This window comes from Polypterus senegalus, chromosome 10 (assembly GCF_016835505.1).
Source record: "Polypterus senegalus isolate Bchr_013 chromosome 10, ASM1683550v1, whole genome shotgun sequence".
NCBI classification, from domain to species: Eukaryota; Metazoa; Chordata; class Cladistia; order Polypteriformes; family Polypteridae; genus Polypterus; species Polypterus senegalus.
This window is the reverse complement of record NC_053163.1, coordinates 158,967,742-159,090,361: the sequence shown is the minus strand read 5'-3', so window position 1 is coordinate 159,090,361 and position 122,620 is coordinate 158,967,742. Positions and strand designations below refer to the sequence as shown.

Here is a 122,620-nt window from a genome sequence, read left to right as displayed (position 1 = left end):
TATTTTTGAATTCCCCTATGGGATTATTAACATTTCTATAACGATTCTAATCTAATAAAGTTGTACTGCTTCTTACTGCAGATAATAAAACAACAAATAATATGTTAATTTCCTTTTAAAGTAGACATTGTGAGTCTTCCTTTTAAGTGTCACTTTTAAAACACAAAGTTTGTAGCTTTTGAATTGTAGGACCCGTATAGCACCACGTCGTCTGGTTCTGAGCCGGGATAACGTCTGAGACTGCTGGAGAGTGGGAAGGGTCTACAAGCTGGTGGGCGGGGTCTAAAGGTGGCGGGCGTGGTCATATAATCTTATCTCGAAAGTCTCTAAAGTCTGTAAGAAAGGCGCTATATAGCGCCCGACCCGTCACAGACTATGCAGAGGCATGTGTACAATAACACAGGCTTTTATTTATCTTCAGCTGGAGGGCACGTCTTCCCCATAATCCCCCCAGCCACCACACAGTCCCAAAAGCCCTTAAACAGGTACACCAATACCACAATCCTTCCTCTGGCACCAACAATCCTCTCAGGCAACCTCGTCCTCTTCCTCCCGATTTTGGCTCCTCGAGTGGTGGTGGCTGGCCCTTTTTATAGCCCACCCAGAAGTGCTCCAGGTGCTTGATCACCTGTGCCTAATTGCACTTCCGGGCGGGGCTGTAGAGATGTCCATGTGGGCTCCAGGATCCATGCAGCACCCCCTGGCGGCCAACCCCGATTCCCACAGGGTTGGGGAGAACTCCAACTCCCATGAAACCCTGTGGGAAACTGAGGCACCATTGTCAGCCAGGGAGGCTGCCACCAAGCGTCCCAAGGGAGGTAGTGAGATGTCCATGGCTGCTCCCCCAGAACATGTGCAGAAAGGGCGGCCTAGCCGGGCATGGGATCCGGCCGCCTGCCACAAATCCTACTGTCTACCACACTACTTGGTACTAGTGTCTATCGATCTTTGTGTAAAGTAAAACTTCCTAATGTTTGTGTGAAATTTACCCTTCACAAGTTTCTAACTGTGTCCCCATGTTCTTGATGAACTCATCTTAAGTCGCCATCTCGATCCACTAGACTAATGCCCTTCATCATTTTGAACACTTCAGTCAGGTCTCCTCTTCATCTCCTGTAAAGGCTCAGCTCTTTTAATCTTCATAACTCATCCCCTGTAGCCCTGAATCAGCCTAGTCGCTCTTCTCTGGACCTTTTCTAGTGCTGCTGTGTCCTTTTTGTAGCCTGGAGACCAGAACTACTCACAGGACTCCAGATGAGGCCTCACCAGTGTGTTATAAAGGTTGAGCAGAACCTCCTGTGACTTGTACTCCACACATCAAGGCGCTATATAACCTGACATTCTGTGAGCCTTCTTAATGTCTGTCAGGAATTCGATAGCTTAGAGTCCACTGTGACTCCTAAATCCTTCTCATAAGGTGGACTCTCGTTTTTCAGACCACCCATTGTGTATTCAAACCTAACATTTTTACTTTCTATTGTAATTCTTTACATTCACTGACATTAAATTTCTTTCTCCACAAATCTGCCCAAGCCTGTCTGCTGTCCAAGTTATCTGCTAATCCACCTGTCTTGGTATCATCTGCAAACTTAACCAGCTTGTTACTTCTATTCCTATCTAAATCATTTATAGATGATTTATATATATTTATATATAGCATGGGAAAGGCGCTATATAAATAAAATGTATTATTATTATTATTATTATATTAAAATTAGCAGCGGCCCTAGCACTGCCCCCTGCTGGTCACCGTTTTTAACATCACCCAATTCTAATTGACTTCCTCACCCCATCACTTGCTTCCTGTGTCTGAGCCAATTCTGCACCCATCTAAAAACATCACCCTGAACTCCCACTTCTTTAAGTTTGATGCCCACCCTGTCATGTGGCATCTTATCAAATTCTTTCTGAAAGTTCAGATAAATAATCTCATCTGCTCCACTTTGGTCGTCTCCTTTTGTTTCCTCCTCATAGAATTCCAGCCTGTTAGTAAAACACGACCTCCCTCTTCTGACCCCACGCTGACTGTCCCTAATAACTCCTGTCCTTGCCATGTGTTGCTCAATCTTATCTTTAATAATTCCTTCCATTAATTTTCTTGTGATGCATGTTAAGCTTACTGGCCTCAGTGGCGTAGCGTAGTGGGGGTGGCGGGGGCAGCCCACCCCGGGCGGCACTTTTAGGGGGCGGCAAAATTTCACAGTAAGTAATAATAATATCTTGTAAAAATTTGAACATTTCATTTCAGATTTTTGTCACTCCTACGATTCGGACCGATTGAAATGAGCACGGAATTTTTCATTACTGATTCTGTGACGAAACTGGGGAATCCCCTTTCTTTAAATGAATGTATAATAATGACATCTTGCCCATTGTAGCGACTGGCAACACCGTCTGTACTCAGTACAGTAAAACATATATACATGACTTTTTTATTTGTAACCTGTACAATACACAATAATGATGATTGTTCTTGCCGAAAAATTGTTTAGAATTACTGTATATTTTAGTCTTTTAAATTGAAATACCTAAATAAGGAGGCGGCGAAATTTTCCTCCACCCCAGGCAGCTGACACCCACGCTACGCCACTGACTGGCCTACAGTTGCTTGGATCGGCCCGGTCTCCCTTTTTATATAATGGGATGATATTTGCCATTTTCCAGTCCTTCGAAATCTCTCCAGTGCGCAGTGACTTCCTAAAAATATGTATCAAGGGTTTCTATCTGCACTCGCCCACCTCCTTAAGAACTTGAAGGTAAATATGATCTGGTCCTGGTGATTTGTTTGATTTCAGCCTCTTTAATCTCAGCAGCTCTTCTCTCTCTACAATTTCCAAATCCCTCAGTCCCTCCTTAGTAGTCCCTGTCACTGCTGTAATGTTGTTATCCACTTCCTCAGTTGTGAAGACCTCAGAAAAATACGAGTTTAGAAAATCCGCTATTTCACTGTTTGTATTTTTTAATTCCCCTTCACTATTCCTGATGCACTTCACCTCCTCCTTGACTTTTCTTTTACTACTAAAATACTGACTTAGGGAATAACAGAAGTAAGAAGAAGACACATTTTATTAAAGTGAGTGACCATTATGGATGTGATGAATGTGACACTGAGATGGCAAATTGTGCAATGTAGTGCATAGGTCTCAGCTTCACGCCATTTGATAGTGTTAATGTTTGTGATACGCCATCTGTTGGAATGACAGACACATACTGTAGCAACAGGACGGGCACACAGACACTTTTCCTTTTGTTAAGGTGGATGCTTGTGATGCAGCATCTGCTAGAAAATTGAATGGAATGCATTTTAGTGCTGCAAATATTTGTGATGCACCATCTGTTGGAACGACAGAGACATAGCAACCCAATACACACAAAGATACAGAGACACAGAGAGAGTTATGCTTTTATTAAGGTGGATAAGTGCTGGTGAAGCAAAAACTGTGGCTAGCGGCAACTTCCACAACTTTATCAGGATTTGTGCCTTTCTTAGAGAAAACTGAATATCCAAACTGATTTGAGAACAAATCGCAGAAGCTGATTACATGATAAGAACCTGCAACCTGCTGGGCATGCGCTGAAAAATTGGTGATGAGGCGTAATACCAAAGTCCCGACTCTCTTTGGGCGTCCTTCATAAAGAGTAAGAGTCCATCACGGCCTGATCATTCTGGCCCCCTAATCATCTCCTGTCTCTGATTGGCTAACTGTCTCTCACCCCTTCATTACCAAACAGCTAACATGGGATGAGTGTACTGGTGCTAAAAACGTCTGGTGGGCGCTGCGTACTGTATGCTTGGAGTGGCTCCCCACTCTCTATGTAAAGTTCTTTGAGTAGCCCTATATACATGTAACAGATTATTTTTATTATTATTATAGGGGCTACATCCTTGATCTTATGAGGACCAGGGGGTCCACCAGGTCTATTTTATCGTATGGGCACTGGCCAGGGGCCCCAGGAGCTTATGTTTCTGATGCTTATGTATGTTTCTGTTTTGCTATCAAAACAGGGCTCCCAGTGCAATATGGGGGGCCTGTGATGCTAGTAAGAAGTCCCTGGGGGTCCGCATGATTTTTACTTATGTTTGGATAACATTCATTTTTCACCAAAATAATTTCACACGTGGAGAACCACAACTGTCTGAGTATCTCTCAGCGTTTCACGTCCCACCACTGAAATGGAAATGGTGACATTCGATTGCAACACAATATTTTCTTTTTTTTTTTCTGTGAGTTTTGCTCAATGACAAAATGCTTTTCACAAGTGTATTAAATGAACAGCCTGATTTTACATCGACGTTTGAGACAAATGTCCCATAATAATAATTCTTTCTATTTATATATTAATGTCACCGTGGCAGACTGTGTATGCTGATTATCAGGGACGTGCAGTCGGGTGAGGCTCTCTGTCATCATCCATTATCCAACCCCCTATATCCTAACTACAGAGTCATAGGGGTCTGGTGGAGCCAATCCCAGCCAACACAGGGCGTGCAAGCACACACACACACACGCCAAGAACACACTAGCGACAATGTAGAGTCGCCAATACACCTTACCTGCATGTCTTTGGACTGTGGTAGGAAGCCCACACAGACATGGGGAGAACATTCAAACTCCACGCACGGAGGACCCGGGAAGCAAACCCAGGTCACCTAACTGTGAGGCTACCCACTGCGCCACCGTGCCGCCCCCTCTGTCATCATGAAAAGTAAAAAAACTAATAACGATAAAATAAATGTGCCCCGGCGGCTTCCCAGGTCCTCCCTGCGTGGAGTTTGCATGACCTCCCAGTGTTTGCGTGGGTTTCCTCCCAGAGACATGCAGGTTAGGTGGACTGGCGAGTCTAAATTGTCCTTGGTGTGTGTGTGCCCTACGGTGGGCTGGCACCCTGCCCTGCCTTGCGCCCTGTGTTGGGTGGGATTGGCTCCAGCAGACCCCGTGACCCTGTAGTTAGGATATAGCGGGCTGGATGATGGATGGATAAATGTGTCCACTGGTCTGTGCTATAAATTTGTTTCCTGTATGATTCCAATGATCATTTTTATAGTTAAAATCGCTGAATTGGCGCATTTCCTGTTCAAATACAGCAGAGAAACGCGAGGTGCGCACCAGTGACGAGCCTCGCCTCCCCTCGGACTGCGCGCTCTAGCACACTGACGGGGTTTATGCGCATGCCTGTCGCTGCCTCTCTGTGTGTTGCCAATATAAGGTGTGTAGACACGTTTATTATACACCCTGACTTTCCACAGTCTGACTAATATCTTTAATAAATGTGTGTGACATATTTAGTGTTGCTGATCGGATACAAAACCTCAGTGAAAAGGCTCAAGGTGGAGCAGACAGTACCATGCCGGCCTGAAGGGGGCGCATGTGAGCTCATCAGATACTCGTTGCCGCTGTTCGTCTACGCAGAGGCGCCGAAAAGTTAGCGACATCAGAAAGTCAAGTGCACTGCAGCGGGCCGTTTGTTTTTATTTTTTGTTCCATTTGAGTGTCAAAATGGAAGATTAAAGACTTTTAAAACTAAAGGAAAACAAAGAGGACTTTTACAAGAAAGGGAGGGAGATTTTCGTGGAGAAGGAAAGGCGCATGGACTGCATTTACAAATAAAGGATAAGACCATAAACGGTTTTCAATTTTATAAAAAATGGGATCAGACTAAGAAAAGAAACAATCCAATAGATAAAAACTAATATTTGACTTTAAATAAAGTATTCTTTTGTTGTTCTTGTTATCCTTTTGTTGAGCAGTCTGTATTAAAATTGATTAAGGCATCAGAATTAAAAGCTGTTAAAAACAACTAAATATTTCTATTAAAGTCAAAATTGCAATCCGTTCTTTTTTTGTACACCACTCCGTGTTAATTTGTATTGAATGAGTCTGAATTGTGGAATTGCAACGGCAGATTTAGAACACATGGAGGGTGAGGAGTAAATGCGCTCTGCCCGCTATAAATGTAACGTTCTTTATCAGCCAAATATGCGCCTTACCTGTGTGTGTGTAAAGAATGAGATATGAAACATAACCAGTAGTCCATGTGCATGCTGGCTGCCCACTGAATAGTGAAAAAGCGACTCTTTGGGGTACCCAGATTTGAAAATTTCACTCTGAAGGAGTCACCAGCCATGAACCTCACCGCACGTCACTGTTGACTATTCTGCGTATTTTACCTGTGGACGTATTGCGGCACTCGGATATGGAGGAATATTTCGGACAAAATGAAATAAATAAATAAATGCGTAAATAAATAAAAGTACTGTGAAATGTGAGCATAAATAAATAAATGTGCCATGAAATGACAGCCTTAATAAATAAATATGGCTGTATTAGTTTAGGTACTTTGACATGGAATGCCCAAAGCAGCTCCACCTAATATTTTGAACTGAACAACTTTACCACTGATCAGAGCTGTACAGTTGTTTGAAAAAGTAGCTGCGAATATGCAACTGACTTTCTACTCGTAAAACAAGGGTCAAATACTCAGTTCTAAAAGGGCCGCCAACATTGTAATTTCTTCCGATAAATCTTCAATTCTCTCTCTGAAATACGTAATATCTTCGGCAGAATCCATTTCATCGGCAGTAGTAAGCATTTTTCTAATTAATTCTTGTGCTATCGATTCACCAATCAGTAACTAGAGGGCGTGTTAGAGCCCACCCTCTCAACTTTGACGAGTGAAAGTGACAGTTTTATTTCAAGCCGTATTTCATGACGGTTTGCAGGAATATTACGGACAAAATGAAATAAATAAATAAGCAACGAAAAACATATTTCGTGACACATTTATTTATTTATGCTCTCATTTCATGACATATTTATTTATTAAGGCTGTCATTTCATGGCACATTTATTTATTTATGCTCACATTTCACAGTACTTTTATTTATTTACGCATTTATTTATTTATTTCATTTTGTCCGAAATATTCCTCCATACTCGGAGGCTCACGAGCGCAATATAAAAATTATAATTTTTTTTTGTATAATTTTTTCAATTATTGCTTTTCATGAAATCAGTCACGGATGTCCCATGATACTTTTGTTTCCCTTATTTAGTTTCATTTTCCCTTCATCGTTATTAGCACCAAATGCATTACCCGCCATAAACCTGCCGGATTTATTTGATTGGCTGATTCATTTCAAGTCATCCCCCAAGTAGCCTGACCTCTCTGTTCTGACGTCCTGTTTCATTCTGAAATGTGACATGTGACCCAGCAGTCCTCCTCATAATGTTTGTACACAATGAAGAAGCTGCCTCTTCTTCCCCAACATCACTTTATTACTAAGTATGTAATTATAGAGATGCCTCTGTCCTCCTTCTGCCATGATGGCACAGCTGGCACTCCTCAGGGTGCAAAATATAAACATACTTGGCAGAGAGGTCGGCACAGCCATTGCCATATCTTCAAACTGTTTCAGGCTGTGAAGATGAGCGTGAGGCCCTCCATAGTTTCAGTCCCATGGACAGGTCCACTGTGCCCCCCACATTTCCTCTGACTTGACTTCCTCTCTAAGGTTGCTGCTTCTTAGACTGGGATGGTGGCGTCTCCCGGCTCTTCCTGGGGTTCACCGTCTTTGTCGAGCTGGTCTTCAACCTGACTGTTGGTTTAGAGGGGCCCTTGGTGGTGCTGGTGGTGGTGTTGCTGCCAGTCTGGCCTGATTTGCCCCCACCCTTTGAAGAGCTTGTGGTGGTCAGACCAGAGGAAGCGCTGGCCACTGGTTTGACCAGGTGGCTACTGGAATGAGGTTCGCCTGCCTCACTGGTATTTCCGTTTGGACGCCCAGCTTCACACTCAGGCTGGCGGCTGTTTCGGGATCCCTCGTGGTCTCTGTGGTTGCCAATGCGACTGGTGGCCACCACGGCCTTCACAGCTGCCTGTGGAGACAGTGAGATACAAGGCCGGGTTGAGTTCTCGGGGGCACATTTGAATGGCACTCTTGCCAACTCACCTTTAGCTTGCGGCGAGCATTGAACTCCTGGAGCTTCTTCTGTGTGGTGTCCATGTGGGAGAAATGGGCGGCTTTACCCGACACCCAGGGGTGCTGCAGAGCCTGCTGGACATTTAAGCGATTCAGGGGGTCCAACACAATGAGCTTTGACACCTGGAAGAAAGAAGGAGAGATTAAAAGAGCCGAGCGGAGGGTCTCAGAAATGAACACTGGGACACCCTGCACTGTCCTTCATTGATGTGGTGCCCAGAAAACACCTTAACATTTTATTATACAGTCATGTGAAAAATTAAGTGCACCCCATGGAAATTGTTGACTTTTTCCATATACATGCAAGTCCATAACTGTTTGGGCAGCGACACTGTAAGAGCCAATCCTGGAGAGTTGAGGTTAATGTTAAATTTACTTAAGTGTGGCTTCTTAATTTCAACAGAACATCAGTTTCTCATAATTACTTAGAAATGGTGTAGTCCTTTACCCCATGTACAGTAAGTTATCATGAAAGAGAACTATACACTCACCTAAAGGATTATTAGGACCACCATACTAATCCGGTGTTTGACCCCCTTTCGCCTTCAGAACTGCCTTAATTCGACGTTGCATTGATTCAACAAGGTGCTGAAAGCATTCTTTAGAAATGTTGGCCCATATTGATAGGATAGCATCTTGCAGTTGATGGAGATTTGTGGGATGCACATCCAGGGCACGAAGCTCCCGTTCCACCACATCCCAAAGATGCTCTACTGGGTTGAGATCTGGTGACTGTGGGGGCCATTTTAGTACCGTGAACTCATTGTCATGTTCAAGAAACCAATTTGAAATGATTCGAGCTTTGTGACATGGTGCATTATCCTGCTGGAAGTAGCCATCAGAGGATGAGTACATGGTGGTCATGAAGGGATGGACATGGTCAAAAACAATGCTCAGGTAGGCCGTGGCATTTAAACGATGCCCAATTGGCACTAAGGGGCCTAAAGTGTGCCAAGAAAACATCCCCCACACCATTACACCACCACCACCAGCCTGCACAGTGGTAACAAGGCATGATGGATCCATGTTCTCATTCTGTTTATGCCAAATTCTGACTCTACCATTTGAATGCCTCAACAGAAATCGAGACTCATCAGACCAGGCAACATTTTTCCAGTCTTCAACTGTCCAATTTTGGTGAGCTCGTGCAAATTGTAGCCTCTTTTTCCTATTTGTAGTGGAGATGAGTGGTACCCGGTGGGGTCTTCTGCTGTTGTAGCCCATCCGCCTCAAGGTTGTGCGTGTTGTGGCTTCACAAATGCTTTGCTGCATACCTCGGTTGTAACGAGTGGTTATTTCAGTCAAAGATGCTCTTCTATCAGCTTGAATCAGACGGCCCTTTCTCCTCTGACCTCTGGCATCAACAAGGCATTTTCGCCCACAGGACTGCCGCATACTGGATGTTTTTCCCTTTTCACACCATTCTTTGTAAACCCTAGAAATGGTTGTGCGTGAAAATCCCAGTAACTGAGCAGATTGTGAAATACTCAGACCGGCCCGTCTGGCACCAACAACCATGCCACGCTCCAAATTGCTTAAATCACCTTTCTTTGCCATTCTGACATTCAGTTTGGAGTTCAGGAGATCGTCTTGACCAGGACCACACCCCTAAATGCATTGAAGCAACTGCCATGTGATTGGTTGATTAGATAATTGCATTAATGAGAAATTGAACAGGTGTTCCTAATAATCCTTTAGGTGAGTGTATATTGTGATGTAACCAAGGGTGTTAGCAAGCCCCAGATCCCCAGATGTGAACACACACAGAGTCCCGGGAGCAAATACAAGTGTGTTAATTACACCACACGCCTTTATAAGTTACAAAAAGCACAAAAACACTGTTTTTTCTCTCCTCACTATAGTTTTTCTCACCACCGCACTGCCCTCCTCCAGTTAAGTGTTGCCTTTCTACCTCCCAGCTCTGACTCTCCTGGATAAAGGAGTGCGGTCCCTTTTATTACAGACCCGGAAGTACTTCCGGTGCCAGGGCCACACGGGTCACACAGAAGTCCATTATAACAGGGAGCTTGTTTCCCTACAGCACCCTATTATGGTATGGTGACCCAGCAGGGCTGCTCTGCCAGACAACATCTCCCGGCATGCCCTGCTGGTTTCCCACTGGGGCTCGATATTCAGGGCTGCTGCCATCTAGCGTGCTGGGGGAGTAAAAACCCCCAGTGACATTTCTTTTAATCGGGCTGTCCGTCCATGCTTTTCCATGTTTCCTTCTGGGTCTGATCCCTTCTTCCTCCCCGGCTGGGATACCGGGATTACATAGATATTGTGGGGACTGATGGTTTCACCACACACACACGTTTATTTACGCTATTTACAACAGAGTGCACAAAACCCAGTGCCACAGCACCAGTCACCCCTCAAGTCCAGGCCTTCTCACAACACCTTCAGTTTTCTGGTCCGGCACCACTCCTCTCCTCCGAGCTCTGTCCTCTTCCAGCTGACTCCAGCCATCGAATGGAGGGAGGTGGCCCCTTTTATGCAAGCCTGGATGGGCTCCAGGTGCTTCCCGACACTCCTCCGCGGACACACTCCTGTGTGGCGGAAGTGCCGGCTGTGCACCTGGAAACACTCCGGGTGTCCCCCGTCTTCTAAATCCCAGCACTTCTAGTTGTGGCGGAAGTGCTGAGGTCCAGAGCTCTGAAGGCAGCGGGGCACCCCCTGGCAGCAACCACGGGCCCCTACAGGGTTGAGCTTCCAAGCTCCCTACCCATGGTCCCCAACGCAACTAGGGCGGTCGCCCCCACATGGTCTGGGGAAGGTGCAAGCCCTCCTCCGATCCTCCTGGGCGTGCCGAGTGGGTCGCCTCCCCAGCCTTCTCTGACAATATACATATATACACACATACATGTTGTCACACATGTGCGCATGGGAGGCAACTAAAGGGCTTGAATGAGGGTAATTCCATGCCAGACCAGGGGGTGGTGGTGGTGTGCATTAACCCTTTTTCCTCTGCAGACCAATTCCGGGAAATTCCGCCTGGCCCCGATGACGTCACCTCCAGTTCTGGGGCCAATGACGTCACTTCCGGTTTCAGGCCTGATGATGTAATTTCCAGTTCGAACCCCGGTGGCTTCAATTCCTCTGCCTGACCTTGAAACCACCATTTTGTATCCTGTAAATCAGTTCTGTCTTTTCTGAACCCAACTTACATTATATGGCACCTTTATATGGTGTTTTGTCCATTCTTTACACAGTATATATAGTAACAGGGTGTATGTTAAGCCAGTTAGGAATCCTTGTCATTGCTAACACACACTGTAAATAAGCTGGCAAACAGGAGATTGGCATACAGTTTTCTGACCGTTTCTAATATGAACGTTCTACATGTGGTCCATATGACCATAGACCAAACTTAGAGAGAAATGAAATAAGATAAAAAAGCCTTAAACAGAACTTTTCTTAATCAAGAACTTTTCTTTTCATCTAATAAATGTGGGTTAAGATTCCAGCTGTGAGTTGAGCATGTGCGGCATATTGATTTGAGCACCATGATCAGAGATAGCATTCTACTTGTAAGATTTGATCGTCGGCAGAAAATTGTTATCTATAAAGAACTAATCAGTTCTTGAGTAGCAGTGATGTACTGGTGAGAAGAAGGAGTATGCTCTTGAGTTTGGATTTAGAAATCTCCAGGTGTCTGATAAGTTGTGATCAACTACAAACTGTGTAATTGTTTTTGCAGTGTTAGATGTTATCGCCCTTGTGGCTGAAGACCTATCCAGTGTGATGGATGGCCGGGATGCAGGCTGCTAGATGTTGTCTTACCTGCAGCACAGAGGTGCCCTGGATTCCCGCAGGGCACCATGGGAGATGGAGTTTGGCTTCACAGCCCTGCTGGGTGCTGTGGGTGCCATCGTGGGATGCTGCAGAGGAGACTTGAGGATTTTTATTTTCTCTATGTAGAAAAATATAAGTCTTTATCTGACCCAGAAGTGCTATGGAATCACATGGACAGAAGGACAGGAGCACTTCCGAGTCAAGGACTATGTAAAGGACTATGGGAAACCCAGAAAGCTGAGCCGGTGTTGGGAGGTAGAGTGACAGAGCTGCTGGAAGGAGAGGAGGATTTATTGTATTATTATTATTGTTTATTGATTGGTTTATTGGTGGTGATTGCGGTGCACTGTGGCACCATTGAGAAAAGAAGAAATTAAAATTATTTCTAGTACTTTTACTTGGTGTCCTGGGGCCTCATGTATAAACGGTGTGTACGCACAGAAATGTTGCGTAAGAACTTTTCCACGTTCAAATCGTGATGTATAAAAGCTACACTTGGTGTAAAGCCACGCACTTTTCCACGGTACCTCATATCTTGTCGTACGCAAGTTCTCCGCTCGGTTTTGCAGACTGGCGGCACCCAGCGTCAAAGCAATGGTACTGTTCTTGTGTGATTACTCTTTATTTTCATGACGCGGCTTTATAAATACAGTACACTGAAACTACCGCATATTGTTTATTAGTGTAATGCATCTGATTGTAATGAACTCGTAACAATATAATGGTCCAGGGAACAGCCATAGTATTCCAAATACCATAACTGCTTTAGTGTTGTTACTCTCACTTCTCCTTCTTCTCCTTCTTCTTCTTCTTCTTTCAGCTCCTCCCGTTAGGAGTTGCCACAGCGGATCATCTTTTTCCATATTACTCTCACTGCACCACTCAGAGTATTTATATCACTGTATCTGAGTGTGAATCACAGCAGCAGCTGATCAGAAAGAGAATTATCGGTATACGGCATTAAGCACACGCTGTCTCAGCCACTGCAAAATGTTTTAAAGCCTTTCCTGTACGGACCTCGCGGTTCAGAAACAGTTTAATCCCAAGAACTTTAAATGCACTCAATCAATTGCACCTTGTAGAACTGTTAGGACTTATAAGTACAATCACCTCACTGTAAACTTGCACTACAGTTATAATATCTCACAACCTGAGCCACTTTATAAAGCGCGTATTTACATATGATGACGATATCATTTTTAAGATGAAATGCAGCAAAATATGTTTATTAAATTATACAGATAAAACTTGAACTTCATTTAAATAATCTATATTCTTCACTGGGACTGGCGTGAAGGATTGAATAATTAAACATGTACTACGAAGATATTTCAGTGTTCCTTAAACTTTTTAAAGAATCAGCGCTCTAAGTTTACAGATGGCTTAACATCTTTTACAGATGGCAATCGGTTACTTGGAGAAAGAAATGCAAGAGCTGCATGGGCGGCCACGCCAATATACATTGAATATAAAACAGAAAGAGAAAATAACGACAGCTAAAAACGCAGCGGCAAATTTCGACAAAAGTTAAATGCTTGTGTCATGAGCACGAGGCGGCTAGTGTCTGCAACGGACGTGGCCATCCACCGTGCATAAGATACCTCACTGACGGGCGGGCGAAGGAGCCCAGTGCCACCACAAGCCTAGAGCCGCCCCTGAGCACTGCTGCAATAAATAATTTCATCGATGGTCGTGCACAATCGCTGCCTTTTCATGGCGACTGATATCTGAGCTTTCAAGTTTCTCCAAAACGCTATGTCACTCGATCAACTTCCTTTTGTTGATTATACCACGGTTTAATTAAACAAATAGTATATTTTTCCATTGCCTCCACTTGGTATTCGCTGAAATTGTTATATTTTCCCCCGTGCTTTTCCCATTGTCTTTTCACAGAAGGCTGAACTTAAGGGCGATTTATATTGATTTGCATATTCAAAGAGGCGTAATTCGGGGAGGATTTGGGGCGTTACATAATGCGCGTGCACAAGCATTAGTTTTCATGCTGATCGGGATTTATGTAGCGGAAGAATGTGGAAGTTGGAGTACGCACAGATTCCTGCATCTGGATTTTTCTGTGCGTAAACACATTTCGGCTTTGGTGCTTACGCCATGTTATAGTGCGAGTTCTACGCACGGCGTTATACATGAGGCCCCTGGACGTTTGTCTGCAGGGTTTGAGGAGCGACAACGCCCTCTAGTGTCACACCAGGTCTAGGTTTAAAACACATCTAAAGTTTCTGGCCTTTATAATTTTATTAATGTTCGGATTAGGAATGGATACAAAAATGTTTTGGATGAAGTCTCTGTCATCCACATTGGGTGCTTAGATATTTATAAAAAACACTTTACAATTAAATAAATGACAATATTGTCCCATATTGCCCTTCTGAATCAGATAGTACATTTGATATTACAAATGAAATTGTTCTATGTATTAAGATTCCCACACCCCTAAGTGTTTTTTTTTTTTTTGTATAACTGCAGTGGAATATTTGGCCAGTCCAATCTCTTTGCAACAGAGACTGATCCTTGCTTAATATGTTGGTCTTCTGTGAAAATACTTTCTTGCCGTTTAGACCTGTTAAGTGAGAGAATCTTTTCTTTCACTTTAATTCATGATTAAGACCTTTGACATTCCAGCTCACAAAGTTCACTGTTTGGTCGTAGAGACATTGCTTCTGAATGTTTGTTGATATTTTGCAGTCTTAAATCAAGGTGGTAAATTATTACATAATATAGCTTTAACCTTAATTTCCAGTTTTGCCAGGAGTTATTGCTATGAAACCTATTTTTGTGTTGGCACACACTTACAATTGCAAGGGTTAAAATGATAGATTAGAAATAGCTTGCTCTCTATCTCTCAACCCCACGTGTGGCTAGACCACACTTCACAAAGTCCCAGTCCTCCGACATACTTAGAGACACAGCACATCCAAAACAAAACAAGCCCCCCAGCAGCGGTGTAGGAGGATGAAAGTAGAAATTTCTACAGTTCAAACACTATAAACCAAGAATATAACTGGTTTTCTTCAGTATGAATTTTCCTCTATTTTTGTATGAACTGGTTAGCTGTGAATGTACTAAAACTTTTAAATAAGATATTGGTCTGTGGAGATATTTGAGAACGTGTCATACTATTACCAGAACTGTTCTATGAAGCCAACAAAAAGCCACAGGACTTTGGTAATTTTGAACAAATTCAGCTACAGACGCAATTTTCATCATTTTGGTTCTGTACGCCACCACAATGGAAGTGAAGAAATAAATACAGTACATGACTGAAGTGTAGGCTTTCAGCTTTAATTCAAAGGGTTTAAAATATCATACGAGCTGTTTAGAAATGACAGCCATTTCTGGACATGGCCCCGCTATGTTCGGGCCCAAAAGTATTTGGACGTTTGACTGACAAGCTGCTCCATAGCCAGGTGTGAGCAGGTCCCTCATTATTTGATTAACTGTTAAGCAGGTAGAAGATAGTAAAATATTGGGAAAGTATTGAAATCATCCAAAAATTCAGTTTTGAGATTTTGATTAATCTCAACGTTTTAGACCCCCCTGTGTCTGATTTACTTTCTCGTAGGGAAAGTATTATAATCGTCCAAAAATTCAGTTTCAAGATTTTGATGAATCTCGATGTTTTAGGCCTCCCTGAGTCCGAAAATATCATTTTTGGAATTATGTCTTTGTCTTTGTATGTGTCTATGTGTATGTGAACATGATAACGTGAGTACACTTTCACTTAGGTAAACTAAATTTTGTATTAGGTACAAAACGTAGATTACTTATGGGTTATTTGCGTTAACTGGAAGTGATACTTTACCTTTTATTCATGCAGCTGCAGAGTCCGATTTTTTCAACTTTACTTTTATAATAATTGTTCAATATATTGCTAATTTAATTTGATTTGGGGCGGCACAGTGGCGTAGTGGGTAGTTCTGCTGCCTCGCAGTAAGGAGACCCGTCTGGGTTTGCTTCCCGGGTCCTCCCTGCGTGGAGTTTGCATGTTCTCCCCGTGTCTGCGTGGGTTTCCTCCAACAGTCCAAAGACATGCAGGTTAGGTGCATTGGCGATTCTAAATTGGTGTGGGTGTATGTGTGTGTTTGTGCCCTGCGGTGGGCTGGCACCCTGCTCGGGGTTTGTTTCTTGCCTCACACCCTGTGTTGGCTGGGATTGGCTCCAGCAGACCCCCATGACCCTGTAGTTAGGATATAGCGGGTTGGATAATGGATGGATGGATTTAATTTGTTGTTGATGGCTCTATAACGTACACACTATAAAAATATATTTATTGTCTTTCAGTTCACTCCTCAAATATCCATCCCCATATCTGAGTAAACGAGAAAGTGTAGGGGAGACCAGAGGCCACTCCTTTTATCTGGCACACCTGGCATGCAGGTCAGATTTTGTGCCAGTCTCTTCGTTTTTGTAGATGCAGGACCTTTGACACCAGTTTTATAAGAAATATCCCATCATGAAATTTTGGGGGGGCCTCCCAATCTGTGAGTCGGGCCTTGAAGACAACTAAGAAGGGAAGAATGAGCAGTGACGAAAAAAACACTTCAGACCATCAAAGTGCATAGAATGGATGAGCTTGTTGATATCATACAATAAACCACAAACTAATTCTACATCTGCTAAAACGGTTAACTATTGGAAAGAATGGAGAAAATATATGAGCCACATCCATAGGACAATGACAAAGTGTGTAGCATCATCACCCAGCCCCGACACACCTTCACATGTCCTTGTAGGCCATGACCATGGTGGCTGCTTACCAGATCTTTGGCATTGAGGGACACGTCATCCCACCAGGGCGACACAAACTCATAGTCACAGGTGAGGATGCGGCTGTACATGTACTGATCCCCTCGCAGGTCAAAAAATGGCTCAAACCCACACAGCCTGTGGAAACAAAAACAGGAGACAAACTTGACAAACAGCATCAGACAACTGTAAAGACATCTGGGGGTCTTTTGTGGCTTGTTAGTGATGATGATGGAAGGAGACCAGACTAGGCATGGATCCAGTTTTAGATATTTAGTTTTTATATTATGTAGAATACATGACAAAGCAGGGCAGAACCAGACTGTTAGGGCCTGCTGTGCTCCACATAGCTTGTAATCACAGGCTTTTCCTCAAAAAACAGGCTTACTGAGGCCTAGTTACGTTAAACAGCCTCACCCCTAAACTCAAGAAGCAGGCCCCACTCAGGCCTAGTTAAGTTAAACAGCCTCACTCCTAAACTCAAAAAGCAGGCTCCGTGGAGGCCTACTTACCTAAAACAGCCTCACTCATAAACTCAAGAAGCAGGGTCCACTGAGGCCTAGTTACCTAAAACAGCCCCACCAAATATTGGAGTTTCAACCAAATATTATATTTATAGTTATGTTAGTTTGTTGAAAAACTTCTAAGCCCCTGAAAATACGGGGTGGGGGTGAACCATGTATGAAAATGTCTGTCTTTTCCAAGAAGCTCCTACAATGTGTTTGTTAAAACCTTACATTAAAACTGAAAGTCTACACTTCAACCACATCTTGATTGCTTTGTTTCAAATCCACCGTGGTGGCACACAGAACGAAAATGATGAAAATTGTATCACTTTCTAAATACTTATGGACCTGACTGTATAAAGCTTGCGTACGCACAAAAAGGAGCTCAAAAAGCGCATATGTAGCTTTCCATGCAAAAGTTGGGATTTATAAAAGTAAACTTGACAGGAAAGCTTGCGTAGATGTATGGCAGATCTGACCCATGTTGTTCTGAGACCAATGTGAGAGACTCTCCACTTCACCCAGGTAAGCCCACTCATTGTTGTTAGAGATCAGGCCCACCTCAGCGATCTAATCAAGAAATTTGACAATCAGCCATAGAGGGAGTACAGGAGAGGACTCAGCACACAGCCCCGTGGAGCACCTGTGTTAAGAGTGAGGGATGATGAGGTGTGCTACCCATTTGAGCCACCTGGGGTCTGTCTGCCAGGATGTTAAAAATCCAGCTGCATGGTGAAATGTTCAGATGTGGATCCCTGAGCTTGGTGTTGAGCTTAGAGGGGTTTATTGTGTTAACTGCAGAATTACAGTCTGTAAATAGCATTCGCATGTAATCCCCTCTCTTGTTGCCCAGGTGGGCCACTACTGTATGAAGAATCAAGGTGATGGCCTGTAAATATATTGTGAAGAGTGCAAAACAACAGGAAGAGTCTTCAGAAAAAGTTTGTGGGACCAACCAGGCCTCCCTGTTTAATGTTAGGGTCCAGAAACGAGAACCACAAATAGTGCTCGTTGGCATGACAACAGGAAAGTGTACATCAGCTTTCCTAATAACTCTGCTCTGTTGAGCGCATCAGATTCGGGGATATCCAACATTCAGTGGCATTGCTCCTGCTCTAACACCAATATTTAGAGTGCTGGACCAGAAGGGGTGGGGCTTCTGGATGGGGTTTAGTTGCCATCGCTGAGTGAACAGAAGAAGAAAGAGATAATACAGTTAGTGTGGGCACCCTCCTCTTACCTGGGAGTGGTATTTCAAGCCTCAACAGGATCCGGTAGGCAGGTCTTTATGTGCAAAAGTGTGACAATATATAAACTGTGGACACCTGAGGGAGTTTCAGCTCCCCAAACACTCAACACAATCAGGCATAGACATAAGTTAAAAGGCACAAAAAGTCTTTTCTTGTGGGAAACTCTTTAAACCAAGCATTTCCCACTGCAGCCTCAAGTACAAATTTGCACAAGCACAATAGCACAACTCCTTCCTTCCTTCCTTCCTTCCTTCCTTCCTTCCTTCCTTCCTTCCTTCCTTCCTCCACTGGTCACTGGCTCCTCTGCTCCTCTTGCAAGCTTTGTCCTCTGTCCTCCTGACTCTGGCTCCCTGATTAGAACATTAGAACACTCGAGACGAGAACAGGCCATTCAGCCCAACAAAGCTTTCCAGTCCTGTCCACTTATTTCTTCCAAGAAAACATCAAGTCGAGTTTTGAAAGTCCCTAACGTCTTACTGTCCACCACACTACTTGGTCACTTATTCCAAGTCTCTATTGTTCTTTGTGTAAAGAAAAACTTCCTAATGTTTGTGCAAAATGTACCCTTCCCAAGTTTCCAACTGTGTCCCCGTGTTCTTGATGAACTCATTTTCTCGATCCACTGGACTAATTCCCTTCATAATTTTAAACACTTCAATCATGTCACCTCTTAATCTTCTTTTGCTTAAACTCTAAAGGCTCAGCTCTTTTAATTTTTCCTCATAACTCATCCCCTGTAGCCCTGAATCAGCCTAGTCGCTCTTCTCTGGACCTTTTCTTGTGCTGCTATGTCCTTTTTGTAGCCTGGAGACCCAAACTGCACCCAGGACTCTAGATGAGGCCTCACCAGTGTGTTATAAAGCTTGAGCAGAACCTCCTGTGACTTGTACTCCACACATCAAGGCGCTATATGATACTCTGTATGTTCCATTCATCGTAATAACTATTCATGGTGGCTCTAAAATCCGTACTGCCCCCTACTCTCTCTTCTGTTTCTTTTTCCGGTTTCTCTGTGGTGGTGGCCTGCACCACCACCACCTACTCAAAGTATCATGATGCTCCAACAATGATGGATGGATCAAAAGGCAGAAGTCTACGTGACCATCATCTTCAAGTCGTTCCGTGTGAACCCTAAATCCAAAGTGGACTGTTTCATTTATGTTAGATAGAATGCCCAGGGGGAACTGGGCAGTCTAATGGTCTGGAATCCCTACAGATTTTATTTTTTTCTCCAGTCATCTGGAGTTTTTTTTTGTTTTTTCTGTCCCCCTGGCCATTGGACCTTACTCTTATTCTATGTTAATTAATGTTGACTTATTTTATTTTCTTACTGTGTCTTTTATTTTTCTATTCTTCATTATGTAAAGCACTTTGAGATACTTTTTGTATGAAATTGTGCTATATAAATAAATGTTGTTGTTGTATATAACCTGACATTCTGTTAGCCTTCTTAATGGCTTCTGAACACTGTTGTGAAGTCGATAGCTTAGAGTCCACCGTGACTCCTAAATCCTTCTCATAAGGTGGACACTCGATTTTCCGACCGCCCATTGTGTATTCAAACCTCACATTTTTACTTCCTATGTGTAATTCTTTACATTTACTGACATTAAACTTCATGTTCCACAAATCTGCCCAAGCCTGTATTCTATCCAAGTCCTTCTGTGATGATATAATGGATTCCAAATTATCTGCTAATCCACCTATCTTGGTATCATCTGCAAACTTAACCAGCTTGTTCCTTATATTCCTATCTAAATCATTTATAAATATTAAAAGTAGCAGCGGCCCTAGCACTGACCCCTGCTGGTCACCACTCTTAACATCGGCCAGTTCTGATGAGGTTCCTCACACCATCACCCTCTGCTTCCTGTGTCTGAACCAATTCTGCACCCATCTACAAACATCACCCTGAACTGCCACTTCTTTTAGTTTGATACCCACCCACTCATGTGGCACCTTATCAAATGCTTTCTGAAAGTCCAGATAAATAATATCATAAGCTCCATTTTGCTCGTATCCTTTTGTTGCCTCCTCATAGAATTCCTGCATGTTAGTAAAACACGACCTCCCTCTTCTGAACCCACGCTGACTGTTCCTAACAGCTCCTGTCCTTGCCAGGTGTTGCTCAATCTTATCCTTAATAATTCCTCCCATTAATTTTCCTGTGATGCATGGTCTGGAAGTGGGGCGCCGCCTGGCGGTGGCCACAAGCCCCTACAGGGCTGGGCTTTCATGCCCCCTACCCGAGGCCACCAGCGTAACCAGGACGGATGCCCCCTCACGGTCTGGAGGAGCCTCCTCTGGTCCTCCTGCCACAGTACACACAAATAAACCCCCTATGTGGCCCCTGCTACATGTGACCCCCTGGTGACTCCATAACTCAGTGAACTTGCAGTAAATGGACACAGAGACAGACTCAAGGGGCTTGGAAGTGAAAGGACCAGTAGATTTGTGTGGTGCCCGCTCTGCTCACAAGCTGGCATGGCTTTGTGGGCACTTGATTATGAATTTTCACAATTTAGAGGAGATCATTCTCAGTGTGTGAAGCTCTTTTGGTACACAGGATGTCAAGATGAATATAGTCAAAATGGCAAAAATAATAATAATATACAGGTGTCAAAAACTCACAGAATGTAGGTGATGACTCCCACCGACCACATGTCCACTTCAGAACCATAGGGGGCACCTCTCAGGATTTCAGGAGCTGCAAGAAGATGTCAAGGGAAAAGTGTAGCTGAAGATCACACCATTCGATAATGTCTATCACTGATCACCCACCCCCCCATCTAAAGTACTCCCAACCAGTGTAAATTGGATATAGCGCCTCTCACGGAGAGCGCTGCCACAATACAAAAGCAGAAGTTAAAAGAGGAGCAAACGTTCGCCTATAAGCTCCATGCGGCACTTCAATTTCATAATTCCGTTCTTGTGGACCACTGGTTCACTCACCACAGTATCCTGGGGTCCCGCACACCGTTTTCATTATCATCTGTTGGTCCATAATCTTGGACAGGCCAAAGTCCGCTGCAGCAACACAATATTGAGAAATAATGAGATAAGCAAAGTTGGTGGGGGTTATCCATATAGTAGTTCCATCCATCCATTATCCAATCTGCTATATCCTAACTACAGAGTCACCGGGGTCTGCTAGAGCCAATCCCAGCCAACACAGGAAACAAACCCCAGGCAGGGCACCAGCCCACCCACCGCAGGGCACACACCCACACCCACAGGACAGTTTAGAATCACCAATGCACCTAACCTGCATGTCTTTGGACTGTGGGAGGAAACCGGGGAGAACATGCAAACTCCACACAGGGAGGACCCGGGAAGTGAACCCGGGTCTCCTAACTGCAAGGCAGCAGCGCTACCGCTACGCCACCATGCCACCCATATAGCAGTTCTGTGATTTCAAAACAAATTTTAAAAATAGATAATTGGATTGGCTTCGGATTATTCAAATGTTTTCCCAGCCTTCATCAGGTGCCTTTAATTACTTATATGGTGCCCAACCACCCTGATCCCACTTCTAAGTCCAGACCTGGCATAAACACCACCCATAGCTTCTTAAGTGGAAGACCACCACAAGGGAGTCCCCTCCACTCATCTCTCAGGGCAGGCACTGCTGCCCTCTGGTGGCACACCTACCAAACAACAGGCTGGGTAATAAAAGGAGTCCCAATGTGGCATGAAGGTTACAGTCTGCTGGGCCTTTAATATGATGGGGAGGGGGTTTGTCCCCAATTATGGCAGTTGAGTTACATGGTGAACTTCAATCATTACACTTGGCTTAAATCTGGGGGGTCTCATTTAATGCAATGTGTTACATCTTGGAATCCCAATGATGGCAGTTGGGTTGTATAAGGTGAGCCCTAATCATTGCAGTTAGGCTATTTTAGGGGTCCCATTTAAAGCTAGTGGGTTACCTCTAGGAACCACAATTAAGGCAATAGGATTACAGCAAGGGGGTCCCAATTATGACAATATTTCTTTTTTTTCTGGGAAACCCCAATTATGACGATTGGCTTATTTATATGTGTGGGTTCCAGTTATGGTTAACATGTAAGGGTCCCAATAATAACAACTGGGTAAAATATGATGGGTCTCAATCTTTGCAGTTGGCTTATGTATGGGGGTCTGAGTTAAGACAACTGGGTTACATCTGCTGGGCTCTGATTATTGAAAATGACTTAAATTAGGTTGGGTGCTCCAGTTCTGGTAGTTGGGTTACATAAGGTGGGCATCAATCATTGCACTTGGATTATATCTGGGGGTCACATTTAGAGTAATAAATTACACCTGGGGCACCACTTATGGCAATTATCTTTTGTGTGGGGGTACCTGTTAAGATTAACTTCCAGGTGTCCCAGAAATGGCACCTGGCTACATCTGGGGGTCCCAGTAATGTCAGCTGGGTTACATAATGTGGGTCTCAATAACTGCAGTTGGGTAGTATCTGGTGGTCCCATTTAAAGCAATTATTTTTCACCTGCAGTTATGCATAGCAGTTATGGTTGACATATAGGGGTCCCGATAATGGCAATTAGGTTATATATGGGGACACAGCAATGGCAGATGGGGTGCATATGGTGAATCTCAATAATTACACTTGGCTTATATCTGGGGGTCTCATTTAATGCAATGAGTTACATCTGAAGACCCCAATTATGACAATAGGGTTACGTCTAATAAATCCCATTTTGGGCAGTTGGCTTTTTTCAATGGTCATCAGTTATGGCAAACACAGTTAAGTGCAACATCTAGGGGTCTCAATGATGGGTTATATATGAGGGTCCCAGTCATATACAGTATATGGACGTTCCATTTTTGGCATTTGCGGTCTTTCTTTGGTTTAACTGTCTGCAGTAAAAAAAAATTCAAGGCCTTAGAATTGTGTTACGGCTTTTTGCAGATGACGTGGTCAGAATGCCCACCATGCACTGGGCTGGTTTACTACCGAGCATAAATGAGGAGGGTCATTTACATTTTTTATTTGGCCGCTGCCTTTATCCAAAGCGACTTACAACATTTGAGACACAATTGGTTACTTTTCTTTTCCCAATTGGGGCACAGGCAGGTGAAGTGACTCGCCCAGGGTCACATAATGGTGTCAGTAGTGGGATTTGAACACACAGCCTCAGGGTTATTAACCGCTGCGCCACACTACCTCAAGGATTGGCACCTCCAAATTGGAGGCCATGCTCCTCGGTAGGAAAAAAGGTGGACTGTCCCTTCTGAGTGGGAGGCGAGTTACAGCATCAGGGGGAGGAGTTTAAATACCTTGGGGTCTTCTTCATGAGTGAGGGGGAAGAGGGATGGTGAGATTGGCAGACTGATTGGATCAGGGGAGTGCAGTTATGGGGTCTCTATACCAACCTGCAGTAGTGGTGAAGGAGCCGAGTCAGAAGGCGAAGCTCTCGATTCACCAGTCGATCTTCATCCCTAATCTCATCTATGGTCATCAGCTTTGACCTTTAGGATGAGGTTGTGGGTACAAGCGGCCAAATGGGTTTTCTCCACAGGGTAAGGTGGGGCTCTACTTTAGAGAGGGGCTGGGAGGTGCAGACATCCGGTAGAGACTCTGAGTAGAGCCGGAGACCCTCTGCATCGAGAGGAGCCAATTGAGGTGCTTCAGGAATCTGATATGGACGCCTGCCTGTGGGGGGTTTTATGGGCTGGGAAGAGACCCTGGGAGCACCATGGGATCCAACAGTATGAGTTTTCAAGTGTGGCTGGAGAAAATGACGTTTGGGCCCCCCCAGCACCCAGCCTCAGATAAACGTTGGGTAATAAATGAATGAATGAATGTCCACAGTAGTTGGGGTCGTGCATCAGTAAAGAAGGGGTACCCCTCAAACCCCCCCAACTCTTCCAATACCATTAAACCTTTCAATAACAAACCTCCTCAATCTATCAGGTTGGGTGGTCTAGTGGCTGACACTGGACTTTAAACCACAAGCTTGCTGCCTCTGCTTCCCTCTGTGATAAAATATCTGCAGTTGTGGCCAAACATTTTGAGAATGACACAAATATTCATTTTCACAAAGTTGGCTGCCTCAGTTTTTAGGATGGCTACTCCAGAATGTTCTGACGAGTGATCAGGTAAACTGCTTTAAATTTCAAAGTCCTTCTCTGCCATGAAAATGAACTTCATCCCAAAGAAACCACTGCATGTCGGCCCTGCCACAAAAGGACCTGCTGACGTCATTTCAGTGATCCTCTCGTTTACACAGGTGACAGTGGTGACGAGGACAAGACTCTGTCAGGCTGATTGAGTTACAATAGAGAGGTGAAGAAGGTGTCAAGGCGCCCAAGAAAGTCCAGCAAGCGCAGAGGAGCGTCTCCTAAAGTGGATTCAGCTGCGGGCACCACCAGGGCAGAGCTTGCTTAGGAATGGCAGCAGGCATGTGGGAGGGAGGCGAAGACTTTTGGAGGATGACCTGGTGGGTGTCAAGAAGGGCAGCAAAGAAGCCACCAAGAAAAACATCAGGGACAGACATCATGATATTCTGGGATTGGACTGCTGAGGACTGCTGGGGTCAAGTCATTTTCTCAGATGAATCCCCTTTCTGATTGTTTGTGACATCCGGAAAAAAAGAAAAGGTGAGCGGCGCCACCATCAGGCCAACAGTAAAGCATTCTGAGACCATTCATGTCACGTGGGGTTGCTTCTCACTCACAATTTGGCCTAAGAACTCAGCCCTGAATAAAGAAATAGACCAAAACATCCTCTGAGAGCCACTTCTCCCAACCATCCAACAACAGTTTGGTGACCAACATGATGGAGCCAAAAGGTAAAAAAAAAAGTGGCTTGGGGAAGAAAACATCGAATGTTTGGGTGACCAGGAAACTCCCCAGATCTTTAATGCCATTGAGAACTTGTGGTCAAGAGGCAGCGGGTGGGCAAACAAAAACCCACCAATTCTGATTCCTCAAGAATGGATGGCGGCCATCAGTCAGGATTTGGCCCAGAAGTTGTTGGACAGACAGCCTGCCAGGGCGAACTGCAGAGGTCTCGAAAAAGAACGAAGGGCCAACACTGCAGATATTTACTCTGCGCATAAACTTGATGTCACTGTTAATCAAAACCTTAGAAACGTCTGAATTGCTTGTCATTCTACTTCAGGACACCAGAGAAACATCTGACACAAAGATCTAAAAACACTGAAGCAGCAGACTTTGTGAAAACCAACACTTGGGTCCTTCTCTAAACTTTTGGCTGCAGCTGTAAGTTAGGTAAAGATGTCTGCCAAATACACAATAATAAGACAATAGAAAGAAGAGCATGAAGAAGACAAAAGTGTCCAGTACCTATTTTTAGAGGGGCATCAGGTGAGCGGTCAGCGTACAGCAGATTCTCCGGCTTCAGGTCCCGATGGACAACTCCATTGTCGTGCAAATACTGAGAAAGAGTGCAGATGACAAGAAATTATGGGAGGACATCTGAAGTTTCGATTGAGAACAGCCACGGCCAGCAGAGTAACAATAAGGGAGGGGACCTTAAACCCCCTTGCTGCCACCACCTTAGACTGCCTGTGCCACCTCCTCGAAGGATGGTGACGAGGAGTGAACACACGTCACACGCCAGTGGCAGTCAGTCCTCGAGTGCGGACAGGTGAAGGACGAGCGGCGCCCAACCCTTCAGATGGCTCTGTGTTCCTGATGTCAGATTGCAGCTGGAAATGAGAAGTGACAAGGACTGAACTGCTCCATCTGCGATGGCTGCAGGCCTGGGGGTTTGAGGGGGAGTGGGGGCTTTGCGGTGGGCCATTAGCACTAATTGGGAAATTGGAACTGGAGAGATGGAGCAGCAGGAGATGGGATAAGTAAATTTGCTGCAAGGTGGCTGGAGCTGAATGATAGCAAACGGCAAGACAAATTGATAAAATGGGACAAGGAGTGACGCAGCCTGCTGTCAGATTGTCATCTGTGTGCGTTCTGCTCTGCTTGCATCTACAAAGAGGACAAAACCACAGAGAGCCCTGCAGCCTAAAGGGTCTGCACAACCCCACAGTGCCAGGTTTGAGGATACAGCAGCCTTTGTGGAGGACCACCGACACGAGTCTGTTAAGTGCTACCCCAAGGCCTGGCACTAAAACAATTGATGGCTTCATAAGTAGAAGTACACAAAACGGGGTCTTTCACCTCATAGGGCAGGTTGGAGGCCCAGCTATCAAAAAAAACATCGGCATTATGCCAAACGGATTATACTGGGGTTAGGGTTAGGGTCAGCCGGAAAAGGGTGGAGTGCCCTCTCAGGGTTGGGGGAGAGATCCTGCCCCAAGTGGAGGAGTTCAAGTATCTCGGGGTCTTGTTCACAAGTGAGGGAAGAATGGAGCGTGAGATCGACAGGCGGATCGGTGCGGCATCCTCAGTGATGCGGGCTCTGCATCGGTCTGTCGTGGTGAAAAAGGAGCTGAGCCGTAAGGCAAAGCTCTCAATTTACCAGTCGATCTACGCTCCTACCCTCACCTATGGTCATGAGCTATGGGTAGTGACCGAAAGAACGAGATCGCGAATACAAGCGGCTGAAATGAGTTTCCTCCGCAGGGTGTCTGGGCTTTCCCTTAAAGACAGGGTGAGAAGCTCAGTCATCCGGGAGGGGCTCAGAGTAGAGCCGCTGCTCCTCCGCATCGAGAGGAGTCAGATGAGGTGGCTCGGGCATCTGATCAGGATGCCTCCTGGACGCCTCCCTGGTGAGGTGTTCCGGGCACGTCCAACCGGGAGGAGGCCCCGGGGAAGACCCAGGACACGCTGGAGGGACTATGTCTCCCGGCTGGCCTGGGAACACCTTGGGATTCTCCTGGAAGAGCTGGAAGAAGTGGCCGGGGAGAGGGAAGTCTGGGCCTCTCTGCTTAAGCTGCTGCCCCCGCGACCAGACCTCGGATAAGCGGAAGAGGATGGATGGATGGATGGATTATACTGGGGATGCCAAGGAGGCAATAGGGCTCTAATTAGTGGAATCAATTTCACATGTCATGGACTTTAATCATTGCAGTTGGCTTATATTTATTGGCTACATTTGGGGACCCTAATTATCACAATTGACTTATACACTGATCAGCCACAACATTATATCCACCTCTCTATCATCTGGTAGGCCCCACTCATGCTGACCCGTCCAGGAATGGACTCCACCAAGACGTTAGCAGCAGATCCTTGAAGTCCTGTAAGTTGCGAGGTGGGGTCTTCATCAGCATATCCCACAGATGCTCGAACTGCATTGAGTTCTGAGTGATTTGAAGGCCACGTTCCCACCTTGAACTCTTTTGTCACGTTCCTCAAACCATTCCTCCAGAATTGTTGCAATGTGACAGGGCACATTATCCCGCTGAAAGAGGACACTGCCATCAGGGAATACCATTGACATGAAGGGGTCTACAACGGTCTTTAGGTAGGTGGTACTTGCAGGGCTGTCTTAACAGGATTATAGGCCCCCGGGCAAAGCATTGCACTGGCACCCCTAACTTACACAACCACCCAGCAAGTCACAACATACATATTGTCACACACGTGCGCATGGGAGGCAGCTAAAGGGCTTGAGTGAGGGCAGTTTCGAATCAGACCGGGATGTGGCAGAGTGCACTGACCCTTTTTCTCGCTCTCCTGCAGATCAATCACGAGAAGTTCCACCTGGCCCTGTTGACATCACTTCCGGGTCCGGACCTATAGAGGAAGGCCTTGCCGGCTCCAGCCCCCTTGATGTCACATCCGGGCTCGAGCCTATGGCTGAAGACCTTTCTGATCCCGGCCCCTTTGACGTCACTTCCTACCCTGACCTTTAAAAGCCTTCACCTTTTCCCTATTCCCTCAGTTCTGTTTTGGGCTCCATTTTGTGCACATCAGAGCTATCATTTATTTGAATATTTGCAGCCAGGAAACCAATTATACGGGTGGCTGCCCCAAACCTTCTTGATGAATTTGTGTTGTTTTTGTGACAATAGATTAGCATGGGGCCCTGGGCAACTGGCCAGCGTGCCCATGAGTTAAGATGGCCCTGGGTACTTGTCAAAGGAACATCCACATGAATGCCAATGACCTGAGGTTTCCCAGCAGGACATTGCCAGCGCATCACACAGCCACATTCGGCTTGTTTTCTTCCCATAGTGCATCTCTTCCCCCAAGACACACCTGGCCATCCATGTAATCCAAAAGAAAACATGATTCCTCAGACCAGGCCTCCTTCTTCCATTGCTCCAGGGTCCAGTTCTGATGGTCACATGCCGATTGGAGTAGTGGTTGTCAGTAGCTACACTGTGTCTCTCATGGTCAGCATGACATTTCTCAGCAGTGTGATCGGACCAGACGGACGAGCCTTCACTCTTCATGTGCATCAGTGAGCCTTTGGCACTGCATATATGGAATACCCCACAAGTTTTGGAGATGCTCAGACCCAGTCGGGCAGCTACGACAATCGTCAAAGTTGCTCAGATCAGGTTGTTTTTAGTATTGACACTGAATGTGTTTGGAGATCTGAACAGTGAAGTGCTATGAATCATCAATAACAGATAAAATCGGGTGGGGGCAAATACTTTTGCACAGCACTGCATATGTTTCTTTTATATTTTAGATATCCAAAAAAATTCAATCCAACTTTTGTTTTTTGTTCTAAGGTCGTTTTAAAGATTACTTTTGTGTCTTTTCCAACGCCATTTTGTTCTTTCCACAGATACTACCGTTTTCTGTTGTTAAACCAATAACTGGCAAAAAAAATTGCAACTGAGAAGTCAGAAAAGAATATCACTAAAATAGAAATGACAACCTAAACTAACAGTCCAAATGTCATTAACCAGGCACACTAACTCAAGAAATCTTGACTTTTTCTCCGTAAACTCCGATTGTGGTGGAAGTGCACGGCGTGATCTTTATACTGATAGGTCAGTGATATCATCTGCCACACACTTATGGGTCAAACACCCCTAAGCAACATGGTAGCGACCGCTCCAGAATATGGTGGCGCCCATGACAAACAAAATGGAGTCAGAAAAGTCACAACCGTAATTCAGCTGACTTAAACGTATCCCAAATAGGAAACATGCTTAACGGAATTAAGCCCTAATATGGATCTGAAATCACCCACTAAAGTTCCAACTTATAACACTCAGAGGTCCTGTGACTCAGTAGTGCAACAGTAGAAAGGTCGGCACATTGCAATTCCTATTCTTTACCCTTAAAGCCAAGGGTTTTTATGGTTTCCTCTCCCATTTTTCTATATCTGGGATACTTAGAAGTACAGTGGAACCGAAGTAATTTCCCCCATAGAATTGTATGTAAATACAATTAATCCATTCCAGACCGTATGAACTGTATGTAAATATATATTTTTTAAAGATTTTTAAGCACAAATATAGTTAATTAAACCATAGAATGCACAGCGTAACAGTAAACTAAATGTAAAAACATTGAATAACACTAAGAAAACCTTAACAAGAGAAAACTAACACTGTAAGAGTTTGTGCTATAGTGCTGCGAACCGCTCGCTAAAAACACTATTTTTTTAATGAGTTTTAAGCACAGGGAAAAAAATGAATATTTGAAAAATCCGTAATTTAATAAACCACCAAGAAAAGAAACATTGAAACAATGCACGCTACGAACTGATCGCCGTAAACAGAAGTGCATCTTTAACTGCCTCCTCTACCTTATGTGTCCTGCACAGTCTCTCTCTCGCGCGCCTGTGTGTGTGTCTCTCACTCTGTCTCGCTCGCTCGCGAACACGTGTGTGTGTGTGTGTGTCTCTCTCTCGCACGCCTGTGTGTGTGTGTGTGTGTGTCTCTCTCTCGCTCGCTCACTTGCACTCATGCGTGTGTCTCTCTTTCTCTCACTCGCCTGTGTGTGTGTGTGTCTCTCTCTCGCGCGCACCTGTGTGTGTGTGTCTCTCTCTCGCGCGCACGTGTGTCTCTCTCATGTGCCTGTGTGTGTGTCTCTCTGTTGTGCACCTGTGTGTGTCTCTCTCTCTCAAGCCTGTGTGTGTGTGCCTCTCTCTCTCTCACGCCCATGTGTGTGTGTGTGTGTCTGTCTCTCTCAAGCCTGTGTGTGTGTGTGTCTCTCTCTCTCTCGTGTGCCTGTGTGTGTGTGTGTATCTCTCTCTCACGAGCCTGTGTGTGTGTGTCTCTCTCTCCCGTAAGCGCGTGCCTGTGTATGTGTGTGTGTCTCTCTCTCTCTCGCGCCCTGTGTGTGTGTGTGTCTCTCTCTCGCGTGTGTGTGTGTGTGTGTCTCTCTCTCTCTCGCGCGCGTGTTTGTGTGTCTCTCTCTCTCTCTCTCACGTGCCTGTGTGTGTGTCTCTCTGTTGTGCACCTGTGTGTGTCTCTCTCTCTCGCAAGCCTGTGTGTGTGTGTGTGTGTCTCTCTCTCTCTGTCTCTCTCTCACGAGCCTGTGTATGTGTGTGTGTCTCTCTCTCTCTCTCTCTCTCTCTCACGTGCCTGTGTGTGTGTCTCTCTGTTGTGCACCTGTGTGTGTCTCTCTCTGTCACGAGCCTGTGTGTGTGTGTGTCTCTCTCTCTCGTGCCTGTGTGTGTGTCTCTCTCCCTTAGCGTGCCTGTGTGTGTGTGTGTGTCTCTCTCTCTCTCGCGCCTGTGTGTGTGTGTCTCTCTCTCCGTAAGCGCGTGCCTGTGTGTGTGTGTGTGTCTCTCTCTCTCTCGTGTGCCTGTGTGTGTGTGTGTGTGTGTGTGTGCGTCGCTCTCTCTCTCTTGCTCACGTGCCTGTGTGTGTGCGTGTCTCTCTCGCAAGCCTGTGTGTGTGTGTCTCTCTCGTGCGCCTGTGTGTGTGTCTCTCTCTCCCGTAAGCGCGTGCCTGTGTGTGTGTGTGTGTGCGTCGCCTCTCTCTCTCTCTCACGTGCCTGTGTGTGTGTGTGTGTTTCTCTCTCTGCGCTGTGTGTGTGTCTCTCTCTCTGTTGCGCGTCTGTGTGTGTGTCTCTCTCGTGCGCCTGTGTGTGTGTGTCTCTCTGTCGCGCGCCTGTGTGTGTGTGTGTCTCTCTCTCCCGTAAGCGTGTGCCTGTGTGTGTGTGTCTCTCTGTCGCGCGCCTGTGTGTGTGTGTGTCTCTCTCTCCCGTAAGCGTATGCCTGTGTGTGTGTGTGTGTGTGTGTGCGTCGCTCTCTCTCTTGCTCACGTGCCTGTGTGTGTGCGTGTGTCTCTCTCGCAAGCCTGTGTGTGTGTGTCTCTCTGTTGCGTGCCTGTGTGTGTGTGTGTGTGCGTCGCCCTCTCTCTCTCTCTCACGTGCCTGTGTGTGTGTGTGTGTCTCTCTCTCTCTCGTGCGCCTGTGTGTGTGTGTGTCTCTCTCCTCTCGTGCCTGTGTGTGTGTGTGTGTCTCTCTCGCAAGCCTGTGTGTGTGTGTGTCTCTGTCTGTCGTGCGCCTGTGTGTGTGTGTGTGTGTGTGTGTGTGTGTGCGTCGCACTCTCTCACTCTCTTGCTCTCGCTCGCTGCACAGGAAGAGACTGACCACATGCAGAAATAATTGGCGCACACAAACCAAAAGGGAAACTGGCCTGTTCGTATACCGAGTGTGTGGTTGTGAACCGAGTTGTACGTGTTCCGAGACGTTCGTGAACCGAGGTTCCACTGTATTTAGCTTGTGCCTTGGACCTGAGTAGGATTAGAAGCTTACTTGCAGAGTTTGGGTCAGGCCTGTCTGTAGGCACTGTCACACACGTGCACTTAGGGGTCAGCCGAGGGGTCCAATTCAGGCCAATCAGGGAGCAAGAAAAGGGCTAGGCTTAGGGTTATGGTTAGGGTTAATATTAAGAATATTAATACTTTTCTCTCTTTATCCTACACACCTACATTAGAATAACTTCTTCTCTCCAAACACTTCCGACCTGTCCCAGTGACCTCACTTCCTGATGACATCACCTCTGTCCTGTACTAATGACCTCACTTCCTACTTCCTGTCACCTTCCTATAAAGAACCATCAATTACCTAATTTTGATGTTTTTGTGTTTTGTACAGCAATTTAAAGACTGGTATCAGACTACTCCTGACTTTACAATATACGAGGAGTATCCCCAAAACTTTTTTTTTGTGTACGTTTTGCCTTATCACAGCACACTGGTAAAAGGTCCTTGCTTAGTGTTGCTCCTTTTTTGAAGCCTTCAGCCAATTTGCCATTTTGTGCTGCTGCATCACAACCAAAGGAGAATGGCGAGAAGCAAACGGACAGAGCACAAGTAGGCACCTCACGCCCAAATCATCTCAGAATGTCATCTCAGAGCCCCCCATTTATAGGACTTTGTATCGAATGGTTGCCAGCAGTCCACGTTGGTGTGGTGACTCAGGAGTCCCAAAAGCACTTTACAGAAGGTTGCCCTCTAGGTGGTGGGGAATACTGTCAAAATCCCACAAGCACAAAAAAAGGGAATAGCCTGAAGAGGCAAGGCATATCCGTGACAAACAAAGTCCAAAAACAGAATCCGAAGGCAAAGTTGAAAACAAAGCACAGGTTCAATAAAATCCAGGAATTCACAAGCACTAGCAAAGAAAAACAAAGGCCCAGTAAACCCAAGAAACTCTCAACTCCGCATTGTAGAATTCACAATCAACCGCTGGGAATCGTGGAAGGGCCTCCCATAAACAGGGTGGAAGGCAGTTCCTGACGGTGATTGACAGGTGGCCCCGCCCCTTGGGGGAACCAGCCACAAAATACATGGGAGATAAGCTAGGCCAGTTCCACTTACAAATAAATACAAAGAAAAATATCTCTATACAATAGACCCTCTGGTCACAAATGTTTCGGAGCACGTACAAATCGGGTTATGACCAAAAAAGTTTGCCAAAATATTGCATCTGTTCACGACCACACGCTTTGGTGGCGAACAAAAACATTGGGGGCCAGTTTCCCTACGCGCGTTCGTAAGCGCCAATGATTTCCCATTCTCCGTTTTCCATTTTCTTTTGCTGATGCTGCAAAAGGAGTTACAATGTTAACCAAGCAGAGGCCTCAAGTGCTGGAAGAGGTGGAAAAACTGTTGCTATTGTGGTTGAACGAGAAGCAGGGGATAGCGTAAGCAAGGCGATCATATGCGAGAAAGCCAGGAAGATTCATGGCCATTTACTGAAAAAAAATCCTTCTTCGAGTGTCAAAGGTAAGGCATTTAAAGCCAGTAGAGGACGTTTTGAAACGTTTCACAAGAGAAGCGGCATTTCATTTTTATTCCCTGTGCTTAAAACTCATAAAAAAAGTGTTTACAGCGAGCAGTTTGTAAGGGTCTAGCACAAACTCTTACAATGTTAGTTTTCTCTGTTGTTCAAGAGTTTTTTTAGTTTTATGCAATGTTTTTACATTTAGTTTACTACTAGCAAAATACCCGCGCTTCGCAGCGGTGAAGTACTGCCTTAAAATTTTTATTAAGAAGAAAATTAAACCTTTTTAAACTGAGGGAAAATATACCAATAATTATTTGCTAAGGATCTCTTTGTAGGAGCGAAATATTCACACGAATCCGAGACAGAGGCTGCAGGCCAAGGGAAGGGGGTGCGCGTGATTTCAGGAGTGGGGGTCCGGGCAGGGCCCTCCTCACTCACGTGCCAGCCTTCGTTCAAGTTGCTCTACCTCTGCGTTTTGGAGGGTACCTCGCCTCCGCTTAGCTAGCGATACCGGTTTGTTGATTGATTTTTAAAGTTTGTCCTTTTTCACTAGGGGAACGGCTAGTAGATAATAAACAAAAGAAACATTAAAACAAATAAATGATACAAATTTAGACAAAACACAGAACTTTGAATCCCAGCCAGCTGGCTGAAACATGACAGTTGGGTACCGAATTTGTCGGCTCAAAACAAGAAAGAGCATCCACAGTGGGCACAGAAGAATTAAACAGGACTGTTGAGGAACAGATTGTGGCTGTCAGACTTTTCTCTTGTCACCATTTCCGTTTGTGGTTTTTGTGCACAGAATGTCAAGGTGGGTGTCCAGTTGTGGAAGTTAGTGGTAACATCATTGCGTCATGCAGATGATGTTGTCCTTGTTGCATCATCTGACCGTGACCTTCAGCATGCATTCAAACGATTCGCTAACGAGTGTGAAGAGACTGGGATGAGGATCAGCACCTCCAAGTCGGAGGTCACGGTTCTCTTTTGGGCACCAGGTGAGGTGGGGGACAACCACCCTTAGTGGAGAAGATCTGGTTCAGGAGTGACGGAAGAAGGGAGCGTGAGATTGACAAGCAGACTGGAGTGGCGTCAGGTGTTCTATACCAGTCCATGGTGGTGAAGCAGGAGTTGAGTCTAAAGACAAAATCCCTCGGTTTCCAGCCCATCCCTGTCCTCACTCCATGAGCTATTTGGTAACGACTGAAAGAATGAGACCAGGAGGACAAGTGGCAGAAGTCAGGTTCTCAGGGTGGCTTGGCTGACACTCCATGATAAGGTGAGAAGCTCACAGAGGAGTTGCTGCTCCACCATATGGAGAAGAGCCAGTTGAGGTGGTATGGGCCTGTCATTGGGATGATCCCTCTAAAGCTGCTCTGGGAATACTCCACTAGGAGACATGTTGGACAGATTATATCTCTTAGCTGGGAATTCTTCAGAAAGAGCTTGAATTTGTAACTGGGGACAGGGAAGTCTGAGCTGACCTGCTTGCCCTGCTGCCCACTTTGACTCTCAATAAGAAAAGCAGTTGAGAAGATAAGATAAGATATTGAGGAATGGAAGAAATTAGTTGGACATATCCAAGTTGCTTTGGAATGATGCTGATGGAAGGATCAAAATTTGGAATAGGAACCCGAGCTGATGGAGCCATTGTGTTTGGTGAAAACAGTACAGACTGGTGGTGGCAGTGCGATGGTGTCGTACACACCCCAGCAGCCCCAGGGTCTGGGTCAAATTTTCCCATTTTCTTCCAGTGCTAGTGGCTGAAGTGAAGTAGGGTTTGCTCAACGCAGTCCCTTCCTCGTGGTCAAACATCTCACTGAAGCCATGGCCAGACAAATTCCAAGGCCAAAGGATGGACGTAAATATCCGCTCAGCGCTTATTTGCCTTCCTTTATCTTCTGATGTTCTAAGATTGCACGACCTAAATAAATAAACATGGAGGCTCTCAAATCAACCCTTGACCCAAATGACCAAGGGGTCAAGTCGGAGGAAGCTGTTGTGGTGTGTTCAATCTGTACATTTTGCTCTATATTTTCATTATGTTTTCCTCAAGACAAAACAACAGATTAACTTAAATACGGGATACTTGTATGGACGGATTAACATCAAAGGCAATCTGTTTTCCTGGATCACAGTACCATTTGTTTGATTTCAGCAGGTATTCAGGAGACGCCTCAAGCTGTATCGATGATTTTATGACCTGTGAAGGGAAAGTCACCAGGACTAAATACAGGAGATTGTTAAAACATCAAAGACTGTATAGCTTGGGAAAACGGACAAACTCAAATAGATTAAAGAGTTTGAGCAAATTCATTCATCATATTGACATCCAGCCAATCAGGTGCATGTAGCAATCACATCTTGTGGAACTCCTGTAGTATTTCAAAATAAATATGATGGATTAAACGACATGAATAGAGGGCGTCAGCAACATGCAGCCACTTCCGTCTGATCGTCAGCAAAGCATCTCATGAGCAGCTTTGAGTGCCAGATCAGTGCTGCCCTGGGACATTCAATCTTGACATCTTAACTTTTTCGTACACTTTTTCTAAAGACTATATATATCCAGACTTTACTATCAATTTTATTTTCTATTATTCTTTGTCCTATTTGGTATTATTATTCCTGTAATAAATACCACACTGCTTTTAACTTTCTATTCTTTGTCTTCATGTCTAGAGTGATTGAAATAATAAGTTAGATTTCTTTGAGCACCTGGTGCAGCTGGAGGGTTGCCATACTCTCTGTGCTGTGAGGTTTATTAAGGCTGAGGGTGTAAGCACCACCCAATAGTAGGGAACAGGACGTCAAGTAAGGCATTCTTGGTCGATAAATGGCCGATAGCCAAGGATGTTGAGCATTTGTATGTTTGAAAATATTCCAAGAGACTAAAGTAATGTTTACGTCCGAGATATATTTCAAACATTGTATGTTTCTTGTGCCGATAATAAGTAAGTCTCTTGAAGTGCTGAGAGGCACTTGTGTGGTTTAAGGTACTGGAGATTAACCAGCTGTGGTAGGTGTGTCATTCATGGAGCACTGTTGAGTTTCTGTGTGTCTGCATATATCTGTTTATGTGAGTGTGTTAATGTTAAGGTGTGACAGTAGACCAAATGGGTAACAAACCTGATGAGTGCACTTACCCTTAGGTGAGGGATAAGTAGAGGGAAATACCACAATAGCACAGAAGGAAAATGGGAAAAAAGCAGAAGCAGCATTTGTGTGAGTAGCCCCTCGCCCTGTAAACTGTCGCGTGTTCTACCCCACGTGCACTGCTGCCTACATAAGCTGTCATCCCACCCACCTTCCCATCCCAAGAGCTTACGGCTGAAGATTAATATAAAAATTAGAGGGAATGAGAGCGGATTCAACCTAATCCACACAGCCCAGATCTCCCCATACATCTCCAGCTCGCTGACTCTCATTCCAGATTAACCGAAGTGGGTAAGGGGTGAGGTTGAAATAACGAGAAGGTAGTGGGTTTAACCTGGCAGGGTGCCCACCCGTGAGGGGTTAGGACTAATGGTGTGAGTGACTTCATCTTGCCAGCACTGAGTGGATGTGAGCAGCCAGTCCAGACCAAAGGTAGCGTGAATCACAGGCAAGCCAATGGAAAAGTTCAAGCAGCACCTGTCTAGAAGAGACGTGTTAGTGAGCAGTCAACATGGGTTCAGACTCGCAACTCGCTGACATGCTGGAGATCCATCAGGAAGCAGCAAAAACAGACGGTCAGAGAGATGCAGGCGAGATTACTTCTCTGGATGGATTTTCAGAAGACTTTTGATAAGAGAGGCTGGTCGTCAAACTAAAAGAGGTTTGCAAGGCCTGATTAAGACCCCCACAGGCCCCTGAGTGACAATGCAGAGGGTGGACAGAGAGTCATCTAATGTTGCGTGGAATTTCACTCTGTGATTTCAGCACAACATTTGGTTGCTTCATTCTTCCTGGGGAAGGGGGGAAGGGGGGTTGGAATGGTGCGGGGGTGACCCCCTTGGGCAGTTTGATGAATCTCTGTCATTTCATTGGTGAAAAGGCCTCTTACTGTCACGGGACCCCAGTAGACCCTGATGGTAGATCTGTAGGCAGGTAGTAAATCGGCTCAAACACAGGAAGCAAAGGGTGATGGTGAGGGGAACTTTACCAGAATAAGGTGATGCTAACAGTAGTGTCCAGCAGGGGTCAGTAAGAGGCTCATATCTTAAATCATTCTTGAGGCAGATTGAAGACTTAAGTGCCAGCTTAAGTGAAAAAATTAAGGAAAACGTACTCGGTAATTGCAACACAAACACCGACTTAATCAGTTTTAATGTGAAAAGATGCCGATGAAAGAAGAGAAGAAGCGGGCCACTAGTGTGGAGATAAGAAGAGCTGCTCAGGAAGGAGCTGGCTGCTGCTGAGATTCTACAATAAAATATAATAAAAATAAAAAGAGGAATAACCTTGGAGGTCAATCTTCACCCCGAAAGTAGATAGTAGACGTCATGTAGTATATGTGTACCAAATTTCAGGTCAATCGGTCAAACGGTTTGCGAGCTACAGGTGATTTAAAATCCTGGACAGACAAACGGTGTATTATTTAAGAAGACCAGTTGTACCCCATGGCTGTGCCCACATAGTAATGAAAAATGGACAAACTTTAAAAATCAATAGACGCTGGCACTGTATCTGATTGTGTTCAGCTCTGATGGGAGAGCGTCCCCAGCGTTGGGTGAAGACCACATGGCCGTGATATTCTGCCAATCAGCAGCTACCCTCTAAAACACACGTAGCTCTGATCTGTCTCTCAAAAACATCAAACGTTACTCCTCAACAATCTGTAGATGATAACGTCTGTTAAACAAACAGGTATCGCTAGCTTAGTGGAGGCGAGGTGCACTCCAACATGTGGCGAGAGGTAGACCAACTCGAAAAGAGGCTGGCGAGTGATTGATTAAGGCCCGCCCCCTTCTCTCGGCCCACAGCCACTCTCTTGGATTTGCAGAAATACATCGGTACCGCAAGCGAACACTGGTACTTAGCACAATGATTGAAAACAACCCAATCTAAATCCGTTAAGTAGTTCTCTCGCGAAAAGCGGACAGACATACAGACAGACCACGAAATTTTTAAAACCGTTTCTTAGCGAGCATCTATGTGCCAAGGGTAACCTACATTCCAAATTTCAAGTCCCAAGTCCTCATGGTTCGGGAGATTTTGTGATGAATGAGTCACTGGGATTTGGCTTTTATAGCTACAGTGGAACCTCGGTTTGCGAGCATAATTCGTTCTGGAAACATACTCGCAGTCCAAAGCACTCGTATATCAAAGTGAATTTCCCCATAAGAAATAATGGAAACTCAGATGATTCGTTCCACAACCCAAAACTATTCATATAAAAATGATTAATACAAAATATAAAGTAAAAATACATAAAACAAATTAACCTGCACTTTACCTTTAAAAAGAATCATGGCTGGTGTGAGTGAGCTTCTAAACTCTTGTGGGATTCCACCCAACGGGACGACACGCAGAAGAGCGTCCCAAAGCAATCGCAGTCTCCCAGCGCTGTAGCAGTTCGGCGTATAAGCGAATCCAAAAAGATCGCGGACATGCTATAAGCGCCTGCCATCGATGGGTGATGCAAGGAACATTATAAAGATACCGCTACAATAAATAACCTCGCTGTTGCTGTTTCAAGCTGAATAAAGCTGTTGTTGTTAAAGTACTGAGACTCAGTTTCGTGTTTTGGGGCGCAAGACAGGGATTCGCACTTCACAGCACACACACACAGTCACAATGTTGTAGTAAACAGTATACGCTCGTACGGATGTTGACTATATGAGTGAGGCACGCAGACTCAGACAGAGAATAGGAGACGATTGCCCTCAAGAGAAGAGAGAGAGAGAGAGAGACACATGCGAGCGAGCAAGAGAGAGAGAGAGAGATAAGGAGAGAGAGAGAGATAAGGGGAGAGAGAGAGAGAGACGCGTGCGAGCGAGCAGAGAGAGAGAGAGAGAGAGAGAGATAAGGAGAGAGAGAGAGAGAGACGCGGCGAGCGAGCAAGAGAGAGAGAGAGAGAGAGAGAGACGCGTGCGAGCGAGCAAGAGAGAGAGAGAGAGAGAGATAAGGAGAAAGAGACGCGCGTGAGAGAGCGAAGAACCATCAGCTCAGTTGTGATCACATGACACTCAGCAGATAAAGTGTATCCATACTACTCGTATTGCAAGACATCGCTCGCTTATCAAGTGAAAATTTATTAAAAAGTTTAGCTCGTCTTGCAAAACACTCGTAAACCAAGTTACTCGCAAACCGAGGTTCCACTGTATATATACTAACCATCCTTGCGTATTAGTGAAATACGATAGTGAGGAGGGCCCGGCCCAGCACTCTACTCCTGATGTCACTCTGCCCCCTCACCTTGGCCCGCAGCCTCAGTCTCGGATTAGTGCTAATATATCTCTCCTGCAAGCAAACTCTGATTTTTAGTGCAATAAGAGAAATCGCAAAATCAACTGGAATATTCAAGCAAATTATAGAAAAAAAAAAAGATCTAAATCCGTTAAGTAGTTCTCTCGTTCGCTAACTAAGCAGACTTACGGTTGCACCCAGAGTCAGACGTGTGAATGAGGAGGGCCTCGCAGCCTGATGAGTCTATCTCAGATTTGTGCTAATAAATCTGTACCACAAGCGAACTCTAACACTTAGCACGATGAGAAAGTCACAAAATCAATGGAATGTTCAAGTAAATTATAAAAAAAAAACGATCTAAATCTGTTAAGTAAGTGGACAGACATACAAACGGGTCTAAAAACTATAAGAAATTTCACGCTTGGACCACAAAATTTTTAAAACCATTTCTTAGCGAGCACCTAAGAGCCAAAGGTAACCTACATTCCAAATTTCAAGTCTCAAGTCCGCACGGTTCGGGAGATTTTGTGATGAGTGAGTCAGTGGAATTTGGCTTATACAGTATATATAGAGATTGTCTCAGAGTATGTTGATCATGTACACTATTTGGCCAAATGTTTGTGGACACCTCTCCAAATGAGAGCATTCTGGTGTTTCACCGTTAAGAGGTGCATCAGACCAAGCTCATAGCCATGAATGTGTCCACTGGCGGTAGAAGGGGTCGTTGTGACTTTAAACATGGCACTGTCACAGTATGCCACCTTTGCTACAACGATATTTCTGCTCTGTGAGATCTTCCCCAGTCGTCTGTTAATGTGAAGTGGAAGCTTTGAGAAGCAACAGCAGCTCAGCCATGAAGTGGTAGAGCACACAAACTCGCAGAGCGGGGTTGCCGAGTGATGACTTCTGTTAAAATGGCCAATCCACCATGGCATCACCCACCAAAGACTTCCAAAATGTCTCTGGAGGCAACACCAACCCAAGATCTGTGCATCGGGAGCTTCATGAGATGGGTCTCCATATCTGAGCCTGAGAGTACGATATGCAATGCCAAGTGTCGTAAAGGCTGCCATTGGACTCTGAACCAGTGAAGATGGTATCTCTGGAGTGAGTGTGGATTGTTGCAGGTGTTTTATCTGGATTCCCAGGTTTATGGGCTTTGCTGTTTTTATTGGATTTTAATAATAATAATGATAATAATTCATTACAATTATATGCTGTTGTCTCTCACTACTCAAAGGGCTTTACGTAGTGAGTGTTAAGCAGCATCCACCTGGCAGCCATTTTTGTGTCAGTACGCTCACCACACGTTAGATGTTAGGTGGTGAAGGAGATCACCAATTAGAGACAGGGATGATTAGATGGACAGAATGACCAGACCATGGTGGGCAATTTAGCCAGAACATTGGGATACACCTTATTCTTTACGAAGGATGCCCAGGGTTCTTTTATGACCACAGAGAGTCAGGACTCTCAGTTTTACATCTCATCTGAAGGATGGCACCATCTTTACAGAACATTGTCCCCGTTTACTACTGGTGGCATTGGGATCCATGTTCAGACCACAGCACCCCCCTGTTGGCCTCACCAGTAGCAACCCCAGTTCTCCCAGATGGTCTCCCATCCAAGTAGTGGCCTGGCCTGAACGTGCGTAGCTTCAGGTGGGCGACCTCTTCTGAAGTGCAGGTCGTATGGCTGCTGGAATTTTGATACTGGATTGTGGACTACATTTTGTAATCTTTGTAGTTTACCTTTCTGGCAGCCATTTTTGACTTCTTTTCCTCTTATTTTTGGTTTTGGGATTCTATGAAATAAATCTCTGAATTACTAAACAAGAGCAGTGAGTGGTGGTCCACTTTTTATGGGTTTAAGGTGAATCTGGTGCCGAGACCCTCGTCAGTTCAGCAGAATCGTGGTGAGGACTTGCTCAATGTTGTTGTCTGAAGGACACGGGTGTGCCACTCCTATTTGTGCTTAACACTTGTCTGACCATTTTCATAAACACTCCACTGTGGTTAAAAACCATCTCCATATTGCGTAGAAAGCCATCCATGGATTTCAGACCCTGGTACACCTTCAGTCCATAAACAGCACATACTGGAATACAGAGTCGGGCACTCCATCAGGTGACATAGGTGGCCGTCACTTGAAGTGTGCCTTTTATGATAGTTAAGCCTCCCTCGCAATGAATGATGGACTCTGAGGGGCGCCATCTTGGTAACTCAAGGGGCACATGCTCCAGACACCAAGGGGTACCCCTCCCCTGGCCTTTGAAATCTAATTATACTGAATGTGCCATTTATGCTATTAAAGAGGTGGGCGTTCCGGACATTTAAGGCTCCCCATCTCCAGAGTGTGATATGGACAACAAGGGGCACCCTTTTGATAACTCAAGGGGCACATGGTCTAGACACCAAGCAGGACCCCCAATCCAGTCCTTGAAGTCTACTAAGGTTTACTGTGCACATGGAAACCTAGGGGTGCAATTAACGTTATTACAGAGGCATATGCTCTGGACCTATAAGGACAACGAGGGGTTCCATTTTGTTAACTTCAGGTATGCACTGACACTCGTCCTCATCCTCAAAGTCTAATAATACTGGGAGAGGTTTTTGGACCCTCAGGAGAATCGTTTATGAAACTCAAGGGGCGTACGCTCTGGACCTTTTAGTAACACTCAGCATGCCAGTGCTATGGACACTGAGGGGTGACGTTTTGGTAACTTCAGGGGCGTCATGTGAACTTCAACTGGCACTTCCAAAGATCTCAAAAAGACTTCAGTGCTCAGCCAACACTAACATGGACCACCTGATTATCTGGCTTATTTCACACACTGTGAAAGGTGCTATATAATACCTGATGACAAAACTATTCGCAACGAGAGGCACTACACAACACAGATACTTCCAGATTTAGACTTATTAAACCAAACGCCTTTTATTGCATCTAATATTATTGAAGGAGATGGGACACTTGGTGAAAGGCAATAAACACAGTAACGGATCGATGGTCACCTGCTACCAGTCTGCCCGCCGTTTAACTCCACCAGTCTGAGCTTTGGCAGAACAGAGGAATATTCAAGAACAAGAACAAGAACTTACTGCCACTGCCTCCAGGATCTGCTTGATGACATGCGCGGCGTCCCTCTCGCTGTAGTAGCCTCTCTCGACGATCCTAAAGAGGGACACACATTTATTTATTTAATTAATAATTTATAAAGCGCCCACCTCAGACAACAGTCATGGAGTGCCATACAAGTTACATAAAGACATAATTAAAAAAACCACCACCAAAACCAAACAACAAGCACCAAATAATAATTATAACAATAAATTTGAATTACATAGCGCCTTTCGCATGCTCAAGGTGCTTAACAGACATACGACTCCACTTGAATCACTCCACCAAATGAAAATACTTGGATGAGTAAATGTCCTACATCTCCCAGCAGCCCCTGCGTCACAATACTATTGAACAGCTTAGGAGGATGCAGGGGCTGGCTGGGGTAGAAGATTGAGCAGGTGGACCCTTTAAAAAGGAGCTTAAAAGTCGCCGAGGGGGATTGCGATCATTCATCGGTTTGTTAATATGTCTTATTATGCAACTGGATTACGACTTGACCACCTTGGATGACAGTTTCTGGCTGGACGTATTGTAAGTATAATGCACTGGTGAGGCCTCATCTTGAGTACTGTGTGCAGTTTTGGTCTCCAGGCTACAAAAAGGACATAGCAGCACTAGAAAAGGTCCAGAGAAGAGCGACTAGGCTGATTCCAGGTCTACATGGGTTGAATTATGAGGAAAGATTAAAAGAGCTGAGCCTTTACAGTTTAAGCAAAAGAAGATTAAGAGGTGACATGAAGGGAATTAGTACAGTGGATCGAGACTTGTATTTTAAAATGAGTTCATGAAGAACATGGGGACACAGTTGGAAACTTGTTAAGGGTAAATTTCGCACAAACATTAGGAAGTTTTTCTTTACACAAAGAACGATAGACACTTGGAATAAGCGACCAAGTAGTGTGGTAGACAGTAAGACGTTAGGGACTTTCAAAACTCGACTTGATGTTTTCTTGGAGGAAACGAGTGGATAGGACTGGCGAGCTCTGTTGGGCTGAATGGCCTGTTCTCGTCTAGATTGTTCTAATGTTCTAAAGTGCTGACCTGCCCGTGCTTTGTCCGTGGAGCTCTCCCCATTACCTTAGATCCTCAAACCTCATCAGGAACCTGGTAGAACAAAACTTTACATAGCTTTCAGAAGGCTGTTCATGGCATTTTTCATTCATACATCCATTATCACCTGCATCTGCTATACTGGGCTGTGTGGAGGCTGGCCCGGACACAGACAGGTGGACAACGATGGTTCAAACACCAACACACGTTTATTGTACATATTTACAAATTAAGTGACACACAACCCCAAGCTTCACCAAAGTCCAGGCCTCTACCAAAATGATGCCTGTTCAGGCCGCCTCCTTTCCTCTCCTCCCGAGCTCCGTCCTTCTCCGCTCCCGACTCAAGCCCACGAATGGAGGGAGGTAGCCCCTTTTATAATCACCCGGATGTGCTCCAGGTGCCTCCAGATTAACCTCCGCCGGCACTCCCCAGTGTGGTGGAAGTACTCCGGATGTCCCTGGTCATCTTCCCCCCAGCACTTCCGGGTATGGCTCTCCAGGGATCCGGGTGCACCCCCTGGCGGTGACCACGGGCCCCTATAGGGTTGAGCTTCCAAGTTCAGTTCCTGTGGTCCCCAAAGCCACGAGGGCAGTCGCCCCCTCGTGGTCTGGCATCGCCAGCCACTTGCCACAACCGTTTTAGACCTTGTTGTTAGTGTTTCTTGTTTGCCGATAGTGTCGCCGTCGGGGAGCTGGGGAGGGTCTCTGCATATGCGTTTTTGGTTATATTATGGGTTCTTTTTTTCATTATTATTTATCAGTGTGTGCATGCCGGGTCAAGGCTGGGTGTGTTCCTGTAGCCCTCACAATAAAATGAACAGAAGACCGTCTTTGGACGAGGTGAATCTTAGCGTCTCCTCTGTCACTACAGATTTTTGGACTACGATACATTTTAAATGCTCTCTCAGAAACCTCCGCACGCAAAGCAGGAGGAAGACTGACCCATAACCTCGACACAACCGACGGAAAAGTTTGATCACCGCGTGCCTTCAGTCTTGTATGTGGAACAACTAAAGGATCTCGGTAAGATAATGAACTTAGAGCTCGATAAGAAGAATGGCGATACACAAGATCAGCCATATACTGTGGGGCTCAAACTGCGCAGCGCTCTACAAGTGAACATCAGAATTTTAAAATGAATTTGCTAGTCCACTGGATGCCAGTGTAAAGATCTCAAAGTGGAGTAATAGGAGAGCATTTATTAGGCCACGTTAACAACCTGGCAGCAGCGTTTTGCGCTGTTTGCAAACAAGTCAGAGACGTTCCACTTAAACAAATAAGTAGAGAATTACAATAATCTAAACGTTTTGAGATAAACGCATGAATCCAGCATCTCCATTTCTGCACTGGACCTCAAATTAGAAAGGTTTGTTAATTGTAAAGTAAGAAATAGAACTGATGTTAGCATCCAAACCCAATTGCTGAGCAATGAAGACAAACCTGATGAAAAGCAGGAACGGCCATTAACTCGAGTCTAATCAGGTGGAGCGAAAAATCAAAGCCTTTGACTTCTCCGAGTTTAATTGTCGGCAGTTAGCAGCCAACCACATGGCTTTAGGACCATTAGGAGGCGTAGGTGACACACCCAAGGGGTGCCATTTACGAAAGATAAGCCACACCCACACAATGTTATGGACTCCAAGGAGCAACTGACTCCGTGTCTTCCGGTCCCTGGGCCATGAAGGCACGGCCATTGTCATCAGATGACGTCATCTCTTCTTGACCGAGCAGACGACAGGACGGAGCTCCATCAATGTTTGAGCAACTTAAATGCAAAGAGCCCAGAGGAGGCTGTGCTTTCTTTTTGTTTTTGTCATTTGTTCAATACCTGAAGTATTGGGGATGACCGGGTTGGCGCCTCAGCGTTTACCTCTTGTTTCATCCTGGCACCCCCTTGGTCCACCACACCTGTTTGATGATTTCACTTGTAAATGTTGCGCTTTTATGTGTCAACGTATGTTCTCCCGTGTCCCTAGTATTTTGTGGGTAGCACCTTAGAAGGCGGGGCCACCCTGACATCACCACCCCTCTGGATATTTAGGGCCGCGCTGAGAGAGCTCAAGTGTGGCACATTGGTGTTGTGAAGGAGTAAACGTGAGTATCGCGTTTCTTTACATTTATAAAGCTCTTTTCTTAGTGAGTGGGGAGCCACATCAGCCACCACCAATGTGCAGCACCTACCTGGATGATGTGATGGTAGCCATTTATGCGCCAGTACGCTCACCACACATGAGGTGTTAGGTGGTGAAGTGGCAAGGGAGATAGCCAATTAGAGACAAAGAATGATTAGGTGGCCAGAATGAATGACATTATGTTAGACAATTTAGTCAGGACATCAGGATACACCCTACTTTTACGAAGGATGGGAGTCGTCTTGGTGGAGGCGAGTCACTTTTTTTTGTGGGCCACCCTGTCATTGTTTACACATGTCTTAAACAACTATTATCATATTCTGATAATTTCTGTATAATCTATATCTATTTTCTGTTTATTATATTACATACAGTATCTTACAGACAGACCTCAGTATGTGCGTCGTGGGAACTGCAGGTCTGACATTGTGGTCAGCAGCACAGGAGCGCCGCAAGGGACTGTACTTTCTCCGGTCCTGCTCAGCCAACATACATCGGACTAGGGAATCCATTCCCAGATGGGTTTATCCATTCCCGGGAATTTGGGAATCCTGCATGTCATTCCCGGGAATCCCAGGCTCCCGGGGATGACACAGTGAATGGGCATCTCACATGTAAACGGTTTTAGAATGACCAACACTTATTTTTAATAAAACTACTGCAATATGTTGACACCAATTAAAGACTAACCTTATCTACAAGCAGTTCATGCTGTCATATAAGTACATGTATCTAGTTCAGGGGTGCCCACACATTTTTCGGCTTGCGAGCTACTTTTAAAATGACCAGTTTGAAATGATCAATCTACATTAAAAATGCTATATATATATATATATTCTTGATAAATTTCAGTCAGGTTTTAGAACAAATCACAGCACAGAAACTGCACTCGTTAAAGTAGTAAATGATCTGCGGGTGAATGCAGACAGAGGCCATTTATCTGTTCTCATCCTCTTAGATCTGAGTGCTGCATTTGACACCATTGATCATAATATTCTTAGAAATCGCCTTAGTCAATGGGTGGGCCTCTCTGGCAGGGTCTTAAATTGGTTTGAATCCTACCTGACAGGGAGAAAATATTTTGTTAGTTGTGGGAATTGCAACTCGAAGACACATGATATCCAATATGGTGTTCCACAAGGCTCTATCCTGGGTCCGCTGCTCTTCTCAATCTATATGCTTCCGTTAGGTCAGATTATCTCAGGGCACAACGTGAGCTACCACAGCTATGCTGATGACACACAGCTGTACTTATCAATAGCACCTGATGACCCCGATTCTATTGATTCACTAACACAATGTCTGACTTGTATCTCAGAATGGATGAATAGTAATTTTCTCAAGTTAAATAAAGAGAAAACTGAAATTTTAGTGATCAGCAATAATGGATACAATGAGGCTATTAGAAATAAACTGGATACACTAGGATTAAAAGTCAAGACGGAGGTAAAAAGCTTAGGGGTGATTGTTGACTGTAATCTGAATTTTAAATCACATATTAATCAGATCATTAGGACAGCATTTTTCACTTAAGAAACATAAGTAAAGTTAGACCTCTTATATCACTGAAAGATGCTGAGAAATTAGTTCACGCGTTTGTTTTCAGTCGACTAGATTACTGTAACGCACTCCTCTCAGGACTACCCAAAAAAGATATAAATCGTTTGCAACGAGTGCAGAATGCAGCTGCTAGAATCCTAACTAGGAAAAGAAAATCAGAACACATCACCCCAGTCTTAGAGTCACTACACTGGTCACCTGCGTCATTCAGGATTGACTTTAAAATTCTGCTTATGGTTTATAAAGCCTTAAATAATCTGCGCCATCTTATATATCGGAATGTCTGACACCTTATATTCCAAATCGTAACCTCAGATCTTCAAATGAGTGTCTACTTAGAATTCCAGGAACAAAACTTAAAAGAAGTGGTGAGGCAGGCGGCCTTCTGCTGCTATGCACCTAAAATCTGGAATAGCCTGCCAATAGGAATTCTCCAGGCTAATACAGTAGAGCAGTTTAAAACACTGCTGAAAACACATTACTTTAACATGGCCTTTTTATAACTTCATTTTAATCGTAATTTAACTTAATCCTGATACTCTGTATGTTCAATTCATCATAACAACTATTCATGGTGGCTCTAAAATCGGTACTGACCCCTACTTTCTTTTCTGTTTCTTTTCCGGTTTCTTTGTGGTGGTGGCCTGCGCCACCTCCACCTACTCAAAGCTTCATGATGCTCCAACAATGATGGACGGATTAAAAGGAAGAAGTCTACGTGACCATCATCATCATCAAGCCCTTCCGTGAGAACCCTAAATCCAAAGAGGACTGTTTCATTTATGTCAGGTAGAATGCCCAGAGGGGACTGGTCAGGGGGTCTCGTGGTCTGGAATCCCTACAGATTTTATTTTTTTCTCCAGCCGTCTGGAGTTTTTTGTTTTTTCTGTCCCCCCTGGCCATTGAACCTTACTCTTATTCGATGTTAATGTTGATTTATTTTTATAATTATGTCTTTCATTTTTCTATTCTTTAATATGTAAAGCACTTTGAGCTACTGTTTGTATGAAAATGTGCTATATAAATAAATGTTGTTGTTGTTGTTGTTTTATATATATATATATATATATATATATATATATATATATCGCTTAGTTTCACCGTCAAATAATGCAAAGTGCATGCGACACGTGTTTTGCCCTTTACATTGCGTCACAGCATGTGGTTCGTTTATTTGGCAACATGTAGATCGGGGTAATTACATTCATGGCATTCGTAGTCTGAATCACAATCTGATTGTATGGGTGCATGTGGGACGACCAGTGTGTTAGAAGGAAAGAGATCTCAGACTGGCCGCCCTGTATGTCAATCAAGTGGCAAATGCCATAGGGAGGATATATGATAGACTAATGTTACTGATACTGATGCATTTGTTCTAAACAACGTCCGCACTTGCCGTTGCTCTGAAACCCCGCCATTTCAGCTTTTACTGATGCATCCAGTTTCTTGTCATCATTCTGTGATGGCAAGTTTCTTGGCACAGATAATTCGCATGCAACAGACTGTCGAATTGCAATTTCAAGTTACAGTTCAAAGCTGTTGTCTGACAGACGTCAATGAAGTCTGCCCTGTCCCGGCATTAGTGAGCTGCTGAGTGCAGACTCCTCCCAGTCCACTATATTCAGTCTTAGTCGAAGCCGGGAGACTGACGACTGCTGCTGGTTGACTGAATCAATCTGCAAAACAGTACACCGTGGGCCAAAAAACCGTGCCACTTAATTGTTTTCAACTATAATTCTGTTATTTCTTGATCGATTTTTACACTTTTACACGCTATATATGCAAGCTTGGCCGTTCCTGGTTTCCCGGGAATTAGAGCAGTTTTATTCCCTGGGATTTCCTACATCGGACTTCCAATACAAGTCAGAGTCCTGCTAAGTGCAAAGGTTCGCTGACAACACTGCTATGGTGGGCTGCATCAGGAGTGGGTAGGAGGAGGAGTATAGGAACCTAATCAAGGACTTTGTTAAATGGTGTGACTCAAACCACCTACAACTGAACACCAGCAAAACCAAGGAACTGGTGATGGATTTTAGGAGGCCCAGGCCCCTTATGGACCCCGTGATCATCAGAGATAACTGTGCAGACCTATAAATACCTGGGAGTGCAGCTGGATGATAAACTGGACTGGACTCCCAATACTGATGGTCTGTACAAGAGAGGACAGAGCCGACTATACTTCATTAGAAGGCTGGCGTCTTTCAACATCTGCAATAAGATGCTGCAGATGTTCTATCAGACAGTTGTGGCGAGCGCCCTCTTCTACGCGGTGGTGTGCTGGGGAGGCAGCATAAAGAAGAGGGATAAACTGGTGAGGAAGGCAGGCTCTATTGTAGGCACGGAGCTGCACAGTTTGACATCTGTGGCAGAGCGACGGGCACTGAGCAGACTCCTGTCAATCATGGAGAGTCCACTAAATCCACTGAACAGGATCATCTCCAGACAGAGGAGCAGCTTCAGCGACAGAAAGACTGCTGTCACCATCCTGCTCCACTGACAGACTGAGGAGACCCCACACTATGCGACTCTTCAATTCCACCCGGGAGGGTAAACGTTAACATTATACAAAGTTATTGTCTGTTATACCTGCATTGTTATCACTCTTTAATTTAATATTGTTCTTTATTAGTATGCTGCTGCTGGAATATGGGAATTTCCCCTTGGGATTAATAAAGTATCTATCTATCTATCTATCTATCTATCTATCTATCTATCTATCTATCTATCTATCTATCTATCTATCTATCTATCTATCTATCTATCTATCTATCTATCTATCTATCTATCTAATCGACTATATTTATGTATCTAGATTGCAAATACCATACATTGCATCAATGTTCATATTGCTTACTACACGTCAATATTGCTGGTACTTCTTTGTCTTGTTTGTGTTTTAATTTTAAATTTAAATCTTAAATTTTAATTTTAATTTAATTCTAATTTTAATTTAATTTAAATGTTTTTATTTGCACTTCATGTTGTTACACTGTGGACCCTGAGCTTCGTAATTTCATCTATCTGTATGCTTGTATATGGTTGAGATGACAATAAAGTTCACTTTGACTTTGTACCAGGCATACAATGCACCAAGAGAATGTAGGGTCCCAATCCCTGGAACCTCCATCCCTCCTCCATCTCAAAGCCTCTTTTTCACTTTACCTGTCAAAAAGCTCTCCGCCTGTCACAAGCTCCAAGACCAGCGTGATCTCCAAAGGGGTCTCAAAGATTTCCTTCAGTTGAATCTGCAAAAGAAGGGAACGAGTCAGACCTCCGTTTACATTCTGTTTCACCTCCACCCTTCACAACTGCTCTGCTCTGTGTTTCCATTTTGGAATACCTACAGTATATAGCGCCTTTCGTCGTGAGCAGTATGTGGATGTTTTGAAATCGCGTTCTTGACTTTTTGTTTTAATTTTCCTTGTTAATATTACAGGAGTACTTCACCCAAAATGACCATTTCCTTTATCTGTTACTTACTCTCTGCTGTTGTGATGTCAGAAGACCATTTTTCATGTCATGCTACAGTCATATGCAAAAGTTTGTGAACCCCTCTCAGCCTGCATAATAATTGACTCTCCTTTCAAAAATAAAGATAACAGTGGTATGTCTGTCATTTCCTAGGACTACTGCGGTGTTTTCCGAACAAAGATTTTTAGTGACGCAGTATTTAGTTGCATGAAATTAAATCAAATGTGAAAAACTGGCTGTGCACAAATGTGGCTCCCCTTGTCATTGTGCTGATTTGAATGCCTGTCACTGCTCAATGCTGATTACTTGGTATGATGAGCTCATCAAGCCTTGAACTTCATAGACAGGAGTGTCCAGTCATGAGTGGTCAAAGGTATTTAAGGTGGTCAATTACAAGTTGTGATTCCTTCCCTTTGACTCTCCTCTGAAGAGTGACAGACAGCATGAGATCCTCAAAGCAACTCTCAGAAGATCTGAAAACAAAGATTGTTGAGTCTCCTGGTTTAGGGGAAGGCTACAAAAAGCCATCTCAGAGGTTTAAACTGTCAGTTTCAAGTGTAAGGAATGGAATCAGGAAATGGAAGGCCACAGGCACAGTTGCTGTTAAACCAACTCAGGTCTGACAGGCTAAGAAAAATACAGGAGTGACATATGAGCAGGATTGTGAGAATGGTGACAGACAACCACAGATCACCTCCAAAGACCTGCAAGAACATCTCACTGCCGATGGTGTATCTGTACATCGTTCTAAAATTCAGAACATCTGTATGGCAGGGTGATGAGAAAGAAGCCCTTTCTGCACTCACACCACAAACAGAGTCGCTTGTTGTATCAAATGCTCATTTAGACAAGTCAGAGTCATTTGGGAACAAAGTGCTTTGGACTGATGAGACAAACATTGAATTCTTTGGTCAGAGCAAAAAGCGCTTTGCATGGCGGAAGAAGAACACCGCATTCCAAGAAAAACACCTGCTACCTCCTGTCAAATTTGGTGGAGGTCCCATCATGCTGTGCGGCTGTGTGGCCAGTTCAGGGACTGGGGCCCTTGTTAAAGTCGAGGGTCGGATGAATTCAACCCAATACCAACAAATTCTTCAGGATAATGTTCAAGCATCAGTCACAAAGTTGAAGTTACTTAAGCAGGGGTTGGATATTCCAACAAGACAATGACCCAAAACACAGTTGGAAATCTACAAAGACATTAATGCGGAGGGAGAAGTCCAATGTTCTGGAATGGCCGTCACAGTCCCCGACTTGAATATCATCGACAATCTATGGGATGATTTGAAGCAGGCTGTCCATCAAATTGAACTGAACTGGAGAGATTTGGTATGAAGAATGGTCAGAAATACCTCCATCCAGAATCCAGACACTCATCCCAGGCTATAGGAGGACAGCGTCGAGAGGCTCAAAGGAGCAAAAGGAGGCCCAAATAAATATTGATGTCATATCTCTGTTGGGTTCCCACATTTATGCATCTGTCTAATTTTGTTATGATTCATGTTGCATATTTTCTGTTAATCCAATAAACTTAATGTCACTGCTGAAATCCTACTGTGTCCATAAGGCATGTCGTATATTAAAAGGAAGTTGCTACTTTGAAAGCTCAGCCATTGAGAAACAAAAATCCAAAGAATTAAGAGGGGTTCTCAAACTTTTTCATATGACTGTATTATGGAGAATGGAAACGAGAAACATGACAACAAAGTCATTATTGAGCTATGACTTTAGAACACTGGTTGGTTCTAGAATGTCTCGGTGGTCTTGAGATGTTATTGTTCCCTGCATATACTCTTAGCATCCCATGTTGGACAGAGCAAAGCAGCCCCAAAACGTCACCAGGCCTCCTCCATGTTTCACAGTAGGCCTGGTCTTCATTTCTTTGAAAGCTTCATTTATGCATCTATGGATAAAGAACTGAGGTGGCTTGTCAAAAAGCTCCAGTGTCGTCTCATATGTCCAAAGGCTATTCTCCCAGAAGCACTGGGGCTTCTTTAGCAAATTCCATTTCTTTCAATAGTGGAGTCCCTTCCTGGGTCTTCTTCCATTGAGTCCACTGTCACTCCAAAAGCGCCGGATGGTGCGATCAGACCTTGATGGACCTCGACCTTGGAGTTCAGCTTGGGGTCTCTTTGGCTTTTCAACAACAAGATTTATTTCCAAAGCACGTTTTCATACAAATGATGTAACTCTTGCAGGGCTTTACAAAATAAAGAAAGAAAAGTTTATAAAAAAAATAAAAATAAGATTCACCAATACTATGGTTACCAGATGTCCCTGATATACGGGACATGTCCCATATTTGATCATTTTGTCCCAGACGTCCCATATTTAGTTCATTTTCTAATTTCGTAATAAAAATATATTTTTACTACCTTCTTACGGTACTTAGAACATTAGAACACTCGAGACGAGAACAGGCCATTCAGCCCAACAAAGCTCGTCAGTCCTCTCCACTTATTTCTTCCAAAAAAACATCAAGTCAAGTTTTGAAAGTCCCTAAATTCTGACTGTCTACCTCCCTACTTGGTCATTTATTCCAAGTGTCTCTCGTTTTCATTGTGTAAAGAAACGCTTCCTAATGTTTGTGTGAAATTTACCCTTCACAAGTTTCCAACTGTGCCCCCGTGTTCTTGATGAACTCATTTTAAAGTCACCGTCTCGACACACTGGACTCATCCCCTTCATCATTTTAAACACTTCAGTCAGGTCTCCTCTTCATCTTCTGTAAAGGCTCAGCTCTTTTAATCTTTCCTCATAATTCATCCCCTGTAGCCCTGAATCAGCCTAGTCGCTCTTCTCTGGACCTTCTCTTGTGCTGCTATGTCCTTTTTGTAGCCTGGAGACCTAAACTGCACACAGGACTCCAGATGAGGCCTCACCAGTGTGTTATAAAGCCTGAGCAGAACCTCCTGTGACTTGTACTCCACACATCAAGGCGCTATATAACCTGACATTCTGTTAGCCTTCTTAATGGCTTCTCAACACTGTCGTGAAGTCAATAGCTTAGAGTCCTCTATGACTCCTAACTCCTTCTTATAAGGTGTACTCTTGATTTTTCGACAGCCAATTGTGTATTCAAACCTCACATTTTCACTTCCGATGTGTAATTCTTTACATTTCCTGACATTAAATTGCATCATCCAGAAATCTGCCCAAGCCTGTCTGCTGTCCAAGTCCTTCTGTGATGATATAACGAATTTCAAATTATCTGCTGATCCACCTGTCTTGGTATCATCTGCAAACTTAACCAGCTTGTTCCTTATATTCCTATCTAAATAATTTATAGATATTAAAAATAGCCGCGACCCTAGCACTGCCCCCTGCTGGTCAGCACTCTTCAAATCGGCCAATTCTGATGAGGTTCCTCACACCATGACCTTCTGCTTCCTGTGTCTGAGCCATTGTAACATTATAAGTAATTATACTTTCCTTTCTCAGGTTCTCTTGATGAGACGAGGAAACTCGTGTTTGCTGCCTGTTTGTAACTCGTTCAGTTGCTCTGGTTGGCTGAGGATGGCGACACTGTTACCATTTTGCTCTCCAGTTGCTCTGCTGTGCAGTTCTCTATCAGCATTGCAACATACAGTGACTGTCAGCAGGGGGTGTTGTTACTACTCACCACGGCCCACTTTTTTTCTAACTGCCTGTATTAAATAATAATATTTCTCTGTTGTCTGTATTAAATACATATTTTCAAATGATTTCACTTTTACAGATTTTTTTTAGCTTGTATTAAATATTTTTTAAATGATTTTACTTTTGTTTTCCTCATAACCCATTAAAATCCTTGCTTTACGTTTTTAACTTATGTCTCTACTTTTATATAATGTATTGGTGTAGGGGCATGTATAAATGTATATACAGTATATAGTAATATAGAGAGAGACTTTAAGAGTGTCCTGTATTTCTAATTTTCTAATCTGGCAACCCTAACCAATACAGTGGAACCTCGGTTCACGAATGTCTCTGAACACGTAAAAATCAGGTTACAACCAAAAAGTTCGCCAAACTTTTGCATCTTTTCACAACCACACACTCGGGTGACAAACAAGCCAGTTTCCTTTCCGGTTCGTACGCACCGATGATTTCCGCACGTGTTCAGTCTCTCCCTATACATTGTCTTGGTCAGACGTGCGTGCATGTAAGGTTAGTTTTCTTGATTGTTTATGGTTAGTTTTTGTATAAATTATGGATTTTTCAAATGTTAATTTTTTTCCCTGTGCTTAAAACCGTGTTTACAGTGAGCGGTTCATACGGCTGTAGCGTGAACTCCTTGCAATGTTAGTTTTCTCTGTTCAAGGTTTTCTCGGTGTTATTCAATGTTGTTACATTTAGTTTACTATTACGCTGTGCATTCTATGGTATTATTAACTATTTTTGTGCTTAAAAATCTTTAAAAAATATATATTTACATAGTTTGTACGGCCTATGAACGGATTAATTGTATTTACATACAACCCTATGCGGGAAATTAGTTCGGGTCACGACCAAATCGAGTTGCGACCAGAGTTTTGGAGTGAATTACGGTCAAGACCCGAGGTTCCACTGTACTAAATAACAAAGGATAAAGTTCAGTCCGATGGCTGGGAGGACAGAAAAAACAAACAAAAAAATCCAGACAGCTGGAAAAAAAACCAAAATCTGCAGGGGTTCCAAGGCCAAGAGAAACACTGGGCATTCTACCTAACGTCAATGAACTCAATCAGTCGTCATGGCCTTCAGGATTCACATGAAAGAATTAGATGATGATGGCGGTCATGTGGACCTCTGGGGTACTGGGGACTGCATGGTGCCCTGATCTGGTGGTGGTAGCACACAGAAAAACCAGAAAAGGAAGACTTGAGAATATTAGGGGTTAGTACAGAGTGCAGAGATATGATATAAATGATAGTTCAATGCACATATAGTTTGTCAAGGGTAAATTAAAATGAAGCTCTGAGAAAGCCATGTTAACATAGTGGGTTTTTAACAGTTTTTTAATGTGTTCCACCATATTATCCTGGTGAATCAGTCAACTCATTTTCCTGATTTGAGGTCCATAACAGCAGTCCTTGGTCTTTTTGCCACCCATTCTCAGTGTCCTTCTGCCCAATCTGGAGTCGGGTTCAGGGAGGTTGGCTAACAGGCCCATCGACCTGAAACTTCTTCCTAATATTTGCAGCTGTTGTCCCAGGACCATCAAACCGTTTGAAGGTGGTCTTCTACCTTTTTTCTGATCTCCTCACACAACTGTCTCCTTTGCTGTCTCTGGTCCATGTAAGGGACACACGATGACACCAAACAGCAAAGTGACGACTTGCCTCCATTTAAATGACTGAATGACTGACTGCACGATTGGAGACACGTGTGTGATACGAACTCAAGAAAACACCAAGTTTGAAAAAGCCCTCGAATCCAATGATTTATGACTTTCTCTAATTGTCGTAACAAATGTGTCCAGGCCATTTTAGAAGATCTTTGTAGAATAAGCAGCACTTGATCTCATGTCACACTTGCTTTGCTTTACTTGATGACATCTCAAAGGCATGCAGGGACACCGGGGACAATATATTTTTCATGTCATTACTTTTCAGGAGGCGTACAGAAAATGAGCTGTAAGGGGACCAACACAACTGTCCACGTCTGTGTGCTAAGATACTCCCAACTTCATGACAATGACAAGGAAACAAAAAGACAACAGAAATAATCAAAATAATTCAAATTGAAAAAAAGACAAAGAAAAGAAAATAAACATAAACCAGGGAAGGAACCCTGGCTAAAACACAATACAACACATGCATTTTAGTTACAATTTAATTAAACTAGAGGCTTCGCCCCCTGCTCGCTTCGATCGCCAACCCTCCTACCCAAACCCACCCCCTCAAGCTACGCTATGCACCAACCACTTCGTGTCTCTGACGCTCACGTTGTATCACCTCCTCTTAAATGGTGATACAATGGGAAACCTCCTCTTTGCTCGATCATCTGCTGGTGACAACGCAACATACAGTGGGATGTAAAAGTTTGGGCAACCTTGTTAATAGTCATTAGTTTCCTGTATAAATCGTTTGTTGTTACGATAAAAAATGTCAGTTAAATATATCATATAGGAGACACACACAGTGATATTTGAGAAGTGAAATGAAGTTTATTGGATTTACAGAAAGTGTGCAATAATTGTTCATACAAAATCAGGCAGGTGCATAAATTTGGGCACCACAAAAAAGAAATGAAATCAATATTTAGTAGATCCGCCTTTTGCAGAAATTCCAGCCTCTAAACGCTTCCTGTAGGTTCCAATGAGAGTCTGGATTGTGCTTGAAGGTATTTTGGACCATTCCTCTTTACAAAACATCTCGAGTTCATTCAGGTTTGATGGCTTCCGAGCATGGACAGCTCTCTGTAACTCACACCACAGATTTTCAATTCTATTCAGGTCTGTGGACTGAGATGGCCATTCCAGAACGTTCTACTTGTTCCGCTGCATGAATGCCTTAGTGGATTTTGAGCAGTGTTTCGGGTCGTTGTCTTGTTGAAAGATCCAGCCCCGGCGCAGCTTCAGCTTTGTCACTCATTCCTGGACATTGGTCTCCAGAATCTGCTGATACTGAGTGGAATCCATGCGTCCCTCAACTTTGACAAGATTCCCAGTCCCTGCACTGGCCACACAGCCCCACAGCATGATGGGACCACCACCATATTTGACTGGAGGTAGCAGGTGTTTTTCTTGGAATGCTGTGTTCTTTTTCCTCCATGCATAATGCCCCTTGTTATGCCCAAATAACTCCATTTTAGTTTCATCAGTCCACAGCACCTTATTCCAAAATGAAGCTGGCTTGTCCAAATGTGCTTGAGCAGACCTCAAGCGGCTCTGTTGGTGCTTCCTCTTCATCACTCTCGCATACAGCATCTCCTTGTGTAAAGTGCGCCGAATGGTTGAACGATGCCCAGTGACTCCATCTGCTGCAAGATGATGTTGGAGGTCTTTGGTGCTGCTCTGTGGGTTGACTCTGACTGTTCTCACCATTCGTCACTTCTGTCTATCCGAAATCTTTCTTGGTCTGCCACTTTGAGCCTTAACTTGAACTGAGCCTGTGGTCTTCCATTTCCTCAATATGTTCCTAACTGTGGAAACAGACAGCTTCAATCTCTGGGACAGCTTTCTGTATCCTTCCCCTAAACCATGATGGTGAACAATCTTTGTCTTCAGGTCATTTGAGAGTTGTTTTGTGACCCCCATGTTGCTACTCTTCAGAGAAAATGAAAGGAGGAGGGAAACTTACAATGGACCCCCTTAAATACTCGGATTCACCTGTGTATGTAGGTCAGGGGTCACTGAACTTACCAAGCCAATTGGAGTTCCAATAATTAGTTCTTAAAGTTCTGGAATCAATAAAATGACAACGGTGCCCAAATTTATGCACCTGCCTGATTTTGTTTGAACAATTATTACACACTTTCTGTAAATCCAATAAACTTCATTTCACTTCTCAAATATCACTGTGTGTGTCTCCTATATGATTAACTGACATTTTTTATCGTAACAACCAACGATTTATACAGGAAAATAATGACTATTAACAAGGTTGCCCAAACTTTTGCATCCCACTGTATAACTGCCCGTGTGTAAATATCGTCTCTATCTCTGTCTGACAATTGCATTCACACAAGTTAGAAATGATTGAACCGTGTACGCGGGGCTAGTAGCTATATTTTAGTTGTACTCGTAATTGTCCGGACTCGGCAGGAAAAACAGATTGAGCAGTTTCTTGAGTAAAGTGGGAGAAGTGAGCAAAAGGCAAAAAAAAAATGAAGATAAAAATAAACCGAACCGAAGGAAACCCAGAGGAAAGGCAAAATTCAAAGTCAAATAACACACAATAAGTCGAAACCAGGCAAGATAAGAGAAGCAATCACAGGAAAGGTCAGAAATGTAAATAAGGACTTTACCCGCAGATCAGATAAGGCTTAGAGCATAAGGCTGACCTTTATGCCAATTGCTGATTAAGTCATATTCACAACCCCAGAGACCACACCCCTAGAAACCCAGGACGTGACCCTGACAACAGTACACAATGGCACATCTAAAAGGGGAAAGGCTACAAAACATTAATTGTCATCCTAAATAATGACACTAATGGACTAAGCAGGCATAAAATGATCATATTCTTCTGGGTTGTGCAATCCTTACTAATCTTGACTTTTCTCTGCTTTCTTTTCTGGTTTTCCCACTGGTGGCATTTTGTGCAACCACCTCCTGACCGATCCTGTGACGCCATCTTGAATGATGGCAGGTGACCCAGCGGTCCACGTTGACTCAGTGTGTCGAATCCTCTGGGACACAGCCTGGAAACAATGAGGACTGATGTAAGCACATTTATGGCAGGTAGAATGGCCAGTGGGAGCCGAGTGGTCTTTTGGCCTTGGAGCCCCCAACAGATGTTGCTTTTTTTTTCTCCAGCTTACCATCAGATTCATCTTTAGAGACTTAAACAAACAGTATATAGTATATAGTATCTTGTGCCCTGTGTTGGCTGGGATTGGCTCCAGCAGACCCCCGTGACCCTGTAGTTAGGATTTAGCGGGTTGGGTAATGGATGGATGGGTGGATGTATAAGGACCCTACTTTTCTGTTAATTATATATCTATGTTATGTAAGTTCATACTGATTTCTTTTTTATTACATATTCGTTATTATTCTGGCCTAATTGAGCTTGCTTTTCATGTTGTCACAAGTGGCTGTGGGCCAGACCCAGCCGGGACACCTGGAAGGACCGGGAGGTGTCGTCTATGTCCTTCAGGTCACAAAGGGGCAACCGCCATAGATCGGGAGAGGACCATGGGAGAGGAGCAAGGAGTCTCATGCCCATTGGGGCCCGCGGCCACCGGCAGGGCACGCCCCGAGTCTCAGAGGGCCTGGGAAACATCTACTTCCGGCACACCCAGGAACGTGGAGGATGATCCTTACAGGGATGCCCGGAGTGCTTCCGGGTGCTCTCCTGACACTTTCGCCACACCGGGAAGTGTCGTCAGACGGAGCACCTGCAGCACATCCAGGTGGGAATAAAAGGGGCCACCCCTCTACAGTCTGGGAGCTAGAGTTGGGAGTGGGAGCAGGACGACGCTCCCATGGATGGAGGAAAGGCGGCCCACGGACTGTGCTGGGAGCACAGTGTGCTGTGCGGGACTGTGTTGTCTGGTGATTAATAAACGTGTGTGTTTTATAAAGATGTGGTGTCAGTCTGATGGTGTCCGGGCATGTCTCACAATGTCTTGTTACTACTTCTTTGACATCCTGTAGAGCACGGTGAGCTCCATTCTGTGTATAAAAGTGTGTGATAGAATGAAATGTCATTACTACATCCATTGTTTCTTTTTTAACTAATGACATTGGAAATTGGAGAAACATGGTGACAGAAACAAAAGTAGGGTGGTCCAGAGAGGAGGGCCGGACTGGTGGGCTGCGTTATGGCTCACCCTGCACTACAAAGCCCCACTGGTCCATACGGTGTGACAGGAAACCAAAAGACCGGAAGTTTGGTAAAATGACAGACACATACGGGGGCTAGTGGAGGTCTCCATCAGATGTGAAATTAGCCGCAACTACCTCAAAAAAAATCTAAGAATTGCAAGGAACTTCACTGCAATGAAGTGGTCAATGCTACAAGAGCAATGGTGTCTGGAAAACCAATGAGTACACAGGGCTTCACTGTAGGTGCTGGAGGAGATTGGCCTAACGTAAATACAGCCTGGCCTTAAGAGGTTGGTTATTCTAAATCAAAAGCCAAAGCAACAGGCAGGCTAAAAGACCACCGCTCTGTTCTCTTGATGTCCTTTCTCTTATTCCAGGAGTGCTTTTTTTTGACTGTGGAGGGCTTCAAATATGGGACCCAAACTGGAATGCTGAACCTTTGATGGAAACATTGTCTGAGCTCTACCTGATTATGCGAACGAACACTTTGGATGATCATCAAGCAGAACGACCTCAGGGTCCTCATCTGACAAGCAGTATATTGCTCTGAATACCACAGGGTCTTCTTTCCCTGATGACTATGCCAAGCCCATTTCCATTGGCTGTGGTATCGTTATTAAGTAGGTAGGGGCATCCATTCCTGCCCGTCACTAATTAGATGAAGAGGTATTTGGGTAGTTTGGTCTCTCTGTCCCTACCTCTACGTCTCCAACAATCCATGATCCAGAGACCACGTCGAAGATGACCGACTGCTGAATCTAAAAGCCGTCAACATCCTCTTTGGACATTCCTGCTAATTTTCTGTAAACTAAATGTATATCCAGACTTGGCTACCTTCTCTTCTACTGCTGTTATTCTGTTTTAATAAATACTACATTTGCTTTTAAAGTTTTATACTTTGTGCTTATATCTGGAACAATTGAAGTAATAAAGTAAGCACATGGTACCTGGTGTGGGGAGACTGCCATTTTATGGCGCTTTTCCACTGCATAGTACGGCACAGCACGGTTCAGTACAGCTCACCTTGGTTCGGCTCGGTTTGCGTTTCGACTGCAGTTTAGTACCGCTTTAGAGTGGGCGGATTATTCACGTGTCGTTATAGTTCCGCCGCCTCTACTGCCGTGACACCGTGGAACTTTTACAACAACACGCAGACAACGACAACACTTTAGCTCAACGACGCGCAAGGGTAAGCATCTAAAAAAAGCACATCACTAGCTAACTTGTATCACTGTTGCAAAGCATAAAATGAACTTAACTGTCAGTGTAACATTAAAATGCTGATTCTGTATATTACAGATCTTCCACATTTTGCAAAAGTCCCCGCAACAGACCATCTGTTTGGACATTTAACCGTGCTTCAGAGTGGTGGGATGTGATTATTCCCGGTTTTACAAACACTCAGTGGCTGGAGAACTTTCGAATGTCTGAAGAAACATTCATCCACTTATGCAACAAACTGCGTCCAGTGATGGAGAGACGGGACACAAACTTCCGCGTGTGTGTACCTTTAAAGAAAAGAATAGCCAGTGACGCAGTAATGACAATTTTCTCCGGCCAATCAGTGACCAGCAGAGTTTACACGTCACGTTTTGGTAACGGATCGGCGCTTGGAACCTCGGCTGAGGTGGTACTAAAAAAAGGACCAGGTACCAGGTACTGTTCCCAGTGGAAAACCCCCCAAAAGTGAGCTGAACTGAACCGTGTCGTGCCGTACTATGCAGTGGAAAAGCGCCAATAGCGAAACCTCTGAAGGCCAGGATTCTCAAATCCTGTTGTTGCTTTGTCATTCTGGGGTATTGAGTGTTGCTTGATTTGAGGAGAACGTGAATAAGGATGAATTTTAGCCCAAGGCTTCAACATAACTTTGAAGGAACTAACCATTTCCTGAAGGTGCTTTAGGTCCATCCCTTCTACGTTTCCCAATCTGTAGTTGCGTAACATGAGAAGCCGACATGGTGCTTGAATTCAAACAAGAAGTTAAATGTGGTTGTCCAGGGGTGACCTTAAAATATCGCATGTCAGGACAGCTTTACTGATTCACACACACCATGATAAATCAAATGAAGAAGAAGGAATTCTACGAGAAATTAACTAATGGGAAATAGAAACAGAAAAGTGTGCTACGTAGAGAAAAATCCCAGTTTACACCACTTCACCATCCATGACACGAAGCCGCAGTCCCCGTGGTTCCCACCTCCCAAGATTCATAAGGTCAGAAAAGAACTCAAAGCCATCTTACAATATTTGGGTGCGAGAGTCGTAGCAGGACGCCAATCTCCGTTCTCGCAATCTTCTTGTCAATCTGCAAAGGGCCAGGAGGCAGGAGTCAGAGACAAAAAAGAAGGAAAGAGAGAGAAGTGACACATTAATTAATGAATTAAGAGATGGAGGATTTCACTGGACTTGCTTCACTAGAACATTAGAAACATTTTGACAGGAAGAGGCCATCCAGCCTAACAAAGCTCCTAAATCCTAACCACCTGATCACATGGAGTCAAGTTTCGAATATCCTTCAAGTCCTGCTCCCTTTTATATCCGGCCTGGCAGTACTTCCGGTGTCCAAACCATTCTCTGCATTCATCGCCCACTAGCTCCCCCTGGTGGCCCCCATGAAACTGTGAGAGAATCATATCGTTATCTAGGGGTACCATGGTCTGTGTGTGATGTGTTTTGGTGTGCAGTGTACATTAAAAAGAAATCAGAGAACAGCATGAAGAGTGAGGGAGTGCTGAAACGGTCAAGGAAACCAACAGAATGTTCCAGGAGATGTCATGTTCTTTCATGAACCTGTCGTCACGTACACCGTTTTCCATAAAAGAAGAAGAGCCGAACTTAAGAGGTATTGAAGACTTTTTATTTTGGGCATGTAAGCTGGCTGCACTCTCTGCTGAAAACATCTCATGTCTTTTAACCAATCAGAGCAGATATTCAGATGGTGTGTCAGAAAGTCCTTTGCCAGGTGAAATGGCGACCTCAAGTAGCAGAACACTGGAAACCACCTGTAAAACTTTTCTTGCATACACTGTAAAAAATAATAACGAAAAATAGCTAACTATACGCAAATTACTCATTACTTTAATTAATAAAAATGGCCTTTACCCTTTTTATCGATGATTTAATTCTAATTCAATAAAAAAATAAGAATAATTTTAACTTATTATTTTTCTTAAAATGTAAACATTTTTTATAACTTATTCTAAATAAAAAAACTATACTGTGAATTGAACACATTTAATTTAAGTTAAATTTACTGACACGGCCCTTCCTCTCACATCGATTTCTTGGTCTTTGCAACAACGCATTCAGCTGTGACGCTTATCCATAATAAGAGCTATTTTACTACGCATGTGTAAGTATAAAGCATATTAATTCTGTAATGAATAACTAGTATTTCATTTCATATCGTTACAGACGTAAGCATTTGTTGTTTTCATGAAACCTTTCCCTTCATGTGAGACACATGGCGGGCAAGGTAGTGTCTTTCTAACAACTTACCTCGTTGGTTCGCTTTAAAAAGCAAGCACATTTCTCGGATAGTTCCGTATGTTCATTTATTTTTTTATCGTTTAAAACTTTTATTTTACATCGAAAAAGAAAAGGACACTTTGAGATAAGTTTGAGAATGATATGGCGTTTGTCCTAAACTACGACCTACAAACAAAATAAAAAGACGTCTGCCTAACCGTCACGGTATTATTTGACCTCTGATTTAATTAGTGTTCTACATAGGTAAAGTATTTTCTGGTTAATCTTTAACGCTGTGATTTATTTAGCGAGGTTTGATATCCTATTTTATTTCAGGATTTTCGCTTTCGCATACTAAAAGTAGTGAAAAGGCGGCCATTCATTTAAGAGGATATGTTGGCGTAAACGCAGGACGTGTCTGAAGAGCGGCATCTGCCGTAGGAATTTCACTCTTTCACTCTCTGTTTCCTTCTCGTTTACCACTCATTCCCGGGACATTATTTGATTGAGAGATACTTTTTATGGAAGTTTAAAAAAAGAAAAGAAAATTTGCATCGACATTTGAATGTCAGTAATTCAGTAAAAATGACCCTCAGACATTTGATTTAATTTTCCTTTGAAAATATAACTCTGTTGCTGTGACTATCTGCGTATGTGCAAATAAATAAAGATATATGGAATTTTAGCATGTGTTTGTTATACAGTCATTACTGTCCAGCGTTGCATTATTACTCATTTTTTTTTTGAGTACCGTAATTCAAATGAAAATCGGAGTAAAATAAAACCATTTTTGCCACTACTTACATTTAATCAAACTTATTTATTTTAGGTAAATTTGAGTAAATAAATAAATTAAGTTTTCTCAATAGTAGCTTATATTAAATCTACTCAAAAATATTGCTTGTAATTTGTTGCCTTATTTTTTTTAAGTACTTTTAACGCATTATTTTGTACAGTGTATACTTCCAGGTAAAAGTTCAGGCTTCGTTACTTTTCCCATTCCTTCGTTTACTTGCTGCACGTTGTAAGAACAGTTTGTCCTTTTCCCACATCACCTGAGCCATTAATGCTGTCCATCCTTGCAGAAAAGTATGTTAATTCTAGATAATTTGACATAAAGAGGTTCAAATGTTTGTTAAACGTAGAATTGCAGAGTGTTTAAAATGTGTACTCGTTTGTAGCGCTGTGACTTAGCGTAGGCATTTAACTTTGTCTACAGTGGGAAAAGGATCTCTCACTCAACATCTCAGAAACGGAGTGGAAGGCACAGAATTCACTCGAGCTCCACATGCACAAAGCATACAATTATTCAACTTAAAATCTTTTATTGAGGGCATCTGTCTCGTTTGAAATTGTCCAAAATGTTTCCAGGGTGAGATCCAACCTGCGAACGTTACAATCGAGCTCCAGCCTCACTGGGCCACATGTGTTTGGTGTGTGTGTCAAATTAACATCATTTTGGATGAAACGTTTTAAAAGCCTGTCAGACAGCCTTGATGTCCCAATCCCTCCTAATCCACTAACAGCTGTGTTTGGTGGGCTTACAGAGGGTCTTAAAGTGAAGATGGACAAGCAAACTGTAATGGCCTTTACTACACTATTGGCATGTAGACTTATCTTGATCAGCTGGAAGAATCCCAACCTATCTCTGCTAAGTCAGCAGGTAACTGATGTTATATACTATTTGAAACTGGAAAAAAACGAATTCTCACTTAGAGGATCGGTGCAGAACGAAGGATTGAATCAACAACATTTTAGAATAAGCATTTAAATTTGGGGAAAAGACTCCTTTTCTCTCTTTACTACTCTTAACAGTTTTGCTCTGGTTGTTGGCCTTCCTCTCTTTCTCATGGGTGGGGGTTGATTTGATTTTATTTTAGTTTTGTTAAGTTTGACTTGATTGTATGAATGCTATAAGCTTTTAATAAATTCAATAAAAAATATAAAGCAAAAGCACAAAAAGCAAAAAAAAAGAACGGGTGGTTTGTCGTGTGGTGGGTGGAGCAACGTGCTGTTAGCGCATGCTCTCTCTCTCTCTCTCTCTCTCTCTCGTTCACTTGTGCTCTCTCTCTGTCTCACTCTCTCTCTCTCTCTCTCTCTCTCTCTCTCGCTCTCTCGCTCTCTCTCTCGTTCACTCGTGCTCTCTGTCTTGCTCTCTCTCTCTGTCTCACTCACTCTCTCTCTCTCTCGTTCACTCGTGCTCTCTGTCTTGCTCTCTCTCTGTCTCACTCACTCTCTCTCTCTCTCGCTCACTCTCTCTCTCTCTCTCGTTCACTCGTGCTCTCTGTCTTGCTCTCTCTCTGTCTCTCTCTCTCTCTCTCTCGCTCGCTCCCTCTCTCTCTCTCGTTCACTCGTGCTCTCTGTCTTGCTCTCTCTCTCTGTCTCACTCACTCTCTCTCTCTCTCTCTCTCTCTCTCTCTCTCTCTCTCTCGTTCACTCGTGCTCTCTGTCTTGCTCTCTCTCTCTGTCTCACTCACTCTCTCTCTCTCGCTCGCTCGCTCTCTCTCTCTCTCTCTCTCGTTCACTCGTGCTCTCTCTCTCTGTCTCACTCACTCTTTCTCTCTCTCTCTCCCACCCTTTCTCTCTACAGAGGGTACTGTGCCATAGTAGACAGCTGTACCAGGGTGCTGCTCCCTCTTCATGAAGACAAATGAAAGAAATCTGGAATAAAATCTGGAATAGCCTGCCAATAGAAATTTGCCAGGCTGATACGGTGGAGCACTTTAAAAAACTGCTGAAAACTCATTACTTTACCATGGCTTTCTCAGAGTTTCATTTTAGTTTAATCCTGATGCTGCTGTATATGCATTTAATTATCATTATCATTCATTGTGACTCCGTAATCTGTACTAACCCCCTACTTTCTCTGCTGTTCTTTTTCCCGTTTTCTGTGGTGGTGACCTGCACCCCCACCACCTGATTAAAGCACCATGTTGTCCCCAAATCGATGGATTAAATTGCCAAAAGTCCACATGACCGTCATCATCAACTTCTCCCATGTAAACCCTGAATACCATGAGGACTGATCATTGATGTTAGGTAGACTGCCTGGGTGGTCTTGTGGCCTCGGACCCCCAGCAGATTTTATTTTTTTCTCCAGCCGTCTGGAGTTTTTTTTGTTTTTTCTGTCCTCCCTGGCCATTGGGTTTTTATTTTATATTTATTTTGTCTTTTCTCTCCTTTTTCGTCCTGTAAAGCACTTTGAGTTCCATCATTTGTATGAAAATGTGAGACAGGAATAAATGTTGTTGTTGTTGCATGAACACGTTTTCCTCCTGCCCAGTTTTGGACTCTAAAGAGGTCCTAGCGAGGACAAATTTTTTCTTTAACATATTTCCAATTTAATTTCTACCACAGAACTCAACAGTGCAGCCCTATGGGACCACAACTGCCTGCGGCCCACTGTATGGGTGGATGACATGTGCATGGAAAGCAGTCACCCAGTGTGCCACATTTTTTCTGGTCTCCCAACTGGAAAAGAGACAGTTATAAGCCTCCTGGTTGGGATGTCTTTGACCGCAACTGTCTTTGAACTATTGCTGGTTCACCCTAAGGCCATGTTTTGTTTTAGGAGCAGCAGCTTCAGCGACAGCCTGAGGAGACCCCACACTTTGCCACCTTTCAATTCCACCCGGGGGTTGGGGGTGTGGGGTATTAAACGTTAACATTATTTAATGTTTTAATGTGACATCAATAAGTCTGGCCATTAGCACCTACTGGTATGGTGTGCAATTTGATTGCAGACGTTTTTGCCCACTCACCGTTTTCTTTAAGACTTTGGCCGCATACGGCTTCTGCGTCTGCTTCTCCTCGCATCTGAACACTACAGCCGTGGCGCCCCTAGGGAAAGAAACACTTCATTAGGGAACTGTATTCCCCTGCCCAAGGCCCTGGCAGGATTCTGGGTTTAATTGAAGCACACATGAGAAATTTTTAGCTCCACCCATTTTGGTAAACACCTCCTGATTGGATGACGATCTCCAGCTGGCCTATGGCCTCTCACTAGCTGATCCCTGTGTTGAAAACTGATATAAAGGCTCATCTCGATAGACAGATTTTTTGTTTGCCCCTCAGAGCCCCTTCAAAGCTAGAGAGGTCAGAAAACGGGCCAGGTGCAAAAACCAGATGGACATTCATCAGATCACAATGCGTAAACCACACGTTGTTGTCATTCCAAAAATTCCTGTTTGCCGTAAAAATCTGTCCCTGGACTCACTGTTTTGTTGTGGTGAGGTCCTCAGGTGACCCTCATTTCCTAACCTCTCTCTCTCTCATTTCTCCTAGGGCACGAAGTAGAAAATGGCCGACAGTGGGGTAACTTCGCGTTGAAATCGTAATTGAGGAACTCCAAGCACTTGATGAAAAGATTCAGAAACTCCTGTCCCGACGGAAATACCTGAGAAATCTGAAGGCCCGGCTGTTGGATAAACCGTCCTTGCCATCTGGAACCGTGAAACATCAACCCAGCGTTGTGCCGACCTCACCCCGCGTCTCGTAGGAGCGGCGCGCTGCTGACCTCGGTGGATTTCAGCTATGCAGGCGGGGGTTCAAGGCCAGAGCACCTCCATCGGCACAGGCGAGCATTTTATCTCAGAACCGGTTTGACCCTCTCGCGTCCCCATTTCGCCTTCAGCACCTGGTGATGTATTAGTGGTAGGTGATTCCATCGTTAGAAACCTTAATGTCGCATGCCCTAATGCAAAATCGTTTGTTTCTTGTTTTCCGGTGCTCGTGTCCGAGATGTAATGAAGCGTCGCCAGCAGTCTACGAGAAACACAAGGAGAGGGCAGTTGGATCAATCGTCTTGCATGCCGGCGTAAGCGATATAAGGCACCGACAATCAGAAATCCTGAAGGCTGACTTCGCAGCTCTGATTAGAGACACGAAGGAGAGGACCCCATCGGCAAAGATCTTCGTCTCGGGTCCACTACCTCTCGTCAGACGATCCAACGAGTACTACAGTCGTCTGCTAGGGTTGAACAACTGGCTACAGGGTTTCTGCAAGAAGAAGGATGTCGGTTTCATCAACAATTGGAATCTCTTTTGGAAAGGCGCGTCTCTTCAAGCGTGATGGCCTGCATCCGAACAGTTTCGGCCGGGTCCTCTCCGAAAACATATCGAAGGTAATTCGTTTTCTTGACTATCTATCTCTGCTCTTAACCCCTTCCGAAATAATACTGCTGTGCCAGGACATGATGAATGTTTAATAGAGTCTTCCGTTAAAGTTCACACCATTAATACTGTAATAAGCAATCTCAATGCACGTAGAAAACCTAGGAAATACGGCATAAACTCCAATAATCTAATTAAAATCACTATTTTAGAGGAACAATGTATTAAAACTATAAAACAGATCACAGATTAAACAAAAATATACACAGAGCGCTAATAATAATAATTTAGTTCCTATTCCAAATAACAATAACGCACATAGTACTCATCTCTGCACCTCCGAAACATTAAATATGGCACTATTAAATGTCAGAGCTTTAACTAACAAAACGTTTTTATCAACGATCTTATTAGTGATAAAAAAATAGATCTTATTGCACTAAATGAAACATGGCTGAATTCAGATGCCGCGTCAGTTTTAATCGAATCTGCCTCCGGATTACAGTTTTACTCATTCAAACCGCCAGGGAAAAGGGGCGGATTGGCTAACATTTACTCGAGCGATTAAAATGTAAAGATGTCAGTTTTGGTAAGTTCAAGTCCTTTGAGTATCTCGCCGTTGTTATTCATGGAGATTCTCAAGTTCTAGTACTATCCGTGTATAGACCTCCTAAATATAACGTGTTGTTTTTTGAGGAATTCTCTGACTTAATGTCAATTTTAATTACTAACTATGACACACTCCTAATAGTTGGCGACTTTAATTTTCATATAGATAATCAGTGTGATCTAAAAGTAAAAGAATTTATGAACCTCCTGGATTCTTTTGATTTGAGACAACTCATAAATCAGCCTACACATAAAGCAGGTCATACATTAGACTTAGTGATTACTAAAGGACTGAAAGTTGATATAAAACAGATCATTGATATTGGTCTATCAGACCATTTTCTTCTACTTTTTAATATAGAAATAATGATAAAAAACACTCATGAGAAGCATATTGTTAAAAACGCTTCTTTGATTCGCAGCAGCTTTAAAACTTACAAACATTTTAAGCAATCAGTCCGTTTATAGTGCCAGCTATAATAGCGAGGACAATGTAAATAGTAAGGTGGAAAGATTTAATTCTAAAGTGAGAGCTGCTGTTGACATAGTTGCACCTGAAAAGACAGTGAAAAAATCTTCTAGCATTGTTATACCATGGAAGACCCAAAGAGTGTCTGATTTAAAGAGAACATGCCGTAGAGCTGAGCGTCAATGGAGGAAGACTAAACTTACTATCCACCACGAAATATTAAAAGTCAAAATAACAGAATACAATAACACTGTCCGTCTTGAGAGACGCTGCTATTTCTCTAAGATTATAAATAACAATGCTAGTAATCCTAGAGTCTTATTTTCAACAATTGATCACCTACTAAACCCAGGTAGCTCAAAGGAATGCCTCCTAAGTGCTTCCAGTGAAACCTGTGAGGCTGTCGCTGTATTTTCAATCAAAAATTAATGATATTAGAAATAACATAGTATATCTCCCCAACACTAAGGATCCCCTAAACCCCAACACCCTGTTATAAACAAATTAAACTCTTTCACTAGGATAGATTTACCTGATTTACAAAAAATAATATCTCAATTAAAACCCTCCACCTCGTCCTTGACCCGATACCAACAAGGTTTTTCAAAGAAGTATCAGGCGTGCTAATTGATAATGTTCTTGACATAGTAAATTCGTCACTAGATACTGGGGTCTTCCCAGACTGTCTTAAGACTGCTGTAGTTAAACCCCTACTTAAGAAACATAATCTTGACCCCTCAGCTCTTGAAAATTTTAGACCCATCTCTAACCTGCCTTCTTAAGTAAAGTTCTAGAGAAGGCAGTCATTATGCAGTTAAATGACCACCTAAATAAACATGCTATTCTTGATAAATTTCAGTCAGGTTTTAGAACAAATCACAGCACAGAAACTGCACTCGTTAAAGTAGTAAATGACTTGCGGGTAAATGCAGACAGAGGCCATTTATCTGTTCTCATCCTCTTAGATCTGAGTGCTGCATTTGACACCATTGATCACAACATTCTTAGAAATCGCCTTAGTCAATGGGTGGGCCTCTCTGGCAGTGTCTTAAATTGGTTTGAATCCTACCTGACAGGGAGAAAATATTTTGTTAGTTGTGGGAATTACAACTCGAAGACACATGATATCCAATATGGTGTTCCACAAGGCTCTATCCTGGGTCCGCTGTTATTCTCAATCTACATGCTTCCGTTAGGTCAGATTATCTCAGGGCACAACGTGAGCTACCACAGCTATGCTGATGACACACAGCTGTACTTATCAATAGCACCTGATGACCCGATTCTATTGATTCACTAACACAATGTCTGACTAGTATCTCAGAATGGATGAATAGTAATTTTCTCAAGTTAAATAAAGAGAAAACTGAAATTTTAGTGATCAGCAATAATGGATACAATGAGGCTATTAGAAATAAACTGGATACATTAGGATTAAAAGTCAAGACGGAGGTAAAAAGCTTAGGGGTGATTGTTGACTGTAATCTGAATTTTAAATCACATATTAATCAGATCATTAGGACAGCATTTTTCACTTAAGAAACATAAGTAAAGTTAGACCTCTTATATCACTGAAAGATGCTGAGAAATTAGTTCACGCGTTTGTTTTCAGTCGACTAGATTACTGTAACGCACTCCTCTCAGGACTACCCAAAAAGATATAAATCGTTTGCAACTAGTGCAGAATGCAGCTGCTAGAATCCTAACTAGGAAAAGAAAATCAGAACACATTTCTCCAGTTTTGATGTCACTACACTGGTTACCTGTGTCATTCAGAATTGACTTTAAAATTCTGCTTATGGTTTATAAAGCCTTAAATAATCTCGCCCCATCTTATATATCGGAATGTCTGACACCTTATATTCCAAATCGTAACCTCAGATCCTCAAATGAGTGTCTCCTTAGAATTCCAAGAACAAAACTTAAAAGAAGTGGTGAGGCGGCCTTCTGCTGTTATGCACCTAAAATCTGGAATAGCCTGCCAATAGGAATTCGCCAGGCTGATACAGTAGAGCACTTTAAAACACTGCTGAAAACACATTACTTTAACATGGCCTTTTATAACTTCATTTTAATCGTAATTTAACTTAATCCTGATACTCTGTATGTTCAATTCATCATAACAACTATTCATGGTGGCTCTAAAATCGGTACTGACCCCTACTCTCTTTTCTGTTTCTTTTTCCGGTTTCTTTGTGGTGGTGGCCTGCGCCACCTCCACCTACTCAAAGCTTCATGATGCTCCAACAATGATGGACGGATTAAAAGGAAGAAGTCTACGTGACCATCATCATCATCAAGCCCTTCCGTGAGAACCCTAAATCCAAAGAGGACTGTTTCATTTATGTTAGGTAGAATGCCCAGAGGGACTGGGCGGTCTCATGGTCTGGAATCCCTACAGATTTTATTTTTCTCCAGCCGTCTGGAGTTTTTTTTTTTCTGTCCCCTGGCCATTGAACCTTACTCTTATTCGATGTTAATGTTGATTTATTTTTTATAATTATGTCTTTCATTTTTCTATTCTTTAATATGTAAAGCACTTTGAGCTACTGTTTGTATGAAAATGTGCTATATAAATAAATGTTGTTGTTGTTGTTGTATTTCCCTTTCAGACTCTTTATTATGCTGACCTTAACAGAATGCCCCATCTCCAGCCCTTGCCAGAAGCCTGACCAGCTGCTAGAATCCTAACTGGGAAAAAAAAATTCGAACACATTTCTCCAGTTTTGATGTCACTACACTGGTTGCCTGTGTCTTTCAGGATTGACTTTAAAATACTGCTAATGGTTTATAAAGCCTTAAATATTCTGCGCCATCTTATATATCGGAATGTCTGACACGTTATATTCCAAATCGTAACCTCAGATTTTCAAATGAGTGTCTCCTTAGAATTCCAAGAACAAAACTTAAAAGAAGTGGTGAGGCGGGCAGGCGGCCTTCTGCTGTTATTCACCTCAAATCTGGAATAGCCTGCCAGTAGGAATTCACCAGGCTGATACAGTAGAGCAGTTTAAAACACTGCTGAAAACACATTACTTTAACATGGCCTTCTCCTAACTTCACTTTAACTTAATCCTGATACTCTGTATGTTCAATTCTTCATAATAACTATTCACAGTGGCTCCAAAATCCATACTGGCCCCTACTCTCTCTTCTGTTTCTTTTTCCGGTTTCTTGGTGGTGGCGGCCTGCGCCACCACCACCTACTCAAAGCATCATGATGCACCAACAATGATGGACTGAAAGCCAGAAGTCTACGTGACCATCATCATCAGGGGCCTCATGTATAAACGGTGCGTACACACAGAAATGTTGCGTAAGAACTTTTCCACGTTCAAATCACGATGTATAAAACCTACACTTGGCGTAAAGCTACGCACTTTTCCACGGTACCTCATGCCTTGTCGTACGCAAGTTCTCCGCTCGGTTTTACAGACTGGCGGCACCCAGCGTCACAGCAGTGCTACTGTTCCTGTGTGATTACTCATTATTTTATAAATACACAGAAACTAACCGCATATTGTTTATTAGTGTAATGCATCTGATTGTAATTAACTCGTAACAATATAATGGTCCAGGGAACAGCCATAGTATACCAAATACCAGAACTGCTCTCACTTCTTCTTCTTCTTCTTCTTCTTCTTCTTTCAGCTCCTCCCGTTAGGAGTTGCCACAGCGGATCATCTTTTTCCATATTACTCTCACTGCACGACTCAGAGTATTTATATCACTGTATCTGAGTGTGAATCACAGCAGCAGCTGATCGGAAAGAGAATTATCGGTATACGGCATTAAGCACACGCTACCTCAGCCACTGCAAAACGTTTCAAAGCCTTTCCTGTACGGACCTCGCGGTTCAAAACAGTTTAATCCCAAGAACTTTAAATGCAGCCAATCAATTGCTCCTTGTAGAACGGTTAGGACTTATAAGTACAATCACCTCACTGTAAACTTATAGCACTACAGTTATAATATCTCACAACCTGAGCCACTTTATAAAGCGCGTATTTACAGATGATGACGATATCATTTTTAAGGTGAAATGCAGCAAAATATGTTTGTTAAATTATACAGATAAAACTTTAACTTCATTTAAATAATCTATATTCTTCACTGGGAGTGTCTTTAAGGATAGAATAATTAAACATGTACTACGAAGATATTTCAATGTTCTTTAAACGTTTTGAAGAATCGGCGCTAAGCTTACAGATGGCTTAACGTCTATTACAGAGCTGATTGTGTGGCGATCGGTTACTTGGGGAAAGAAAAGCACTGACTGCAGTAAAAGCTACGCCAATATATATTGAATATAAAACAGAAAGAGAAAATAACGACACAGCTAAAAACGCAGCGACAAATTTCGGCAAAAGTTAAATGCTTGTGTCATGAGCACGAGGCGGCTAAGCAGTGTCTGCAACATACGTGGCCATCCACTGTGCATAAGCTACTTTACTGACATTGGCGGGCGAAGGAGCCACCGATTCTTCCTCTGCCCAGTGCCACCACAAGCCTAGAGCCGCCCTGAGTACTGCTGCAATAAATTATTTCATCGAAGTGAAACACATGTTTAATAACGTGCTTTAACTCCTATCATCATGAAAATGACATCACGTATACATCTCAGTATTTGAGTTATTCAGAGAGCTGTAATATCACGAATGTAATGGATTCTGTGTCCAGTTGGAGGAAGAGAGCCAGTTTAAGAAGCAAGTAGTGATTCACACACACAGAGCACATACAGTAGAAGATCAAATACAAAACAAAGCATTTAACGTGCTACTTTAATTACGATGTGATTTTAGAAACTGGTTAATTAAACGATTTTAAGATGAAGTTTATGATGTTCTACTTTAATGACAAAATAAACTACGTGATTAAAGTGGAAATGTTGAGATTGAAGTGGACATTTCATGCTTTTTCCCCACCGTGTGGCTTTTTTCTCTGTACCCTAATAAGCTTTCATATGACACTCAGACAGTGGGCTTACAACTCGGCTTTTCACGGCGACTTTGATATGTGACTTCTTTTTTATTTCCGGCACTGTGTGATTTTGTGGATGTGAGCTTTCAAGTTTCTCCAACACGCTATGTCACTCGATCAACTTCCTTTTCTTGATTATTCCACAGTTTATTTGAACAAATTGTATGTTTTTCCTTTGCCTCCACTTGGTATTCGCTGAAATTCTTATATTTTCCCCGTGCTTTTCCCATTGTCTTTTCACAGAAGGCTGCGCTTAAGGGCGATTTATATTGATTTGCATATTCAAATAGGCGTAATTCTGGGAGGATTTGGGACGTTACATAATGCACGTGCACGAGCGTTAGTTTTCACGCTGATCGGGATTTATGTAGCGGAAGAACGTGGAAGTTGGAGTACGCACAGATTCCTGCATCTGGATTTTTCTGTGCGTAAACACATTTCGGCTTTTGTGCTTACGCCATGTTATAGTGCGAGTTCTACGCACGGCGTTATACATGAGGCCCCAGGTCCTTCCATGAAAACCCTAAATACAAAGAGGACTGTTTGACTTATGTTAGGTAGATTGTCCAGAGGGGACTGGGCGGTCTCGTGGTCTGGAACCCCTACAGATTTTATTTTTTTTCTCCAGCTCTTGGAGTTTTTTTTTGTTTTTTCTGTCCACCCTGGCCATCGGACCACCTTACTCTTATTCTATGTTAATTAATGTCGACTTATGTTTATTTTTTATTGTGTCTTCTATTTTTCTATTAATTTTGTAAAGCACTTTGAGCTACATTTTTTTGTATGAATATGTGCTATATAAATAAATGTTGATTGATTGATTGATTGATTGATTGACCACCGTCACAGTGGACCACTCCTGTAGTTCATTGCTTTTTCCTTTCTAGAACGGGCAGGCGAAACTGGAATAGGGAAAGTCCTAGGACAGGCAGGAGAGAAAGTTACACGTTCATTCGTGTATCCTAGACAATACAGTATAGGGCTGGGTGGTATGGACTTAAATCGATCTGTGAACCAAAATGGAATGTTCTACAGTATATATCGCACAACGTTCTCAAAACACGTTCAAGACTGAAGATCAGCACCATGTAGACATGCATATACGATTTTTCTGTACAACATCCAAGACTTAGTTCATTTACTCAAAATGATTATTTAAAATATTAGCAAAGGAAACGTGTTTCCATCCCTCCACCGATCCATTTTTGGGGGCTTACCCACATCAAAGGAGCAGCAGACTGAGCAAATATTCTCAGATGTCTCTTTTCCCCACTACCTCATCTGGGGGATACCAAGACATTACCAGGCCATTATGTGTCCTTGGTCTGCCTTGAGGTCTTCTCCTGCTTGGACTCGCCTGAAACATTTCCCGAGGGGGGCTTCATAATCAGATGCCCAAATCACCTCAGCTGGCTTCATTCGATGTGGAGGAGCAACGGCTCATCCCAAATATCTGCACTCCATATATCATCTCTAACGCTGAGCTCAGACAGCCTATGAAGAAGTTCATTTTTGCTGCTCGTTTCCGTGATCTACGAGTTCTTTCCTTTGCTACCCACAGCTTGTGACCATAGGGGAGGAATGTAATGCAGATTGGCCAGTAACTCGAGAGCTCTTTCTCTTCACCACGACTGACCGATACAACTTGTGCATGACTGCGGACGCTGCTGTGATCTGCCGGTCAATCTCCTGCTCCCTTCTTCCCTCACTTGTGAACAAAACCCTGAGATACTTAAACTGCTCTGACTGAGGCAGCACCTCATCCCCAACCTGGAGATACCCATGACGTACGTCAGGTAATGCCCACCCTGTCAGTCATGAAATGCCCTCTGAGTCAGATGACTGTCCCACAACCCTAAGCTAAACCGTAGTTTGATGTGATGGGCGTTTCGTGGTGTTGGGGTGTTAAGCGACTGAACTCCTACGTACAACAATCTGTAATTACACTCTCTTGCACTTTTCCTGCTGAGCACCACAACCTCGGACTTGGAGGTGCCAATCCTCATCCTGGACACTTCACACTTGGCAGCAAAATGCGTCCAAGGTCACAGCCTGATGAAGATACAAATTAGGGAACAGCCGGGTCATTTATCAAAAATTTTTTATCGGAAATTATGAGTTCACCTAACCTCCATATCACAAAGATGTTTGCTTCACTCAAGTACAAACATATTTAACAGTATTTAAGCACAAAGGCTTCCCACATTTTAAACATTTTTATAACCATTTTTTTGAAGTATAAACAGGTCAGGTAAACAACCCTAAATAACAAATAAGTAACAAAGCCCACGGGGTCAATGGAACCAAAATATCCAGGAATTGAACTTCTATTAGTGAATATTCACATGGCAGTCAATCAGGCCGACGTGTTTCGGGACCCCACACCTTCGTCAGCGGCAGATGAAGGGCCCAGCACAGCCACAATTTTACAATTACATGAATAGCTGCGCCTCAAAGGAATGTCTCATCCATCCATTATTCAGTCCGCTATATCCTAACTACAGGGTCACGGAGGTCTGATGGAGCCAATCCCAGCCAACACAGGGCACAAGTCAGCAACAAACCCTGGGCAGGGCACCAGTCCACCGCAGCTCACACACACCCACACACCAAGCACACACTAGGGACAATTTAGGATTGCCAATGCACCTAACCTGCATGTTTTTGGACTGTGGGAGGAAACCGGAGCACCCGGAGAAAACCCACGCTGACGGTACAATACAATACAATACAATACAATTTATTTGTTGTATAGCCTAAAATCACACAAGAAGTGCCGCAATGGGCTTTAACAGGCCCTGCCGCTTGACAGCCCACCAGCCTTGACTCTCTAAGAAGACAAGAAAAAACTCCCAAAAAACCCTTGCAGGGGAAAAAATGGAAGAAACCTCGGGAAAGGCAGTTCAGAGACAGACCCCATTCCAGGTAGGTTGGGCATGCAGTGGGTGTCAAAAAGAAGGGGGTCAAGTCAATATAATGCACAGAACAAAACACAGGCAATCCTCAATACAATATAAAAATAAAAATATTACAAGTATGGAGCAGAATTGAATGCCTCCTGTTTTCCTGAATTATTCCAGTAATGGGAAAGGCGCTATATTAATAAAATGTATTATTATTGTTATTATTATTAATCAAAGCACAGTAACATCTGTTTGAACTGGGCAGCAATTCAGGAGATGCCTCAAGCTGTGCTGAGGAGTTTATAACCTGTGAAGAGATGAGCACCAGGACTAAATTGGGAAAGGAAGACCTGCCGATGCTTCAAGTTGTGTCCGATTACTTTACAACCTGCAAACAGAAGGAGATGCCGTTGGACTGGAGATGCTAAACCGGTGTACAGCTTGGGACAGGAGATTCTTAAAACATCAAAATCTTTAATACAGGGAGACACAGGGAAAGGGGAAAATTTAAATTGACGTTCAATGCACGAATAAACACATTACGAAATACATTTAGTGATGAAATGTATTGTACAGGATATGCAATTAATGGTGGTAATCAATATTCATTTTATGTTTTGAAGAAAACATCATGAAGGTGTTGTCCATTTCTCCATACACATTCTGATAGCCTTTTGTGGAAATTCTGCATTGCTCGATGTCACATGGTCACATGTCAAGATGAATGCCAGCGATTTCCTCTTCAGTCCTCCTTTTTAGTTCAGCAATGGTTGCAGGACGTGTGTGGTACGCTTGGCTTTTAAGATGACCCCCCAGAACAAAAAAATCACAAACAGTGAGATCTGGGGATGTCACCATTGCGTGAAATGACTCACCTTCCAAACAATCGTCGAATAGTTACCATCAACTGTCGGGCAGTATGCAAAGTGGCTCTGTACTGTTAAAACCACATGTTTTCGATATTCAGATGTTGTAATCACATGAGCAGACGGAACACATCACATCATCATGTCCTAATTGTTAATGATGCCGAAATTCCTTTTGCACAGCTGTCTCACTATCACCATTCTTATAAAAGGCTTTCAACAATGAACACTCGCTCCATTATAACTCATAGCAAGGGGTTCTAAACAAGGTCGCATTGGTCCCAAACAACTGCCAACATCTCAGGGTCGCTAGTTCCAAAATTTCCTGTTTCCATGTACAACCCTGTAGTTTGGAAATACAGAGTACTCAAAAAAATTAAAGAGTTTGTGCAAGTTCATCCATCATATTGACAGCCAGCCAATCAGATGTATGTAACAATCATGTGTTACGAAACCCCAGTGGAATTTTAAAATAAATATGACAGACTAAACAATGAGAAGACAGAGAGCGATTTTAGAAGAGGGCACCAGAAACGTGGGACAGTTTTGTTCTGTTTGTCAGCTAAAGGATTCCATGAATATTGATTGCTAAATCTTCAAAATCTTTAATTTTCCGTAAGCCTATATATATATCCAGACTTTCCTAGTGTTCCTTGTTCTATTCTATTATTCTAATCATGTAATAAATACCACACTGCTTTTAACTTTCTACACTTTGTCTTCATATCTAGAGTGATTTGAAGTAATAAGTTTTATATTGAAGAGCACCTGGAGCAGTCAGAAGTTTGCCACACGCTAAGTTTTGCAAGGTTTATTAAGGCTGAGGGTGTGAGCTCCACCCAACAGTAGGGAACAGACCATAAGGTAAGGCATTCTTGGTTAATAAATGACTGATAGCCAAAGATGTTGAGCCTTTGTATATATAGATATATTTAAAACATTGTATGTTGTTCGTACCAATAAAAAGAAAGTCTCTTGAAGTGTTAAGGCAGTGATAAGTCATGTCTGTGTTATTCATAAGACGTGTGTGGTTTACAATTCTAGAGGTTAATCAGCTGTGTGGGCGTCATTCATAGGGCAGTGTTGTGGTTAGGGTCTCTGTGTGTGTGTTAATCTTAAGGTGTGACGGTAGACCAATCCGGTAACAAACCTGATGAGTACACTTATACCCGAAGAAAATAAATAAAGGATAAGTAGAGGGAAATACCATGATAACACAAGGAAAATGTGAGGTGGCCATCTGTCCAAAGTTGAAGTTGAACCAGAAATGAACACAATAATGACCTGAAGGAATGGCTCAGAAAGAGGAAATGGAGGGTTATGGACTCGCCGTGTCAAAGCCTTGATTTGAATCCCATCAAAGTGTTGAGAAGAACAGGATATGCGAGAAAACCTACAAACATCTTGTAACTGAAGGAACTGTGCATGGACGAGTGGGCAAAAATGTCACCGTGTTGATGTCAGAAACTGGTGTGCCAGTTATGCAAAACATCTGTAAGAAGTCACTTCTGCTGAAAGTGGCAATGCCAGCTTCTGAAACCGAGGGGGTACTTACTTTCCCTCCAATAGACCACTATTCCATCTCTTGATATTTTGGTTGGAAAAAAAAAATGATTGAGAAGGCAAAGTTCCCCTGTGTTTTTAATCAGATATGTCCTCTTTATCTGTAGGCACACCTTGTCTGTCCAAATGTGCTGAAAGTGTCAATTGCTGAAATGGGGTCTACTTAAGTCAAGTCAACTTTATTTATAAAGCACCTACATAAAAACTCAAAAGTGTTTACCAAAGTGTTGTACAGTAAAAGACAGTGATAATAGAAAGGCAGTAAATAACATGTAGCATAACAGAAAGACATTCCATAATTATAGTCAACATGTATAAAGCGCAGTGGCTGTCCAATACATAAAATACAAACCAGTAACCCTTTTAATTGGAATTAAAAGCCAGGGAAAAAATGATATGTTTTCAATCAGGATTTAGTGTCTATAGAAAAACAGGTCTCTGTGTTACGTCTGCCTGAAGAAGGGGACTGAGTTGCCTCCAAAACTTGCATAATCTTGTAATGTTTTATGTTAGCCAATAAAAGGGGTCATTTTGCTTGACTTGTCATTCCATAATGGCCAACATGGTACAACAATCGAGATTTAAAAATGTTCAATTTTGGAGCAGATCTACCGTGCAGCAGCCGTGGAGCAGCCACTATAAATGCATGATCACCCCTATGGCTTCAGCCTTGTCTGAGACACCACCAACTACTCAAATGATCTTAAATATCGAGACGAGGAAGAGTGGTGAGCTATACCAGTACTAAAAGCATTTAAAGATTTATAAATGAACTAGGGGGCTTCACCCCCTGCTCGCTTTGCTCACCAACCCCCGTTTTTGTTTTTCTGGATACACACTTTTAAGATTTTTTTTTTCTTTGAATTGTTGCTATTTCATTAGTTTCGCTTTTATTTCAGAACTTCTGTAAAAACAATAATTGGAATCTTTTTAATGAGGTCAGTGAGACGTGTGTTTAATGACTTTGTACCATAATTCAGGACAGGTTTCTCTGTTTGGAATTTCAGAACAGACAAAACGATCTTCATCATCAGCAGTTAATCATTTTTTTTACAAAGTAATCAATAAATGCATGTGAGGTAAACCCCATTTTTAAAATTCTCTTGACTTAAACATCAAAACCTTACAATATGTACATACTTCTGACATATCACCTTGTGGAGGACTGCCAGCTTCTCATGCTGGTCCTCACCCCCAGGCCGCCAGGAGGAGCTCTCCCGACAGCAGGATCGTGCCCCAAGGTCCAGCAGGGCCTCATGGACTTTGTAGTATTTATATACAGGCCTGCTGGATACTTTGGGGACCACCAGGAGTCACGGGGGCTTATGGGCTCTTTTATGCCTTATGACCTGGGATTATGCCACGGTTACGATGTGCTCCCGGGTTGAAGTGAAGAACTGATTGCCCCGACCCGGAAGGAATAAGGAACTGTGGACTGCTGGGACAGGAACACCTCCGGGTCAGGGGTTATAAAAGGACGATGCCTCAGTCCAGACGCTGAGCTGAGCTGGGAGGTAGAGGAGCAAGTGTCTGGGCGAGGAGGAGAGTTTATTATTGTGATTTAGTCATTTATGAGTAGTGTGGAAGGTGCTTGGTGCACTGTAAAAAATAATAAAGAGTCTTGGACTTTTATCCGGTGTCTGGAGTTGTACCTGAGGGTTCAAGGGAGCACTAGCGCCCCCTACTGCCACAATCTATATCCATATATTCGATCTCTATTCGCCTCTTCGTTATTTCTCTGAGTAATAATTTCTGCATGTGTTTCTACGAGTCTTTTGAATTCCAGTTTTCATTTTCTCTAACCTGCTCTGCATGTGTTCAGCCCCTTTGTTTTTTAACCTCTTTATGATGTTTTACTTTGTTTTCTACCCTTTGTCTTTTATTCCTGACCTCGCTTTATCCTGCTTTTGTTTCAGTGACACCAGGGGCCTCATGTATAAATGGTGCGTACGCACAGAAACGTTGCGTAAAAACGTGTCCGCGTTCAAATCGCGATGTATAAAACCTACACTTGGCGTAAAGCCGCGCACATTTCCACGGTACCTCATACCCTGTCGTAAACAAGTTCTCTGCTCAGTTTTGCAGACTGGCGACACCCAGCGTCAAAGCAATGCTACTGTTCCTGTGTGGTTTATCTTTCTTTTTCAGATCCACATCCCCGACGCGGCTTTATAAATACACTGGAATTAACCGCATATTGTTTATTAGTTTAAGGCATCTGATTGTAATTAACCAGTAACAATATAATGGTCCACAGAATGGTCAAACTATTCTAAATACAATAGCTGCTTTAGCGTTGTTACTCTCACTGCACCACTCAGAGCAGCTGATCAGAAAGAGAATTATTGGATACAGCATCAAGCACACGCTGCCTCAGTCATGCTGTCTATTTGAACTGCTCCCATACGACAAACACTTCAGAGCCTTTCCTGTATGGACCTCATGGTTCAGAAACAGTTTCATCCCAAGAACTCTAAACGCACTCAATCAGCCATCAAGTGCTCCTTGTAGAACTGTTAGTACTTATAAGTACAATCACCTCACTGTAAACTTGCACTACAGTTATAATATCTCATAATCTGAGCCACTTTATAAAGCGCGTATTTACATATGACGACAAGATCATTTTTAAGATGAAATGCAGCAAAATATGTTTATTATATTATACAGAAAAAAACTTTAACTTTATTCAAATAATCTATATTGTTAATAATTAAAGGACACGGATTGTTCCTGCCTCGCACCGTATGCTTCACTGGGACTGGCGTGAAAGATGGAATAATTAAACACGTACTACGAAGATATTTCAATGTTCCTTAAAAGTTTTGAAGAAATTGTGATTCTAAGCTTACAGATGGCTTAACGTCTATTACAGAGCTGATTGTGTGGCGATTGGGTATTTGGAGAAAGAAAAGGAAGGGCAGGAATTCGAGGTTAGTACGTTTGAAAGAGACAGCACTTGCACAATAAAGTATTTCATCGAAGGTCGTGCACAATCACTGCGCCACCGTGTCTCCATGTTTAATAACGTGCTTTAACTCCTATCATCATGAAAATGATATCACGTATACATCTCAGTATTTTAATTATTCAGAGAGCTGTAATATCATGAATGTCATGGATTCTGTGTCCTGTCAGAGGATGAGAAAACCCGGAAGCACGTAGAAATTCACACACATAGATCACACAGAAGATCAAATACAAAACAAAGCATTTAACGTGCTACTTTTGTTACCATAGGATTTGAGAAACTAGTAAATTAAACGATTTTAAGATGAAGTTTATGATGTTCTACTTTAATGATAAAATAAACTACGTGATTTGACAGATAGGAGGCGCTGTCGTCCCCTTGAACCCTCGGACCAGACGCCAGACACCAGATAAAAGTCCAATAATTATTTTTATTCGAACAATAATGTGTACAAAGCAGCCTCCACTCCACTATACTCATAAATCAATACAATAAACAACAACAATAATCAATCCTCCTTTCCCAGACGTGTTGTTCCCGTCCTCCCAACTCAGCTCGTCCGTCTGGGATGTCCCACAGTCCTTTATAGTCCATGACCCCAAAGTGTTTCTCTTCTCACTGTTCATGTGACTGGCAACACTTCCGGGTCGGATGCAAACTCCTTTTTTCTTCAGCCCGGAAGTACGTCATTTCTTCTGTCCATGTGACTGGGACGTACTTTCGGGCTGTAAGGAAAATAAACGTCTCTGTGCCTCCCTGCAGCATCCCCTGGCGCCCCTGATGTTATCCAGCAGGGCTGTGCATTAACACTCCATAGTCCATGATTCCCTGCTGGCATTCAGGAAACTTCCATGCTGCAGCGAGGGCTCCGTCTGGAGGCCTGGGGGTATTGGCCTGGATGAATGGCCGGCCATAGTCCACAGTGATTAAAGTGGAAATTTTGAGATTAAAGTTTACATTTTGAGCTTTTTTCTCCCACTGTGTCCCTATTTTTTTTTTTCTCTGTACCCTAATAAGCTTTTATATGACACTCAGACGGTGGGCTACGACTCGCCTTTTCACAACAACTTTGATATGTGACTTCTTTTTTATTTCGGACACAGTGCGACTTTGTGAACTTGAGCTTTCGAGTTTCTCCGACACTCTATGTCACTCGATCAACTTCCTTTTGTTGTTTATTCCACTGTTTAAATCATCAAATCGTATGTTTTTCCTTTGCCTCCACTTGGTATTCGCTGAAATTGTTCTATTTTTCCCTGTGGTTTTCCCATTGTCTTTTCACAGAACGCTGAGCTTAAAGGCTATTAATATTGATTTACATATTCAAAGAGGTGTAATTCTGGGAGGAGTTGGGGCGGGACATCAGGCGTGTGCACATGCGTTACTTTTCACGCTGATCGGTATTTATGTAGCGGAAGAACGTAGAAGTTTGCGTACGCACAAATTCCTCCAACTAGATTTTTCTGTGCGTACGCACATTCCCGCTTTTGTGCTTACGCCATGTTATACTGAGAGTTCTATGCACAGCGTTATGCATGAGGCCCCTGGTCCGTAGTGATTACTTTCCCTTTTTCGAGTAATAATTTCCATTTGTTTGCACTACTGTGATCTTTACTTTCTTTTTTTTATACTTTCTAATTTTCCTACTTTCATATTCTTTAATTTTTGCCACATTTGTATCATGTCATTTTTTTTTTTTTTTGAGCCTTTTGAATTCCACTGCTTTCATAATCTCGTACCTGCTTTGCATGTGTATAGTGCCAACGTCCCGATTGGACCTTTCAATTCCACTTGTTCCGGGCTGATAATTACTTTCCTTATTTTCGGAATTTGCACCTCGATTAGTCTTTTTCTTTTTTGTCTCTCCAACACTTTTGAGTCTCTTTTCTCCGCGCTACTTTCTTCTTCGCTTAGTCGTGTATGTTTCATTTATATGCGCCGAGAGCCCTGTATCTGCATGTGCTCAAAGCCAAAACACGACTGAATGTGTTCCTGCCCGTGCTCTTATTTCGTTGTAAGTAGGGTGTGTCTTGCAAGAATCTCATGTTCTACGTCATCGCGAGACGGTCCTGCAGGGTCAATCTCTTGCCACAAAATCTCATGTTTAAGGTCCCCGCGAGATGCTCCCTGGCCAATCTCTTTTGTCTCGCGGGTCTTTTAAGTGTCTTCCGTGATCTTACAAGATCACGTCTCGTCTCCCTAGTGTTTTTCTCCAGGATTTTTTTTTATAATAGAGAGACAATAAAAGCTTCAAATTGAATCTAAAACTATCAGGTAGAAGAGAATGAAGAGAGGCCAGTATGGGAGTAGCAGCTGCATTTTGAATGAGCTGTAGGTGAGACAGAAGGGACTGGCTGACCGCTGCATACAAAGGATTACAGCCAACAGTCTCAAATATCAAACAGTTTATAACAACAGAATTTACCTGTTTGTCCAGTATAAGGAGCGGGACAAAACTGACACCCAGACTCCTAGCTGATGATATCCAGTGCTGTTCCAGTGGCCATACCAGAAACCTCGGAAGGGCCAAAAATCAACTTACAACCACTTAGAGGTGATGCGACCTCCATTGATTATCTCATTCAAATGGCACCCATCAAAGGGTGGGATACATCAGGCATTGAGCTACCGAACACTCGGTTCAAGAAGGTGACGTGTTGGGCAAGCGTAATGATCTTTGACAAGGGCCGCATTCTGACTGTGAGACGACCGAGTCAGAACATCTCCATAATGGCAGGTCTTGTGTGGTCAGATGACGGCCTACCAAAGATGTCCAAGAAAGTACAACTGGTGAACTGGCGTCAGGTTTGGAAGGAAAATTTGAGGGTAACATAGCAGTCATCTAAAAGCAATATCATAAAGGGCTCAAAAATGTCGGAAATTGGATAACGGTCAAGTGAGTAACAAAATGTACTGAAAGATGACTAAGAAATGACTAAGGGCTCGTTTATACTTCACAATCAGAACGCATATGCGCCCGCATCATGGCTGCCACGCGTTCCCAGCATTCATTTCATGCGTCCTCAGAAATTAACGGGACGCATGTGCGAGTTGCAGTACCAGCAAAAGTCGTGGGGGGGGGCGCAGTGTGCTAAAAGTCGGAACGTGACGTCAGAGTCTCTGTTTACTATCTACATGTGACCGAAAGCCTCTTTGTGGACCCTACGGGATCGACGTGCGCGCATCGATGTTTGATGAATGGTTCGATGTGGTGAAGCAAAATGGCAACATACAGATTCATTCAAGTCTCACATACCATCTTTTTTTTTTTTTTAAACTTCACAACAGCATCATAATGTACAGCGCTGTAGTTGGGCCACTGAGAAAAAAAATGAAGGACACGGTGAAAACGTGTATTTTGTGATTAAAGTGAAAATTTCAGCTTTAATCTCGAAATGTCCGCTTTAACCTCGTAGTTTACTTTATCATTAAAGCAGGCCGTCGTAAACGTTATCCCCGTTTTGAATCACTACGGCAAGCAGCAATAGATCGCCACACAGAACACATTACATGTCTGATATTCCAACTCTCTGCACATTTAGAATCCTTAGATTTATACTTGATATCACTTTCACGATGGAATGCATTAAAGTATGTACGTTACATTTTACAGATAAATCGTTAATTTCATTTACAAACCGGATTCCAAAAAAGTTGGGACACTAAACAAATTGTGAATAAAAACTGAATGCAATGATGTGGAGATGGCAAATGTCAATATTTTATTTGTAATAGAACGTAGATGACAGATCAAACGTTTAATCCGAGTAAATGTATCATTTTAAAGGAAAAATATGTTGATTCAAAATTTCACGGTGTCAACAAATCCCAAAAAAGTTGGGACAAGTAGCAATAAGAGGCTGGAAAAAGTACATTTGAGCATAACGAAGAGCTGGAAGACCAATTAACACTAATTAGGTCAATTGGCAACATGATTGGGTATAAAAAGAGCTTCTCAGAGTGGCAGTGTCTCTCAGAAGCCAAGATGGGTAGAGGATCACCAATTCCCACAATGTTGCGCAGAAAGATAGTGGAGCAATATCAGAAAGGTGTTACCCAGCGAAAAATTGCAAAGACTTTGCATCTATCATCATCAACTGTGCATAACATCATCCGAAGATTCAGAGAATCTGGAACAATCTCTGTGCGTAAGGGTCAAGGCCGTAAACCATACTGGATGCCCGTGATCTCCGGGCCCTTAAACGACACTGCACCACAAACAGGAATGCTACTGTAAAGGAAATCACAGAATGGGCTCAGGAATACTTCCAGAAACCATTTTCAGTGAACACAATGCACCGTGCCATCCGCCGTTGCCAGCTGAAACTCTACAGTGCAAAGAAGAAGCCATTTCTAAGCAAGATCCACAAGCTCAGGCGTTGTCACTGGGCCAGGGATCATTTAAAATGGAGTGTGGCAAAATGGAAGACTGTTCTGTGGTCAGACGAGTCACGAATCGAAGTTCTTTTTGAAAATCTGGGACGCCATGTCATCCGGACCAAAGAGGACAAGGACAACCCAAATTGTTATCAACGCTCAGTTCAGAAGCCTGCATCTCTGATGGTATGGGGTTGCATGAGTGCGTGTGGCATGGGCAGCTTGCATGTCTGGAAAGGCACCATCAATGCAGAAAAATATCTTCAGGTTCTAGAACAACATATGCTGCCATCCAGACGTCATCTCTTTCAGGGAAGACCCTGCATTTTTCAACAAGATAATGCCAGACCACATTCTGCATCAATCACAACATCATGGCTGCGTAGGAGAAGGATCAGGGTACTGAAATGGCCAGTCTGCAGTCCAGATCTTTCACCTATAGAGAACATTTGGCACATCATAAAGAGGAAGGTGCGACAAAGAAGGCCAAGACGATTGAACAGTTAGAGGCCTGTATTAGACAAGAATGGGAGAGCATTCCTATTTCTAAACTGGAGAAACTGGTCTCCTCGGTCCCCAGACGTCTGTTGAGTGTTGTAAGAAGAAGGGGAGATGCCACACAGTGGGGAAAATGACCGTGTCCCAACTTTTTTCTGAAAATTCTGAATCAACATATTTTTCCCTTAAAATGATACATTTTCTCAGTTTAAACTTTTGTTCCGTGATTTATGTTGTATTCTAAATAAAATATTAGAAGTTGGCACCTCCACATCATTGCATTCAGTTTTTATTCACGATTTGTATAGTGTCCCAACTTTTTTGGAATCCGGTTTGTAAATAATGAATACTGTTAATAATTACACACATGGGGGTGACGCGGTGGCGGAGCGGCAAGCACTGCTGTCTTGCAGGGCGTCGTGTCGCTGGTATTCCCTGCTGGGTTTCCACACTGTGCTCCGGTTTTCTTCCAAAGATATGCAGATGTGGGGCCGCTAAAATGACGCCAGTGTACGTGTGTGCTTGTATTCACCTTGCGATGAGCTGAGGCCCCGTCCAGGGATTGTTTCTGCCTCATGCCCAATGCTTGCTGGAATGGACACCTCCCTGGATTGATGGATTTAATCATTCAACATCCTTTTCAGAGATATTGTGGTAAGGTGTCATCAGAATTTAATGGGTGCTCCAGACAATTCACAACACAGAGAAGCCCAACCTGTTCTCACCGTGATAATATCTCGCACTGCCACCTGCTGGATTCCTCCAGATTTACGTAAAGTACTTGTGCAAGTATAAACAGTAAAACGCTTGCATAATAGGAGCGCCCGCTGCAGCAAGCGTCACATCGCGTGAAGTATAAACCCGGCCTAAGAAGTCAGTAGATGTCCTGTGTAATGGGTGGCCAGGACGCCCCTGCTGCATATGTTCTGTGGGAGCAGCAGCCATGGGCTCCTCAGTACCTCCCCCGGGACACTTGGTGGCAGCTTCCCAGGGTAATGTTGGTGCCTCAGTTTCCCGCAGTTCCATGGGAGATGGAGTTCTCCACAACCCTGTGGGGATCTGGGGTGGCCGCCAGGGGGTGCTGGATGGATCCTTTGTGGACACCTCTATAGCCCCGTCCGCCAGTGCAATTAGCAACAGGTGATCAAGCACCAGGTGGGCTATAAAAAGGGCCAACATCCACCACTCAGCAGGCAGAATTGGGAGGAAGAGGACGAGGTTGCCTGGGAGGAGTTGTGGTGCCAAGGTGGAGAGTTGTGTGTTTTGGAGTTACATGTAAGTGCATTTGGGACTGTGTTGAGCTGTGGGACACGGGGAAGGCGTGCCCCACGGCTGAAGAGAAAATCAAAGTCTTGTTTGGATTTTATACGTGCCTCTGTGTCAGTCTGTGCCGGGTCAGGCACCTATATAGCGCCTTTCCATTACACCTGTAAACAACCAGAATGGACACTTGGTATATGCACAGAAATTTCCAGATTGGTGGCTCAACTGAAAGCTATAAGAAGAACCTGAATATAAGATCCTGTATATACTCGCGTATATGTTGGGTCGTGAAATCTGAAAAATTGATCATAAAATTAGACCCCGACTTATACAGTACACCCGTTCATGTGTGTCCGAAGCTCAGTGATGCAAGTGGGTAGCGAAGGCTAGCCCGTCTGGTCCGATCCCACCGAAGAGCTACTGGAGCACAAACTCATGGAAAATGAACACACAGTGCATCACACAGCTTGCTGCATGGCCGCAGACCAGTCAGAGCGCCCGAGCGGACCCCGTCCTACGATGGGCACGTGAGCATCAGACCCAGACCCTGTAGCAATGGAAGGAGGTGGACTGGTCTGATGAATCACGTTTTCTTTACGATCACGTGGAAAGCCAGATGTGCGTGCGTCGTTTACCTGGAGAAGAGATGGCAGCAGGGTGCATTTTGGCAAGAAGGCCAGCCGATGAAGGCAGGGTGATACTTTTGGGCAGTGTCCTACTGGCATTCATGAAGATGTTAGTTTGACACGTGCCACCTACTTGCACACCACTTCATGGTGAATGGTATTCCCTGATGGCAGTGGCCTCTTTTAGCAGAAATGGTTTGAGGAACATGACAAAGAGTTCAAGGTGTTGACTTCGTCCAGAAATTTCCAAGATCTCAAGTGGATCGAGCATCAAGTTCAATCCATGGTGGTCCCACTTCACAGGACTTAGAGGGTGTACTGCGAACATCATTGGTGCAGATACCACCAGTCACCTCCAGAGGGCTTGTGGAGTCCATGCCTTGATGGGTCACAGCTGTTAGGGTGGCACGAGGAGGACCGTCACAATATTTGGCAGATTTTAATGTTGTGGCTGATCGGTGTATGTATGTGTGTATGTTGCTGATTCTCTGTTGTTTATTCTGGTTATTATTCTTTTTATTTTTCTCATTTGTTATCGCACATAACCAGGCCAGGTGGCACAAATGTGTTCTGCGCTGCACTGCTGTATGGTTTAGAATGACAAAAAAGGTCATCTTGAACCGTGATGTTATTCTCCCTTACAGCGCCTTTCACAGTAAGCACCCATTATAGTGTCCATGACTCTGCAGGGGAGACGAATGTAGAGCAGTGACGCCTGCCCGTCGCCCTGCCACGTCCCACTTCAGTGCCAGCGCCGCACCATCCTGCTCGGATTCCATCTGGGAGCTTTGAAATCGAAACACACAGCACTCATCTGGGTTTGTTTCCGAGCTTATCTCAGTCGCAGTGACCTCTCAAGTGACCCGTTTAAAAATGCACAGGAAAAACACAAATAATCCAACCTTTTAGCATCTCCCAGGAATGAAATCTGCATCTGCTGGATTTTCTGCAAAGGAGATTAAAGAAGAGGCTGGGCTGGGTGGCCCAGTGACATCAGAGAGGTGGGTCAGTCCTGGAGTGCAACTACGGTCTCATCGGCCAACGCCTGCTGCTGCCACACACCAAGTGACATGCCCTTATAAGCCACACAGAAGTTGTGATATCCCTAAGTGAGCAAAGAAGGGCCACCTCAGTGTCACAAAGCCCCGCTGTGTGGCTCACAATGAGCACCCATTCAGCTCAGCAGCACCCCCTGTTGGAAATGCTCTCTTCTTTACTGTAACGTGTTGTGTTACGCATTTAGATGTTGTCACAATCGTTAACTCATTCACCTTGAACCCTGGTGGTTGGGTCCCACTCACTAAAACAAGACCTACAGGGAGAGAAGGCAGATGAACCGTTTTTTATGCAGAGAGTGCCCTCCATTGCCTTTATCTATCTATTGTGCATATATATATAAAACTGCTCAAAAAAATTAAAGGAACACTTTGAAAACACATCAGATCTCAATGGGAAAAAGAAATCCTCCTGGATATCTATACTGATATAGACTGGGTAATGTGTTAGGAACGAAAGGATGCCACATCATTTGATGGAAATGAAAATGATCAACCTACAGAGCCCTGAATTCAAAGACGCCCAAAATCAGAGTGAACAAATGATGTGGCAGGCTAGTCCATTTTGCCCAAATTGAACTGCAGCAACTCCAAATTGTACGCAGCACTTTGTATGGCCCCTGTGTTCTTGTATACATGTCTGACAACATCGGTGCATGCTTCTAATGAGATGACAGATGGTGTTGTGGGGGATCTCCTCCCAGATCTGGACCAGGTCATCGCTGAGCTCCTGGACAGTCTGAGGTTCAACCTGGTGGCATTGGATGGACCAAAACATAATGTCCCAGAGGTGTTCTATTGGATTTAGGTCAGGAAAGTGTGGTGGCCAGTCAATGGTATCAATTCCTTCATCCTCCAGGAACTGCCTGCATACTCTCACCACATGAGGCCAGGACTTGTCGTGCACCAGGAGCCACTGTACCAGCATAGGGTCTGACAATGGGTCCAAGGATTTCATCCTGATACCTAATGGCAGCCAAGGTGCCTTTGTCAAGCCTGTAGTGGTCTGCGTGACCCCCCATGGATATGCCTCCCCAGACAATCATTAACCCACCACCAAACTGCTCATGCTGAATGATGTTACAGGCAGCATAATGTTCTCCATGGCTTCTCCAGACCCTTTCACTTCTGTCACGTGCTCAGGGTGAACCTGCTCTCATCTGTAAAAAGCACAGGGCACCAGTGGTGCATCTGCCAATTCTGGTATTCTATGGCGAATGCCAATCGAGCTGCATGCTGCTGGGCACCCTTGGGTCACCCTCATGAAGTCTTTCTGGTTGTTTGGTCAGAGACATTCACACCAGTGGCCTGCTGGAGGTCATTTTGTAGGGCTCTGGCAGTGCTCATCCTGTTCCTCCTTGCCCAAAGGAGCAGATACTGGTCCTGCTAATGGTTTATGGACCATCTATGGCCCTCTCCAGCTCTCCTAGAGTAACTGCTTGTCTCCTAGAATCTCCTCCATGCCCTTGAGACTGTGCAGGGAGACACAGCAAACCTTCTGGCAATGACACGTATTGATGTGCCATTCTGGAGAAGTTGGACTACCTGTGCAACCTCTGTAGGGTCCAGGTATCGCCTCGTGCTACCAGTAGTGACACTGACTGTAGCCAAATGTGAAACTAGTGAAGAAACAGTCAGAAAAGATGAGGAGGGAAAAATGTCAGTGGCCTCCACCTGTTAAACCATTCCTGTTTTGGGGGTCATCTCATTGTTGCCCCTCTAGTGCATCTGCTGTTAATTTCATTAACACCACAGCAGCTGAAACTGATTAACAACCCCCTCTGCTACTTAACTGACCAGATTAACATCCCATAAGTTTCATTGACTTTATGCTATACTCTCATTAAAAAGTGTTCCTTTAATTCTTTGAGCAGTATATATATATATTGTATACAGTATATATATACAGTATATAAATTCATAAATCTACTTACAACACATTGAGCGACATATCTATTATATAGCACCTTTCACATGAATGTATCATATATTTGCATACATAGGTATTTAAGTATGCAACTGTCGTATAGTGCCTTTTACATACATCTGTTTTATAGTGCCTTTCCTATTAGGTAGTAGATATATTGCATACATAACATATTCATGGTTTTCATTTAGTTCTTAAATTTCTACCTTTACATCTATTATATAACGCATCTCACACTGATCTGTCTTGTACAGAGCTTTTCACATTGATCGATCTTCCTATTTCTCAGCATGTTTCATATCTTTTTATTTAAGTAGCTATACAGTAGTGTCTTTTTTTATATACATCCCTTTTTATAGTGCCTTTCCTGTCTACTACATTGTGCTTTACACATTGATCTACTCTACCTCTCTGTCATATAGTGCATTTCACATTTAGTTATCTGCGGTGGGCTGGCGCCCTGCCCGGGGTTTGTTTCCTGCCCTGCAACCTGTGTTGGCTGGGATTGGCTCCGGCAGACCCTGTAGTTAGGATTGGATAATGGATGGATGGATGGCCATTTAGTTATTTTCTAACTATCTTTTACATCCATCTGTCTTTATATCCACCTAGTAATCTGCATAGCTGGCAATATTTAAATACAGTGCCTGTCCCAATCTATCATAAAGTACCTTTCATTTTTTGGTTTTTACATTTACTATACGGTGCATTTTGTAACTGTCTGTCTTATATAGTGCCTTTCACTCTAGTTGTCCAATATAATGTTATAATAATACACTGGTTACCTGTGTCATTCAGGATTGACTTTAAAATACTGCTTATGGTTTATAAAGCCTTAAATAATCTGCGCCATCTTATATATCGGAATGCCTGACACGTTATATTCCAAATCGTAACCTCAGATCCTCAAATGAGTGTCTCCTTAGAATTCCAAGAACAAAACTTAAAAGAAGTGGTGAGGCGGGCGGGCGGCCTTCTGCTGTTATGCACCTAAAATCTGGAATAGCCTGCCAATAGGAATTCACCAGGCTGATACAGTAGAGCACTTTAAAACACTGCTGAAAACACATTACTTTAACATGGCCTTTTTATAACTTCACTTTAACTTAATCCTGATACTCTGTATGTTCAATTCTTCATAATAACTATTCATGGTGGCTCTAAAATCCGTACTGACCCCAACTCTCTCTTCTGGTTCTTTTTCCGGTTTCTTTGTGGTGGCGGCCTGCGCCACCACCACCTACTCAAAGCATCCTGATGCTCCAACATTGATGGACTGAAAGCCAGAAGTCTACGTGACCATCATCATCAGGTCCTTCCATGAAAACCCTAAATACAAAGAGGACTGTTTGACTTATGTTAGGTAGATTGCCCAGAGGGGACTGGGTGGTCTCTTGGTCTGGAATCCTACAGATTTTATTTTTTTCTCCAGCCTTTGGAGTTTTTTTTTGTTTTTTCTGTCCACCCTGGCCATCGGACCTTACTTATTCTATGTTAATTAATGTTGACTTATGTTTATCTTTTATTGTGTCTTCTATTTCTCTATTCATTTTGTAAAGCACTTTGAGCTACATTTTTTTGTATGAATATGTGCTATATAAATAAATGTTGATTGATTGATTGAATGTCTTCAACAGTAATCTATTAATAGTGTCTTTCACATGAAACTATCTGCCTATTTCATAACCTTTTTCATATCTTTTTATGTGAGTAACTATCCAATAGTGTCTTTGACTTATAGTTCTTGTTTTATAGCGCCTTTCCTATCTATGTAGGGCCTTACACATTGATCTACCGCTCCATCATCTATCCATCCATCCATTATCCAACCCGCTATATCCTAACTACAGGGTCACGGGGGTCTGCCAGAGCCAATCCCAGCCAACACAGGGCACAAGGCAGGACACAAACCCTGGGCAGGGTGCCAGCCCACCGCAGCCGCTCCATCATGTAGTGCATTTCACATTTAGCTCTTCTATTAGTCTTTTACCTCTGTCTGTCTTTATGTCCATCTATTATATACGGTAGTAAATTTCACATTTATACAGCACTGGCTCTTAATGCAGTGCCATTCACACGTACTTACCAAATGGCACACACGTGCGAGTAGGAGGAAGCCGTATGGACCAAGTGAGGGTAATTCCATGCCAGGCCAAGGGGTGGCAGGGTGCGCTAAACCTTCTTCTGTTATCTCTGCAGACCAAAAACCTGGGAATACCTGCCTGATCCTTCCTTGAAAACATCACGTCCGGTTCTGGCACCCAGAAGCACATCACTTTGGGTCTTGGCATTTCAGTTCTTGTTTGGACTCCATCGAATGCACATCAGTGTTGATTTTCAAACCCATTGCAGCCAGGAATATTATACTATTGGCTGCCCCCAAAATCTTTATAAGTGTGTCGAGACTGATCATTTCATCATATAGTGCCTTTCACATCTATCTCCCTGACAGATAATGCCTTTTACCTTTATTAATCTATCATGCACTGCCTGTGATGTCTATTATAGAGTGCTTTCTCATTATCTATCTATGATATAGTGCCATTCACATTGATCTATCTATTATAAGGCATCTTTTGTAACTTTTTATTTGTGTCTTTTATGTAAATACCTGTTTTATAGTGCCTTATCTGTCTACTATATAGTGCCTTACACATTTGTTTACCTCTCTATCATATAGTGCCTTTCACTTTTAGCTATTATATGGTCATCTATCTATTCATTCTACATGTAATGCCTTTCACATTTATTTTTCAATAAGTCACATAGTGCTTTTCACTCTGATTTATCCATCTAAGTTCTTGAAAGCCAACACATAGCAGCACTAAAACCCCTGAGGGGTGATGAACACCACGGAGGGGAACCATAAACAGTAACGACTGATTGCCTGATTGATTCATTTGGGACCAGGGAGGTTGAGGCTCCAGTTGCCCCTCCAACCTTCTGCAGCTGCCAGGCAGGCAGGATGGTCCGACGGTGTCCGAGGTCATCAGCTTCACTGGAAGTCACTTAAGTTCCCTGAGCTCAGATGGGAGAATCCACTAAGCACCGTGTATTGGGACTCCCAATGAAAAGCAACTGTGTGTGTTATTTGAAAGGGCCTTATTCTGCCTGGGGGTGCAGAAACTTCATTTTTTATGTATTACAATAAAGCGCCTTTCAAATGTCGCTAAGGGAGGTGAACGGTGCTAACCAGGAAGCCAGAGAGTAGCTGTATAGCGCCACACTTTGGCCACTGGCAGCACTGCAAACCACCCAGGGTGAGGCATCACTCGGCAGGAGAGGTCACCTACAGGCCTGCGTGACGAGGAGCCGCCTGGCAGAAGAGCCTGGCGACCGCCTTGCTGCTCCATCTTCAGTTTCCACAACGACTCCAGGGATGCTCTGGCCCCGTGTTCCCCTCTTAATGAGGGCTGACTCGTTCAGGCTGACCTCTAATTACATTCTGCGCTCTTCCTGTGCTCCACGGCTTCCTCCCACAGAGATGGTTTCCAGGGACACCCAGATGCTTCTTCCAAAACAACAGGCGCTGCTCTAAACCCCCCCACCAATCCCCAGACCCCCCTAGGCGAGGGACAGCAGAACTCGCGGCAATTGCATCCTGGTGAGGAGCTGCCAGACGGAGGGAGGGAGCCAGCCAAGGTGGGCGGAGTTCTGCATTGGCTCCACCCACACCCATCACACTTCAGTTCAAAGGCACAAACTGAAATAAACCTCATCAGCCTGCTGCTAAGAAAGCCCTAAGCCCACTTTGCTTCTACTGGTGGGGTCTTCTGATCTGACAGCCTGCTGCTGTGCCAATTGCCGATTAAACAAACAAACTGTAAAGACATCAAGAAACACAAGAGAGACACCAACTACCAGCCACCACCTGACACACCTCTAAGAGACAGTTCAATCAGCCTGCATGCTATATAGCGCCTTGCACGGTAATGACAACGAGCTGCACGCCAGCACAGCCTGCCCTCCCCTTCGTTTTCTCTGTTTAATCAAAGTGGACCAAAGGCTTAGAAATTTATATAGGCAGGTGCAGCATAATGAACTTGTTATGGCGTTGAGACTGAGGGTTCAACTGCTGACACTGCGTGCGACAAACGAGCAACATCCCTGCCACCCTGGATCTGCGACAGTTGGCATAATGGCATACACCGGCGTAACAGATCAGTGAGTGATGCCATCTCTCTCGCCCTGGGCCACCAGGAAAACCAAACACCTCTTTTGTCAGGATGGAGTTCATGGCCGACAGGTTGGTCTTCAACAGCACTGTGCCCACCAGCCTAGTGCTAAAGCTCAGACGCCTTGGTCTGAGCAGCTCCCTCTGTGGTTTGACTTCCTGACAAATAGACGTGTCTGATATTTTTGATATAATTGCGTACTTTAAATTCCTCTTTTTCGTCTACTGCTCCTCTTAAATGTGGTGTTCTTCGGGGATCCATTTTGGGTCTTATCTTATTCTCTATACACCTTCACCCTATTGGAGCTATCTTTAGGAAATGTAACATTTCTTTTCACTGCTATGCTGATGATAATCAGGTTTATATTCTTGTCTGCAACTGTGCAATGAGTCAACTTCACAACTGTCTGTCTGAACTAAGATCCTGGATGGCTAATCATTTTCTTGATCTGAATCAAAATAAAATGGAGGTGCTTATAGCGGGTCCATCAGCTAAAGTCAAATCGGTCCTGGACTTCTCGGCTCTTTCTCTGTCTTTTGCAAACCTCAAGTCCCCAATCTTGGTGTTATTTTTGACTGTAACCTCTCTTTTAAGAAACAAGTTCTGTAGTCAAGTGTTGCTTTTTCCAGCTTCGTTTATTAGGTAAGATCAAGCCTTTATTATCTTCTAGGGATCTTGAGAAAGCGACTCCTGCTTTTATCTTCTCTGCAACTCGCTGTACTCTGGGATTAGCAAATCTCTGATACGCAGGTCACAGTTGGTCCAGAATGCTGCCGCTCGCTTTCTGGTTGGGGTTAGGGTTAGGGTTAGGGTTAGGGAAAGTCTGATTCTGTTTCTCCAATCTTAGCTTCTTTACGCTGGCTGCCTGTCAGTTTTCAAATTGATTTTAAAATCTTGTTACTAGTTTTTAAATCTTTACATAGGCTCGTTGCTGCCTATTTATCTGAATTGTGTGCTTTACACCAGCCATCCAGAGTGATCAGTGGTCTCTTATTGTCCCTCATACCGAGTGACAAACTAAGGGGACAGACAGGACTTGTGCAGCTGCTGCTCCTCTTTACCTCGTCACATAAAGGAGTCGTCGACAATTCAAAACGAGATTAAAGACTCATTTCTGTTCACTTGCATTTCGTGACCTTCAGTAATACTGATGGTTACCTCATTGTGATTATGTAACATTACTTCTATTTATTATGTACTTTATTTATGTTCATATATTTTATTTTTATTTATGTTATTTGTTTGTTTTCTTATATTCTTTTATTGTAATGCACTTTGGACACAGCATTCCTATGTTGTTTTAAATGTGCCATAATACAGTAAATAAATTGACATTGACATTACTTTCTTGGTGATCCTGGCCCCCTGTAAGAGCCACACATTTCAAACATACGCACGTGGCATAACGTTTTAGACAATCTCAAGGTCCCCGATTACAAATATGACGTTATTTTGATCCTTTATTAGGGATCTAGCCCACTATGGACCTTTATCAGAGGGGGACACGTGACAGTTTTCTATTACAATCGAGAATTTTTAGACTTTAAATGTTTGAGTTGAAGCACAAATTTTAACACTTGAAATAGCTGGCGCAACTCTTCTTGTTTATTATGTACTTCTAAAATGGAGTAAATCATTACATATCGTAGTACACTCAGAATTAGGGCAGTTTTTTTGTTGAAAAGGAGGCTTTAGATGTGATTATTATATGCACCAAATATTAAAAATGTAGAGTTACCGTCAGAAAATGCTGCTTTCCGTCATTATTTGTGCGTACATTAGTCCTGTCACGCACGCACCTTTCTTGATAAAACGCATGTGCAGACAAGGAAAGCAGACCGTGTTGTAACTCTCGTCAGTCACCGCTCTGCGACTTAGCCTGAGACACGACTTCTACCCAACGTTACCCTAAAATTGAAATCAAAGGAGCATAATGGAGTCGCGCTCTTACTTGAAGTCTCCATTTATTCGCTCAGTTTAACAGTATGTTTGAATAAGATGATAAACAATAAATAAACGCAGCCAACCTGTAGTTACTCGCAACAGCTACACACATACGGCAGCTTAACATACACTTTTAAAACAATGACCTTATTCACTCATATGAACTATATGATGATCTTTTTTATTAAATAAAGAAATGTAACGGGTCAGTTAACTAAATAAGGGGACACAAGCACATCCTTTACCTAACTCAACTCACTCGCACTTCAGCACACAGCGCAAAAAATGTTCTCAGCCTTGGGCCAAGGTCAACAATGATAAAAACCAAACACTAAGTAAAAATAATTTAAAATAATTTAATACATTTGAATAAAAATACAAAGAAAAGCAAAAAAATGTATTTGAGGGAAATTCTCAAAGTTAAATAAAACCACGCAACAGCAGCATATATGACACGCAACCACTGAAGAACAACGGGGAGGCGCACAGCCCATTAGGTACTATTCATCAAAAATGGCTGGAAAAGAAAAAAAGATCTTTCTGCTCCCTGAAATGGAAGAGCATTTAACCAATGAGAAGATCAATGAAGAAGTAAAGAGGTGTGTACAGTAAACGCTGAAAAAATAAATAAAATCTGTAAAAAATGTGTTGGTATGTCACATAAACAAGCAACTGAGATCGCAAAAACTAAATTGAAAGAAATTCAAGATCTGCCCCACACCTTCACTGCTTACCACACCACCGAGGCCTGCCCACCCCTCCCTAGTGTGCGGTGCCCCTTAAAGCCAAAGGACAAGTGGCAACCTGTTTGAATATTATACAGATAGATAGATAGATAGATAGATAGATAGATAGATAGATAGATAGATAGATAGATAGATAGATAGAGTGAAAGGCACTATATAATAGATAGATAGATAGATAGATAGATAGATAGATAGATAGATAGATAGATAGAGTGAAAGGCACTATATAATAGATAGATAGATAGATAGATAGATAGATAGATAGATAGATAGATAGATAGATAGATAGATAGAGTGAAAGGCACTATATAATAGATAGATAGATAGATAGATAGATGTGAAAGGTGCTATATAATAGATAGATAGATAGATAGATAGATAGATAGATAGATAGATAGATAGATAGATAGATAGATAGATGTGAAAGGCACTATATAATAGATAGACATATTTTATTGTTCTTGTTCATTTTCAGCATGTCCGCCATCAGTACTAATACGAAGGGTAATACGATTCTGTAGTTCTTGAAAAACATTTTCAAGCTGATTTTCAGTAATACCAGCAATCATTTCAGTTATCCTAGCTTGCACGTCTTCTGAAGATCGAGTTTTGTTTGAGTAAACATTCGTTTTCACATGTCCCCATAAAAAGAAATCCAATGGAGTAAAAGATGGTGGAGGCCAAGAAAATGGTTCACTTCATCCAATCCATCTGTTAGGGAATTTCTCATGTAGAAACTGTCTAACATGCAAAGCAAAGTGACAAGGAGCGCCATCTTGTTTAAACACTGTATTCTCTATCAGTCCTAATTGTTCAAGTTGAGGAATAAAGTAATTTTGCAGCATTTTTAAATAGCTATCACCATTAACAACACGCCCTTCAAAAAGGAATGGCCCTATGACTCATTTTTTTCCCCAGAATACACCAGACATTAACATTGGGAGAATCTCTTTCACGTTCAACAGACTCGTGGATTTTCAGTTCCCCAAATACGCACAACAGCACCACACACAGTGCACCAGTCAGCTACAACAATACATTCAGTCCTTTCCTTTTCTCTCTTTTCTTTATTCGTCTTCTTCTCTGCCACACTTGCTCCTCCAATCACAAGCTCTGTCTCCACCTCCCGACTCTGGCTCCTTTTATGTTGCACCTGGATGTGCTTCAGGTGCACCCTGACGGTTTTCCTGCAGCAATTCTGCCACACCTGGATGTCCAGGGTTTAGCAAATGTCCAGGCACCCCCTGGTGGTGTCCACGGGCCGCCACCGGGTTGAGCTTTCAAGCTCTGTTCCCCTGGCCCCAACACCCACCATTGCGGCTGCTCCTCTCCTGGTCCTTCCACTCTCCGGACGTGTTGGCTAGGCAAGGGTCCCAGAAGACCATTGCAGTATATTTTTTTCCTTTCCAAGGATATCATGCAAATGATTTGAAGCCTAAAATGGATCATTATCAGTCGGTCACATTCTTAAGTGTTTTATTAAACCAAACAGTGTGTGATGAAGCCATACAGGTGTCAATGGGAAGAAGTTCGAATGGAGAACTGCTGGCTCCTTTGTCAATTGCACTTTATTGCTATTAAGAAGCCATTAAAACAGTGAATGCTGCTGTTTAAGAATGAAATGAACAATTAAGTGTGGCAATCCTAACAAGCGAGGCCACAAAAATGAAGCATCAAAATGTCACTTGAGCAGTAAGGGCCTCATCAGCAACAGCCGACGTCTCTTTAAGAAACTGGGTTGGAACAAAAAGCTGCAGCCCTCCAGGACCGACGCTGCCCACCCCTGTGTTATACTCTGTATACTGTAACACACTCAGCATGTTTAAGTGAAGCGACTCACTCGGGGTCACACAAGGCGTCAGTGATGTGGATTGGACCTGCTGTGGTAGTCAAATATAAAACGTGTCAGGGCTTTTAGCTCTCCTGTTTATACTGTGAGTTATGCAGTTTGCTGCGCCATTAAACCATACAACACATCCTGAAGCTCACATGTCCTTATTCACAATTGAGTCATCGTATACAGTCAAATAAGGACATCAATTTGTGGATTATTATTGCGCTTATTTTTTCAGCTGCTCTGCTGATATTATACTGTATATACACATCTTGAGCTTCTATTTTGCTCTCAATGTTATAAGACGCTCAGCATGGTCGAGTGAAGAAGTGGTTCACTCAGGGTCGCACAGAGGGTCACCGATGTGGATTGTAGCTCTTGTTTCACCATCAATACCACCTTAAGGGCTTTCATCAATTCTTTATTATGATACTTCCAACCTAGTCAGGTGAAGTGACTCACTCAGGGTCAAACTCGGACTCGGGGATGTGGCCTGTACAAGCTGATCGTGTGCAGCTCATTTTCCATTATCAGAACCACATCTGGGGGCTTTGACAAGACAGGTGAAGTGAATCACTCCGGGTCACACAGGGAGTCACTGAAGGGGATAACACCAGCAATTTACTAATTGAATATAGCATCATATCCATGATAAATACCTTCTCTATGTGCTTTTATCTGCTTCACATTATAACACTCAGCACGGTCAAGTGAAGTGACTTCTTCTGGGTCACACAGGAAGTCCGTGATGTGGATTGGTCCTTTTCATGACGAATCCCATCTTGAGGGTCTGTTATCTACATAACATTACAACAGTCTCAGTCTGGTCAAGTGAAGTGTTTTGCTCAGGGTCACAAAGGGAGTCAGTGATGTGGCCTGCACCTGCTGGTCTTATATAGCTCCTTATATCTAAGCGCTATTATCGATTCTGTATCACAAAACGTTTGGCATAGTCAGGTAAAGAGATCCACTGGGGGTCACACAGGGAGTCAATGAAAGGGACTGCTCCAGTAACTTAGTCATTTTATATAGCTCCTTTTCTATGATCGATACCACACTGAGGTGCTTTTATCTACTCCACATTTGGCATAGTCAGGTAAAGAGACTCACTCAGGGTCACACGTGGAGTCAGTGATGTGGCCTGCAACATGCTCAGCATGGTCAGGTGAAGTGACTCACTCAGGGTCACACAGTGGCCATTGATGTGGCTTGCTCTAACAGTTTTATATGGCTCCTTTCCATAGTGAATACCTTCTCGATGTGCCTTTCTGGAAGGGCACAGTTAACTCCATATGGCAAGACCCTTAGGACTTTCACTGGGTCACACAGAAGGTCACTGGTGGGGACTGAAGCCAGAGTCATGCATTGGACAGTCCAAGGCCCCGGCCACTAAGTGCTCACAGTGTATTTACATTCACACAGACCCGTGGAGTTTTTCACTTGCGTCATTTCTCCGGCTGACAGCGAACCTCGTCATTTTTCCTTGCTGCACTCCGTGCTTTATTTTCGCAGTACATAACATGCCATGCTTTAGAGATGGCAGCTGTGACCTTTTGTTCATGTAAAATTCAATATGGTGTCTGCTTGCAGCTGGTAATTCATTCAGTGCTTGTTCTAGCGCCGACTCCCAGATGTAAATGCTGACTCTGAGTGAATCTTCAAAATGTGACGTATTAAAGTGTTCACCACTCATTTGTCACTGACTGGCTTAATCTTGTTTAAGGCTGCCAGCCCGTTAGAGGGCACATTTACCATATGTGCTGTCAAGCAACCTGTGGTGTGTGTGTGTGTGTTTCAGGTGAGGTAAAAAAACTGGAAAAAGAAAGCACTAACCCAGGATGAGACATTGCACTCATTCCATGACAAAACATTTGGCGTAGTCGGCAGGATTTGCACTCTGGATGGGTAGCACATCATGGCGCAGTCTGAGAGTGGGAGAGAGATAGCTCAACACCAGGGGGCAGTCCACTGTTTGTGTTTAGAAGCTGTCTCTGTGTGCAGGAGTGATGGACTTCTCCTACTGCTCACAGCATTTAGGAACTGCTACTGAGGACCTTTGTAATTCAGCCATCGTGGGTTTGCTGCCGGTGACTAGCAGCTCCATAATACAAATGTCAAGACTGGGGTAAATCATGGTGTGTGTCACCGATAACGTAACAAAACAAGGGCTAACTACTGACCCTCCCCGCCTTATCAAAGCAAAAGTTGCAGGTCAGTTCCACAACACAATACCAAGCCAGAGAAGAGTATTGAACTTCCACTAGCAAACTAGGCGTTCACATCATAATCTATACATATAATTGACTAAGTCACCCAACCGTGGGGTACGCACGACAGAGCCCCATCCGCCAACTCTAACCCTCCTGCCGCGTCATGGGATACACATGACAGAGCCCAGCCCGCCAACTCTAACCCTCCTCCCGCATCCACCCTCGCTCTCGAGGCATGCGCACTGCCTGCTCATGTGCCCGCCCCCAACACCTCACCAAACACATCCTCAGTCGCTTTGGTCTCTGCTACAGTCCACATGCACCTCTGAGCCACGTTGACTTTTCATTGTTCTTTTCAGTTCCGACTGCTTTGCTTTGCTAACAGGTCTCTCTCATTGCTGCCGTCTTTGTTTGTCACCACAAGCTTTTGTTCTCCCTGTTGTTTCTGTGCCCCTTCTTTTTTTCCTTTGTTAGACTGACACCGAACCCGGAGTGATGGCCGCCGCCCTATGGCGATGCTGAATAAGGGATTGTTGAACTGTGTCTTTCAGGAAGTGTTCACCCATCAATGAATAATTATGCGGCATATGCTACGCCGCGGATCGGCTAGGTTGAAATAAAGAATGAAATCCTCACAGGAGGCTTGAGTGTGTCTACTGGAGCTCATGCCACCCAACCTACTTTCCTGGTGTCTGCCTCACATATTGGGCACATTCAGGGCAAACCGCAGGGTCAAAGGTGTCTTCTAAAGAAAATAAAGTTTGTTTTTTCGGAGCAAACTTTAAGACACACGGAGTTTAGAGTGAAGTAACACTCCTCGATAAATAACTGCTCTCTGCTGAAAGTGCTTGGTGTGTGAAGAAACAACTGTCCCTTCTGGTTAAGTTCAGGTCCCTCCTGTCTTCCATCTCATGCATCCCTCATTCCAAGCTCGATTTGCACCTCAAGGACTCTCAGACTGGGAGAAACAAGACTATCTGGTGTGATGGAACCAAACCAGGATTAGTGTTCTGTCTTGGAAAGAAATTGGGCACCTCACATCACCTTCAGGACACCATGCCAATGGTGAAGCACAGACTGAGCTGTGGACCTCCGATGGGGCTGCCAACAAGACAGAGCAAAGACCCCACAGCAGTGGCTTAATGCTCATTTAAACTTCTGTGCCGAGCATCCGCCATAGCAATGCCATCGAAAGACTTCAGTGTCGTGCCACAGGCGGGTCACAAGAACAGTGAATGATCCATTAAAACACAGGCAGGTTTTGCCCTCCAGGATCACGGCTCCCTTGCTACACATTTTCTTCCAAAGGTGAAGTAATTTGTCCCTCACATCCTTCCCACTTTTTCATACATCCACCAACTTTTAAACCACAAAATAAATGGAAACGCATTTTAGGAAATACGTGGGTACTGGATTGGCCAATCAGAATCGCAGCGTTTGAACCGTCACATTTATGAGGAGATGCGCGTCATGCTATGCCCAGGATATACCATAGAGGGCGTGGACCACAGAGTGGCCAGTGGTATAGGCTTGATGTTCAAGTATTAATCAGCCTTTAGGAAAAACTCTTGGAAAGTTCTTGTATGGTCCCGACAGACCCCAGATGCGATCAGAGATCTCTGGAGAGACCTGAAAAGTGCTGTCCGCTGATTGTCTCCATCCAACCTCACAGAGCTGGAGAGGATCGGCAGAGAAAAACTGCAAAATAATCCCACAAACCCAGGGTGTGCCCCTAAGCACCACAGGCAGCTCCACTGACCTCATGGCTTGGTTTTTGCTCACCTGTGGACCAGGGATGTGCGGTCAGGGGAGGCAGGTGACCTCACCTGTCATCATGAAAAGTAAAAAACTAATAATGATAACATGTGCTATTAATTTGTTTTCTTTATTTTTACAATGATTATGATTATTTTTATAGTAAAAATCGCTGAATTGCTGCACTTCCTGTTCAAATACAGCAGCGAAACGTGAGGTGCGCAGTGACGAGCCTCACCTCCCCTCGGACTGCGCTCTCCTCACACACTGACGGGGTTGATGCGCGTGCCTGTCGCTGCCTCTCTGTATGTCGCCAATATAAGGTTAGCAGACACATTTATTATACAACCTGAATGACAAATATCTTTAATGATTATGTGTGACATATTTAGTCTTGCTGATTGGACATAAAACCGCAGTGAGAAGGCACAAGGTGAGGCAGACAGTACCATGCTGGCCTGAAGGGGGTGCATGTGAGCCCAACAGGTGCGCGTTGCTGCTGTTCTTCTAAGTTAGCGACATCAGAAAGTCAAGTGCACTGCAGTGGGCCGTATGTTTTTATTATTTGTTCAGACTGACTGCCAAAATGGAATATTTCAGATTTTTAAAACTAAAGGAAAATAAGGAGGACTTTTACAAGAAAGTGACAGAGATTTTCATGGAGAAGGGTCAGTGTACTTTTTGGCATTTGAAGTAACAACAATAACGTTCATAAAAGAACTGCTACATCAATGAAGCAAAGTTTGCAAAGCTTGTATTTTTACCTGAAAGATGTGACGTTCCGGAGTGTCACTCTTTTACTGTTCCAAAAAATAATAATTGTCCACCACCTGCTGTTGCCAGTGGAACTTCAAGGCCGTCAATTAATGTGTTGTGGGGAGGACTGTTTACACGTGTTGTCAAAAATGGTGCAGAAGAAGTACTTTTGGTTTCAGACAATGAAAATCCATCTGTTTTATTGTTTTTGAGCTATTGCACTTTCCTTATTTGAATCACAAATGAATCCAGAAAGGGTGGCACAGTGGGTAACGCTGCTGCCTCACACTAAGGAGACCCTTAATGGTTTGCCTCCCGGGTCCTCCCTGCGTGGAGATTCTAAGTTGTCCCACGTGTGTGCTTGGTGTGTGTGTGTGTGCCCTGTGGTGGGCTGGCGCCCTGCCCGGGGTTTGTTTCCTGCCTTGCGCCTGGTGTTGGCTGGGATTGGCTTTGGCAGACCTGCTCTATCTCTCTCGGCTCTCTCTCTCTCTGCTCCTCTCTCTCCGCTCTCTCTCTCTCCGCTCTCTCTTTCTCTCCACTCTCTCTCTCTGCTCTCTCTCCAGTCTCTCTCTCTCTCTCTCTTTCTCTCTCTCTCTTCTCTCCTCTCTCTCTGCTCTCTCTCTCTCTCCATCTCTCTCTCCTCCACTCTCTCACTCCACTCTCTCTCTCTGCTCCTCTCTCTCTCTCTCTCCATTCTCTCTCGCCGTTCTTTCTTAGCCGAATATGCACCTTACCCGTGTGTGTGTTAAAATTCAGATAAAACATAACCAGTAGTCATTGTGCCTGCTACCAACTAACTAACTTTCTCTCTTTCTTTCCTAGGTGACGAAGCGGAAGCGGAAGTAGAAGCAGACAATGGCCGACAGTGAGATGAATCATGTTGCCGTCGTCGTCGAAGAACTCCAGGCACTCGACAAACAGATTCAGAAACTCCTGTCCAGACGAAGGTACCTCAGAGACTTGAAGGCTCGGCTGCTGGACAAACCACACCAAACAACTGAAGTCGGCGTAACATCAACCCCACCTCGTGCCGCTCAAGTCCAAGGGCAAGTAAGCTTCACCTCCGTGCCTCGTAGGAACAACGACAACGCTGATGAAGACCTCGACGGGTTTCAGCTTTGCAGGCGGGGTTCAAGGCTAGAACACCTCCATCGGCACAGGCGAGCATTCAAATCCAGAACCGATTCGACCCTCTCTGCGTCCCCAGTCTGCCTTCAACCCCGGGTGATGTAATCGTGGTAGGTGATTCGATTGTACGAAACCTGAATATCACGTGCCCTAATCGAAAATCCTTTGTTTCTTGTTTTCCCGGTGCTCGAGTTTGAGATGTGATGAGGTGGGCGCCGACCTTCTACCAGAAGCACAAGAGGGCAATTGGATCCATCATTCTACACGCCGGCGTAAACGACATAAGGCACCGAGAGTCGGAGGTTCTCAAGGCTGACTTCGCAGCACTAGTTGAAGACACGAAGGAGAGGACCCCATCCGCAAAAATCTTCATCTCGGGTCCACTACCTCTCGTCAGACGATCGAATGAATACTACAGTCGTCTGCTGGGTTTAAACAACTGGCTGAGAGGCTTCTGCGAGAATCAAGACATCGGGTTTATAGACAACTGGGATCTTTTTTGGGAAAGGCCGCTCTTCAAGCGGGATGGACTGCATCCGAATAGATTTGGCCCGGGTCCTCTCCGAAAACATCGCTAAGGTAATTCGTCTATCTTGACTGTCTACTTCTACTGCTAACCCCTTACGTAATGCTACTGGTTTGATAGGACATAATGGCTTAGCAGAGTCTTCCGTTAAAGTGCACAACATTAATAATCTAATAACAAATCTTAATGCACGTAAAAAATCCAATAATTTAATTGAAATTACTACTTCAGATCAACACTGCATTAAGACTATAAAAACGGATTGTAGATTACATAAAAAGTACACACAGAGCGGCGTTAACAAAAATAACTTAATTTTTGTTCCGATTACCAATAACACGCATAAAATTCAGCTCTGCCCTTCAGAAACATTAAATATGGCACTATTAAATGTTAGAGCTTTAACTAACAAGACATTTTTTATAAACGATCTTATTAGTGATAGAAACATTGATTTTATTGCGCTAAATGAAACATGGCTTAATTCAATGGGCGGCAGTTTTAATCGAATCTGCGCCCGGATTACAGTTTTACTCGTGCTGACCGCCAGGGGAAAAAGGGGGGCGGTTTGGCAAACATTTACTCGAGACGATTAAAATGTAAAGATGTTAGTTTTGGTAAATTTAAGTCCTTTGAGTATCTCGCCGTTGTTATTCATGGAGATTCTCACGTTCTCGTATTATCCGTGTATAGACCTCCTAAATATAACGCGTCTTTCCTTGAGGAATTCTCTGACTTAATGTCAATTTTAGTTACAAACTGTGACACTCTTAATAGTCGGCGACTTTAACTTTCATGTCGACAATCAGTGTGACCAAAAGGTAAAGGAATTCATGAACCTCCTGGACTCTTTTGATTTGAGGCAGCTCGTAAATCAGCCTACACATAAAGCAGGTCATACGTTAGACTTAGTGATTACTAAAGGACTTAAAGTTGATATAAAGCAGGTCACTGATATCGGTCTATCAGACCATTTCCTTCTACTATTTAATATAGAAATAAAGATAGAAAACGCTCATGAGAAGCATTTTGTTAAAAAACGCTTCTTTGACTCATCAGCAGCTTTAAAACTTACAACTATTCTAAGCAATCAGTCCGTTTATAATGCCAGCTATAATAGCGAGGATAATGTAAATAGTAAAGTGGAAAACTTTAATTCTAAAGTAAGAACTGCTGTTGACATAGTTGCACCTGAAAAGACAGTTAAAAATCCTCTAGTACTGTTATTCCATGGAAGACCCAAAGAGTGTCTGATTTAAAAGAACATGTCGTAGAGCTGAGCGTAAATGGAGGAAAACTAAACTAACTATCCATTATGAGATATTGAAGTTAAAATAACAGAATACAATAACACTGTCCGTCTTGAGAGGCTGCTATTTCTCTAATATTATAAATAACAATGCTAGTAATCCCAGAGTCTTATTTTCAACAATTGATCGTCTGTTAAACCCAGGTAACACAAAGGAATGCCCCCAGAATACTTCCAGTGAAACCTGTGAGAACATTGCTGTATTTTTCAATCAAAAAATTAATGATATTAGAGATAACATAGTATATCTCCCCAACACTGCAGAACCTCCAAAGCCCGGTACTCCATTATAAACAAATTAAATGCTTTCACCAGGATAGATTTACCTGAATTACATAGTATAATCTCTCAACTGAAACCCTCCACCTGCGTCCTTGACCCAATACCAACCAGGTTTTTCAAAGAAATATCAGGCGTGCTAATTGACAATATTCTGGACATAGTAAATTGTCATTAGATACGGGGTCTTTCCAGACTGTCTTAAGACTGCTGTAGTTAAACCCCTTCTTAAGAAACATAATCTTGACCCCTCTGCCTTTGAAAATTTTAGACCCATTTCTAACCTGCCCTTCTTAAGTAAAATTCTAGAGAAGGCAGTCATTATGCAGTTAAATGACCACCTCAATAAACATGCTATTCTTGATACTTTTCAGTCAGGCTTCAGAACAAATCACAGCACAGAAACTGCACTTGTTAAAGTAGTAAATGACTTGCGGGTAAATGCAGACAGAGGCCATTTATCTGTTCTCATCCTCTTAGATCTGAGTGCTGCATTTGACACCATTGATCACAATATTCTTAGAAATCGCCTTAGTCAATGGGTGGGCCTCTCTGGCAGTGTCTTAAATTGGTTTGAATCCTACCTGGCAGGGAGAAAATTCTTTGTGAGTTGTGGTAATCAAATCTCAAAGACACATGATATCCGATATGGTGTTCCACAAGGCTCTATCCTGGGTCCGCTGTTATTCTCAATCTACATGCTTCCGTTAGGTCAGATTATCTCAGGTTACAACGTGAGCTACCACAGCTATGCTGATGACACACAGCTGTACGTATCAATAGCACCTGATGACTCCGACTCTCGATTCACTAACACAATGTCTTACTGGTATTTCTGAATGGATGAATAGTAATTTTCTCAAACTAAATAAAGAGAAAACTGAAATTTTAGTAATTGGCAATAATGGATTCAATGAGGTTATCAGAAATAAACTTAATGCACTAGGATTAAAAGTTAAGACGGAAGTAAAAAATTTAGGGGTAACCGTTGACTGTAATCTGAATTTTAAATCGCATATTCATCAGACCACTAGGACAGCATTTTTCACTTAAGAAACATAGCTAAAGTTAGACCTCTTATATCATTGAAAGATGCTGAGAAATTAATTCACGCTTTTGTTTTCAGTAGACTAGATTACTGTAACGCACTCCTCTCAGGACTACCCAAAAAGACATAAATCATTTGCAACGAGTGCAGAATGCAGCTGCTAGAATCCTAACTGGGAAAAGAAAATCCGAACACATTTCTCCAGTTTTGATGTCACTACACTGGTTGCCTGTGTCATTCAGGATTGACTTTAAAATACTGCTTATGGTTTATAAAGCCTTAAATAATCTCGCCCATCTTATATATCGGAATGCCTGACACGTTATATTCCAAATCGTAACCTTAGATCTTCAAATGAGTGTCTCCTTATAATTCCAAAAGCTAAACTTAAAAGAAGTGGTGAGGCGGCCTTCTGCTGTTATGCACCTAAAATCTGGAATAGCCTGCCAATAGGAATTCGCCAGGCAAATACAGTAGAGCACTTTAAAACACTGCTGAAAACACATTACTTTAACATGGCCTTTTATAACTTCACTTTAACTTAATCCTGATACTCTGTATGTTCAATTCTTCATAATAACTATTCACAGTGGCTCTAAAATCCGTACTGACCCCTACTCTCTTTTCTGTTTCTTTTTCCGGTTTCTTTGTGGTGGCGGCCTGCCACCTCCACCTACTCAAAGCATCATGATGCACCAACATTGATGGACTGAAAGCCAGAAGTCTACGTGACCATCATCATCAGGTCCTTCCATGAAAACCCTAAATACAAAGAGGACTGTTTGATTTATGTTAGGTAGATTGCCCAGAGGGGACTGGGCGGTCTCTGGTCTGGAACCCTACAGATTTTATTTTTTCTCCAGCTTTGGAGTTTTTTGTTTTTCTGTCCACCCTGGCCATCGGACCTTACTCTTATTCTATGTTAATTAATGTTGACTTATGTTTATCTTTTATTGTGTCTTCTATTTTTCTATTCATTTTGTAAAGCACTTTGAGCTACATTTTCTTGTATGAATATGTGCTATATAAATAAATGTTGATTGATTGATTGATTGATACCAATTGATTAGTGAATCAGCTATTCATTTCAATTCAAATATTTGTAAATCTCACTATGAAGGAGTCACCAGCCATGAACCTCACTGCACGTCACTGCTGTGGACTTTCCATGGACAGGTGTGAGCTTTTCCTAATCAGTCCATATGACTGAATTGACCACTGGTGGACTCCAAACAGGATGTGGGAACATCTCAGTGAAGATCAACAGGGTGGGATGCATCTGAGCGAAAGCTAAGAATTTGAATACTTGTGTCAATGGGATACATCCGTTTATTTATCTTGAATAAATATGTAAATATTTCTACAATCCTGTCTTCACATTGACATTGATCCTTGCTTAATGAGAGGAAAAATAAATTCCAATTTGTGAAGCCGAAGGGCGTGGACAGCCACCGTATCCCCGACACAGACAGTCAGCACACAGCACCCCATTTATTTACACAGAGCACAAATCACCAGCACAGTCCCTTCAGTCCTCCACACAGGCTTTGTCCTCTTCCTCCCGACTGGGCCCGCCGATTGTAAGCCTAAGTTTAATATGTCACTGTGCTCTGTGCAAATATCTCCATGTATAAACTGAACAAAATCCTGCTGGCTTCTAAATTGTCCCTAGTGTGTGCTTGGTGTGTGTGCCCTGCGGTGGGCTGGCGCCCTGCCCGGGGTTTTGTTTCCTGCCTTGCACCCCTGTGTTAGGTTGGGATTGGATCCAGCAGAACCCCGTGACCCTGTAGTCAGGACATAGCGGGTTGGATAATGGATGGATGGAGAATTCTGCTGGCCCCTTCTACTGCTATGGAGTGACATGGCGTTGTGTTTGGAATGAAAGGATGGAAAGGAAAATGATCAACCAACAGAGGGCTGAATTCAAAGACACCCAGAAAATCAAAGGGAACAAATGAAGCAGGAGGCAGGCAGGTGAATCCATTTGGTCGAAATTGAATTCCAAATCGTACTCAGTACTTTGTATGCCCCGAGCCATGCCTGACAATGGCCTAATGAGATGTCAGATGGTGTCCTGGGGGATCTCCTCCCAGATCAAGGAGGGGGGCGGGACCTCAGGAGTAGGGAGGGAGGCGGGGTCTCAGGTGTAGGGAGGGAGGCGGGGCCTCATGAGTCCTTGTCACTGTCCTGTTTCACTTCTACGCGGGTGGAGATGCTTGGGACGGCTAGTATCTTATAAATCTTTTTTCTTCTGCTCACATGCACAGCTGACACACAGCCAGATTAAGCACAGGGGTTCACCAGAGAGAACTTCAAGGTAAGCAGAATGACATAAGAGAGACTGTAACAACTGGAAAGTGAGCAGTTGAGATGCTGTAACGGTGTGCTGCTTCTATCTGCTATGTCAGCATGGAATTGTATCCTCATTTAAGCACCGTGGCCTTATTTGGAAGTGTATGTTCGTGTAAAGGGGGCCCTGCAAGTGAAGAAAACGTATAAAGTCTTGGAACATTGCCCGGCACATCTTTGAAGCCAATGAACGGATTTGAGATGCCATCATCTGTTCCTGAAAATGCCTTCCACAACTCCGGCGACACCGACAGACTCTATGCCTCGGACCCCCACTCCCGGACCAGGTTTTGTCATTGGCTTCATTCGTCTGTTATGCAGTGTAAGCTGACGTTAAATAAAGTTATTTCTCTTGTGTGATTTCTTACCGCCATATCACTGGGGAGAGATATTTCTCTTTTATATTATATTCGGGTTACGTAACATGCCGCAATTATGAAAGGCCTCATTCCCAGGGAGCTAGCGCCCCCTGTTGGACACAAAGACTCCTGGCAACTGGCACCTTTATATAGGGCACCCGGAAGGGTCCCAAGTGCCCAGTGAGCTTCTTCTGACCGGAAGTGCTACTAAACAGGGCCTTGAAAACTTCCATGTGCCCCCTGGCAGTGGTCATGGGTCCCAAAAGGATTAAGCTTTTCTGCTCACTACCCAACTCTGTCGGTTCCGGGGGACTTAAATGGTCTTGAAAATACTCTCTCCCCGGGTCCTTCCATAATCAGGACATCCCAGCCAGGTAACAGCCCCAGCCATTCACCACAAATGATTTGAGCTCAAGGTTGTGACCAAACAAAATGTCTAAAAAAGTGAGCGCGCCTGCATACTTTCTGAAACCACCGTACAAAAAAGCCCAAGGAGATCATTTAGAATGATCTCAAAATGCAGTGGCTGACATCACCTTCCAAAACTCCGTAGGACACCATCGCCACCCCATCTTCCCCCATCGCTCCGCTTACCTCCCCAATTCTGGGCCCATTGTGAAGAAGTCTTCAAGCGGCGCATCCCTGCGTGAGCCGTCCACCCAGTAGTCCACGGCTCCGGTCCCAGAATGCGGGGTGGGCGTGCTGGCTGGCATTTGAAGAAGAGCGGCGGGGAGCGCAGCAGAACTCGTGTCCTTCAGCACCAGACAGACGGGACAGCTCCGCGACGGGACACTCACGTCGACTACAGCGACTCGGAGAAGCGCCGCATCAGCGACAGCCGGCGGGAATCCCCTCGTTTAAACAAAGCAGAGTGGAAGCGGACAAACTTCAGATGTGTGGACGGCCGATTTTTTTTACAGTGGCGGGGCTGCCACATTGGCACACGGCGCCGCAGTTCTCCAATGACAACTTCTCGTCTCCTCTGATGCTGTTGCCTGATCTCGTCTAGAAAGAAAACGGAGGCTTCGCTGCTTGTATCCGCTGAACAAATGTGTCATTAAACGACAAAAGGCGACTCCTCCATCAAACGGACGGTGGAAGTCTAAAAACTTACACGCCAACTGAGTACAGTATAACAGCAGCTGCCGCCGCCTGCCCTACAGCTGAGTGAACAGGCGGACGAACCGCGGAGCAGCTTTAAAGAAAGAGCCACCACCTCCTGCCCGAGCCGCCCAATAGCGAGCAGGATCTGGGCATGTGATGTTTGCTTATTGTGTGAGAGGCTCATCGATCATCGATAAGAGGGTGGGACTCCCGTGGAACGGCTACAGCTGCTCGTTAAAGCTCGCCATCAAGCGGACAAATCCGGAATAGCTCATTTTATTATCGCGCGGAGAAATCCAGTGGGACCTCACATAGCTTGTGAAAATTCTCGTAGAAAAAATAAAAGATTGAATTTGAATGATTTAAAAATGTTAATTTTAAATCTAAAACTTTAAAACTTCAATGTCAGAGAATTCAAAGCTAAAAATCTGCTCAGTTCATTTTAGGCAGACAGATAGATAATAAAGGCACTATATAATAGATAGATATATGAAAGACACTATAGGATAGATAGATAGATAGATAGATAGATAGATAGATAGATAGATAGATAGATCGATGAAAGGCACTATATGACAGATAGATAGATAGATAGATAGATAGATAGATAGATAGATAGATAGATAGATAGATAGATATGAAAGGCACTATATAACAGATAGATAGTAGACAGAATGACTAAAAAGGAAGAAAATAAAAAGGAAGAAAACCAAAGACTCGACAGTCCCAGTTGAAGTCTTCATTTTTGGTGTGTCACAGAGAGGATGTGCAGCCTTGTTCATAATGGCACTCAATTTTATTTTCATTGTCTCTTTCTCTATTATCTTCAGGGGGTCCACAGTGAGTCTCAAAACTGAGCCTTCCTTTTTAGTTGGTTTGTGTATTTGGTGGTCCTCTCTTGAAATGATGTCACCAGCCCAGCACACCACACGGCTGGACGATGTTACAGGTAGCATAACGTTCTCCACGGATTCTCTAGACCCTTTCACGTCTGTCACATGTGCTCAGAGTGAACCTGCTCTCATCTGTGAAAAGCAGCGTTTCTCAACCTTTAAGTATTTATGACCCAAGTTTTCATAACAGTTTTAATCGGGCCCCCCTAACATTTTTTTGAAATGTAGATGCATATTTTATTATACAGTACCTATTTAATTTTATTGACATATATCTAACTCTATATTTATTGTTCTAGTATCAGAATGTAGTTTAAGTTAATTTTGTTTTGGTTTCAACAGATGTTTTTCTCATATTTTTGATTCTTGTTTTCTCTTTTTCACATCTTCGCACCCCCCCTTTTTGTTACTTTGTGCCCCCTAGGGGCCCCACCCCACAGGTTGAGAACCACTGGTGAAAAGCACAGGTAGCCAGTGGTGGACCTGCCAATTCTGATATTCTATGGTAAATGCCAATCGAGCTTCATGGTGCCCACTAGAGGACGTTGGGCCCTCAGGCCACCCTCATGAAGTCTATTTGTGATTGTTTCGTCAGAGACATTCACACCAATGGCCTGCCTGCTGGAGGTCATTTTGTAGGGCTCTGCCAGTGCTCATCCTGTTCCTCCTTGCCCAAAGTTCATCAGCAGCAAAAACAGGTCACAAATTAAGAAAAGGGTTAGAAGGAAAACCTGCAGCCACTGGGGCCCTCCAGGACTAGAGTTGGGGACTCCTGTATTAGAACAGTGTGGAGGAGAACAGGCCATTCAGCCCAACAAGGCCTGTCAGTTCTATTCACTTAAAATAACATCAAGTCGAGGTTTGATGGTCCCTAAAGTCCTCCAGTCCTCCACACTACTTGTCACTTAGTCCATTTGCCTGTAGTTATCTGTGTTAAGAAAATATTCCTAATGTTTGTGCAAAAAATACCCTTAAGAAGTTTTCATCTGTCCCCATATTCTTGATGAACTCATTTTAAAGTCACCGTCTCAATCCACTGCACTAATTCCATTCATAATTTTAAACACTTCAGTCAGGTCTCCTCTTCATCTCCTGTAAAGGCTCAGCTCTTTTAATCTTTCCTCATAACTCATCCCCTGTAGCCCTGTAATCAGCCTCGTTGCTCTTCTCTGGACCTTCTCTTGTGCTGTTATGTTCTTTTTGTAGCTTGGAGGCCCAAACTGCACCCAGGACTCCAGATGAGGCCTCACCAGTGTGTTATAAAGCCTGAGCAGAACCTCCTGTGACTTGTACTGCACACATCAAGGCGCTATATAACCTGACATTCTGTTAGCCTTCTTAATGGCTTCTGAACCCTGTGTGACAGTTGATAGTGTTGAGCCCTTAATATAATAATATCTTTATATTTTTCCTACATGTTTACAAAGCGAGGTCCAACAGTAGCTGAGCGACCACTAATGTACTTTCTGCACTGCAGACATCCCACTGGTTGATTCTCTCCTACAACGCCCAATTTTCTAATTGGGTAGCTGAGCTGTGATTGACAGGTCAATGTCTGAGCAAACTTCAACTATTCGTGAAATAGACATGTTTTACTCTTTAAATGAAGGAGCTTGTGTGACATTTCACTCTCATTAGGTTGGAACAAAAAAAAAGAGAGATGGTTTCATGGTTTAAACGGGCTGTGACAAATTAAGGGTATTGCTCGCACCCTTGTACCCTCAGACACCACGTCAGACACCAGATAAAAGTCCAATTATTATTTATTATTATAATAATGTGCACAAAGCACGCTCCTCTGCACAATTCCCAATAAACAAACAATACTCAAATAACCAATAACCAAATCCTCCAATCTCCCAGACGCTTAGCCACCCTGCCTCCCAGCTCAGCTCCCCGTCTGGGAGCTCCCACAGTCCTTTTATACTCCCTGACCCGGAGGTGTTCCTGCCCAACAGTCCACAAGTCCTTATTCCTTCCGGGTCAGGGTAAATAGTCCTTTTCTTCAACCCGGGAGCACGTCGTTTCTTCCTGTCAAGTGACCGTGATGCACTCCCGGGTCATAGGGCACATAAGAGCCTACGAGCCCCCTTACAGCGACGCCTGGTGGCCCCCAAGGTATCCAGCAGGGCTGTGTACAAACACTACATAGTCCATGATGCCCTGCTGGAACTCGGGGCATGATCATGCTGTCGGGAGAGCTCCTCCTGGCGGCCTGGGGGTGAGGGCCAGGGTGTAAAATGCCGGCAATCCACCACAGGGCATAGAAATGCAGAAAAGACATGTTTAGACTTTACAAAAATCGCACAACACTTCCAGGACAAAATAGCCCAAAATGAGGAGTCACACCCAAACCTTTTCTTTTTACACACAACAGATTTAAATATGACCCAAGTGGGAGTGACATCACCCAATCTGGAATACCAGTCCATCACAGGGCTCACACACACTCCATTATGAACACACATGCTTGCACTGATCCACTTTAGGGTCACCCATTAGCCCAATGAGCCTGTCTTTGTGATGTATGGAAGAAAACTGGAATGTCTGGGGACCAAACCATGCAGGTAAAAAGAGAAAATCCAAAATCCACACTTAGTGACCACGCTGTGATTTCATTCTGGTCTCCTAGAGTTCCAAGACAATAGTGCTGAAGATTATGGCACCCATTATTATTATTATTATTATTATTATTGCTGTATATTTGTTTATCACAGCAATGTGATAGTGTCTGCTATGGTCTATATGTTTCGACTAGAATTTAAGCCAACACCTTACAGACCACGTGAGTGGTTCCCATCAGTGCCACCTCCTGTACTTCTTGGACTGTATGGCGTCCTGGCAGCTCCTGCAGGTTTATTTTTAATCCCCTCTTGAAGGCACCTTCAGCCCCAACCACCACAGGCACAACTCTAGTACTGGTATCACACGTCCTACTGATCTCAATCTCCAGATCTTTATATTTTTGTTGCTTTTCAGCTTCTTTCAGGAAGATGTTGTTGTCATCTGCTACACCCATTAGCAGGCATTGCTTCTCCATCTTGTCACGGCTCCCTCTATCAGTATGGAGAGCTGGAGTGGTTTGGATGGCCATGTCCCATGTGATGTCAGTGTCTCCATAGTTGACAGTAGCCTCTGACATGTGCTGGTACCATTTCTCAAGGAATTTGCCCAGCAAGTGCACCACACATTGACCAGTACAGTTAGCTGGCAACCTTGTTTTGCCTCGTAGAAGCCAACCAGAGGCAGCCAATCCATTAGACAATGTAGGCAGCCAGCTATGTCCCTGGCACCTGAGGGGCGCATTTTATGACAGTTAAGGCACATTTCTGTTACGTCCGTGCTGTGGACAGTGTCGGATAACTCCACCACTCGGTCTTATAATACTGAAAGTGAGATGTGTACACCGAGGAATGCCATTCATGTAACTCAAGCGAAGTGTGCTCACCAGTTTTCCATTATGTCTATGCTATGGACACTGAGGGGTGCCATTTTGGCTGCTCAAGAAAAGCACACTCCAGATCTTTACGAGCACAAGGGGGTGCCATGTTGGCAACTAAAGGGGGTGAAAGTCCAAACACTTCATATGGGCTTTGACCAGCACTGATGCCAGCGATAATATGGCTGACCATCTCCTCAGCCTTGCGGCACATTGTGCACTCACTGCCAGCAAGCTGCTTCAGGATCTTCAGCTACTGGTGCCTTGTGTTGAGTGCTCAGTCCTGAGCTACAATGTGTAGGCCTTCATTCTCTTCCAGTGAGCCCAGGCTGTGGAGTCACACTTGCACTTACTGTATGTCCACAAATGGTCCCATTAAAACTATGGAGGTGCTGACCATGCAGTGGCCTTTTTTATGTCTTTCAGAAACTTGAACTTCTCAGTATCAGTGATGGCCTTGAGTCTCAATATTGTTACAGATTTGTTGATGAGCTGCACTGGCAAATCCTTGCTATGAAGATGTATTTTGCTCTGTTGGCCTCAATGGGTCCTCAAAAGATTGATGAATGTATCTCTGATGATGTAGACATAAGTTCAAAGATTCCATGGCCACCATTTTGATTCTTGATACAGAGTCACTCAACATCTGCTTTTCAATGATGAAGTCAATGTAAGAGCAGAACAGAAGCCTCCTGGTCTTGGTGTCCATCCTCTCAATTTCAGATCTCCTCCAATGAATAATTCCAAAGCTGTACAAAGTGACTGGAATCAACATACCATTGATCCCTGAGATCTTGTTCTTCAAGTTGAGATCAGAGCAGGTGCTGTCATCCATAGAATTCTTCTGCTATCTTCTCCTTCATCTCAGTGTGCTGAATATCATCACTTTTGTTAATGTCCTTGGTGTCTTCAGGGTGCAGGTTTTGAAACCTTGTCCTGTCAACCAGCTGGATGTCTCTGTTTTGACAAGTTTAACATTCTGATTCATATCATCATCATCATCATCATCATGAAGATAATGATGCACATGATACAATCATCATATAGCCAAGTCTTTCTCTCTTTTTCTTTTGGCTACTCCCGTTAGGGGTTCCGCTATCGTTCTGTCTTCTGTATCTTGTTCTGTCACACTTGTCACCTGTATGTCCTCTCACACCACCTCCATAAACCTTCTCTTAGGCCTTCCTCTTTTCCTCTTCCCTGGCAGCTCTATCCTTAGCACCCTTCTCCCAATATACCCCTCATCTCTCCTCAGCACAAGTCCAAACCAACACAATCTCGTCTCTCTGACTTTGTCTCCAAACTGTACAACTTGAGCTGACCCTTTAATGTCCTCATTTCTAATCCTATCCATCGTCATCACACCCAATGCAGATCTTGCAAATCTCTGCCACCTCCAGCTCTGTCTTCTGCTTTCTGGTCAGTGTCACCGTCTCCAGCCCATATCATTTCTGATCTCACTACCGTTCTGTAGACCTTCCCTGTCACTCTTGCTGATACTCGTCTGTCACAAATCACTCCTGACACTCTTCTCCACCCACTCCACCCTGCCTGCACTCTCTTCTTCACCTCTCTTCCCATTACTCCATACTGTTGATCCCAAGTATTTAAACTCACCCACCTTCGCCAACTCTCCTCTCCTCATCCTCACCACTCCACTGACCTTCCTCTCATTCACACACATGTATTCTGTCTTGGTGGTCCTACTGACCTTCATTCCGCTCCTCTCATATCTCCACATCTCCAGGGTCTCCTCAACTTGCTCCCTACTCTCACTACAGATCACAATTTCATCAGCAAACATTATAGTCCACAGGGACTCCTGTCTAATCTCATCTGTCAACCTGTCCATCACCATTGCAAATAAGAAAGGCCTCAGAGCCAATCTCTGATGTAATCCCACCTTCGTCGCTCCTACCGCAAACCTCACCACGGTCACACTCCCCTCGTACATACCCTGTACCACTCTTACGTACTTCTCTGCCACTCCCGACTTCCTCATACAATACCACAGCTCCTCTCACTCACCCTGTCATTTGCTTTCTCCAGGTCCATAAAGACACAATGCAACTCCTTCTGTTCTTCTCTCTACTTCTCCATCAACATCCTCAGAGCAAACATCACATCTGTGGTGCTCTTTCTTAACATTAAAACCATCCTGCTGCTCACTAATCATCACCTCACTTCTTATCTGAGCTTCCACTACTCTTTCCCATAACTTCATGCTGTGGCTCACCAGTTTTATCCCCCTGTAGTTACTGCAGTCCTGCACATCCCCCTTATTCTTAAATATCAGCCCACCAGTACAGTAATCCTGCTTTCCAGACCCCCCCACGATAGGTGAAAATCCGCGAAGTAGAAACCATATGTTTCTATGGTTATTTTTCTATATTTTAAGCCCTTATAAACTCTCCCACACTGTTTATCAATATTCCCCGCACAGTTATACAGCATAAACCCTTTGTATTCTCTTAGATATTAGGTAAGATTCATTGAAATTATGTATGTAAACACACTGTTTATATACAGTAAAACCTAAATATTATTTTAAAGATATCGAGTGTCTCCGATATCACACATGTTACAGCCATTACAATAGACAGGCCACCAGCAATAAATACGTACAATGCAAGGAAAATTGTATACAGTAAATGTGTGTACAGTGACACTAAACGTATGTACATGTACTAAGTACTGTAAGTAGAAAATAAATTATGGTTACTCACCAACAATGACACGATGACTTGTCGGATAACGATGAGTTTTATTTTACTGCACAACAAAGGAGAGCGTTACAGGCCTTCTATAGAAGCCTCTTCAGGCGATTGTGTAGCACCGCCATTGTTCTTCTTCAATCCAAATCCCTAAAGCAGATTCCATCCAGACTACTGCCTTATTACATCCACTTACAACTCTCTTTGCACCCTGGTTAAAAGGACACTGCGGCCATAGATCATATATTCCTTTCCTACTTTTAAAATAAAAAGAATTGTAGCCTCATTGATGCTGTAAAGGCATCCTACAGCGGTGTAGCTTTTCCCTTCCTTCAACATATCCAAAACGTTTACCTTTTCGGCAATTATTAACATCTTCCATTGGCGCTTGGGCACGGCCCCTGAAGCAGTAACAGGAGCAGATCGTTTTGGAGCCACAATGAAGGGCTTGACTACGCACAAAGATAAACACAAAAGAGCACAAAAGTGAACTCTTTACACAGCGAAACACGTTGATGTTGAATGAGCGAAACGAGACTTCCTGGTTAACACCGCATTCAGCACACAGGAACTTAACTGCGTGTTCTGATTGGTTAGCTTCTCAGTCATCCGCCAATAGCGTCCCTTGTATGAAATCAGCTGGGTAAACCAACTGAGGAAGCATGTACAGGAAGTAAAAAGACATATTGTCCGCAGAACCCGCGAAGCAGCAAAAAATCCGCGTTATATATTTAGTTATGCTTACATATAAAATCCGCGATAGAGTGAAGCCGCGAAAGTCGAAGCGCGGTATAGCGAGGGATTACTGT

The 122,620-nt window shown here is 43.6% G+C and overlaps 1 protein-coding gene across 1 annotated transcript; it reads right to left on the bottom strand.

Moving 5' to 3' along the window:
- Nucleotides 1–7,075: 7,075 nt before the first annotated feature.
- Nucleotides 7,076–114,596, bottom strand: si:ch73-60h1.1 (calcium/calmodulin-dependent protein kinase type IV). Its single transcript, XM_039764632.1, has 11 exons — nt 114,256–114,596; nt 67,786–67,864; nt 62,799–62,861; nt 50,794–50,876; nt 42,866–42,938; nt 25,608–25,698; nt 21,246–21,320; nt 20,925–21,000; nt 16,549–16,675; nt 7,949–8,101; nt 7,076–7,874 (listed from the first exon to the last, which is right to left on the bottom strand). Exons 1-11 carry the CDS (start codon nt 114,372–114,374, stop codon nt 7,509–7,511), a joined length of 1,305 nt encoding a protein of 434 aa, XP_039620566.1. The 5' UTR covers nt 114,375–114,596; the 3' UTR covers nt 7,076–7,508.
- Between the last annotated feature and the right edge of the window lie 8,024 nt (nt 114,597–122,620).

Bases quoted from the DNA above. Each gene is read 5' to 3' on its own strand.
- si:ch73-60h1.1 (XM_039764632.1), bottom strand. From the start codon at position 114,374: ATGCCAGCCAGCACGCCCACCCCGCATTCTGGGACCGGAGCCGTGGAC. The intron at 21,001-21,245 runs GTGAGTGAACCA...ATCTTCTTGCAG, and splicing joins CGGGACCCCAGGATACTGTG to CTCCTGAAATCCTGAGAGGT. The intron at 8,102-16,548 runs GTAAGCAGCCAC...TCTTTCTTCCAG, and splicing joins CCCTCAATGCCAAAGATCTG to GTGTCAAAGCTCATTGTGTT.